The following is a 144,179-nucleotide window of genomic DNA, read 5'->3' on the forward strand; positions in this document are numbered from 1 at the left end:
CCTGTCAGGTATTTTGGTCACAGCACCAAAAACTTAACTAACAAACTATCCTCTGGACATTTCTGCCCTGGGGACCAAGTTTATGTGGGGGAACATACCAGATTCAAACCAAAACATCCACAAAATTACATGCTGCATGTAGATCGTGACAAAGAATCCCATTTGTTTCTTAAGATTAAAGTAGTTTTTCTTTAATAACTAGCATATAAGAAAAGTAGTTCAAATGATTTCTTACTTAATTTTGTTACTCTCTGGGGTTTTCTAGAAGCACAATAATAATACTGCTTGATTTTCCAGTGAAGATGAATGTGATAGGGAGTGGAGGAAGGAAAAGCCAGAAAAATAAACTGGGATCACAGTGCATAGACCCTCGAATGTCAAATTACATAGTTAGACTTAATATTTGCTGGCTAGAAAGGCATTTAGCAGAAAGTGTAAATAACTGACCTAATTCATGGTTAGAGAGAGAATATATCTTTCTTCTTTGAACTTCTTTTCTCCACATGATTATTTTCTCTGTTTATTACTCTTAACCTTAGAAAGAGTTACTGAGAGATTAGGTGGGCTTACCTACTTAATGCAATAGATAATGTTCATGAAAACTAAGTAATAAGTAGATATTGGCCAATTAAAATTTTGTAGGGGAGAATTTTCATATAAGAAAAGGTTAAAAAATTATGCAATGATGGCATTATTTTATGTTAGATTTTTTTATAAGAGAAAGATTTCTCTCATATAGTGAATGTGGGAGAGATTGCCAGTGTTCATCAAAACAGAGTGAGTTTGCCAGACTGCCTTTCCACTGAGTATAGTCACTGCCTCAGTTTTGGTCAATGGACTGAGGTCAGAAATGGTGTGTGCTATTTCAACTCTGTCTCATGGAAACCTTTCATGCTCAGCCTCTATACTATTAAATAGTAATGAAATATAACTATTTCATCTTTTGGCTGGTGAAGGATGATCCCAGATAATAAAGAAAGCTAATGTTATGGAGGAGTCACACTATAGTGGAGCTAAAGTCCTTGAAGAACCATTTTGAAGAGGAGCATCATAAAAGCAAGAAGTAAACTCTATTACGTGCGTATATTTGATGAACATAGCAGTTAGTTGACCCTAATTGATAAAGTTCAATTCATTCCCTTTCTGGTTACACAGTGTTTTAGTTAGCTTTTTCATCACTGTGACCGAAATACCTGACAAGAACAACTTGAAGGAGGAAGAGTTTATTGGGGCCTCACAGTTTCAGAGGTCTCAGTCCATAAAGGACCAAAACCATTGTTCTGGGAATAAGTTGAAAGAAGAATATCATGGTGGAAGAACATCACAGAGGGAATCTGCTCTCTTGATGGCCTCCAGGAAACAGAGAAAGAGAGTTGGGGAGAAAGGGACTGCAGAGATGATGCACTCCAGCCACACCCCACCTGCCTATAAGTTATCATCCAGTCTGTCCATTCATTTGTTACCTGGGAAAACTCATTAGTTACGATTCTTATAACCTCTGAGTTATGAAAATTCTACCTCTGAATTCATTCCTGCATTATTGGGAGCTTTTCGCAGACATTTTATATCCAAATCATAATACTCATTTTCAAAACTTCCATGTGACTTTTCACATCTCTATTTAAAATTTTAACAATGCTTTGTTTTTTAATATCACTTACATTGTTTCCTTCCTTTATATTTCAATTGTCATCCCCAAGTTCAGGCCTTTACTTACTATATGTGAAGTATTAAAGGATACTTCCTTCCAAGTTATTTCTGCATATTTAATTTCTCTAGTTCACTCCATCCTATATCCTACCATCATATTGAACATTGTTTCATGATTTCATATTGAGACTCAGTCTCTTAAAAGACTATTTATTGCCCCAAACACAAAATTCCAAAATCCTCAGTAAAGAATTCACTTCCTAGAGCCTGTAAGGGTCCGGCGAAACGTCAGAGAAGGAAAGACCACACGAGACTAGCTTCATGCAATGGCAAGGGGGATTTTTATTAGGGATCCATTCCAATGTGTTGGGACTCTGTGCTCACTCAAGAAGGGAGAGCAGCCCAGAGCCCAGAGCAGAGGTCAAGCAGAGCTTAAGTACACTTTTTGGAGAGGGCGGTGGGCTTTGCATACATCAGAACAAATCATCATGAGGCGCGGGGAAATTGAACAACAATTCTGATACGTGATTAGTCCATTCATTGGCGGGAACAGTTTGGGCAGGGGTGATTGGTCACTTCTAAGTGGGGTACACATTCAAACTGATTGGTTCTGGGGCCTGGATGCCTACGTGCCATGTTACCTGGAGCCCTTAGCTATTAAACAACCAGGGAATCAATGGAGATATTTACTGAGCAGCTCCCGCATTGTCCTAACAACTTTACAGACATTACAGGTTCCGGGGATAGCAGGGGAATTGTAACAATAGGCTTTTACCTTTTAGCCCAGGCCTTGTAATCTAGAAGCTTTACAATGCCCTAGTCTTTTACACTTTAACTCAGACTTTTGCAGCTTAGAATCAGCTTAGAAATTTTACCTTTACAAGCCAACACACCTTTTCGAACATTTCTCGTTATTCTCTATCAGAATCCTCCAGATCCAACTACTGTTTGGCACATATGCCAGACTTTTTTCATAATCACTTACTTGTTCAAACATTTCCCCACAACTGGAATATTAATTTCCTTTTCTTGCTTCTAAAAAGTCTTAACTATCATTTACCTTCCATCCTACTTTGTCTTTTCCATGAACACTCTAAGCACACTCTTCTGGAAAGTTGTTCTCCCCACAAAACCCCTATAAAACCGACTGTTGATACTCTTCATTGTGTATCAATAAACACTCCCATGACTTGTTAATTGTGCTTTCCTTTAGTGTGAAAACAGGATTCAGTAGTGATTTCAACTCAGGAACATTGCCACTTTCTTGAGGCACACCCACTACTAGCTTCCAAAGGTTTAGGAAGGTTTCTAGCATCAACCCAGAATTTTTCTGTCTTGGATAATTCAGATCTCAGGGCTGAGTGTGGGCCATTTGTCTCAGATACACTAGTGAATCCTGTGGGAAGCCATTCTGACACGTGATTGGGTGACTCCCGTTAAGGGCCTGAGGCGCTTTGGCTGTGTCAAAGCTTTCCCGACCCTTTCCTGATGAGAGAGCCCATCCGTGTGGGGGTGTGCCTGACCACTGACCCTGACCTTGGAGTGCAGCCCCCCCCAACCTTCACTGGATGGAATTCTCCCCTGAATCTCTTGTTCCCCAATAAAAGGCTACTCCCGGGCGTGTTCACTCTCTCTCTTTCCTGCTAGCCCTGAGTAATCCTTGCTGCCCTGCTGGGCAGTTAGAGGAGGGAACCAGAGAGGGGAGCCGTCTCGGACCTAGCAATATAAATAAGGTAACTGTCTGTGTGTTTTATTTCGATCTCTTCTAACTAACTTTATGCCTAGAACCTCATTAATGAAACCACTGTGCAGGCCGCGTGGTAGAGAATCCAACATATTTCATTATTCTAAACATTAAAGGTAAATAGCCTACATACAGATCCCTTTCTTTTTCCCAAAGTTAGTTTGCCCATTCAATTTTAGTACCCTCTAGGATAATATCCCTGTGGTTATATGAACGTGACAATAGGATTCCATCTGCCCAAGAAGTCCCACTGCTGAACAGCAGATGTAAACGCTTGATATAAGGTTATGGCCTGAATAACCACCACCAATTCATATGTTGAAATCCTCTCCCCCAGTATGATGATATTAGAAGGGGGGACTTGGAAGGTGGGAGGTAATTAGATCATGAGGGAGACTTCATTGTGCAAGTGATTAGTGTCTTTATATGGCACCCCAGAGAGCTTTCTAACCCTCTTTCTGCCCTTGCAGACCATCTATAACCTGGACACCAATCTGTCAGAGTCTTGATCTTGGACTTCTCAGCCTCCAGAACTGTGGGAAATCAGTATTTATTGTTGAAGCCACCAGTCTACCAATTTGTGGTTTTTTGTTCAGAAGCCTATACTGAGTGATTGAATATGTATACTGTATTTATTCATTTAGTTGTTTTCCTAAAGTCAGCTCCAAAGTTAAAACTCACCTAAGTTTCATGTTTAATGTTTGACTTGCTTCTACCTCTATTGTTACCACCTATACCACACCCCCTGGGTTCCAGTTAACATCATGACACTTCCCACACATGGTCTGTGATTTTATCACACTCTATAGGAAAAACTTTTAATTGTTTACTCAATTGCCATTTTCTAACCCACTCTTTCCTTACTGATAGATCCTCAGATTCGTTTGCAGAGAAAAGATGCCCAAATCCAGACAAAGAGTCCCCTTTTCTCTGAGATGTCATAAAGATCTAGTCATTTTCTTTCTTTTCTAGCTTCTCTTTTAGCTAGAGGTGGCTGTGTAACAGCTCTGGCTGAGAAGACAACTGCAAAAATCTGCTAACCATTCCTGGAAAAGCTTTTGATTTGCTGAAAAAAGGGAGTAGACACATTTATTGCCTCCTTTTCCCCTCAGGGTTGCCTCCGATGGGTTGTAATATCCAGAGCTGTAGTGACCATTTTGCAATGTGAGACAACATCATTAAACAAAGACCAAAATAATTGTAGAGACATTGGACCTCACACTCATAGTTGTCTATATCCAACTCAGTTATATTAAGACACCTCTTTCATTTCAGATCATTTACATATTATTATACACATACCCCATAGATTCATCTTGTAAATTGAAAGTCACTGTCCATTTTTACTGATAAGAAAATAGGGTTGAAAGAATGTGACATAATAGCAAATGTTGCTTTTTTCCCCACTTAGGATACAGACCTATACATCTGCTATGTTCTTGACTTTATACCAATTAATTATGACATAATCCCTACAAGCATGCATTATATAATCTAGGTTCAGCATTCTGTTTTATCTTAAGCAAAAAAATATCAACTTTAATTTTCTATTTCTTATTATTCTTGTTTTTCTTTCCCCTCTTCTTCTTATCTTATAAATTAAAAAGTGTGTGTGTGTGTGTGTGTGTGTGTGTGTGTGTGTGTGTGTATGAATGGTTATTTCAGTTAAGCTTTGGAAAACCATAATCTCTGAGGAAAAAGAAACATTGGGTATCTTTAATGTAAGCAGAATATGGTCAGAAAACAAAGCCATACCCATGTGTTTGGATGCTAAACTCTTTAAACTGATTGGTGACAGTACACCCAGAAACAACCAGGCAGTGAGTTCTTTAACTCTAGTGCATACATGTGTGAACCACAGAGATAAACTCGCTTCAATCTTATGCAGTATGTTTTTCTAAGCATCTGTGCCAAGACTGATGGTTCCTATTTTGCAACAGTTTCAAAGCTTCCTTTTCATGAATAGGAGACAAACTGTCACTTTATTTTTCAGCAAATAAAAATAAGTATATAGTTCCTCTGAGGAGAGCAGAAGTTTGTATAAAAAACCAACAACCCTGTTTCCTCCTTTTAGAAGGTAGACCTCTGCCTGAGTTCTGAGTGCTTCTATAGTTTTAAGGAAATGGAGTTCTCAAATCTCAAGCTTCTTGAATTGCATTTGGCATCTGAACCTGGGGCACTAGCAGAGTTGGCCGGTGTCAGCAGCTATAGGACTGTCAGGAAAAATAGGATGAAGGGACAATGTTTTATTCTAAGCAGACTTTCCATTATAAGTAGGCATTCCAGCGTTCAGCTCCTCAACCCAGAGGACCAAACACCTCTGACTACCTCAAATGTAGCCTTGCTGAGTGCTTCCATATTTAGAGGTTGTTAGAAAGGATTGAAACAAGTGACCTATAATGAGGAAGGAATCAGGGCCGGCTCTGAACCTCCTCAGAGGTACTGTAATGAACTGGCCTCGGAAGGTCTTTGATGCCGCCTTTGCATACTGTATATGAGCTTTCAGCTCAGTCATTTCCTCTGCACTTTGGTAGCACAGCATGAAGCCTGCTATTAGAAACAAGGTTTATTGCTGTCTTGCAAACATTTATTGGGTAATATCTAAAACATGGTGTCAAGTTATAGTAATGTGCTATTCCGGGAACCTTTTTGAGAATTTTAGTGTTTCAGAAAATGGTCCTTTGAGAATTCTTCTGTTTCAGAAATGAAACGTAGTGAGGATGTGTGTGTGTGAGTGTGTGGTGTGTGTGTGTGTGTGTGTGTGTGTGTGTGTAAAATGCACTCACAGATTCTCTAATTACCTAATAGAGATAAACCATTTTTCTTTCAAGGGAAGCATCTATTCCTAAGATGGCTCTTGGAATTTTCAAGGAGTCCACTTAAGAGAGCCAATAGTCATCCTGCATTTGCCTTTAGATATTATTTGCCTATTTTTATGCTGATCATTGACACACACATTTTAACTCCCAAGGGAGTTTATTTGGTGTTACTATCTATTCAAGCTCAAGCTTCTCTAGTTCCAAAGAGTTCAATGTAAACTTTAAGTGGACTTTTTATTTTTAAAGGGTGATAGGGAAAGAAAATTCACCTTTAATCATTATGATTAAATGAGAATGTATACAGTGGTGTTTAACTATGGCTATGCAAATCCTCTTTTCCGAACAGTATCTGAAGAATGCCTGGGTAGGATCATGCTAAGGATATGTTTAGTAACTGAATAGAGGATAATTAAACAGACAAATAAATAATGAAAATTGTCATCAGCCTATGAATCAATTTTTCCTATTTAATGTTCAAAGATTCATAGGTAATTGTTTCTCACAATGGATTTACAAAAAAACTATCCTAAATGGAATGATGAAAAAAAACATGATATCAAGAAGTACTTAATTGAGTTGGGGCAATAAATGAACATGTAATAAAGTGGAGGCCATCCTAGTCCCTTGATGATCTGCTGGCCTTCCCTGACCTTCCCATTGGACACTCGCAGCTTATTGAAAACTGTATCCCTAGTCCTGCAGCTCTGACTGCTCCTTCGACACTGCTCATCCTCTTCCTCCTCCTTAGGCTCTATCTGCTACAGTCCCATTTACCTCCTCAGTCCTCTTTCTTTTTCTTTCTATCCTACTTTGCCTTCCTATTTCCAGATTCTTGATTTTTCTTTAGATCTGAACTCCCAGCTTTGGTTTCTGTGCCCCTCTTCTGCATGTGGGTTTCCATAGTGCTTTACTGTACCCCGAATCAACACACGGTAAACTTCAGGGAAGTTTATTGTTATGCATATTATTATTCAGTACTGTCATTCCAAGAACATCTAACTGACTATTAGAAGACACTGTCTTCTAGCACCAAAATCTAACAATGATGAGGAATAAGATAATGATTTCCTTGTTTGCAAAAGGACATAGTTGCAAGGTATAGATTACTTACAACTCCCCCCTTACAAAAACCTGTTTGAGCATTAGTTATATGATTACTATCTCAACTGAAGTGCTATGGACTAAATATTGAAGTGATATGGACCAAATAGGTAATTTAATTTAGATGAAGTCATGAGGATGGCCTCCTGTGAAGGGCTTAATTAGTATCTTTATGAGAAGAGAAACCAGGGGTTTTGTGTTCTCTCCTGCTGTCTGTCTTTGTACTATGTGAGGACACAGAAAGAAGACAGCTGTTTATAAGCCAAGAGGAGAGCTCTCACCAGCAACAAACCAAAGTGCACCTTAATCTTGTGGACTTGGAGCCGCTAGAACTGTGAGGGTATACATTTCCATTGTTTAAGTCACCCAGTTTATAGTATTTTGTTATGGCAACCCAAGCTGACAATGACAGAGTCCATTAAAGGTAGTTTTTGACAGAGAGAAAAAAATGTATTTGTAAATAAGTCATTGATTAAAAAAAAAAGCACAGATTTAGGTCTTTAAATTTTAGAAAATAGAAACAAAGGAAATGATCTCACAGTTTCCTGATGTCTTTCTGCGTCCAGTTTCATGTCTTTCTACTATTCTCCTTGAATTCCATGCAAAGGTGTTTTTTTGAAAGGAAACTTGCTTGATTATATTGTTCTAATCCATCTGCCTCTGGCACCCATTACCCTAAGGCACAGACTGCTATAGCAGTCAATTCACCTACAAAAATCTCTCTTCCCTTTATTACTTTGCACAGGCTAGTTTACTTGTGATCTCTGATTTCCTTCTCCTCCCTCTCTTCCACTCTTTTAATAAATAAATTCTAGCCAGCTTTCAAAACTCAATCAGGGCTTTATACCTTCTTTGGAAAGCCTCTCCTAGTTTATTCAAAGTTTGGAAGGTATCTGTACTCTGTGATCCTACCACATTTGAGTCCTCTCCTTCAGGTCCCTATGTTTTAAGAGATTTTTTTTAAAAATCTGTTTTAGTAAACTTTCCATTACTGTGACAAATATCTGAGATAATCAATTTAATAAGAAAAAAAAATATTTGCTTTAGCTCACAGTTTTGGAGGTTTTAATCCATAGCTGAAGTGTTTGGGGGCAATACACAATGGCAGGAGTCTGTGATGGAGTAAACCACTCACTTCATGGCCAGGAAGCAGAAACAAGAAAAAGAGGAAGATGTTGGGGTCCCACCAATCCCATCAAGGGCACACCCCCAGTGACCCAAGTCTTCCCGCTAGGCTCCATCTTAAAAAGCTTCCACCACCTCTGTTTTAGTCAGCTTTTTCACTACTATGTCTAAAAGAACTGACAAGAATTCACTGATTGGGTTAAGGCTTTCCTAACCTCTAAACCTTCTTGCATTGTCTCACACATAAACTTTTGGGGGACACTTCACATCCAAACCATAACAAACTCCTAATAGTGCCATGCTCCGGACCAAGCCTTTAACCCCATGGATCTTTGAGGGACATTAAGGATCCTAACTACAGCATTGCATGTCTCTGGCACAATTTTTAAACTCAAAGGGCCAGGGCAACTTCTCTTCATTATCTACCTAGAGCTTTAACCAATAACTGGCATGTGAGTACATTTGAGTTTTCATTCGGAAAGTAACTCAATGAGTTCCCAGGTCTTTCTGACTACTTTGATTGCTATGACTCATAGTCACATGCCCCAAACTTATTTTTGTACCCAAGGGTTGTATCTCTCCACTTCTGATGCTTCCACAGATTTTAGTCCCTCTTGTTCTTATTTACAAAATGCTCTTCATATCCAGTGTTTCTGTGGGTTTCAGACAGCACGGTGTAAGGAGCTCTTCATTTGGGAAGAAGTTTTCAGGTAGGAAAGGAATAATTCCAGAGAATTTCTCTAGTCCCTCTGAATTTACTCTTCAATCCCAGAACAGAATAATCTTCTTAGGTTTTGTTCTCTCTCTCTCTCTCTCTCTCTCTCTCTCGTCTCTCTCTCTCTCTCTCTGTTTGCTTTCCTCCCCTTTTCACAATTAGGTGAAATTAATGTGAATTAACTGCCAAGATTAATATGAATTAAACTGTGTTAACACGAATTTAGATGACAAAAAACATCTTTTTAATTACTTCACAATCTTATGAAATGTTGCTTACTATACAATGAAATTGCAAATACTTGTTAATTTTTTCTCTTGGATCCTGATAGAGTTTTCCTTTAGATGGTACTGAGGCAGTTCAGACAGCCCAGCTGTTTTTAGAACTGTTCTAAAAACTCACTGGAAATCAATTTCTTGGTCTAAGACTGATTGACTGACTTTAATATTTATGAAACTTGGTAATGTTTTTTTGATGCAAAGGTTTATCTTAGAGGAAAATGCACTTTTCAGAGAATTTATCATATTTAGACTTTCAAATATGGTCCTAAAGAGCAAAACAAACACTTTTATATCTTAAGATTGTGGGTGATTTGCTTTTTACTTGGGGGGGGGTTTATACAAGTGCCTCAATTCATCTTATTGCAACACTCACTAAACTAAAACTCAGAAGAAAAATTTAAAGATGATTTTTATAGAAGTGACATCATTATATAATACATTGGCTTTTCATATTTTCCAAACAGATACTTGCATATAACAGCATAGAAGTTAAATAAAAAAGTTGAAATTAATCCAATTCTCTATTTTTCTTTCCGTTTTTTTTCTAACCAAGCTTTTTATTGCCAGCTTTTACTTTGCATAATAATATTTGATGAATTGTCCAGGAAAGACCCAGTGGGCACATTTCTCTTAGAAATAAGCCTCTCTGTGCAATAAGAGGCCAAATTCTAGGGCAACATGCTTATGTAATCATGTAAGACTTTCCTCATTGCTGAAGTTTACCACCCTGGGCATTTGCCAAATATGTAAATATGTAGAGGTCAGTGGTCACCAGAGGATTGAAAACACAAATCATTCTATTCAAGTCCATCCCTATTTTTAGAAAAAAACAATACCAACTTAAAGAATCTATCCTTCTAGTAATAGCCTAGTAATATCTTGATATACTAAATCTATTACTTAATGTATTTAATTACTCTGAATTTCACACATGGGCCAGAATTGTGAACTTTAGAATATTTTTTATGGTATAACTTCAAAAAGAATTTCAAGAAGCTATGAAACCTCTTGCACATTTCTTTTGAGACATAAAATATATCATAATTTTAAATTCTATTGTAGAATTCGTATTGTAAATTTTATTATTTAAAATAATTATACAAAATTGATGGCAAAATCTGAAATAAATATTCTACAAATAAAGATCAAAGATAATAAGGTACATTTCATTAGAAATGCATCTCTTGATAAATTATTTATATTAAATTATATCTCTCTCAATTATTTAATGGATACAAGGATGAATATATTTATTACTAGAAGGACTCAGGGTTAGGTGGAAGTCAACAACAAAAAAGAGGGCATTGGGCTACTACAAAACATGAGATTTATAAAATATTATTAACATTTCTTTTTTTGCTAAGAGCATTATTTATAGGAGAACCCATATGTATTTTTAATTAAAGGATTCCAAATCTAATAAATATACGGTGAGGATAAAAAGGTCAAAAGTTAATGAATGAGAGCAATTTATAAGGAAGATCAATGAAAATATTTTTAAGAATCTGAATAAATGGTTTAGAAAAAATAAAATATTAACTAATTTAAATATTTATTTTATTTTAAAGTATAATATTGATTTGTAAGAAATAGTCATAAAACTTTAATCTCTTCATTAATATCATGAAAGATGAGATGATTAACAATATTCACCAAGTACTTTTTTCCTATTGAGAAGGAAGACAGGGTGTGTTTTTTTAGTAGAAAACAATTTCTCAGCTTGCTTTCTATGACTATCCTAATAGAAAGATAGATTAAAAATAGGTGAATGGAAGGAATGATGGATATAAAAGTGAACAGATTGATTTAGGAAATGATAAGTGCATGAATAAATGGATGGAGGGATGGAGGGATGGAGGGATGGGTGATGAATTGTTTTAGTTAAGCTTTGAATCACCATGGCCCAAATACCTGAACCAGAACAACTTAGAGGATGGAAAGTTTATTTGGGCTCATAGTTTGAGAGATCTCAGTCCATTCACTGCTGACTCCATTGCTCTAGGCCCAAGGTGAGGCAATAAGTACATTATGGGGTAAGGGCTAAGTAATGGAAAGCTACTGGGTTTATGGTGGGGTCAGGAAGCAGAGGAGTCCAAGAAGGAGTCAAAAGAAAAATGAATCTTCCTGGGACATGCCCCCAATGACTGATCTCCTCTAGTCATGCCCCACTTGCCTACAGTTACCACCCAATTAGTCCACTCAAACTAGATGGACAGATTAGAGGTCAAGGGTCACCAGAGGATTGAAAACACAAATCACTCTATTCAAATCCATCCCTATTTTTAGAAAAACAATATCAACTCAAATAATCTATTCTTCTTGTAATAGCCTAGTAATATCTTTCCCTGTTATAGCTTTCATATTCCAATTATTATACTTTCTACATTCCTGCATCTCACAGGTGCTTTTGGGGGACATATCATACTACACTACAACATGGGTGGATAGATGAATGGATGGGTAGATGAATGAATGGATGGGTAGACAGAGGGAGCTCATAGCCTTGCCATGAAATTGGGCACTGGTGCCTTTAATATTTCTTTTATCTTTCCTTTTTTTCTTACATTACCTTTATTGAGGTTTATGTTGAGGTTACACTAGGGTCATAGAATTATCACAGGAGTGAGGGAGTATCCTCTTTTTTTCATGTATTCCCGGTGAAGAGGCCTCAATATTTCTTACTAAAGATATTTGCTTTGCTTCGACAGACCTATCCCTCTGGGTGATGCTTTCTTTGACAGAACTTCTGGTTTGGAATAGGGAAATTTTTAAGCAAAAGTTTAAATTTTTGTGATCGAAGTATAGAACTGCACAGCTATTCTGAATTAAAGTACCCCAATTCTAAAGCACAGGTTTTGTCCTTATATTTAAGACAAGAAAAGTAAAGAGACTTTAATGTGAGTTCATAGTGTGTTAGTAAAGGAGTTGTCAGACAAAAATATTCCACAATGTCCCTTATTTCGTACCCTGGAAGGTTTTACTGTCTATATATTATACCATAATATGATTCAGGATGGATGGAAGCTTCCCCTACTCCCTTTGGAACATTGGGAAAAGAATAATTCTGTGAGAGGAATTGGGAATAAGAGAATATGTCCCACAGTGTGAACATAGGAAAGTTCTACGACAAATTAGTTTTCAGAAAGAGTAAATAAATGGAATTTGGATTCTAGAAATGATCACCCTTACCTATACATGACTATGAGCCTCATTGGAAAATCTCTCCAGATACTCAGAGGCAGGAATAGCAGATATTAGTCCAGACAGCCAGAAATGTTAGAGGAACTCACCAGTGGAGGAATTACAAATCCCTCTTATTCTGGAGATGCCATGACCCTTAGAGTACTGCCAGTCCTTTCTACATGTACACCTGCCCTCAAGTCTCCCCCAAGCTGGACAAAATTAAGATCCATTTGAGAGAGTGGTTGCCTTGAGTTTGAATCTAACCCTTTCCATCTCCCATCATTCCCAACCAGAACAGAAGGGATCCCAGAAGATTTCAGGGAAATCACGTAGCAGGAGGATACATAAGAGACAACTTGCTCTTTTTTTTTCTTCATAGATCACCTTGTTCTACTAAGAATTTCATTTTTATAAGTTTTCAATTGCTATTTGCCGAGAGCCACAGCCGAGTGGGAATGGCCCCTGGCATTTTGCCAGAAGTAATGGTTGAGAGGTGAGCCATTAAGATGATGATAAGTAAGTTAAGCTGTCTATAATTGCTGTGACTGGATGATGCTGGAATGAAACAGGCTGTGTAATCAATTGTATACAGATCCCTGCTGTCCTCCTTGGGAGCCCGCTACTTTGGAGTTCTCGCGAGGATTCCTGGGGAGTTGGTTGGTGAAGTTCTGGTGGGAGGAGTTCCTCGTGGGTGGCGTTCAGGGGAGTTTGGAAATAAAGTTTGTTCCTGCTTGAGTGGCTCGTGATTTGTGCCCAGCCAGACTGCGGCAGCTATTAAGCTGCAGCTTTCTTTCAAAGTTCTTGACCAGAACTCTCTCTTATGCACAACTTTTCCCTCAACACTGTGAAGATAGCTTCCTAATCTCTGATGGCAGAGGTCCATCTTTCCCCGTGATGCTTATTCTCACTAACACTGGCCTTCTGCTGGTGTGACCACCACACCTTGATGGGATTTCAGCAGCAGGAACATATCAAATAAAATATTTTTTTATTTTATTTTATTTTATTTTTTTTTCTCATTTTATTTTTTTATTTTATTTTATTTTTTTTAATTATTTTATTGTTGGTTGTTCAAAACATTACATAGTTCTTATTATACCATATTTCACAGATAAAATATTTTTTTTAAAACAATGTAACACTTGAGTGTAGATAGGAAAAATTATTTGGAAAGATAAAGTACCTATGAATGGGTTACTTTTTATGGATAAAGGAAAAGCTCTCAGGTTTACAGGGTATGGGGTTCATTACCTTTTATATTTGATGCTGGGAATTGTGTCCTCCACAGGTACAGTATAGCTGAAAATCACGAGGAATAATCCATTGTTTTTTCTATCCTATGTGGAATAATTCCTGGATTTGATACTAGGATGAGTTCTGAAAGAGAGTTTCATAGTTGGACACTGCTTCTCGATATCAGGGCAATTTCACATAAAAAAAATTACTCTCTCCTCAAAAAACTTCTTTTAATCAAGGAAGCTGGATTTGTACTCACAAGACAATGAACGCCATTTAACCTAAGAAGGATTGATGACTACTCATTAAACTATAACAGGTACTCTATATATGAGATAATATATTACATATTATATGTAGTATATTAATATACATTAATATTAATATAATATAAATTTTCACATGTCAACATGTATGATTAATATATATTTATGTTACATAAAATAAGCTGAAAGGCCTTATTTTGCTTATTATTTTATATTAAAAAATGATGCTTAGATGGCTAATAACTAAAGCAAAGATGACTCAATTGATAGATGAAGGATTTGAGATTCAAATCCAGATGTTTTTAGAAAAAATAATCTCCTTATTATTTCTTGGAAGCCAACACCTACATGCCCTGGGGACTCTGGGTTTCTTGCTCAGCTAATCTTGGGAGAAACAAGTTATAGACAAGAAACATCAATACATGAACTCTAGCTGTATGACTTGGAAATCTTTTAACCTTCTCATAGACTCATTTTGTCATTTATAAAATATAGATACCAATATTTTCCTGTTTATCTTCCAGACTGACTCAGTAGATAAATGAAGCCTAAAGACTATGAAGTGCTTCTAAATCTGACACATAGAACAAGAACTCACTTTGGATATTGTCTACTCCAATACTCAGAGATTACTGATGAAAAAAATAGGATCAGGAGAATAAAGTGAGTTAATGGAAATAAAACAATCCATTAAACCAGAAGTATATTGACACTTTCTAATTTCTACGGCAATGCTTTTAAATCTATGTCAACCTGGCTTTCAACAGGAGAAAATATTGTTACCAATTTTATTACAGGCATTGCCTTTATCATCCATTATTGATACTCTGGTTGAGAGAGACTGTACCACAAACATCAGTTCTGGGTGGTTGATTTCTCTTTGCCATTAGTATATGTCCAGCTAGTGGTGTGTCTTTTTTAGCATAAGCACTATTTTGAGCTGATGATTTTGGCAATCAGCAGACACAGGAGCAGCTCTGAAGAGTAGCAGTTACATTTGTAAGGGAAATTTATGTATGTAAAGAAAATCTCCATTCTAAGGGTACCCAATTTTCCCTCATTGCACCAGGAAGAAAAGGAGGATAGAATCACTGGAAACTCTTAGCACTGAGGAGGGCGCGAGCTTAAATCTGTACAACTAACCTACCCCTTGCTTAAGGTGTTTTCTAGCCATTTTCTCAAAAACAGTGCTTCTCTACACCCTTCTTTCTCAGCTTCAGCAATGATGGCATTTCAACCACCCCTTTGAGAATTACTCACTCCCTGGCTATCTTCATATATGTGTGAAATATACATATTAATAAACTTGGTTTTTTTCCTTGTTAATCAGTGCTTTATTAGAGAAATCTCTTCCAACTTAGAACCATGTTGGGCAGAGAAAAAGTCCTTCTGATCCCCACTAATATATTGAACTTGGAGTTTAGCTTTAACTTAAGGTGGAGGAGTTATCTAGAGCACACACTAATTTATTTAATGCATCCTTCAGTTTCTTATACTAGTCCCTCACAAGGTCCAATGTGATTCAAAGAATAGGATTTAATAACACCTTTTGGAAGTATGGCTTTAATTTAACAAATTAAATTCTCAGCTATAAGAAATTCTATATACTGAATTTCCTAGGAAATACAAAATATAATAACAATATTTGCATAGTATCTACAGTATATAAAATATTTTCATACATAAAATTTCATCTTACTGGTTTCCTATCAATGCTTCAAGTTATTCTTCAATGGCTAAATGTGCCCTAGGTGTAGACACAAAGAGCAACCTTGTACTGTAAGTAGAGCCGGTGTTAGGATTATCAGTGTTTTACAGAATAAACCAAAGTTCACAAAGATTAAGCAACACACCCAAAGGCACATAACTGATTAGTAGCAAAGCTAGAAGAGATCGCAAGGGATTTTATTTTCATCTTTTAAATTATAAAATTAAAATATATTCATACTATTAAAAAAGTCAGTTCAGAAGATATTAAATGGAAAATACTAGTTCTCATTCCTTCTTATAACTATGGACATTGACAACAGGCAACTATTATTTGTATTTTCTTGGTTGTTTTTCTAGGAATACTTTTTCTCTGCACATGCAACCTCCCTACAGGAATGTGGTTATCAATCTACACACTGTTCTGAATTTGATTTATTCACTTAAATATATTTCCATGTTAATAATACATGGATCTATCTCATTCTTTTTAATAGATGTACCATCATTTATTTAACCCATGCTCTATTAAAAGGAATTTAGAACTGTTCTATTCGGTTTCAACCTATGTTCTTTTTATTCCATTGGGAATAGAATAAAATCTGTTTCTTTGCACAAAAATAGTGACACGTTCCACCTCTGCCTTAGACTCCAAATTGCTAAATCTAGTACCATTGTCCCCCAAACATTCTTCGAATGGGTAATAAATAAAGTCTGCTTTCTAAATGGCTGCTTCCATATCTAACACCTACAAAGAGACAAGTTTAAAGTTTGGTCTATATATGTCAACATTTTTAGCCAGTCTGTAAGGTCTGTTTCCAGAAATGTCGAACTCTATATTTATTAAACTATTTCATTAGCCAAAGTTCACATTCTTGGGGGAGGACTTGCTATCTATTATTCTAAAGCTAACTTCTGGACCACCCACTCTGGCCAGCGGATAGGAACACATTTTACTAACATGGAGTTTCCTGTTTTAATGATAGGACTGAGGCATGGGATAAGGGACTCAATTCCTAGAAGAAATAGGTTTGGTGGATATAAATAGGTAAATGATTACTAAATCATGCTCTGATAGCAGATGGAATAGAGAGAACAGAAATATCTCAAATCTGTCTCCTAATCAAGAGGTGGTGATCCTCATCTCAAATTTAACATCTTGTTTTACTATGCAATGCAGGACTTGGTATTGATTTCTTATTTGCAGAAGCTTTTGTTCTTGTCAGTCATGAGATCTATGACAAAGGGACCCTAAATGGCTACTACTTTCATGGTTACCAAAGGGGCTTCCTCTCTAAGGATATAACCAAGCCAGAAGGCAACAAATTCACTGATCATGCATTTCATCAGCTGTTTGCTGGTTTTCTCATAGATAAAGGCTATCTCTGTAATTATTTACATAGGTATGTTTATTATATTACTAACTATAAACTAGTTCAAAATAACCAGAGAAATACATAAAGATAATGAAAATAATAGCTGAAAGTAGAAAGTTACCATAAATATTAAACTGCTAGAAGTTTTTGCAAATGGATTAATTGTATTTCGACCAATAAGGTTGTGTCATAAAAGTTTTATTTGAGGACATTGAGTAAAATTTCCACTTTGTTCTTAGCTATTCAGGCCTTTGGAGGTAGTCATAGATAAGGTCTAAGGCAAACTATGAAACAACTGAAAATACTTAGGAGAGAGAATTTGATTTAAAAATTCAAGATGGAAATTGTTATAGAAATCATTCCCCATATAATTTGTTGGAAAAGTGGGTATGACAGAGAGGTTCAGAGCATGCACTCTCAGAAACAGTTTACTTGATTCAAATCCTGGTTCTATCTCCCATTAGCTGTGCAACCCTGACAAATTACCAAGCCCCTGTACATTCTTTCTTTGTATGTACATATAGATAATAATAATTATACCTGCCTTACAGGGTTGTTGTAAGCACTAAATCACATTTGATGCACATATAAATGTTAGGAATTTTTAGTAGTAGATTTTGCATATTCCTTCACTCACCAAAAAGAGAAGGAAAATAAAAAAGAGTAGTATCTTACACGCCTGGTTTTTCATATTGTTATATTGGTTTTAAAAGTGTTATTTTTCATTTCAGCTTTGTTTAGAAATCAGATTTCACCAAGTATTTTATGTATTCATATTTATTTATTTTTGTTTTTTTATACAGGGATTGAACTCAGGGGAATTTAGCCACTGAACCACTTCCCAGCCCTTATTTTTATTTTGAGACAGGGTCTTGCTGATTTGTTCAGGATCTTGCTAAGTTGCTAAGGCTGGCTTTGAACTTGCAATTTTTCTGCCTCAGCCTCCTGAACTGCTGGGATTACAGGCATGTGCCATTACACCCAGCTAGTATTTGATAATTTTATATAATATCATGCACAATATTGAGACATAAAGTGATTTAATAGATGCATCAGTTTAGTAAAGAATAACTTCAAGGTCTCAGATGTACACTGGCTCTTTAGAGCTGTAAGTGTGGCTCTTTAATGAACTTGTAAATGATTGTAATTTATCATATTGATGTAATTGTAAATGATTGTATTGATGTTATGATTAAGGTTATATCATGTCATTCAAAAGACCTAAGCTACTAAAAATATATTTCAGCCTAGACTCCAGTGAATTTATTTCAAAAACAGTAGTGAAATCCAAACTATAATTTCTAATAGCCTTTACCTATATTAGAGAAGTAAACTCCAAATTTGAAAATAACTTCAGTATTTGAATCTTCTAAATTTTTATTTTGAATACTCTTTTAAACTCTCAAACTCTCTTGCAAGTAAATATATGCTACTTGTCAGTTTCATTGGTAGAAATTATTGAGATATTGACATGGCTTTATAAGAATTGTATGCTGGTTACTTTCCAAATATATTTAGTATCTTGGTATTCAGGTGATTTATTCTAAGATTTTTTAGGGATTGAAAATAAACAATTTCTTCTTAAATATATGCCAAAATTATTTCATTTTTTACATGATTTCCACAAGTATAACTGAGTCTTTGAAGTCAGAAAAGAGATGCTTCAAGTAAGGGATTTGTATTTATCCAAGCAAAGTCTCCCTAGTGCATTCAATAGTGACTTGAAAACCCACCTTTATATAGTTTTGTATGACTGAATTATTAATGATACAACCAGATGGAAAAATGAGTGGAATTCAATATCTTCAATTATATTCTTCCATTTGAAATTTATCCTAAATTTGTATATAAAATAGCATGTGTGGCCTACTGAAATGGCGAAGATAATACTTAAAAAATGTAGAGAAATTCTGTCTTTTGGGTAATGTTAAAAGAGGAGAAACTTGAAAGGAAAAGGATATGAATGAGTCCTACATTTGAGTGGAGTGAGGCAAGGAAAAGGAAGATCAATTCTACCACTTCATAGATAAGAGGATTAGAACCCAAATCTTAACCTGTGTTGCATAAACTCTGGAAGATGTCCCTCCATAAATAGTCTGCAATCTGCCAACTGAAAAGCAGGTTGAGAAACTAGATTGATAAACAGATAAATTTCTACAGAGTTTGAAAAGGTTAAGAATCTTTCCCACATATTAAATAGCTAGATACTTTAGCCCTTTCTTACTGATATTGTAAGAAAGTTGTGAGCCATATAGTAAGTTAAGGGAAATTTTTTTAAAAAATTAAAGATAGTTTTAATAAAAGACTAATGGTAGGTAATAATGAAAACACTCCATATTAAAAAGAAAAATAATGCTTTTTAATACATCTCTATGAAATCTAGATTTTTCCATAATGTTCATTGGCATCTACAGAGAAGTCAATACCATTCCCACTTTTTGTTTGTTTGTTTTTACTTTTATTCACCGATGATTCTGATGTTGCAGAAGCATTCAAGGAGAAACGAGCTAATACAGACAAGTTCTGGGGTATTTGCAGTATACAGTGCCACCCCATAACCCACACATACTCCTTGCTGATAGAACTGGAACCCCCAAATCACATTTGTTCCATGAGATTGTGCTTCCAGACACAGTTGACTGGAATAGGAGTCCCACTAATCCTGACGTCCTTATACATGCTGGACAATTTCTCTCTCTCAAGCTAGATAATCTCTCTCTTTCTCTCTGCCTCTCTCTCCTGCCCCCACCATCTCTCTCTCTCTCTACATATTTCACCTTCTCTTTAGACTTTGGCATTTGAACTGAAAACACACAAGCTTAGAGCTGTAAGATAATATCCTGTATCTTCTGACTAGAAAGGCAGAGAAATAATTACAGGGAAATAAGGATAAAGTAGTAGCATGAAGAAAAACAAATTTTTGTGAGTCAGGGGGCAGGGAGAGAGATAGATATTGATTGAGTCCTGGTGGAATTTCTGGGTTTTTTTTCCCCAGTCCTTTATGGCCCTGACCATACTTCCTGCTCTAAGGATATCTGAGAAAGCCTGTACTCTTAACAGTAACTTTCTACTTTTCTTCTCTTATTACATAGTCTTGTCAGGACCACTATCCATATTAGAAAGAAGAATATTTAGTCTCTCAACAAATATTTCCTGAATGTGTACTATGCCCAGCATAAGGTATCATGTTTGGGATACGAATAAATGAACAAGGTAATCATGAAGTGGAGCTCATAATCTGAAAGGCCAAAATTAATGATGATCATTAGTAGAACCTATACATTTTACATGAGCATAATAATAACATCTATCTGATCTAATGGTATTGAGGAAAATTTTCATATTTAGCCTAAGACTAATGGGTTAAAAGTTTGAAATGTCAAGCTTTTTCTGTGTGTGAATTAGAAATTAGCCAATGTTATTTACCTACTGTAAATTCCAAATACTTCTGGGAAAGAAGCATATTAAACAGTTTTCCTCCCACTCTTGAGTTTTCATGGGTAATCGGTATACCTGGAAAAGCAAAAAAAGAAAATCAAAAGTAGGAATTTTATTTAAAATGACCTTGAAGAGCCATAGACATATTTCCCACCCCCTTTCCAGTATGCATGATTCCAAGCATACAAGAATTTCTTTCAAACTCAAAGGTTATGGTAACATTTCAGGTGTTTAAGACAACCTAAACTTAGTAAAAATAATTTGACCTCTGGAGAATTAATATCTCTTTATGTTGGATGAAAAGAAATTACAGAAAACCAAAGTTTGCCACATGGGATATAGAGCAAGAAGTAGATAGATTTCATCTTTAGGGGCTCTGGCTCCAACTTGATTAATCAGCTTAATCAGAAGTCTTTGTTTAATTTTATTTTCCTTATCAACTCAAAGCAAGACTTTTCAGAGCACACCATCTGTGTAAACACAGCAGTTGTAGGTGAGGGGAGACAGATTCCTCTCTGTGCTGCTGTCTTGCTTAATTTCTTCCTTTTAATTATGGCTCAGCTAAAGGGCACAGGCACAGAATAATTTTCTACCCACATTTTATTTTAACAAAAAGAAGACAGAGTTTTAAATGCTAATTAGTATTAATAATTAGCTAGGTAAGTGCAGAGAGAGAGAGAGAGCAGGCCAGGCAGAAATAGCTGAATGACGGCCCCAAGGCAGGAAGGAATGTAAAAGGTTGTTATATTTGGACAGAGGTACATGGAGGAGGAGAGAGAGAAGAGACACTAGAGACATAAACAGTGGCCAGATTATGCAGGGTTTTGAGGCTATAATAAGAATTTGGAAATATATCATAAAAGTTATCAAAAGGTTGGAAGCAGAGAAATGGTTTGATCAGATCTGTATTTTATAACATGGAATAGAGGAAGCAGAGATTTTTACACACACACACACACTCTTGTTAGAAAATGATTGCATTAATTTGTGTGACTTGAGTTACACTAATAATGGTGGTTATAACAGAAGTGTTAGTTTTTTTTTGTTTGTTTGTGTATATTAGGGATTGAATCCAAAGGTGCTTAACCACTGAGCAACATCCCCGCACCACCCCCTTTTTAAATTTATTTTTTATTTTGAGACATCCTTTTGCCATGTTGCTTAGGGCCTTGCTTAGTTTCTGCAGCTGGCCTCAAACTTGGAATCCTCCTGCCTCAGCCTCCCTAGTCGCTGGGGTTATAGGCATGCACTAACACACCTGACAGAAAAGTGAATAGATTTGAAGGGAGTTTTAGAGGTATAATTTACTGACTTGGTGATTGTGTCCCAATAAGAGAAGATAATTTGAAGGGATGGCTCTATTTGTAGGTTGTGTCATTTCCTCTGATTAGAAACACAAAGAGGGGTAGGTTTTAGCTTAATTCACTTTCGTTCATATTGAGCTTGAAACTCTCAAGAGACAAATAACATGAGAAGCTAAGTAGGCACGTGTGAAGCTTATAAAAAAGCAGATATAGGTACACTTTTTAAATTTAATATTCATTAGCATGTAGGTAGGTGACAGCTATATTGATAGGTAAACCTGAGAATTTTTAAGATTGTACAAAGTTGGAAGAAATGAAAACTGACATGAAGTCCCAAGTTGATCCAAGATTCAAATGTCCAGCATAGGATGAAGCTAACAAAGGAGCCTAAACAGAGAGAACCAGAGAGTGGGAAGGCAGCCACTGAGAGAACTCTGGTTAGATGGGCACGAGTTTTTTAGAGGAAAAATTTCTAAATAATTTCTGACATTTTTTGAGGTGTCTCCAATTTCTCTTTAAATCCATTGATCGTGAAAAATCAGTCAGTAATCAGTGCTACAGCCATCTGTATGGCAGAATTGCACTAGAACACAGGTCTGCTTTCTCCTAGCGTGGAACTCTTTCTTTTCTATAATTGTCAAATGGTATTGTTTGGTGGTTTTACCCAAAGATTTTTCAGAAAGTCTGTGAAAGGGCACAACACTTGGCAAGCAGAAAAAATGCTAAATGGCAACTGGCAGAGGATGAAGATTTCAGAATTCCTAGCTTATATTTGAGCTGTATTCGTGTACCCAGGAAGCCCTGGGAAAGATTGAAGTATTTGCCCTTCCAGAAAGAGAGTTCAGAACTTGCACACTCTGAGTCCCCCTGGACACTAGAGGGCTCCAACCCCACAAGTGAGTTTGGAGATCCCCGTGCCTACAACAGTGTGTTTCAAAGGCCATGAAACGAATGTATTTCTGTATAATCCAGCCATACAATAGAGTTAGTGTTAGAAACACTAAGGAAAAAAAATAGATGCAGCAATTATATTTCTCTCTGCTTGGAGGTCTTTTCCCAACTGTATATAATTTACACAGGTTGGCAACTTACAAAAATTTTTGTTAGCAAATTACAGTGTACAATTACCTCTTAATTCTGTTTATCCTTGTTTCTTTACCCTCTTGTTCCTTAGAACAATTCCATCCTTCTTCTTCATGAAGTTTGCAGAGAGCAAAAAGAAATTAAAGCAGAATATGGAAACTCTGCTCTTTCCTACCCTTAACCCACTATTCTATCACCAACATTTTTTTTCCAAGTTGCTTCTTAACACATATAGACATAAAGTTATTTTCAGGGTCCCAAATCAGGACTATACTCTAATAATGGAACACAACTTTTAAAAGTGAGATGTGTCCTCACCATGTATTGTTCTCAAATATTTCAAGGATTTTTTTTTAATATTTTATTGGTTGTTCACAACATTACAAAGCTCTTGACATATCATATTTCATATATTAGATTGAAGTGGGTTATGAACCCCCAATTTTACCCCCAATGCAGATTGCAGAATCACGTCGGTTACACATCCACAATTTTACATAATGCCCTATTAGTAATTGTTGTATTCTGCTACCTTTCCTATCCCCTACTATCCCCCCTCCCCTCCCCTCCCAACTTCTCTCTCTACCCCATCTACTGTAGTTCATTTCTCTCCTTGTTTATTTTCCCATTCCCCTCACAACCTCTTATATGTAATTTTGTATAGCAATGAGGGTCTCCCTCCATTTCCATGCAATTTCCCTTTTCTCTCCCTTCCCCTCCCACCTCATGTCTCTGTTTAAAGTTATTCTTTTCTTCCTGCTCTTCCTCCCTACTCTGTTCATAGTTGCTCTCATTATATCAAAGAAGACATTTGGTATTTGTTTTTTAGGGATTGGCTAGCTTCACTAAGCATAATCTGCTCTAGTGCCATCCATTTCCCTGACAATTCTATGATTTTGTCATTTTTTATTGCTGCATAGTACTCCATTGTGTATAGATGCCACATTTTTTTTTCAAGGATTGACTAACTCTAAGTGCACTGGGTTTGGGAAGCTATCAAACATGTATTTTTTTCCTTCTGAGTGTCTTCAGGACTCATATTCAAGTATGGGACCAGAAGAATCATAAGATGCAGGCTGCAGGTTGAATCTTTCTACTCTGCGCTGTACTTATTGAAATGATGTCCTGAGATTCTTGGGTATGGCAAATATATATATATATATATATATATATATATATATATATATATATATATATATTTCTCTCTCTAGGAAGGTGGACTCTCCAGGCAGAGAGTCAAGTAAGAGGTTGGTCTTTCTTTTCAAAGTGAATTTAATCTGCTCTGGAACTAGAAAGTTCAAATCCTCAACTGACCTTTAGAGGATGTTAGGTACTACCGGCTCATGGCTTCACTGACCCCTCTACCTTTAGCAGATTGCTGATAAAACAAGCCCACCATTCAAGTTAACAATCAAGTTGAATAGCTTGGAAAACCCCAGATAAGCAGAATCTCATTTGTACACAACCAATAGAATGTGGGAGTAAAGAGTTAGTATAAACTATCATCTGGATCTGGACTGTCCCCTAAAGGCACATGTGTTAATGGCTTGGTCTCCAGTTGGATGCTATTGGAAGATGATGGATACTTTAAGAGTTGGAGTCTAATGTGTGATCTTCCAGGCATTGAGGGGCATATCCTTGAAGGGGATTGTGCCCCTGGTGTCTTCCCTTTTCTCTTTCATGTCCTGGCCATGAGAGGAGCATCTTTTTACTCTGCCAGGTGCTTCCCATCATGATGTGCTTCTTGACCTCAGGCCAAAAGTAATGGGGTCAAATGATTATGGATTGAAACCTCCGAAACTATGAGCCAAAATAAACCTTTCCTCTTTATAAATTGATTAAGGTGTTTGTTCCAGTAACAGAAAGCTGAATCACACACTGTGCAGCCTATTATCAGTTAGCTGGCAATGCAACAGAATCACACCAATTACATTAGAATGCCATCTAGTCATTGCTTGAGCTATATATGTATATTTCTGTTTGATCAATTTCTCCATGCTAGGTCATGTAGGAGGGTGACTTCCATATTTGTTATTTCCAAATATATTTTATGGTACTAAATGTGTATTCGAAAATACAAATGAATGAACTGTAGAATTTTGACTGATTGTGTTTTTTAAACTTCTCACTATATATACTATTATATTATACTTGACACCATTTTTAAAATTCAGAAAATGTGTTTCAAATTGTTATTGACAAAATATCATAATCAGACATCATACCCGGTGTGGATTTTACTCTGTATATTTAGTTTTAATCAAATGGCATCATCTTTGATCTGAGAAGATTCTGAAGTGAACTAGAATATGTAAACAGAAAAATGAAATATCTTCTCTTAAAAGCCATTGTTGGGATGCTTTCCAAATGCTTTTGATGGCCAACAGAAGTAGGTATTACTCAAACATAGTTTGAAGGACAAGATGAAGACGAATATTTTTTATAATTGAAACAACAGGTGGCTATACCTTTTTAATTATAATACAAATACAAACATTTAAAAACTGGCAAGAATATCATCTCTCAACAGTTCCCTTTGTCCATTGAAAGCTTTGCTATTGGGATAATGGGATTGTATGGAAGATTTCTGCCCATTTGTTTTAATTTCTCCTCCTTTCTCCACGTATTAGTCATATAATAGCTCTGGAATCACTGGTAAAGATAAAGATGGATATTTCCATTTTTAGCTGTGGTCTTGTTTCTGCACGGAGCTTTTATTAGTTTTCAAGTGAAACTTGTTCATAGAAGACATGTGGGTTGTGAAGGGGAGGCAAACAGTAGGGAGGGACAGGGGAAAGTTGGCAGGAAAGAGAGCAGAGTGGAGACAGCATCCCAAGAAACATGGCTATTTGAAGAAAATGCTGTGGTCCTAACAGAAAACGAATCATGTGTAAACAGAAATGACATCATAAGTCACTTCTCCTTCTACAAATGTCCAAAGCCACAGGATCTTTATCTACTCTAAATCAAGCTCATGTGGAATATTCCTACCATTTACTGTGCCAAAGAGAATCTGACAATAAATATGCCTTGATCTGGCCAGTGGGATATATGCTACCAAAAAAAATTGAGACAGTTTGAGCAGTAGTAAACTCTGGAGGTAAGCCATTTGTAATTCTTTGTGTTCCTATTAAATATTATGTGTGAGTCCTTAGGTCAGTTTCAATTTAATGTTTTGGTGAATTACTGACTGGATGTATCTGTTTGCCCTGTGGGTTACAGGCATACATTGAATATCAGGAAATTTAATCAAGTGATTTGCCAAATCTCCATCAGAGATGTGTCCTGTGCATGTTTGTAAGTTAAGAACACCACCTAAAGTATATAGATCTACATCAGTACAGTGATACATTGGAACCAGAAAACAATGATCAGCTCTAACAATTAAGGTGTCATAAATATATAGCTATATTTCCTATTTATCACAATTCAAATATAATTTCTTATATTCCACTCTCAGAAATTTGAAATCCCAACTCAACCCATCTGTCAATTTGATTCTTTTTATATCTTGGGACCCAAGACACTGGTTTGAGTTTTGGGAAAAGTGTAAATGGAGGAAGTATATATTCTTTAAGAATAAGTGAACCTACGTTAGTAGAAATGATCTGTAATTCAAAGCCTTCCTACACTAGGAAGCCATAGTATGATAGTTTGGAAATTGAGACTCAGTTCATATGGAACTAAGTATTGAGTTGTTTTGTTGTTCTTTAATTCAGTCAATACTCCAGATAATCTTTGTAGATACAAAATTTTAAAAATCTATGTATAATTAACTATTTTCACATACTATCTTCAATTTCTTCTGGACAGTAAAAATATTACAGTGAATAAGGTGAGCATTTTTTATTCCATCTTTGTTTAAACTTGGCCAGATTGGGGGAAAAAAATTTTTTTATGTGTATGTTTTTTACTTCTCTGATTTTTGCTAGATGCAAATATCAATTCTAAAACCATGCTTTAAGAAAGAAAATGTAATTGTCCATATTGTTTTCTGCATGGCTGGCTTATTTAAGCATTATGTAGAATGAAGTGTTTGCTAGTCCATGTATATATTTTCTTCTTTTAAAATAAGGCAACTTAGAACATAGTTAAAATAAGGAAAAGATTTCCTTCAGCATGACTCTCCCTGCTGAGCAGTGGCCATAGATTGAGATTTCCCAGTTCTTTTCTCCACCAGAAAGAACCTTGTCTTCCTTTTGAGAGGAATGCATAAAGATGCATAATCAGTCTCCATCTTGCCAGGCCAACCTTTCAGGCATTGTAGAATATATTCATATTTCCCTCCTGCTTTCCTGTGCCCCTTCTGAGCATCATCACTGGTCAATACAATAAACTTCTCATGTGCCAAGATAGTTTTCTTGTCAGAAAGCAAAGGTAATCTAAAAATTCATTGTTAGCTCTGTTGGTGGAGGTTGGACCTCTTTTCCATGTATCATGGGAAAGGGAAGAGGGGCTGGCTACCAGAAGACATTTATCCATACAGGTCTACATAGACCCTGTGCTTTCCTGTATCATAGCTCCTACTACCCCATATTGTGTTCTCCCCTGTAGAAACTGTGATCTCTTATAGGTAGGGTCCATAGTTTCAACATTTTTGCACCTTTCACAAAAAAGAAAGGTCAAAAGCAAAATGAGGTTTCGTGAGTTTTTGAATGAATGAATGATATCTAATCTTCTGACTGATATCAGTCTTCCTCACACACGTTTGAAAGGTGACCTCTTATTTCATGTTCCTCGGGTATCCCTTTCTGTCACTCCAGGGTAAACACTCAGCAGAATGAATGTCACAAAGTCACCTGTGGACCACTCTGGATCTTTCCCTGCAAAGGGAAAGGATGTGTCAGAAATGTGAAGAAACTTTCCTTTTTTGTCCTTACTAAAACTGTATATCTGAGATTCCTCTTGGATAGCAAAGAGACCTTACATGAATCGACCTGGCCACCAAAAGATTGTTGTAAAGGAGATAAGCTGATATATCTGATTATGGGACCTAATGTCTCAATCTTTTGCAGATTACTACTGGTTCTTTTTCTTTTTTTTTTAAGAGAGAGAGAGAGAATGAGTTTTAATATTCATTTTTTTAGTTTTCGGCGGACACAACATCTTTGCTGATATGTGGTGCTGAGGATCGAACCCGGGCTGCACACATGCCAGGCAAGCGCGCTACCGCTTGAGCCACATTCCCTGCCCTCTTTTTTTTTTATTATTGATTTCTGTTTCTTGTTATATAGTGCAGGGGTTGGCACTATGACTTCTGACCCAAAGCCAGTCAGGTGCCTGCTTTTACCAATAAAGTTTGTTTATTGATTTATTTATTTTAGAACAGAGCTATTCTCTTTTGTTTTCTCACTCCAATGGCACAACTGAATAATTTGGCAGACACCCTATATACCCACAAAGCATAATATATTTACTATAAAGTAAAGCCTTTGATATAAAGTTGGTTGACCCCTAATACATAGCAAATACAGTATCAAAATATTTAATTGGCTTTTGGGTGACTTCTTTAACCTCTTCAAGGAAGGCATCAGATCACAGTGCAATAACTGTGGAGTGAAGGTTCAGACAGGTCATGAACAAATCCTAGCACCTCTTGTAATCTCACATAAATCACTGTGGCACCCATGGGGTGTCTACTAGACCTCCTCTATGGTAACCTGACACAGGGGCATAGTTGGATGAGCCTTCTGGACCCGACTTCTTTGGATCCAGAACCATGCTGGCAATGAGATCATGCTTCCCTTGGGATGCTCCCAATCAATGATTGTACATGATGAAAAAAAATGGTCTTTAATTTCCTCATTTGTAAAAGGACACTAATAATGATAATTACATCATAGAGATTCTGGAATAATTAAGTAAATATGGTATGCAATATTTTTGGCAATATTTTGGGGTAGCTCTTGGCACCCTCTCACATATACCTTTGCCACCACAGCCTTTGGAATGGCCACCAGCCAGTTATTTCTGTTAGGCCTCCTTCTGCCTCTTCCTCACCACATTGTGACAGTGTTCTAAACTTTGTGGGCATGAACAACCTTTCCTTTCTTCCAAGACCCTTTCAAAATTAACAACAGGGCTTTTCAGTGAGTGATTATAGCATAGCATCCTGAAAGAAGAGACATGCATGAAATCCTTTCTGATGTATAAGGCATGCACTGCATTAACTTAGTCTTAGATAATTATGAGTCTAAACAAACAATGCGTAGGAATGTAAAAGGGGCTTCTTATTGTACGCATCATCATTATTTTCTCTTTTTCAGCCCTAGAAATCACAGCATGACGGGTAAATTAGGACCAAAGACACAGTACTCCTAGGGAACTTGTGAGAGTAGCTTTGAAGACCCATTTCCGGAGACCCAACAGAGACTCCTAAGGCTACCATGAATGCCCTAAGCTAGTAGCTTTGAAGCAGGAAAGCCCCATTTCCCTTTTACAGTTAATCATAGCAGAAGTGGCTTGAAGTCTTGCCAAAGGGTGACTGAATACCCCCAGCCAGCGAAGAGACACTTTACTCCCTCACATGAAGGCAGCATACATCTGCTGTGAGCTGGCAGAAGTGGTGCTGTTCTAGGAGTCTCTACTTCCCTTCCTTTCTCCCACCCCACGGTTGGAAGATTATGTTGGGGTTATGCCTTGAAACCCTACCGCAGGCAACTCAGCAAATGGGTTGGGGCAAGGCATTGCTGACAGTTGGTTAACAGTTTTGAAAAATAGTGGATTAGAGGTTAGAATGTCCCTTAGGATCTTTGTTACCAAAGGACTTATGTCATTTACTGGCAAATATTATGGCCATGCTCAAAGGAAAGGACAGACAGACATACTACATTTATTTGGATATTAAAATGAAATGCATTCTATGTTGCTAGTTGGCTTCCAATAAAAAAATGGAAATGGTTTGAATTAAGAATTTGTATTTTTCTTCAACAGATCAGTATTTAATGAAGGATAAGCTTTCTTCCTTGGTAAAGTGATTACTGGGCATTGGTTTGTCAAAAGTACTTATTTCGTAAAATCAGGACTCAAAAGTTCTACTAAAATTTTAATTCACGCCAGGTGCGGTGGTACATGCCTGTAATCCCAGCAGCTCTGGAGGCTGAGGCAGGAAAATCACGAGTTCAAACCCAGCCTAAGCAACTTAGCGAGGCCCTCAGCAACTTAGTGAGACCCAGTCTCAAAATAAAAATAAATAAATAAATAAATAAAAATAAAAAGGGCTGGGAATTTGTCTCAGTGGTTAAACACCTCTCAGTTCAGTCCCTGGTACTAAAACAGAAGTTTTAATTTAAAACATGTCATGGAACTTTTCCTCCTCCCCTCTCCCCTCAGCCTTTATAACCCCAGGGTCTCCATTGGCTGAAAAGCTCTTGATCTACAGTAGTTTCCCTTATGCATGGTTTTACATTTTGTGGTTTTAGTTACCCATGATCAACCACATTTCAAAAATATTAAATGAAAAATTCCAGAAATAAACAATTCATAAGTTTTGAATAACTTTTATGACAGTATGCTGTTATAATTTTTCTATTTTATTATTATTGTAGTTAGTCCCTTACTGTACCTAATTTATAAATTAAACTTTATCATATATATATATATGGAAATTATATAGGGTTTGGAAGTTTCAGGCCTCTACTGAGCATCTTGGGACACACTTCCGCAAAGAAAAGTAGGGGGACTACTGGTACTTGTCAATATTCAGGTTGTACAATCACTTGTCCCCAGGCCCTCATTGGGCTCCAGAGGTAGCATAGGGCTCCATCAAACACACCAGGCCCGATTTAGCCTCTGGATCTCTGAATGTGCAGCTTTCAGTCCTGGGGAACTCTTTACCCCATTCCTTTTTATTTTCCTCCCTACTGTTTTAGTCAGCTTTTTCATTGCTGTGACTTAAAGACCAGAGCAGAACATTTGTAGAGAAGGAAAGGGTTATTTAGGGGCTCACAGTTTCAGGGGTCTCAAGCCACAGACAGTAGGCTCCATTCCTCAAGGCTCAAGGTGAGGCAGGACACCATGGCAGAAGTGTGTGGCAGAGGGAAACAGCTTACATATTTATCAGAAAGCAGAGAGAGAGCCTCCCCTCTTCAGATTCAAAATATACACCCCATAGCCATGTCCCCTATGAGCCAATTCCCCCAGCCACATGCCACCTGCCTCTAGTTACCACTCAGTTAATCTCATCAGGAATTAAACCACTGATTAGGTTAAGGCTATAACCCAATCATTGTTTCTCCAAACCTACTAGCACTGTCTCACATGTGAGCTTTCTGGGGACACCTCACATCCAAACCATAACACCTACCTTGTTCATCATTTTGCTTGAACATTTCTTGTATTTCTTGACCCCCCAACTCCTAACTGCACTCGGCTATCTCTTTTCTTCAACAGTTTTGTTTTGAGATCATATGGTGTGAATCAGAGACTGGATTTGCTCCATACAAAGGGTCAGCAGCCTCTGGCCAAAACCTCCTCACCACCTGTGTTTGAAAGTAACTCTTTATTGGGGCCCACGGTCCTGTTAGTTTATGAATTTTCTATTTCTGCTTTCTTGCTACAGTGGCAGAATTAGAAGCTGAGACAAAGATTATATGGTTAGCAAGGCCAAATATTTATTCTCTGACCCTTTGTAGAAAATGATTGCCACCTGTGGTTCACAAATTTTAGAAACTATGTATCTTTGAGTTTGAGCACAAATACGCAGATTTGTAACGAACACCCAAAGGTAAGGGTTTGGGTCATTAAAATGTTTACTTTTCAGTTTCTTAAATCAAAAGAGAATTTTCTACTTTAAAACATGATTTATAAGAGTTTAATTTATAATTAATATTTCAGAATGTGTCCATCATATAGAACCAGCTATATACGAATTAAAGAAGAGGCAGTCTCTAGATTTTATTTCTATAGGCAACTCTTTTATATTATATTAAGTATATAATATATACTGTGGGCATTTAAAAAGTGTTCAAATATACTTTTTATTGTAAAATGTATATAACAATATAAAATTTATCATTTACATAAATTTTAAGTGTTTACATAATGACACTAAGGTACATTCATATTTTTGTATTACCATCTCCACCATCCGTCTCCAGAACTTCATCTTTCTCAAACTGAAACTCTTCAGCATTAAGCAGTAACTCCTCATTCTTTCTGCTCTCCAGACCCTGGCAATCACCATTCTACTTTCTGCCTTCATGAATTTGACTACCTGAAGTGCTTCAGATAAGTAAAATCATGCAATATTTATCCTCCTGTGATTGGCTTATTTCTCTTATCCCAGTGTCCTCAAGATTTATCCATGTTGTATCAAGTGTCAGAATTTTTTTAAAGACTAAATAATATACCATTGTATGTATATATCACATATCAATTATCTATTCATCTGTTGATGGACACTTTGAACTGCTTTCACCTGTTAGCTATTTTTAATAGTCTTACTAAGAACATGGGTTTATAAACACTTCCTTAAGACCCTGCTTTCAATTCTTTGGGAATATAAGACACTTCTTTCAATTTTTCCATGTAGAAATGGAATTGGTAGGTCCTAAGGTAAATTTATGCTTAGTTTTTCAGGGAACTGCCATATTGTCTTCCATGGGTTGTACCATTTTATATTCACTGCAATGTTTCCCAAAGGTTTCTATTTCTCAACATACTTGCAAATATTTGTTATTTTTCTTCCCTAATGGCCATCCTATTAATTGGGTCTCATTGTGATTCTGACTAACATTGCTGTACTGACATTACATACCTTTTTGTGTGCTTGTTGGCTATTTGCATAATTGTTTTTGGAGAAATGTCTTTTGAAGCTCTTTGCCCATTATTTAAGCAGGTTTGGTATTTTAGGTTGTTGTTGAGTTATAGGAGTTCTTTAATAAATTATTAATATTAACTTCCTTAACCATATACATGATTTTTTCCATCCATGGGTTACCTTTTTTTCCTGTGTTTATAGTATCCTTTGATACACAATTTTAAAATTTTGATGTAGTCCAGTTATTATTTTTTTTCTCTTGTTTCCTATGCTTTTATAAAACTTTACCCTGTTTTCTTCTAAAAGTTTTATAGTTTCAGATTTTATGTTTATATCTTTAATTCTTTTTTGGGGGGTGGTGGTAATACTGTGGCTTGAACTCAGAGGCACTTGACCACCGAGCCACATCCCAGCCCTATTTTGTATTTTATTTAGAGACAGGGTCTCACTGAGTTGCTTAGCACCTTGCTTTTTAATGAGGCTGGCTTTGAACTTGCAATCCTCCTGTCTCAGCCTCCTGAGCTGTCTTTTTGAGTTAAATTTTACATATGGTATAAGGTAAGGATATGACTTTATTCTTTCACAGGTGGATTGAAGAGATTTTCCTTTCTCCCCTTAAGTGGTTATAGCACCTTTGTCCAAAATCATTTGATTTTATATAGGAGAGACTCTCTGTTTTATTTCACTGGTCTGTATGTCCGTCTTTATACTAGCACCATAATGTTTTGATTACTGGAGCTTTCTAGTAAGTTCAGAAACAAAAAGTGTGAGATTGTCAGTTTGGTTCTCCTTTTTTAAGACTGTTTTGATTATTTGGAGACCTTTAGATTCTACATGAATTTTAGGATGGGATTCTTTATTTCTGTAAAAAATTATCATATGAAATATGCTTTTGTTTTGGTAGAACATCTACTATACAAAACAAGTCTTCCTTCTCTAGTTGTTGTGACCCTAGCATTTTTGTTTTAATGTTCTCTTGCTTTATTAGAACAAAAACTTTTTGTTGGCTTACAGTATTCCCTGTGCCTTCTCCCTTCTAGTTAGACTGGTTGACACCAGCAGTTAGCTTAGCATCACTTTCCTTGGACCCCTATTTCACATCGATGGCACTCTGGATGCTTTTTTCCTTTTTCTCAGGCACCCTGGTTCTCTATGTGCTGCAGAGATGGGTCATGAGAAACTCTCACCCACGGCTGATGTAAACATGGTCATACAGTTAATAATACTTGTGTGTAGTCGGTAGGAACACAGCTGGAGAACATAAAGATTCAGCTTCTCTCTGCCAACTGGATTTTAATGACCAAACCACAAAGGTTTGGACTATTTAAATAAAATAGGACAAATGGAAGAAAAATCTAATATCCCTACCCAGGGAAGGAAAAAAAAAAAAAGCATGTGATTTGTAATCTGCAGGACTGTAAACCCGATGTTATAGTTAAGAAGAAAAAAAGTGGAAACATTTCTTGGATATGCACAGCAGACACTATTTGGAGTTTCAGTATTTGACCCAATAAACTGTATTATTAAAAATTTGCAGGCAGAAATCTCTTCCTTTTTCCTTTTGGAGGTTTGGTTTGGTTTTATTTTTTTAGCTGTCTTCCAAAAGGAATTCCAAAGTTTTTTGACAATTTTATCATTTCTGACTTAAGTCTGTTGCAAATCTCTTTGAAACAACTAGGCCCAAGGGTGGCTCAGGCAGCTGCCTGAATTCCACACAAATATAAAAAGTCTCTTCCATTTTGAGTGCTATACTTTGCTGTAATAGAATCCAGATGCTTAAACCATTCAAAGATTACCTTTTACAGTGTGAACAGAAGCATGAATGTAAGTGTTATGTTAAAATGTAGTTAGATTCCAATTGTTACTAAGCTTTTTGAATATGACTTCTGAAGGAGAGTTGAGACAGAGACGCCTGGGGAAAAGGGAACTAGCAAAATGGGCCTGGGAATGTCTTATCATGCAATCAGTGGAAAGAGTCATAATTAGATTAAACTACTACAGAGTATGCATAATGAATAGCCAAAGAGATCAGCAGACTCCTGAGACTCAGTAAGCAGGAGCCAGGTTTGTTCTTCATGAAATTGGAAGATAAAATCTCATCATGATGCAAAACTGAGTCCCCGTGACTCAGTGTCCTGTTCTTTACTGCAACTATCTTTACTTCTCAGTGGAGTGACAGAAAGCTTTGTATTGTTTCTTTTTCTTTTAAGAGAGAGAGAATATTTCTTAATATTTATTTTTTAGTTTTCAGCGAACACAACATCTTTGTTTGTATGTGGTGCTGAGGATCGAACCCAGGCCGCACGCATGCCAGGCGAGCGCGCTACAGCTTGAGCCACATCCCCAACCCTGTGTTGTTTCTTATATGTGCACATAGTTCAAGTGAGCTCTCAAAGTCTTGTTTCATGCTATTTAATTTATTATCTAAGTGATGCACATCCCCTGGCTTCATAGCCATATTTAATGATGGCTATACACACACAATGCGCACAACCTTCCAACTGTATACATGACTCACTTTTTCAGTCACCAAAATGAGTGCCCAATGTTTCAAACAGTAGACTGACCTAATGTTCGCACAGTACAAACATTGATTAATTTTGCCTTAGAACAATGTTGCAGCATCCCTTACATTTTTTTTTCTGAATAGTTGAGCCATTTGCTTTCCTAGGGTAAGGGTAATGTGTGCAACAACTTTTATCATTTCATATTTACAGGCATCATCAAAAGACCCTTATTATATATCCATACTACATGTGACACTGTTTTGGACACTCCAGATTAAGAGTTCATGTTTAGAGACCCAAAACAAAAAGTCTTACTGAAGGTCAAAAACGGGGACATTCTGGATATAGGGGTTTCTGCTCAGATCCCAACTCCTTCCCCTGGGGATCTTGATCTTCTTATTTGAAAAATAAGAAATGGGGTATGACTTAAGTTTTCCTTCTTCAGGCAATTGGAAGATGTACATTGATTCTAACAATTCATGGTTTTAAAATCCTCACATCGAAGTTGACCCTCTGCTTAGGAAGAAAAAGCATGTGTGTGTGTGTGTGTGTGTGTGTGTGTTTCTGTGACACGCACACATGTGTGCATGTGTTTTCTTTTATAAATATGATTGCAAAGATTCTCTGTCCCAGAATCTTCATGTTTTCGTCATTTTGCCTGCAGGATTTCCTGCCTGATTTTCTGCCAGGAGGGTATTGCTTTGGAATGAGAGAAATTTTGTCTTCAGAAGATTTTATTGAAAATACAATTGTGCTATGTGGGTGGGGTAGTGCTAAGCTATTCTCTTCTACTAATATATTAATACAGAATTGGATCCCCAGGAACTGAAATTGAGGAAGCAGGGGAAAGGGTGTTCAAAGAACAGGGAAAAATTCCAGGGTACTTGATAGCAAGAGATTTGGCTTCAATCAATAAGGGAGGATCACCCTGGGAACAGTGGAATAATTAGATTATTATTTTTGTAATTGAGATATACTTTATGAATTTAATAGTATCCACTCAAGGACAGCCCCCCACCCCAAATTACTAATAGAATGTTATTAGTCAACAATTCTTCTTTACTTTCAAGAAAAGAAGAAGAAATTTATATTCCTAATGCCTCCAGAAGAGCAGTGACTATTTCACGTGACTATTTCTGTGCTCTCTGACGAAGTTTGTTCTTTCCCAAAGAATATGAAAGACAAGTTCACGTTGGGGAACTGAACAGGGTGAGAGGAGCAAATAATTGAGAGTCATGCATTCTGATTCTTTTTAGTGCCTTCCAGTTGTGACTCCAGACAATGCACACCCACAGGTCAGTCCTGGAAGGAATATATGGGTTAAGGAACCAATATTTATTAATGCACTTATTTCTTTCAAGAACTATTCTGTGTGTTTTGCATGGACATTTTTAGATTCAGAGAAAATAAGTAGTACCACTGGGATGATAGAGCAAGAAACAGATAGAATCAAGAATCAACCAAGTCATTTACTCACACATATAAAGATGAAGGTTGTATGGGGAAGAGCTATATTTTATACTTTTTTTCATTGCTAAAAGCCTGGGAGAAGCCAGTAATAGTTGGTGTCTCGGTGCAACCTTACTATTGTCTGTTTGGAAAACCTAGTGAGGGATTCCTCAGTTAGTACCTAAGTCTAGATGCTGATGTAGTTGTGCTTTTTGAAGAGAGTCAGAAGGGCTGCCAGGGTGTTGGAAATGATTGCTTCCCTGAACTCCACACAGCAATAACATTTCTGCTCAAAACCACAGATCTGAGAGTATGCCTGCTTTCGCACAAGTGTGGTACCAGCTTTTGGTTCAAGACCCTTCAAAATCTGTCTCCAAACCACTTGCTAAATCTCACCTCCAGCCTCCAGGGGAAGCCCTGTTGTTTGGTGGTGACTGGTGAAGTGGACACTCATGCTTCTTTTGTTATGGGCCTAAAGGTCTCATCTGTAGGAGTTCCTGAAAAGGAGACTTAATATCTCTTTTTACCTTCTGTTCTGGAGATCATTCTATATCTATATTTTTGGAGTATAAAATTAGGATTTGGAACAGAAACAAGCACATCAGATTGGAGGAAAAAGAGTTTCAGAGAAAAATCCACATCACCTGAAACAGGTCCCAGGAGAAAAGGAGCCAGAGCACTAAAGAGAATCAGCATTCATGAGGCTTAGACCAACAGGGCTTAGAGCAAATGGAAGAGGGAGAATAGAGTGAAATGGATAAGGGAGGGAAGATTCTTCCCAAATAGCAGGATGCGTTTCCTCAACTTAAAGGAAGCTAGAAAACCACAAAGCAAGAAAGTTTTAATAAAAGTTGTTGTGAACAATGCTGCAGATGTCCTTTAGTGTTGTCTACAAATCAAGAAAGGGATTCCTGCTCTCATGACACTCCTTGAAGGTGACTCATCCTAGGAGCAACTACTGAGTCTTGACACCAACAGGGCCACAATTGCTGTTGCTTAGTCTTTGGCCCGATCTGAAATACTCTGCCTTTTATTCTGATAGGACAGGTTCAAATGTTATTTCCTTAGAGAAGTAGTACCTTTCATCCAAAACAACCAGCCTATCCAGAGCATGTGTGTGTGTTTGTGTGTGTGTCTGTTGTTAGAATTAGAACCTGGGCCTCACTCATGCTAAGCATGTGCTCTTTAACTGAGCTCCATCTCCAGTTCTCCAGAAGCATTTTTAAAATTATCTCAATTATAATGCTCCTTACAGTCCAACACATTGTATGTGGGCCACCTTGGTCTTCTTCATACATCTGAGTGTGGTTATGTTTGCTTGTATAGGTAGCACCTAGCAACATGCTTGCATATTGCATATGACCTGGGCATAATGCATGGAATTAAGTAAATTCAGATTAATTCTAGTTTCATGCAATTCAACTATTCAAGTTTGTACAGTGCATGGGTCTTGATTCATTTACATTCACATGCAAGGCTAAAAATAGTTTACACAACTAGAATAAGGAGTGTTAGAATTCTACTTTTTTTTCATTTTATACACAAAAGACAGATGCTGGTTTGATAATTTATAAGTCTGAAGTAGTCTGTTTTATTGTCTGTGGTTGGTTTCATACATGTCTGAGTCTGTTATTTGGGAATTTTCTATAAAAGAACAAAATATAATATTCAAAAATATTGTTATGTTTTATTTGGGTTTATTAAGGAGATTTGTATGCTCACCCTTGTTTGAATGAGGCTGCTCAAATCCTCTGGGGGCTTAAATGGAATATAAATGAAGAAAGAAGAAATATACTCTCTGTTGTTGCTAGGAAAAATATTGTGTGGGGCCAGGTTTATGATAGTGAATTAAGTGATTCATCAGGTCATTGTGGTTACTGCTACCCAAACTCTGCTTCTGTTTTGCTGACACAGGTAGCACAGGATTATTCCAGCTGAGTTACATACATGATTCCTTCAGTTCTACTCTTTGGTGTGACTGAAAACCTTGTCTTTGAGTGTATAGCAAACATTGGTGGTAGCCTTACCAATGGCCCTCTCCCCATTTTTTCTTGCTGACAGAGCTCTTCTGAACCATATTTTTCCTTGTGAACCTACCTTTCTCCCATGAGGCACAGAAAACTATCCAGAGCCAAGGATATATCCAAATTGAATGTGCCAGTAATTATTGGCTTCAGCATAGATCAGAGATGTCATTCTGGCCCAGGAGGCACAAGGGCCAGTCTTTGGGCGGGGGGATAACTAGGAAAGGTTTCCTTCCCTCTTAAATTAAAATTTAAAATAACAAAAAGCAGCAATCTGTCACTACACATTGAAGTGCTTGCTTATAGTTGTGATATTTGGAAGTACCAAGGAATAAAGCTGGCATGGTAAGGAAGATGAGAGGAACCAACACATCTTTGAACACATGACCTCCTGGAATCACTCTGTCTTACATGTTAGCAGTACATGTTAGATACACGAAGAAAATACCTTCTCCTTAAAGACCAGTGAAAGAGGGTTTTATTTTATTTTTTTTTATTATTTGTTACCAAATGAGTGTATGAGAACCATTCTAGGGAAAGAAGTATATTTAGCAAAGTAGAAAGGCATAGTTATTATATCATCTTATAATTTATATAGAGAAAAATCCCCATAGGAAATGACCAAAGAACATTTATAGAGCCACTGATCAAGTGAAGGGACTTAACCATTTTTGTCCAATAAAATGTGTTGCCAGTGTGGTGAAATCCATGAATTTCTTCTCAGAAAAATATTTTTAAATGAGTAAACATAAAGTACATAGGACCACAAAGAAAATCACTTATGTCAAAAATTTTTCTCAGGTTAAGAACTCTAGAAAGATGCGTAATTAAACATGACACTTTGCATTATTTTCATGGTATTAAGCTCTCCGAGCTAACATGACATGTATACCTAAGCCCAGTGCCAACTCGATCAAGGCTAAAAAGTGAAAAGTTCAGTCAAACCAATTATCTTGTATTTCAAACACTGCTATAATAAATTCAACTGAAAAAATAAACTGAATTTAATGAAACCATTTTCCTACATAGGCACTATCAAAATCATCAGCACATGGTAAGAAATAGTTCTTTTACTTTTCCATTTTTTTGGATGCAAAGGCATTAACCCTCAAAAGGGGGGATGTTGGATTGTACCCCTCTTTACTTTAACTTAAGAAGCCGTACATCCAAGCGTATTAATGGTCCCATGTCTGTGCTATCTACCCTCATTCACAAGGTTCATCCATATGGTTCTTTCCCTGTGTCCTCTCTTTGTGAGAGCATACTTTCTGTGCCTTGTGACTTGATTTGACCCCAATGTGAGTAGAAGTCATGTGTACCATTTCCTAGCACAAGCTTTAAAACAAGGATGGTAGTTCCACCATCCAATGTGTTATGAGAGTGGTAGGTACCAAACAGGATCACGCCTGTACCTTGTACCCTAAACACTGAAGGCACGTGGAGCTGAAACTGACCATAGATACAGGTCATGTGAGCAAGAAACACACCTTTACATTTGTCAGTCACTTAGACATCAGGGTTGTTTATTATTAAAACAAAAAATGGTAGGTATTCATGGGATATGATTCTGATTTCTCCAAAATTATCCTCATTTCTGTTACCTTACAGTGTTTGTCATATTTCGAATTTCTTTTTAATGTCAGATTTACTAGTTCTCAAACTGCAGTGCATACAGCCTATTTAAATGTTCATTAGAATTTTCAATATGTTTTCAGAAGATGTTTTCTTCTTCTTGGTGGCAAGTTAGTGAGTTTGTACAGCTATTATCTTTACAAACAAGGCATGACTGAGTGGAAAATTGCTTCCCTGGACAGGTAGATCACCCCATGTTATAGCAATGGAATGTAGATTCAATCAGAATCCAAAATGCTTAGATGAGCCCTACAAAGTTGAGGGATTAACTAACAAGAATTGAGATAAGGCCCAATACCCCAAATCAAACATCTGGATTAAAATTTAAAGTGTCATCAATCATCTTGACATTTTTTTATTGTCAACACACCCAACCTCCAGATATTGAACTTTAAAGTTATCATCATGGATGGTATTAGCCTCGGAGGCTGAAAGTTTATGACTTCACTTGATCACAGTGAGGCTCCCAGAGAAGCCATCAAAACAAAGCAAACAGTTTTCTAAGCATAGGGAGAAGTTTTTAAGTCAAAATTTCACTGCTGTCCTGGGAGGTGCTGGCCCTGATTCCCATTTATCATGGTCACATCTGTGCTTCTGATTGCATGATAGCCCTTCTTTTATGACTAAACATGAAAGGAATTCTGGTTCTGTGGAATACTGTCAGAGAAGAGCGGGTCTGGTCTGGCATCATTCCCAGGTCTAAACTTGGTGGAGGTATCCAGGGAAGATCTGTTATTAATTGACATTGACAGTCAAATGAAATAGGTCAACTCCTGGTGATCCAAGGCAGTTTATTCACGTTCCAGAAAGCTCAGGTTCTTTTCTTCCTCTTACTGGAAACCTTCCTCTGGGTTATTTTGCTCTACTAACCTCTACTAGAAAAGCAGAAGGTATACGTGGATATTGGAGAAAATAAATTAGCTTAGAGGATGCTAAATCGTGATAGTTGAAGATTGTTAATTAATGGTAGACATCAAAGTGTTTAGATCATTAAAAATTGTCTGAAAATCACTTATACTGAGATTCAGCTGAACTCTTTACATTGTGTCCAACTAATGACCCATTCTTTATGATACAAGATTCCAGTATCACCTTCCTGACAATTTTTTCTGAACCCTCTTATCCGCTTAATCCCTCTTTTGGACTATCTTAGCCTCTTGTGAGGGAATGAGGCAGGACAGTAGACCACCCATGGATAGACAGGACAAGGACCTTGGAGAAGGGAAAGAGGGAATGAGGCCATGCCATCCTAGAAGGAGACATCCAGCCAGGGGAACATCTGTCACTTTTCCTGATGGTTCCAGCCACAATGGCTCTGCCTTAGTTAGCTTACCCCACCCCTTACCACAAAATGTTCTCTAGATCACTTCTTCTTGTGCCAACAAACCCTCACCTCCACCCTTATGTTAACAACGGCTTGAAAACTACTCTCCCTAGATTTGTCAAAAAAGATAAAAACAGAGTTAATTAGTCCCTTTCTAAATCCCATATCCCACCAATCACCTATAGGAACAGATCAAGCCCATAAAACCCCTAGACAATAGACATACATTGCCACACCTTTTAGGATCCCTCCATCCTTGGGAGCTCTGATTTATTTCTATTACTCTAATAAATCCTGTTACTCTGCTCCCACACTTGTATCCATAGATTTCATTCTTCAAATTTGTGAAGCAAAGAACCCAACCCATCCAAGTTCCATGTTGTGCTTGTACATACTTTCATCCTTCTTTCATCATAGCACTTATTACTATTGTGTTGCTTTGTCCTGAAATGTAGGGTACCTAAATAATATAAGATGCATTATTAGAGAGACGAGAGTGCATATGGAGTAAATATTCCTGAGGACAGTTGTAGTAAGAGGTGGTAGTGGTCTCAGACAATGCAATATTGATGAAGAGGAAGTGAACATGGTGACTCTGAGGCATAAAAATGGTCTCTGTCCTTTTTTGGTTGCTGTAAGAGGATACCTAGTAATTTATAAAGAAAATAAGCATATTCATTTTACAATTCTAGAGCCTGAAATCCAGGATCAGACAGCCATCTGGTGAGGGTGTTATGTTGCACCATAACTTCATGGAAAAGCAGAAGAGCAAGTGAGCATGTGTGGAAGAGACTAACACCCGGGGTGGCCTTGACATGCAGTGCTCTCCCTGGAACTAACCCATCCCTCAGAGAACTATGTTGATCCCTTTTAACAGCCTAGTCAACTTTTTTTTTTTTTCAGCTTTTAAGGATGATTTTGTTACATTTTATTTATTTATTTATTTATTTATTTTTGGTTCTTTTTAGTTATACCTAACTGTAGAGTTCATCTTGACATTATATAAGCATGGAATATATCTTATTCTAATTCAGACCTCCTAGCACTTCTTCTTCTCCTTCCTTTTCCCCTCCCCTGCTCCCTTCCCTCTGTTCATCTTTCTGCCATTTACCCATAGTTATTATTATTTTTTAAATCAATTCTTAAAGATCCCTCCATCTCTTAACATTGACACATTGGAGGCCAAATTTCAATGTGAAATTTGGAGGGAACAAAGCATCATCCTACATTTTGGATACAAAGATGATTTCTGCCACTCGCTAGTTGTGAGATCTTAGAAAACCTCTCGAAGGCTAGGTTGTAACTTTGTCAAACAAATTAATGTAAAATTCCTTTCCTACTTGTGACAATGGGATGAGATAATTCATGGAAATCATTTATCAAAGTTCTTGGAATGCATTAAGCTCTTTAAAATATACAGGAAGAGGGGCAAATAAAGGTCTGTGCTTTCAGAGGAGGCAGAGAGTATTTCTTACAGAAAAATAATGGAAGAAAGTCACTTTTAGACAAAGCCTTGAAGATTCGGCAGATTTGCCATAGGAAGATAGGGTGGAAGCAGCTATCCCAGAAGGAGGTCTCGGGGTTGCAAATCTCCAGGTACATGCACAAAATGGCAAGTAGTTATATTTGGAACAATTGAAGGCTGAATGAAAGAGAGTAATGAAAGTTATTGTTGAAAAGTGATGGGACAGATATTTGGAATCTTTGTTCAAAAGTTCAACTTTTGAGAAGTTTGATTTCATTTTAATCACAGGAGTGACATCGGAGTGGCATTTTAGAAACTCAACCAGTTCAGTACACTGGAGAGATTATAGGAAGGAAACATTAGACTCAGGAGAACTAATCAATAGGCTCTGTGATTGTCAGGCATGAGGTAAAAAAGGAATGGGGTGGACAGATGAAAAAAAAATTTGTCAAAGAAAACTTTACTGTTCCATTCCACTCATCTCTTTGTCCAAAGTTCTTTGTAGAATTCTAGCTCTGCCTACATAACACCAAATTCTTGTCTTTGAAAGCTAAGGTCGTAGAGACAAACAAAATGAACATTCTTAATGTTAGTATTAAATATATAAGTAAAAATGTTAAAATGAGATTTATTTAACACTGCTAAGAAGTGAATTATACTTATATTTGATTTTCCAGATCACTGAAACTTTTTTTTTTTGAATATCAAATAGTTGAAAGATGTTTAGTTAGGTTGTCTACCTGACTACTTTAAAAATATTATATAGCAATTGGCTATGCAAAGAGTAGTATGGAAACCTTGGTGCATGAATATGTGTTTCTCTGTGTGTCTACAGAGGAAATAGCCACAGACTTGGAGTAGAGATATATGCACTATCTCCCAGCTATGTGACCTTGGAGAAGTCATTTCACATTTCTGGGTGTCAGAATGAGGAGATTTAAATAAAAGGTCTTAGAATCTTCTTCTTACTCTAACATTCTATTAATCTATCTAAACAAGAGAGAGTGAAAAACTTTTAAGTGGATTAGCATTTCATTTTGGTATCCACCAGTATGTTGCTGATTTAAGAAAACTAGCCAAAACAGAGGGACAAGGCATGCATGCTTATCCTTCTAAATGAAGGAGAGATTAAATGTTTTAGGAGGGTATGATCCTACTTCTCAGAAATATAAAAATTGACACTGAAAGACAGCATTTGCCAAAACAGAATGCTTTTAAAATCAGAGTTTCTTGCCAAGCTCAATCCCTCTAAGATTCAAGTTCTCTTTTGCCCTCACTGTTGTCATAAATAATGGGAATAGCAATTTCCCCTCAATAACACCTTTCTTCTGGAACTGTTGCTTGTTACTATCGGAGAAGCAATTTTTGCTATTTCTAAGGAATAAGGCTTTATTGAGAAAGCTCCCTGGACATCTTGGGCATCAAACCAAACCTTCTTGCACATGTATTTTACAAATATGTTGCTAAGATGAGTGTGAAGCAGCCCAAAGCCTGGATTGAAAAGCCAAGGAGAAAGTGCATGTGAAGCACATTCCTGAATTCCCTGAGCTTCCAACCCTGAGAACTCACTTGAGATGTGCAGCAAACTGAAACAGAAGATGCACAGACTCCATAACCAATAAAGCCATTCTGGTAGATGGTTTGAAGGAAAGGTCAGCCTTCAAATTTCTCCCCAGCTAGGTTTTTACAGTGAGAGAGAAAATATCTGACAGATAAATTATGCTACCAGAGACCTAGAAGAGGTCTGAAAAATTCAGCCAGTCCATTCAGCCCTCTCTGCTCAAATCTCTATTGGGGATCTAAAGGGAGCAAATTATGTTATGTGCATTTATGAATATGTCAAAATGAGCCCTGCTATCATGTATGAATATAATGCACTAACAAAAGCATTTTTAGAAATCTCTACAGATCTGGTGTAAAAGAAGATAGGGCATTGCTAACCTACAAGCCTGTTCTGAAACTTGGAGATTGGAGAGCTAATGGCCATAAACCTATGCAAAATGGAGCTTTTGCTGGTTTATGTATAAGTTAGCAATCATTATCCACTTCTGTGTGCACATGTTCATACACACACACACACACACACACACACACACACACTTTGTACACATTCCAAGTTAAGCGGTTACCACAGAAATATTCTTTTTTTTTTGGGGGGGGGGTGCGGGCAGTTATTCTGTTGCCTGAGAAAAAAGAGACACAATTTTAATTTTAGGTTGAAGGACTTTTCATAATTAGGGCCTTTACCTTTGTTTTTGTCATAAATTCTCATTTTGCATTTTAGTCACCTTCTACTCTTTTGTATTTACAAAGCAGAAGGAACAAGGTAAGAAGAAATTCATCTCTGGCAGAGAAGCTTGCCCAGACAGTGGAAAGGTTGGCTCCCTCTCTGGGAGTCCTCATGCCTGGCTGCTATGGAGCATGCCCTGGATGACAGGCTTGTAACTTCATGTGAAGGTGAGAGACATATGGGTCTGGGGTTATTAGAAGTGTGAATCTGAGTAGAAAACATCCTTGAGCAATTCTTCTGCCAACCTTGACACATGTGTTTTGTGAGCAAGCATGTGTATACGCACATACACATATACACACGTACACATACAATCTTTTTTTCCTAGCATTTCCATTTATTCATCAAATACTGCATGATCTCCCTCATATGTAGGTTCTGAAAAGGGTGATCTCATAGAAGTAGAGAATATGATAGTGCTTACCAGAGGTTGGAGTAATTAGGGGCAGAGGAGGAAGGGGATATGTTGGTCAAAGGTTATATAATTATAGGTAGATAAGAAGAACTTAATATGTTCATATGGAAGCAGATCTTTGTCCAATGGCTACACCAAGGTCTGTGAGTTTAAACTGCAATCAACGTTACGAAGGTAAACTTCAGAGCCTTATGAATCTGAAGAGAAAAAGGCCACCTCTGAGAAGGAAGGGTCTAATCCATAAACTCTGAACTAATAAGAAACAGAGAAAACTAAGATTTATCACCAAGAAAATCTCATCAGGCAAGGATTCCAGTGCCATTCTAAGAGCTGACTAAGTTTGGACAAACTTTAGATAAGCTTTCAACATTCTTAACTTGAACCTGGTGTTGTTTGCAGTTCCCCTGTGGCTAGGTAAAGCTCTTACTAGCTATAGTCTATTGTTATTATTATTTTTTCTTTTTTGGTACCGGGGATTGAACTCAGGGTCACTTGACCACAGAGCCACATCCCAGCCCTATTTTTCATTTTATTTAGAGACAGCGTCTCATTGACTTGCTTGGCCCCTCGATTTTGCTGAGGTTGGCTTTGAAATTATGATCCTCCTGCCTCAGCCTCCCGTACTGTATAGTCCATTCTTAACAATGCTCTCTTGGAATTTCTTACAGGTGGAGAGGCAGGTTGACAATCTTGACTGAATTTTCCAAAGTTATTGATTTATGCAGTTTTGAATGCTATGAAAGCCCTGACAGAGACTTACATAATCTTGGGCAAACAGGGATGGATGGTTGCTTCTCCAAGAGGGGAAATTTGGATGCAGCTGCTCTGGATAGATACCCACATACTTCCCCTTCCATGGGTTATATAACCGGATGTCAAGCCTAACTCCAGGTTTGTGGACTTTTCATAGCCAGTCCTTTTATGTGTTGTGTGTAAAGTCTGAAATAAAGCTGCTTTTGACCACCATGCCACAGAAACGATGGTTTTGATTCCAGGTGTGTCAGGCAATAGAAAATTCTGGACTTGCATTTTTTCTTTACAATCCGTTTATATCCCTTCAGTGACATTTTCATGACTTTCGTGTGTCTGTTTGTAGATTTTTTTTTTCCCCTTCTGCATAAGTACACGGGAGGGATGTTATTTGTTATGCACTCCATGTTTATTTTAAGAAATTAGATCATTAAATCCACATCCCACATTTTAGCAAATGACCTTCATGTATAAAACTAGGTGAGGGTTGTTATTTTTAAGAAGAAAGGAATGCTTTGTGAAAGACCATACAGGGTGAATTTTGCAGTATCTGCTTCTGTTTCTCCATTGTTCACAAGAAAGCCACTTGTCTGATCTCCAAAGTAATGCTTGTTTTATGCTCTAACGGAGCTCAAGCTGGCAAATAATGAGGCTGATGTAACACTGGGAATGGTCAAAAGGGGGATAAATCCCTCATGTAAGAAAGCACAGTTTGCTCTGTGTATCCTTTAAGAGTTTGGGGCTATGGTGATCCTGGGAGGCATTTGGGGCCCTGCTGAGGTAAGCACAATGCTTTAAAATGGTCTTGTGACACTCACAGCAGGGATTAGTAACTAGTCAGAAATGTAAATGGTAGCTCAGCCACTCTCCTTATTGTATTAAAAGTGAGTTTAATTGTCAGGAGTTTGCTTGCTTTTTTTTTTTTAACTTTCTTAAGCATAAGATTTATCTAGCTGGAATTGAATCCTTATTCCCTGACCTATATTTTGTTTTCTAGTGTCATGCCACTGATAATTGACCTGATCAATAAAATCCTTCTCTCGTCATTCTTGGGAGAGCCTACTTTGGTCCCTCCTGGCTCTGTTGCTAAATCTTGTTGATATGCTCAGTGATCACCTCTCTCTTAACTAGAACCTGATGTAGAGTGACCTAGATAACCAACCATACCTCCTACAGCATAAAGAATCTGGTTACTAATGGCCCTGTTCTCTGCTCTTCTCTTGAGCAACTGAAATATGCTACGTTATGGTTGCTATTTTGGAAATGGGATGTCTTTTGCCTTCCTCTTATACACTATTTCATTCCATGCCCGTCCACAGGCACAAAGTGAAATATTAAAATATAATTTTAAAATTTAAACTATCAGAACCAGTCAAATATATAGATAAAAGTTGCACTCTCTGATTTTCTCATTTCCAGGGCATGCCCTTGTTAATCAGGAGAAATATGCTTTTCTTTAAATTAAGCAGATTATTACTGCTTCCTCTGAAAATCCAAAGTCCCAATGTGCAATAGATGCTCAAGAGCAAGGAAACAGCATGCTATTCCCTCTGGATAGAGAGTGAGGTCCATTCCTAAAGCAGCCCTGGAGAAGCCCCAAACGACCATGACATTCATGCTTCAGATGTCACTGTGGAAAACACAAATGAAAATATTCAGTACCCACTGGGTTTGGAATGTGTGTGCATGTGTGTGTGTAAAATGCTAAAAACGTACAATCTATTTGGTGTTACAAAGTCCCCATAAAAATGGACAGTATAGGTGTCAGCTCAAGGAAAACATGAAAAAAGCCAATAAGTGTTGTGGAAAGAAAAAAAAATTAAGTCTGAGTAAGTAATGTAAAACTATCCTATATTGCTGCTGCAAATTTCAGTCCTCCCCACTGATCTTTGTTTATACTGGCTCAACTGTCCAAACAGGTGGTATAATCCATAAAAATACACTCAGATTCAGGGATGGCACAGCCAGATGGCAGCACATGCCTGTTTCTGCAGCAGCACATCCTATGGGTCATAGACAGAGGGCAACAGATCTCTGTAGCACCAACTCTAGCATAACCCCTAGCGTAACTCCTGGCCTGGGGATATGTACCTCTGTTTAGGATTCACAATGGAAATAAGTATTCATTGGGGTTCTAGTGTGAGTTTTAAGGGGTATAGAAGCCACATAATTATGCTTCCTGTTACTGTCTGTATAGGGAGATACAACTAAGGTCACCAAGTGCATTTTCTGCAGCAGAATCTGAGATGCAGCTGCGGGAAGGAAGTTTCTTGGGGACAAACCATGAGAACATGCCTGTGAAGCAGCTGGGAAAGCAAGAGCTGATAGAGAGAAAGAGGTTGAACTGAGATGAGTTGTGACACAGGTCTCTGACAAGCAGTGTCTAAGATTAACTCTAAAGCTATGTGTGTGTAAGTGATGTGTAAGGTTGTCACATATTGGAGTAAGAGGGCCAGGACTATACCCCTGCAAATCAACCAGCCCCTGGAGATAGGTTGTCTTTAGAAAGGAGTCTGACCTTGGGAAAGGCAAGCTTCTTCAGCTAAAAATATATATAAAATAATTACTATTATTTATTAATATTATGTAATATTACATATAATTTTATATATTATATATACTTACATATATGTTGTTGTTATTATTTCACTCAATTAGTATGGCCCTCAACTTACAATGGTGTTATGACCCAATAAACCCACTATAAGTTGAAATTATGATTACAGAAAAATATATTTAATTCACATAACAAACATCGTATCTTAGCAACATGATCATGTAGAATATTGGTTGTTTGTCCTTGTGATCACATGAATGACTGGGAGCTGTGGCTTGCTGCTGCTGTCTGGCATCTCCAGAAAAGTATTATACTGTAAATCACTAGGCCTGGAAAAGATCAAAATTCATAATTCAAAGTATGATTACTACAGAATAAGTATCGCTTTTGCACCATCAAAAAGTTGAAAAAATTGTAGGTTGATCCATTGTGAGTCAGAACCTCCTGTATATGTGTACAGTAGTTTCATAACTGTTAACTAGTACTCCCATGGGAAATTAATCAGCTAGAATGCAGTACTTGTGTATAGTTGATTCTTACAAGATTTCACTTATTTGGATAGTTCTGAAGTCAGCAGTTTCTATGCCTTTTCAGGAGATTGTTTCATATAATTATAATACAGCAATGCTTTTGTAACAACATTCTGCATTCATCCCATTCCAGCTCCAAACTCTTAAATGATTTTTTGAAAACTCCCATACTTTAAAGTTCACTCATGATGCTATAAAGTTCCATGAATTTTGACAAAATCATAGATTCATGTGTACATCATCATAGTATGATATAGAGCACCTTCATCATCCTATAAAACCCCTGTGTATACCTCTGGCAGTTACTTATATGCTTACTGCCTTCCAGAATGTTCTGCAAATGGAAATATATAGCATGTAGCTATTTTCCACTGGCTTTTTCCACTTAGCATTATGCATTTAAGATCCATCCATGTCTTTGCCTGATTTCGTACCTCATTTCCTCTTATCACTGAATAATCCATTATGTTAATATATCAAAGTTAGTTTATTTAAAATTCTCCTATCAAAGAACATCTTTGTTGATTTCAATTTTTGGCAATGATAGACAATGATGTTATAAATGTTCACATGCAAGTTCTTATATAGACACAGTTTTAAAATCAGTTGGGTAAATACCTAGGAATACGAGTTCTAGATTGTTAAAACTATGCTCAGTTTTGTAAGAAACCATGTTCCAGAGTGGATGTTCCACTTTTCATGTCCACTAACATTGATGGTTGCTCCATATCTTTGCCAGTAATTGAAAATTAGTATTTTAATAATGGGTGATGTTATCTCAAGTTGTTTTAATTTGCATTTCCTTTTGGACAAGATGATGAACATCTTTTTTATTTGCTTACTTGCCACCCCTCTGTCTCCTTTAGTGAGATGTCACTTCAAATGTTTTGTCCTTTTAAAACTGGGTTGCCTGTATCTTGTTGCTGAGTTTACATCTTTTACTGTTCTTTATCGTGAAGTGAGAAGCACACATAAAACACTGCTGCTGCATATTGAAGTACAATGGTTGTCTTGAGGAAAAGCACTTGTGATTGATTTTCAAGCTGAACTAGCAGTGTTTATTCTGAAAACACAATTTTTGGGGTGAGGGTGGAAGGAGGGAGAGGAGACCCTGAGGAAAAAAATTGCATTATGTGGCAATGATTTCCTAAATAATGAATGAAGAGGACTTGTGACTTCAAGAAATCAGCTTCCTCCCCCCAATTATAACATTTAAATTTTCAAGTAAGATTAGGATTTTGGAAAAATTCCATCTGCTACAGTAGACTTGAAAATTCCTTTTCTTTCTTTCTTTCTTTCTTTCTTTCTTTCTTTCTTTCTTTCTTTCTTTCTTTCTTTCGAGAGATAATTTTTTAATATTTATTTTTTAGTTTTTGGTGGACACAACATCTTTATTTTATTTATATGTGGTGCTGAGGATCGAACCCAGTGCCCCGTGCATGCCAGGCGAGCGCATTACGGCTTGAGCCACATCCCCAGCCCAATATTCCTTTTTTTAATGACATTTCCAACAGCATTGATGATGATATTAACCAATGTAATTATAATGTGTCAACATTCTGAATTCCCATTAAATTTACAAACCAAAAATTTCCAACAAAATCATGTCTGAGTAAAAGCCTATTAGAATCATAAAACAGATCCATGGATTTTATTGTAATTCATGTAAGAAAAGTTCATTGATATGGCTTTAGGTTTCACATTGCAACTAATCCTTTCAAAAACCTACTTACTACTTTTCAAGTTCCGACAACCATCTACAATGATCTTTACAGGTTATCAATATAGCTCACACTTTTCCAACTACAAGTCTTTGGGAAGTTGGATTTTCTTCATCTATTTCAACCCAGACAAGCTATGGCAACAGATAGAACACAGAAGCTGATGTGAGAATTAAACTTTTAATAAAAAAAAAACCCTAATGAGATTTATATAAAGTAATGCAATGGGTTTGGGGCTGTAGCTCAGTGGTGGAGCACCTGCCTTGCATGTATGAAGTGCTGGGTTCCATCCTAAGCACCATATAAAGATAAATAAATAAAGGTATTGTGTCCATCTACAACTAAAAAATATATTTAAAAAACTAACACAATGCCATTCTAGTCTATTTATTGGAAGATATATTTGTATTTATGAAAACATTTTAGTTATGTGAGTAGTCAATGGATTTAATTTTATTTTTAAATTAATTAAATATATTTTTAAAATTCTGTTTCCATTTTAAACAGTTAAATATGATAAATTAATGAACCCAAAGTCTGTTATAGTTTTTGATAATTTTAAGAGTATAAAGGGTGATTAAGATAAATAAATGTTTAAGTATAATTAGTCTAATCACTACATTAGCATCACCTAATAAATTTTGATGAATTTTCATTTTCTTTCAATTCAAAATATTTTCTAATTTTCTTTTCCACTTCTTCTTTGTCCTGTATTTATTTAGAAGTGTGCAGTTTAACTTCCAAGTATCTAGGGAGTTTGCAGGTATCTTTCTGGTTTTGATTTCTAATTGAATACCACTGTGGTCAGAAAACATACTCTGGTTTCAATCCTTTCAGATTTATTGAGACATATTTTATGACCCACCATATGGTCTATCTTGGGGAATTTTCCATGTGCTCTTGTAAGTAGGTGGATTCTGCAGTTTCATGTGTAGAGTTCTATAAAATTCATCTTATTGCCTGCTTTCCTCCTTTGTTATCATTTAATGTCCTTATTATTGTCTGTAATATTCCTTTTTCTGATGTTCCCTTCTAAAAATAGAGCTAATTCAATTTGGTCTTGATTTTTTTTTCTTTTCTCTTTCTTTCTTTCTTTTTTTTTGGGGGGGGTATAGTCTAACAATTTTTGCCTCTTGATGGAGGGTCTAAACCATTTATACTTAAATTCTTGTTGACATGATGTGATGATTAGCTTTTTACCTCTTATGTTCATTGTTTCCTTTATAATATTTTTTCCACTTTTTTAGAATGACTTGATTATTTTTGGTATCCCCTTTTGGTTGGCTTATTAGCTAGTATATCTTTTAACATTGTTAATTTTTACTTTTTTTCCCCATTGCTGTTGTTGGCTGTGTTGGCCAATGCAGTAGTTACTAGATATATGTTGCTCTGTTCCTTAGTTCAGTTCTGTAGACACATTAGCTACAATTCAAGTGTTCATGGGGCATCTTGGCATTAAGGATTGCTACAATGGATGGCGTGAACACATTTCCATCATTACAGAAAGTACTGTGAGACAGCTCTGCTCTAGGGCTCACTATATGCCTCTTGAATGTGTTCAGGCCTACATTCTAATAAAATTATACAATTTCATTTTCAATGTAAGAACCTTAATGCAATATTCACCTAGTTCCACATTTGCCCCCCTTTTTTTTTTTGCTTTTGTCATACCTTCTACTTTTGCTTATGTTTTAATACCCACAACAAATTATTACTTTGGTTTTAAATGATCAGATGCTTTTAAAAAGTGAATATAAGAAACTTTTATGTTTAGTCTATACATGTAACCCATCTCACGCTCATATTTCTTTGTGTAAATTTGGGTTCTATTTATAATTGTTTTCCTTCATCTTTTAACAATTCTTGTGGTTTATACCCACTGACCATAAGCAATATATATCAACTTTGGCTTGTTCTAAATCCCAGATAACCAAAGGCCGAATGTTTTCTCTAATTTGCGGATGCTAATTCACAATAAGGCATCACACACTAGGAAAAAATAATGTTACCTTAGATTAGGTAGAGGGAAGTGATGGGAAGGGAGGGGAGGGGATGTGGAAATAGGAAAGATTGTAGAGTGAAACGGACATTGTTTCTGTATGTATATATGTGACTATGTGACCAATATGATTTTGCAACCTATGATAAGCACTCAGAAAAATGAGAAATTATATCCCATCTATGTGTGATATATCAAAATGCATAAATGTATTCTACTGTCATGTATAACTAATTAAAACAAATACAATTTTTAAAAAAAGAATAAAAAAAGTTCTTTGTTACCCAGTACATAGTGTATTGCTCTCCTATAGCTACTTTTTACATTTCCTTGTCATTTTATTTTTGTCATTCAATTGTGACATCCTTTGCTTTAGTTGTACCCTACTTTGTGTTCATTGATCTTCTTGGATCTGTGATATATTGCTTCAATCAAATTTGAATTTTTTGCCACTATTTTTTCTAATAATTTCTACTTTCCTTCCGCTCCTTTGCTAGAGACTGCTTGCTAGACATTATCTTATGGGTCCCTCTGCTCTGTTCTTTTCATTTCAGTCTTTCCCACTGTATTCAGTCTGAACTCTCTACTGTCCTTTGAACAAGATCATTATCTCTTCTTCTTCTGAGTTTAATCTTTTATTTGATATATATATATATATATATATATATATATATATATAGTTACTTTCTATTTCAAATGTTTTATATATTAGTTCTACAGATGTTTCTAGTAATTTCTATGTCCCTCTTATTAAAACCATGTTCTCATTTAAGTCCTGTAACATATTTAAAATACTGGTTTTAGAGTTTTTGTTTGCTAATTTCATTTTTTTCCTGTCCTATCTTGGACTGTTTCTATTAGGTGATGTTTTCCCTTTTTATAGTCCCATTTTCCTTTCTTAGATACTAGACATGGTGATTTTCATGTTGTTAAACATCTAGATTCTGTTTTCTTCCTTTAAAGAGTGCTGAATTTTATGAAGGACTTTCGTCTTTTGGTATATCAGTTTTCTCCTTCATATGTTTATGTTAAAATTTAGTTTGAATATATCTGTTACAGCCTTTGAGACTTAGTAGCTTAGTCTTAAGATATGACCTCTCTGAGGTTCCTTCCAAATGCCTTTGGGGTTCAACAAGCATCTCCACTCCGGTTGTGAGAACACAAATACTTCCCAACACCATGCCACTTTTAAAGATTAATCTGCTCCCTCCAAATTTGTCTTATCCTAACAGTTGCTCATAAATCTCACCTCATTCTTGGCATTCTAGTTTGGTACTCAAACAGTTAAGGAACCCCTGTATAGCCCTCTGGAACTCTCTCTCTGCCTAGGTGCCTCCTAGCTGGCACATTGATCTTCAAATTCCAGATGGCCTCAGCCTCTCAACTGTAATCTCTGTCTCCTAGCTCAACCAGATGACCATGGTGATCTGCTTGGATTCCCCCTTTCTATACTAGGATCTAGTAAATGCCTCCAGGTTAAAAAAAAAAAAAATCTGAAGTTTCACTTCTTTTCAACATTATATTCTTGTGTTGATAGCTTTTTAATGTCTTAAAGCTGTTGTTTCTTATATCTTATCCAGTTTGTAGTTGCTTACAGCAGGAGGTCTAATAGGTATCCAATACTCCATCAAGGTTGGAATCAGAAGCCAACATTTAGTTTTGATTATGTAAGGAACAATTTGACGTGACAGACACTATTTTTGAGAAGGATAAGTATTGAAAGGCAGATGGATTATATGGTAGACAAAGTAGGAAAAGAAGAATGAACACAGGAATGGCAAACCAAATATATGATGAATAGAGGCTTCTATGGGCTGAGCGACAACAGTGAGCATGGACCTGCAGAGAGGAAGATGTGTCTCATGGGTTGTTATTCAGCAGTAATCAGGCTGTTAAAATGTTCTTGGAAGGGATTTGGGGATATATCTCAGTATTAGAGTGCTTGCCCCGTAGGCACGAAGCCCTGGGTTTGACTGTAACACTGAAAAACAATAGAAAAAAGTTCTTGGAAGGACACTTAAAAGAAAGGGACAATATTAACAAGGGGTGGGTAGCCTTTATTGAATGTCTACTATATTCTTAATATTTTCCATATTTCCTTTATTCCTCAAAGTAACCCTGTGGACATTATCATTTGCAACTTATAGGTAAAGAGATTAGGGCTAAAGGAGATTAACTGGCCTAAATCAAGTCAGCTGGAAATGGCAGAGCCAGCCTGGAACTCCAGATTTGGTGTCTGCAGACCTCAAGCGCTTTCCTCCTTGAACTTCCTCTGTAGAGTAAAACAGAGGTAACTCTTAGAAAGCTGTGTTTATGTCAATGGGGAAGTGCTAGCAACATTACAATTAGAATTCATAAAAACCTAAAACCTTCTACCGATGTAGAGTTACAAGTAGAAATTACAAAGCCCTGAAACCTCTGACAAAATTCCACCCAAGTGGAATTTGGAAAGGACTCTTTGCCATCTGTCTGAGAGTCTGGTTGGTTATAAATATTATGGCTTACCCCCAATGACCAGACGATTTTTCATTGCCAATGCCATAGTCCCAGGCAATGGGTCTCAGGTTTACTCATTCAATTCCCTAATTGTTTCTTTAATCAGCTTGATGGTCTGTGGTTAGCATTACTAGGAGTTCTTAGTACATTAGAAATACCTTCATTTTTTTTTCGCTTTAAAACCCTCAGAATGACTTTGGTAATAAAAGAGATGATAGAGACATGATTTACTATCTTGCTAAATTTAGCAACTTTGATGTGTTTGTATTTTTCTTACAAAAATATCAACCATCCAGGAAATGGATAAGCTGGGGAAAAGTGACCAACACAGGCATTCTCTGTGAAGTAACAGACTATTATCAGACATAAACCATATTATCACACAGACTTTGCTATTCTAACACCACGTGATCCTCATGAGAGTGATTTAATATTATGTGTAGAGAGATTTCACTTTAATTACACACCCTCGGTGATTCTCTTGCTATTTCTATTATTGTCCCTCTTTTTTTCCCCCTCTATCACTGTAGCATTGGGTCAGAATGGACCTTAATATGCCAACATTTAGCTACTGGTCCTGAGAAGAGGTCCTGAGAAAATGTACATAGATATTAAGTCTGTCTGGAAGTTCTGTGTGTCTTCCCTAATATAACAGCTGTCAAGAATGTTCTGCCCGAAAGTACTAACCAGAGGTATTGGGTAAACACTAGACAATAATACAAATTGGTAGTGATGGCATTACAGAATCTGCCCTAACAAACACAGCAGAGAGACCTTCAGAGGTTTAGGTAGTCACAGCAGAGGCTGAACAGGGCTCCTGGTCTCTTTCTTTTCTACCTGTGGTTTGTTGGGACATTTCAGAGTGAGAGGAACAAATACTTGAGCAAATGGCCCCTGACCCATGGGGCTCTTCACCCTCTTGCTGAAGCTCTGCCAGGAGTCAGTTTCTGCCGCAGAAAACCAGAAGATGGGCAGGCTCATCCCTTTCACCCCACTTAGCCGAGCTGCAGATGTTATTCATATTCATCAGTGTCCAGCCCTTTGACAAAAGTTACAGAGTTCCTTGGCTCAATAAAAAAATCATGTGTCATCGAGTTCCCTGGGTTAAGTGCATGCTACTTAGGAAAGCATTTCCCTTGTCTATTTGTTTGATGAGATGTTTGGAGACCTCCAACATCTGCACATCAGTTGCAGCCTATCCTTCCTAGTTCCACAGTTGCCAAATGTCCTTCCATTGCCTCTACTTCATTCTCCAAGGTGCTCACCCACTGCTCAATCATACACTGTGATATCTCTTGGCAACTCTTAGCATTTCCTTGAGTCCTGTGGAATGTATAGATTCTCTACCCAAAGTACAAAATGCTGGGAGCAGGAGGAGAGGCAGTATAGTTTCACACAGTTTTATTATTTCCTGCCCTCGGTCTCAATCCCAAAGGCTGAAGATTATTTCCAAATGTGCCCTGCAGCCAATCCCATCATTACACGGATATTAGGTCCTACAACTCAGCATTGTGGCTTAGGCATCTTCATGCCTTGTGAGACAGTGTGTGGGTTAAGTTTTGACATTGAAAAAAAAAACAGCCTTGTAGAAGTGATTGAAAACATATTCAGTGTGGCAGGCATGCATGTGGATCTCAGCCTGTGGCTTCATCAATTTGAACAGAAAACATTAGCATCTGGTGCTACAAAAAAAAATTACTTAAAAAATAGACACCTTTTAAAATTCCTTTGCAGCAGCATGTAGAAGAGGTCTCTAGCCACAAACATTAGTTTGAAGAAATGACATAGTTTACATGTAAAAATTTTTCTTGGGAAAACCATTCATTCATTTTAATTGGTGCATTGTAATGATGCAAAGCAGTGAGATTCATTGTGATATTTTCATACCTGTAACATAATTTGATTGTTTTCTGATTTTCAAAATAATTCTAATTCTGGTGTCAGAGGTCCTGCAATGACATTGAAGGCATCCCTGGATAATGTAATGATACACTCTCCAACAAAGTCCAAGCATTATTTGAACAGAGTGGGCATAAGGCCTCTTTAAGATTATGTTACCATTATTCACTGTAAATTTTGAGATTGAAGCAAAATAAATATACACAGAGTGATATATGAATAAAAGCCATGAGAAGAGTAAGGTCATGTATAAAGGTTCTTCTGAATCTAGGTTTAAAAGATGCTGTTCAAAGTTACTTTAGGTGCACCATATTATTTCATCATGCTGTGCTGAGAGTGGTCACTATTCTCTCTACCTTTCTGCTCTCTTGATATTCACCCCCACACTCAAACAGCATGCAAACATGTGAACACATATGCACACACAAGTACATGCATGTGCATACATATGCATGTGCCCACATTAAGAACATATGCATGCATTTACACATATACATGTGCACACTTTCCTTTTTCGTGGGTTCTAGATATCAACCTGAGGAGCTTTCCCTGACCCTCACAGGGTGGAATTAGCCATTTCCTGCTTCATTAACATTCTCTTCCCACTTCTCTCCTAGCAATAATTCTTCTCATTGCCTATGTCTCTTTCCTCTCCCAGTATAAATTTTTTAAAATATAGTGACCACATCTTATTGTGCTATCTCCCACTAGCTTAGATCCTAGCCCATAGTGCATTTTTAGTGAAGGCTGAACTGAGTGAGCCATATATGAACTACTATTCTAAATAGGATTTCTGTAGGAGCACTTTCAAGAGAACTAAACAAAAAGGGTCAAAAGTAGAGGACCATTAGGTCAATGAATTTTTTTTTTTTTTGTGTGTGTGTGTGTGTGTATGCAGTCCAGTGGTTATGAGTCAGGCTCTGATCGTAGGCAAACCAGTTTTCATCTCTGTACAGTCTTGGGCAAGTAAGCTAACCTGTTTGAAGCCCATTTTTCTCATTTATATAATAGGAATAGTGATTTTTAACTGTTGTGAGGCAAAAATGATAGCTGAGATGACAGTAGCAGTAGCTTTGATATTTAGAGATGATGCTTTGACTTCACCATTAGGACATGTAAATTATACAAAGTAGGTGTGTTTTCTTTTTGGGGGGGAGGGGAGTGTCTGTTTTTATTCTTGGCCAATAGAGACGGTGCCAAGGATATACCTGGCATATAGCAGCCCCTAGATCAATATTTGTTGAATAAATATGTAAACACAGGTGGCTTTTCTAGGAATGGCAATGGAGTATACCGTTTCATGTACACTCTTGCTTTCCTGATCATTTATAATACAGCTGGCTGGAAGTTTAACACAGTACCATGGACTGTGCAGTAACCAAACCTGATGATTTTATTTCCTGAACATTTGGCTTACTGATCTGATTAGTAGAGTATATCAATACTCAGGAAGGAGGAAGTGGAGAATTTAGGAGATAAAAACAAGGAGCCTGAAGGCATGTTCTTTCTTGAAAATCTATCAGACCTGGAAGGAAAGCCATGTGTTGAAGTGACCCAGGGAAGCAGAGGAATACACTAAATGACCTCCAGAGACTCCTTTCAGCGCTAATGATCCATGAAGGAGATTTACAGACCCACACGCATTGACCCCAACCAGGCCCTGGCTTGCTGCTTTTCTCCCACTTTGGCCAATGTTCTCACTTCATTCACTAGGGCAGCCCCTTCCAATCCAGCCCTGCCCTCAAGCTTCTGCTGCTGGAAGTTACCACTGGCCCAAGGCCTAGAGGGTGTGGCTGGCACCGAGGAGGTGGGATTTGCCTGATTTGTACTGAGGGCACCAGCTGGGCCATACGCACATGTGAACGGAGCCAAGTTTGTTTTATGGACAGGCCTCCCATGTGAAATTTGACTTTCCCCTCTTTGCTGACTTGGCCAGTTTAACAGTGGTCACCCCTGATCACAGGAAGCACATGTTTGCTACAAAGTCTCTTTGGAGACCGACATGGCCCTCCTATGAGCAATAATATAGATTTCTTATTTTATTTTATTTTTTTTTCTTTTCCATGGGAATTAGAGTGCTTCTCTGCCAAAGGACATATTTTTTAGGCTTTTCTTTTGGCTACTCCTGGGAGGGAAACTCAAGGGTCTGGTGATTTTTTTTTTTTTAATTTCTTCTTCTTCTTTTTTTTTTTTTTGAACTATGCATCAATGAGAATCAGGAAACTTTTGTGGGGGTGGGGGGGAAGCAAAGGAAAATTTGTTTCATGTGCTTAATGGATCTGTCTCATCCAGTGAACAAGGCTTTTCCAGCAGAGTTAAATCCATCAATTTCTTGGTGGTGGTGGTGGCAGGACATGTGAGAAGAGAGGGTAATGGGTACTTTGAATCATTGAAGCCACACCTCTTATTTAGAAAAAAGTAAATTATGTTGTGCAAATATTTGGTAGTTCACAACATCAATTGGCAGCCAGACTCTGTTTTCTTTCCTTTTTCCTTTTTCCTCTCCCTGTGAATGAAAGTTGGTGGCAAATACCTGGCAGAAGCCTGGGTGGGCATTTGTGTCCATGCTGATGAGATCTCAAGCCTGATGTCCTTCAAATTCTCAGAGCAGGCCCTCGTGAGTGTGGAAACATCTTCTTTTCTCTGCAGATGGGGTGCCTGAGAAAGGAGTATCAAGGCTGCTGATTCTGATTCAAGCAGATAATGTGTTGTTTTATTTTGCTTGTTCAGAATGGCCAGGAAAGGAATGAATGAAGAGCTTAGGTACAGCAGTTTGTCCAGACATAGTCATGAGAGAAAGAAAAAGTGGCAATGAGCTCAGAAATTAGAACAGATTTTTGAAAAATCATGGGTAATATGATTTTTGCTCTTATTAGAGCAAAAGTGATGAGGTCATTTTAAGAGAAATATGAATGAAAGGAGGATTAAGAAAGCCAAAGGCCTTATGTTTTCTCTGATATGTGGGTGCTAATTCACAAGGGAGGTGGGGCTACAGAAGAATAGCATTACTTTGGTTTAGGCAGAGGGGAGTGAAGAGAAGGGAGGGGTAGGTGGGTGGGAAGAATAGTAGAATGATTTGGACATTATTACCTTATGTACATATAAGACTACATACTGGTATAACTCTAAATCATGTACAACCAGAAGTTATACTCTAATTATGTACAATGTATCAAAATACATTCTACTGCCATGTATAATTAATCAGAACAAATTTTTAAAAGGCAAAAACATAGAGGAAGATTAACAGGAAGCAAAATTAAAGTCTGAAGGGCATTTAATTTTGTAACTTAAAAAAAATACATCTGAGCTAAAATAAAGCTTATCAAACTCCAGACTGTGATGATGATGATGATGATGATGATGATGATGTTGTTGTTGTTGTTCTTGGTACTTGTTAAAACATGCTCCAAGTATGGAGGTTGTAGTCCATGGCCCTGTTGCTTTGGAGTTGTGGCATAGCAACAGATAAAAAAAATTAAAAATAAAATGTGCTCCAAACTCCCTTCCGCCCACTCCCGTCCTCTCCTCCCTCTGCCCAGGTTTCAGAGGGTCAGATTCCTCTCTTACTCGTGACTCTGTTGCCGGCTGTGCTTCCAGTTTGACATTCTAGGCCCCCAGTTTCTTGTTAACCTTTATTTTCTAATTTACAACTGCTTTTCCTTCTGGTCTCCCACTTAGGAGACTACCAGCCCATGTGTTCAAATGTGGTCACACATGCATTAAGCTCTGAAAGCCACTCACCCACCTGTCTTTCCAGGGTCTCCTGGGTTGTCCTGGGGGTGATGAATCATTTCTTATCCATTTCTTTACATGCTTGTGTACCAAGTGTCTGCCCAGCCCTCACTAAGCCTTTCCTGGACCCCTCTGTGGATGTGTGCAGGGCTCAGCCTTGCCGCATGAAACTCCCCATTTCAGACCTTGTTCATGATCCCTTTCTCTCTGGGGCTTGAAAAATGTGAACCTTCACAGAGATGAAGGACCACGCTGAGGAGTTTTGGAGACAGGGACAGCATTGTCAAGTAGTAGTCCAAATTTGTCTTTGAGGCCTGCTATAGCTATGCCCTTTCCCTGTTCCCATCCTTTCACTGCCCCCCTTTTTAATTTTTTTCTGAATAGTAGAGAACATCTGTCTATGTGTTTGAGGAAGAAGGAAGATGGAGAGGGAAAAAAAATGGTGTTTCTTTCCCCTCTAACCCATTCCCTTCCCCTCCTAATCAAACCAGGCTCACCCACTACAGGAAGGAAGGCAGAGTCATCAATGGTCTCATCTGCACTTAACCTTCAAAATCTATTTTCAGCAGCACATATGTACTCACTTTCTTTTGATGTTTAATTATAACTGAGCATTTAATTTTTTTTTTTTAATTTGTAGATGGACACAATACCTTTATTAGGTTGATTTATTTTATGTGGTGCTGAGGATCTAACCTAGTGCCTCACACATTGTGTGACAAGTGCTTGACAAGACAAGTGCTTTACCACTGAGCTACAACACCAGACCTAACTTTGAGTTTTTAAATTACATTTTAGAATGACAGATGATTCATGAATTAAAGATTTACAAATAAAAAGTAATTTAAAAAAACCAGCCAAATAAACTAGTCATGGGCAACAGAAGCTTCTTGGGTAAAGAAAAGGAGAAAATAGAGCCAGCTTTAGTTACCTTCTTCCTGGGTGCACCTTGAGGAATGTTGTTATTCTGTTCATTCATTCATTCATATACTGGGTTCATTTTGAAGACCTGCTTTGTAGAAAGTGCTATGTGTGTACGATGGGGAAAAAAAAAACGTAAAAGCTAATCCTCATCAGAGTTTGCATTCTAATAGAGGGGGGTTAAATACACTTACAAATATATAACACCCATAAAAAAGTGAGAGCTGACAGATACGAGGACACTTTCTAATCCAGAGTAATCTTAATATAAAGGGGGATATTCCTATGTATTAATTGAAGCTTGACTTAACAAATTAAGGCCTATAAAGAGGGTATCAACTCTGACTGTTGTGATTAGAGAAATGCTATGGGGAGATGGTGTGCGAATAGAGTTTGATTCACATATAGGATATACATGGGCAAGATTTCAATGAGCAGAAGACGTTAAGAAGAGATCTCAGGGAAAAGCTCCATAATAAAAGATACAAGTGTCTTAGAAGAGGTTTAATGTATATATGGGATACAGTAGGGTTGGAAAAAAAGGAAAAACTTCAGAAACATGTCAAAGAAAGGACAGACTGAGTTTATTAATTGACTCCTTTAAGCAGGTGAAACAGGAGTCAAGGAGGATTTTGACGATTTTACTCTGGACCCTATGCAACCAATAGGAGGATTGGGGATGACAGAGGGAGACCTGGCTCAGGAAGAAACTGGATGAATGTGATCCTGGACACATGAAGCCAGAGATCAACATGGGGCTGCATTATTTGGGAAACGAGGGAAATTTGGGCTGATGTCAAGAAGTTGTTAAAGCTGTTGATATGAAGCAGTGAGGCATCTATGCTGTGGACTTACTTATAGCCTGAAGTGTGAGAACACTGAAAAAGTACATGTGAAATATATGAGAAACATCAAAGGTGAAATCAAAGGGGAGACTTCCCGGTTGAGAATTTGGGGGTGGGGAGTATAACTAGTAAAGGAGAGAGAGATGTTTCCGAAAAGAGAAGGCCAAGAATAGTGAGATGCTACAAAAGTCAAAAGAGGAGCGTTTCTAGGAAGGAAGATAATTTATGGTGTCAAATGTTGAAAAGAGTCAAAACTGGATGTGTTGTGAGAAAACAAGTAGGGGTTCCCTGGCTACCTCTGAGCAGACAGGTTCAGGGGAACAGTGGAGGGGAAGACCAATTGCAGTGGGCTAAGGAACAATAAGAGGAGCAAGAGCCGGACAATCATTATTCCATTAGATATTGGAAAATTAGGAGGAGGAGAGTGATAAGGATTTTGAGGAAGTAAGCAGATCTCAGAAAAACTGGCTTTGCTCAAGACCGATCTGAACTAATCTTAGGTATGGAAGAAGCTGGGGAAGTAGGAGGAGTAGGAGATAAAGAAAATAATACAAAGTCAAGTGTGAATGGAAAACAAATTACCTGTGGATATATCACTTGTAGAAAAGAAAGTAGAGGGAATGGTTGAAATCAAGGGCAGTTGCAGTGAAGCACAGGCCACAGAGAAGGAAGATGAGGGAGCTCTATAAATAGGAGGTAAGATCACCAGATAAGACCAGTAAGGGAAGACACCACATGAACTCCACAGAGTGGAAGAAACCACAATGAATTAAGCCCATCTCTGCATTCTCCAGGGAGACTTGTTGCCGGTTTGTTCCATACTGACACCAGAATTCTGAGCCAGGAAGGTTTAAATATCACAGATCTCTATTGGGAGAGTATGGGAAATGTTCTTTGAGCTGAAACATTTTGAAGATGATGAAAAATTAAAAATAATTGAACTGCCAAAAAATTGAGAATAAGAGACAATAAATTATGTACAACTATGATACCTGGTAGGAACATGCTATTATTATTTTATTTTATTTTTTGTTGTTGTTGTCATAATATTTAGTGTAGTTTGTAAATGAAGTCTAGGGTAAATTCAAGGATCTGGGGGAAAAAAATCCAAGAATCAATCTGTCCCTTTCTCATATGATTTTGAGTTTTAAGTCATTTAAATTGATTCTCTATGGCATGTTCCTACATTCTGGTCTGTTTGAAGTTCTCCCCCAGAACCTTGGAGTCACCTTTGATTTATTTAATTGTGGAACGTTTAATTCATCTTTTTTATATATTTTGTTTATAAGGATTTTATTTTTTTCAAATGTGTTTGCAAATTGGTTACTGGTTGAGGAGGATAAAAAGAAAATTAAGCAGGTATTACCATGTTCATCTTACAGATGCTCCAGTTCATAAGAGACATCAGCTTGGGGCTAAAGACTGAATCTTCAGGTACCAGATAGAGTCCCACTGGCTACCACTTTGTCATATCTATTCTCTTCCCAGGAAACATCACATGAACTTGTCAGTGAAATATACAGTCTATTAATTAATAGAGGAAAAAAAGATGATTGAATCTATCTTCTCTAAGTGACTTCTAACAAACAATCTAAAGTTGAAAATTAAATCATTTTACTTTTTGTATTAATCTTGAAATGCTAATCATCTTAAACTGTTTAGGCATGAATGAAACAATGGGTCAGCTCAGACAGTTGGTTAAATATTCAAGTTTTGACACAAATCCAGTCACTTGGAGACTTGACTGAGTTTTTCTTTTTCCCCTCCCTCCCTCCCTCCCTCCCTCTCTCCCTCCCTCCCTCCCTTCCTTCCTTCCTTCCTTTCTTCCTTCCTTCCTTCTTCCCTCTATCCCTCCCTCCCTCCCTTCATTTCTTCCTTCTTTTCTTGCTCTCTGTCTCTTTTTCTCTCTCCCCCTCCCTCACTCTCCTCCTCTCTTTTTTGCAGGCTTGTCTTTATGAAGCTCAGTTTTACAGAAGTCAAAAGAGGAATATTTTTTAAAAGTTTGGAAAATGCGCAAGACTAGTTCCCCAAACGTGAAGCATATGAGATTCTGCTTTACTTATAAGCTAACAGGTTAGTCTGACAGTTTCATGGAGTCTGGCAAAAAGCTTGGATCACAGATAATAAACTTTATTGCTCACAATAGCAGTAGCCTGAGTATTAGCATCTCCTTGTGCTAGTTCATTGAGACCTAACTGGGTGATGCAAATTGGGCGAGGTAATGACTGCATCTGTAATGAGTTGCATTATGAAAGAGGAACCCTCTAGTGAGGGATCCTAAGCCTTTTTCAATCACAGCTTAGTGTGCTAGTCTTTTTCTCTGGAGGAATCCACTATCTTTATCTTCCAAGCCTGCTCTAGGTACAAATATCCTTGAAAAGATAATCTAGAACAGAATACAGCTAGTTCCTGTGCTTCTAAAACATGCAAAGACATGGGTCTTGAAGGTGACTCATTATTAATATCCAGATGTAAAGAGAAGACCAAGACCTAGTAAATACCATCAGAATTATTAACTCAAGAAAGGCTATAACTTGTGATTGTCACTTGGTTCAAGGAGGAAAAAAAAGCATTGAAATAAATTGGAATAAATGCAATGTAGGTATAACATTTTTTTCTAACAAAATTATTAAAAATGCCCTTATTCTTCCTTAACCCAACCTTAATTTAAAACTTTGCTTCAGTAAAACAGATCTATTAGAAAGATGTCAAATATTCCTTATAGAAAAATTGTCGAGGTTCACATTTCAATCAACTTTTTATTGCAGTGGCTTATGAGTCCATTTAAATTAGATTTTGTTTTAAAATAAATGTAAGATTCATTTTTATTATAAATTCTACATAAATCTAAACTGAGCAGCTTGTCATTCATACACAGACCTATAAAAACAGGCTCTTGTAAATCCACCTAATAGAAAAAAATGGTAAGTGTATTCTTTAACAATGGTTCTTTGTGAACTTTGTTTTCATTTGATTTTTAATAATAAAACAGCCACTTGGTTCAGGACAAAGGAGTATAATAAATGCAGAACATTAAAACAAAATAAAACATACATTACCCAAACATTTAATACTGAGTCTCACAATTTATCAAGCTGACCCAAGATAATAAACCTCACTTTGTGGAAAAGAAAAAAAAGTGAAATAAAATCATACCCTTTTCTGAAAAGAGTTATATAGCTTATGGAAAAGCCCACATCAATACAATCTAAGATGAAAAGATATGTGTAAAATTTCAGAACTGAGGAATTTCTGAGTGTGGGTATACCTTAAGAATATGTATTTTAGAACTAGCATAGTATGTTTTTTAAAGTAATGAAATCTGGGAAGGTGTATTTGAATTATAAACTTTACATACTATATAAAGTATCTGATTCTATTTTGTAAAACTTCTATCAGACAAGTTGGTTTATAAATAAAAGAATCATAAAAAATCTGCCGCTTGAATGCACCTCACATATATTATATGTCTGTGAGTTTTTTGATGCATATGCTATTCCTGTGCTTGGAATATTTAATTCCAAATGGAGCATTAGTGAGCAGCACCCTGCATGTTAAGACAAATGCTAAATGAGTTCAGACAAAGTCTATCACAGTTCACAGGAAGTTCTGGGATCAAGAGGAGGTAGAAAAAGCTTTAACAGGTAGGTCAGTTGAATAACTCATTGCCCCCTCCTGTTACAAAACAGAATTTCCTAGTTTATATAAATAAAAGTAAAGGCAAAGAGACCTAAGTTCTAGCTGTAATTTCAGTGATGAGTTTCAGACCAGTGAGAAATGATGATTCTTTTTATGTTTTTCATCTCATTTTAATCATCCTAGGGTCAAAAAGTCACTCAGTAGAAATATGCAACTCATTAGTGTTACTGAAAGGAACAGAATTTTTAAAAAATGACCATTGGTTTAACTTATTTAAGAGCAAGGGGGAATCTTTTTGGAATTTACATAGAAGGAAGACTTTCTAAAGTGGAGTGGGAAGAACAGTAAGAAGGAACTAGAATAAATATTACTGTAACCCCCACCTTCACCCATTGGTATCCCACCCTCTTAATTGGCTAACCAGCTCCTTTGGGTAGAGACAATTGGGTCAATGCTGATTGATTCTTGTGTAATAACAAAGGAGAGATTTAGATACCTTAAAGAGATTTGAGCCTTGGACTAAATCCAAGAGAGACTCTGGTACCTATAATATTGAATGGACTTCTTCTGCAACTTTTAAATAATTACAGAGCTACAAAATCTGCCATAGAAAGACTTTTTATACTTAACTAAATAATATAAATATCCTCCATCACTTTTCTGGAAAAAATGTGCAAAAAAATACAGTTATGTGTTGCAAGATATTATGTACAAATAGTCATAAGCTATATATTTTGTTTAATGAATTATATAAGTTTCTTTTCAGACAAGTATGTTCATACTATGTACTTTTTAAAATCAATGTAAATAATTTTCACAATAGGAGAGCTGGGTTTTCCATGTATATAACTGTTGAACATCTTGGAATACTGGAGAAAGAAAGGTTATAATCATAAATTCCTGTATTGGAAAGGGTGAAGTCAAAGGAGAGGAAGCCCAAGTCCCTGCCAACACATGGTGCAAAACTGGAATGGGGTTTGGAGTTGGTCAAGTTTCCCAAGCTAGCCTTTACATATTTGAGTAAAGCCAAGTGCGTTTTTCTCCTTAATTTTTCAATCCTGATGCATTTTCAGGGAAATTTGATCCATATGTTTCTAATCCATTTACTCCAACTCATCAAATGTTGTTTTGTAAGACTATTCTCTGCCCAGAGGTTTTCTAAACAGCTTTATGAAGACCTCTAAGCTACAAATGGGAAGGGACACAAGTAGTCCCAATGCCAAACCTAAATTTTCTTGAACTCAGTGTTAAGTAGAAGACTGGCATCTATTTTTAAACTTGGCAAACTATAGGCACCATTCTGCTGCAGCCTCAAATGAAGGAAACAACAATTAACTATTATTTGTGTAAATTGTGGAAGCACAGTTTTTTTGTTTTTATATTTTTAGAAATCTGTAGAAAGGCATTTAATCCTTTTTTGGGGGGGTGTGGGGGTACCAGAGATGGAAGTCAGGGATACTCAACCACTGAGCCACATGCCCAGCCCTATTTTGTATTTTATTTAGAGCCAGGGTCTCACTGAGTTGTTTAGTGCCTCGCTTTTACTGAGGCTGACTCTAAACTCACGATCCTCCTCTCTCAGCCGCCTGAGACACTGGGAGCATTCAATTTTTCATAGGACCACAGCATGTTTTACTTTTTTAAAAAATTAGAGCAATATAGTTATACATAGTAGTTTAGTTCATTTTGACCAAACCATATATGCGTGGAATTTGATTTCAATCCCTGTTTTCCTTTCCCACTTTCCTCCCCCTCCTCCCTCCCCCATTCTCCTTCCTCGACTCCACTGATCTTCCTTTCACTCATTTATTTATTTTTCATTGGTATTTCCTATGTATACATAAAGGAGAAATTCCGGGTAGTATATTTATATATGCATAAGATGATTTTGTTAAATTCCTTCCATATTCCCCCCCCCTTTTCTGTCCCTTCATCCTTCCTCTCATTTTACATTTTCCTAAAAGTTACTCGTAGTTTTTAATACCCTTGCTGCTCACTAAAATACTGTGACATAGATAAGATAGTTGTAACATTCCCATTGTGCACTCAAGGGTTTCTCGAAGAAAGTAACCTTCCCATGTCATGTGGTGATGTTGTAGCAGAAGAGGACCAGGTGGTGCTCTGTCCTCCTAGCTCTTCATCCGTGGTTCTTCGGACAGTGATAGAGCTGGCTCCGTGGTTCACACAGGAGGAAACACTACCCTATTAGAGGGCAGCATGGATGACCCACAAATTAATGTGTTTCTCACAAAGGCTCTTGTTAGTGGCAGGGACAGACATGGTGTGATCCTCCTTTTCAGGTGATCTCCAACCCTCACGTGGGCTCAGACGGTCTTACTGACAACTGAGTAAAGCTAACTAAGATATTTACACATAACTGGGGATTTCATTTGATCTGATTTTGCCTAATTAGTTCTAATCAGTTCATTCACACATTTATTACAAAAATTTTTTGAAAAGGTTCATATTAGACTCTAAAAGTATTAAAGATGATTATGTTCATAATAGTATTTGCTCATAAACCACTGGAGAAAAAGACGACTATTTATTCTTATTTTACAAATAAAGAATCTAAAGTACTACATATTCTACATTTATTCACAAGCCAAGTTCAGTTTCCACAGTTTACTAAGGTGAAGTGATGTTAGGTGTGTCTTCAATATTAACGATGCTGCTGCTGCTGAAGACGTAGTTACCACTTACTGAATTTTTACCACATACAAGGTACATAATCTCAATCAGTTTGCAAGAAACTATATTGAGGTACTTATTTTTTACTCTCATTTTTAAAACTGAAAAATTTCAGCTCAGCAAATTAAGGTATTATAATAGGACATGATTAGCTGTAAGTGCCATATAATCAAAACCAGACTGACTTAAGCAAAGACCAAATGTGTTGATCCATGTAGTGAAAACTCCATGGGTAAGGTTGGCTTCTTGTGTGATTTCATCTAGGTTTATGATGTCATCAGAATTTAAAATTTTTTCCCTATTCTTATGTCTTTTATTATTGGCTTTAATTTCAACTTTCATATGAAGATAAAGAGTAACAATAGCTTTAGACCTTTTGCTTACCTCAATAGTCTGTATCTGTTCTGGTTGACACTGATCCCTGTGAGATTGTTTCTCCCTCACACAATTCCTAAAGGAGCCCTATGACTTATCCCTGGATTGTACACTTGCCCTTGAAATGTGGGGTGGGGGGGGTAGGACACATTCCATCCAAGGCATATAGAATGAGAATGAGGAAGTGATAATATCTTGTGTTAGTCAGCTTCCCACACCACACCCAAATACCTGAGAAAATCAAGTTATAAAGAGAAAAAGTGTATTTGTGCTCAGTTTTGGAGGTTTCAGGCCATTGTAGATTGTACTCATTGTTTAGGGTTTGTGGTGGCACATCATGGTGGGAATGTGAGGCAGAACAAAACTACTCACCTTGTGGCAAGTAGCTAAAGAGAGAAAGCAGAGGGTTCTGAGATCCCACTATCACCTTCAAAGGATATTTCTCCAATGATCTAAAGACCTTCCACTGCCCCACCTCTTAATAATTCTACCACTTCCCAATAGCATCACCCTGGGGACCAAGCTTTTAACACAAGGGCCTTTAAGACATTCAACTTCCAAACTATAGCATTACTCAAGGAAATTCAGGTGGATCAAGACCCAAGTAACAACAAATTCTTGGAGGCCAAAAGGCTGCAAATACTCTCTACACAAGCAACATGCCCTAGGTTAAAGAGCTAAAATGTAGCAAATCTGAAATCTGCATTCATATGTTAAATTTTTTTTAATTGTAGATGGACATGATACTTTTTAATTTTTTTAAAATTTTTATGTGGAACTGAGGATTGAACCCAATAATGTTGAAGTTTGTTCTCTATCTCAGGTTTTTTTTTTTTCTGTAAATAGTGAGCTAATAAACAATTAGGCTTTGCAGGCTATGAATTGTTTGTTGCAAGGACTCAAATTGGTCATTGTTACGTATGCAAAGATAGCCGTGGGCAACAGAGGAGCAAATAGGCAAGACTATTCCAATGAAAATTCATTTATGGAAACAGGTAGAAGAGCCAGGTGTGTCTGTGTGCTGTAGTTTTCTGATCCCTGCACCCACTTTTTATGTATCTGTCACAGTCCCCACATACAGAACATAACTGGAAGAGAACTTGGGGTGTGAGTAGGAGAAAAGTGCACCTAGACATAGGCACATTAGCAACAAAGCCTCAAGGTGAAAGCCTTAAGTACTTACTGTCTGCTGCCTGGCAAATCCCCCACGGGCCTCTGCTCTAGCCAAATCAAATATACAGAAAAACCCAGAAAGCATTCAGAAAGAGTCTTTGCTTGTTTTATGGGCTAGACAATATCCTGTACTATATAGATAATTTTTATATCACAATCTACCACAAACTGTCTTCAGTCATTCTTCCCTGAATAATTTAACATTTCTGACAACCTTTGTGGTAGATGGAATGATGACTTCCCAAAGATGTGCATCTCTTAATCATCAAAGCCTCTGGATATGTTATTTTATATACAAAAAAAGACTTCAAAGCTAAAATTAAGAACCTTAATTTAGAGAGATTATTCTAGATTATCTGAGTAGGCACACTGCACAATACAATCACATGGATCTTTATTAAAGCCAGGGTAGTCAGAAGTTCTGGGAAAGATAAGGGGATGGGGAAGCAGGGAAAATGCAGTCTAAGCCAAGAAATGCTGGCACCCTACACAGTCCAAGAAAGGCAGGGGACCATTTCTCCTCAGAAACCCCTAGAAAAAAATCTTCCCTGCTCACAACTTGATTCCAACCTCATAGAAAGCATAGACCTTGAGAACCATAAGAGAACAAATTTGTGGGAAATGTTTTACAGCACCTCTAGGAAAACAATGCGATTCTATATATAAAGATAATATTTTGGGGCATGTTCTAGATTCAATAGTGAAAAGCACAACTACACAAGTAAGAAAAAAGAAGCATTGCTTCCAATTTCCCAAATTAGTTGACCACAGGTAGGCTTCGTCTTGTGATAAGAAAACACTGTTTATGGACACTATCTCCAACAAGGATTTCATGGCAGTAGTAGTTTAGGAATCATAATAGTATAAAGGCAAGTAAATTGACTAAATGAATGTGAGGGACTTAGTACTTTTGCTGGGCTATGGATCTTAAAAAATAGCCACAGTTGTTATTATCAATAGTTCTAGTATTTGTAACAGTGATAGTATCATAATTGGCACCAGTACTGGTAATAAAAATGAACTTTTCTTGAGTGCTTTGTATGTGTTAGGTACTGTTTTAAATATTTTTTGCATTACCTATCTTATTTCTCATATAACACAGTGAAATAGGTATTATCACCCCCATTTTGCAAATGATGAATGTGAGCCTCTAGATTTTAAATTATTTCCCTAATACATCATTCTTGAGTAGTAGCAATAGAATTCATTAAACCTGGTAGTCATAAAATCCAAGTTTTTTATAATCCATTAATCCATCCATTTCAAAGTTGTAATTTCTGTACTTCTAAAATTAGCTTGTATAGCCTATGGAACTTTTGAAGTTGAGAGGAATTGGATCTTTGAGGAAGGGGATATCATTGGGATTTCAGACACATTCTGCTGATCTAACACTTTGCCAAGAGATTGTGTTGCTATATTGACATTGCTCCCCCTGCTAAGAAGATCCTTCTGTTTACCCACCTGGTGAACACCTATGCATCTTTCAGGGTGACCAAGCATCATCTCCTTTATGAAGGCTTTCACCACCTCTTATTGACTTCACTGTTCACTGTTACCTGCCCTTACTCTAGACTGAATACTTTTCTGTAGTAGGGTTCACAACTAATTTGATTGTACTTAATTGGTATATATCTGCCTCCCATAGTATGACATTAAACTTTCTGATATCAAGAAATTTGCTTATACATCACTATATATCCAGTGCCAATTCTATTGTGCACAATTCTTTGCACCTTAAAGTGTCCGATAGATACTTACTTAGTGATAGAGGTAGTAATGAATAAGTAGATATGTAAATGAGTAAATCAATGAATTATTTCATAGAAGAGGACAGAATTCTCATTCCAGAGGAAAGTTAAGAGACTTTAGTTCTTAGTGAAATTTAAGATTTCATTCTGTAGCACTGTCATCTAAATACTTTAGATGAGTTCAACGAATAATAAGGAAATAATCCATTTGCAAGTTGATGGTGAAAATCAGTAGGAATACCTATTACCAAAGCTACTGTTTCTAATTAAATATAACACTTTGTATTCTCTGTAATTTTTTTTAGTTATACATGACAGCAGTGTTAATTTTTATATAATTATATAAGCATGGAATATATTGTCTTGTAATTTGGACCCTATTTTTGAGGATGTTTATGATGGATGAATTCACTGTGGTATATTTATATATGTACATAGAAAAGTTATGTCTCATTCTTTCTACCATCTTTCCTATTTCCATCCCCTCTCCCTTTTCTTCATTCCTCTTTGTCTAATCCACTGAACTTCTATTTTCCCCTCCCCTCACACACTGTCCCCCCTAATTGTGGGTTAGCTTCCACATATTAGTGATAACATTTGACCTTTGGCTTTTTGGGACTATCTTATTTCGCTTAGTCTGATAGTCTTAAGATCTACCTATTGACTGTCAAAAGTCATAAAGCCATTATTCTTAATGGCTGAGTACTACTCTATTGTGTATTGTTTTAGTCACTACTAAATCAGAACATAGCTTTTTCACTATTGTGACTAAAGGATCTGACCAGAAAAATTCTAGAGAAGAAAAGTTTATTTGAGAGCTCATGGTTTCAGAGGTCTTAGTCCATAGAAGGCCAGCTCCATTCCATGGGGCTGGAAATGAGGCAGTTCATCATGATGAAAGAGTATGGCAGAGGGAAGCAGCTCACATGGTGATCAGAAAGCAGAGAGAGAGAGATAGAGAGAGTGCACTGGCCACATATAAATATATACTCCCAAGCCATGCTCTAATTTCCACTCTTCCAGCCATACCCTACCACTTCAGTTACCACTCAGTTAATCTATATCAGAGGATTAATTCACTGAATAGGTTTAGACTCTTACAACCCAATCATTTCTCCTCTGAACTTCTTGTAATGCCTTACACATGAGCTTTGCGGGGACATCACACCTAAACCATAACATGTATATACAACACATTTTTTAAAAAATTTATTCATCTATTTAAGGGTGCCTAGGTTGGCTCCATAGCTAAGTTATTGTGAATTGAATTACTGTAAACATTGATGTGGCTGTAGCAATGTAGTATGCTGATTTCAACAGCTAAATTATGGAACCAACCCAGATGCCCTGCAATAAATTAATGGATAAAAAATGTGGCATATATACACAATGGAATATTACTCAGCAATAAAAGAGAATAAAATCATGGCATTTGCAGGTAAATGGATGGAGTTATAGAAGATAATGCTAAGTGGAGTTAGCCAATCCCAAAAAATTAAATGCCAAATGTTTTCTTTGATATAAGGAGGCTGATTCACAGTGGGATTGGAAGAGGGAGCATGGGAGGAATAGACAATCCCTAGATAGGGCAAAGGGGTTGGAGGGGAAGGGAGGGGACATGGGATAATTAATAATGGTTGAATGTGATGATCATTATTATCCAAAGTACGTGTATGAAGACACGAATTGGTGTGAATATACTATGTATACAACCAGAGATATGAAAAATTATGCTCTATATATGTAATAAGAATTATAATGCATTCCACTATAATATATAAATTTTAAAAAATAAAATAAAATAAATAAATCCTTTGGATATATACAAAGGAGTGGAATAGCTGGGTCAAACAGTGGTTCCATTTCTAGTTTTTTTGAGGTATCTCTGTACTGATTTCTAGAGTGGTTGCACCAATTTGCAGTCCCACCAACAATTTCTGAATGTACTTTCCCATCCCCAACGTCTTCAACAACATTTTTTATTCCTTGTGTTTTTGACAATTGCCATTCTGACTGGAGTAAGATAAAATTTCAGTGTATTTTTAATTTGCATTTCTTTAATTGCTGGAGATGTTGAACATTTTTTCATATATTTGTTGACCATTTGTATTTCTTCTTTTGAGAAGTATCCATTCAGTTCCTTTGCCCATTTATTGTTTGGGGTTTTTGGTTTTTTGCAAATTCTATTAGATTTTTTTACTCAGATAATAGAAAAGGAAAGCTAAGCTTATGTTTGTAAAGCTACACCCCACAAAAGTTCTTATATGCAAAAGACAAAGTGCTTCCTTCTGAGATATGGAATATGGTATCTACACAGAGAAATATACAGGACTGGTGTTAATAATTTTTTTTTTAAAGAGAGAGTGAGAGAGGAGAGAGAGAGAGAGAGAGAGAGAGAGAGAATTTTTAATATTTATTTTTTAGTTCTCGGCGGACACAACATCTTTGTTGGTATGTGGTGCTGAGGATCGAACCCGGGCCGCACGCATGCCAGGCGAGCGCGCTACCGCTTGAGCCACATCCCCAGCCCCTGGTGTTAATAATTTGAACCAATGGGTGTGTATCAGAGGGTGTAGCATCAACGAAATAGTTATTTCAAAGTATGTATACACAAATACAGTTAAAGGTGGTAGTTGAAAATAGAGCTGAAAAAAAAATATGAGATCTAAAATAAAAATTCTCATTCTCAGTTCTTTGTTAATGTAAAAATGTAGTTGGAGAAAATTGGACTTTCATTTATACGTTTTCCATATGTGGAAAAAATACTTTGAGAAATGGGATTGGATACAGCAAAGATGTGTTGGAACAGAACCCCTCATGAAAGGATGAGAAAGAGCAGATTTGGGAGAATGACTAAATGGTGGGAATTTTGAAAAGTGTGCTACAAATTGTACAAATTCTTCTCTTTTATTAACTCTTCTGTACATCTTATATTCCCAAAAATGGTTTTGCTATGAGTAGAGTGTTGATATGTTGATGTGAGAAAAGTTTGGAGGTCTAAAATAAAGTGTGTAGGGGAATAAAATGTACTCTTCGTTCAAAAGCAGCTGGTGTAATAAATACAAAAATTTCAGTTTTTGTCTCATTCATAAAATGACAGGGAACTGATTTGGTGCTAAGTACTAGATATATAAAAAGATCAAATTTCAGAATTTCTGCTTTTTTTTGGTACCGAGGAATAAACTCAAGGGCACTCGACCACTGAGCCATCCCCAGTCCTTATTTGTATTGTATTTAGAGACAGGGTCTCACTGAGTTGCTTAGTGCCTCGCTTTTGCTGAGGCTGGCTTTGAACTTGTGATCCTCCTTCATCAGCCTCCTGTGCCACTGGGATTATAGGAGTGCACCATTGTACCCAACTTCAGAATTTATCATTTATGGAAATGTAGACATGGTATAATTGTTTTTATACAAAATACTATATAAACACAAGCTAAACACATATACAATCTCTTCATTATGACTAAGTCATTATAAATGCTTCAAAGATGAGCTGTTATTTATATGAGAAGGAGAGAAATTTTATTGAGAGAAAAGAAAAACTCATTATATATACAGAAGCAAATTTGCTCCATGGCCCAGGATGTGAAAGCAGTAGAGTGCTAGGGAAGAGAAAATAATCCTACATTATTTTTTACCTATACATTATAGGTAAAAATGGGAAGCAGAGATATTATGGGAGAAGAGAATGATGATCATAAAAGTGCTATGAATTAGGAGAAGATTCTCATTCAAAGAAGAGAAACCCAGAGATGAGAGTGTTGCTCAGAGTCATAGGCTGATAAGACTGAGAAATGTACCTGTCTCCTTTTCCAATGCTTTATCCCCATTACTGTTTTTTGAATTGTGGTCAAAGAAGCCTTAGGATTCTATAATAGAGCATCTAGTGCTCAAGAGCAAACAAAGGGGAAACTGAATTAAATCATCAGGAAATCTCCCACTCAAATTCTTTAAAATAATGAACATTATTTTGTTTTGTTTTGTTTTTTCTTTTGGTACTAGGGATTGAACCCATGGGAACTTAACCACTGAGCCACATCCCCAGCCCTTTTTAATATTTTATTTAGAGACAGGGTCTTGCTGCATTTCTTAGGTCCTCACTAATTTGCTGAGGCTGGCTTTGAACTTAAGATCCTCTTGCTTCAGTCTCCTGAACCACTGGGATTACAGGCATGCGCCACATGCTCAGGTAAATAATGAACTTTTTACATTAGATTATTTGAAAATTGTTTTCCATCCTATAAATAAAGTTGAGAAACTTGGCACATGTTCGTCTCCCTCAAGTCAAGTTCGTGGTTTCATAAATTGACTGCAAAGAAATTAGTAGTCACAAATAATACTGTCATAAACTGAAAGAGGACAAGATGGCAAGTATGTCCTGAGCTGAGTGACAGCTGGTGACATGTGAGAAAGTTGGAGTCCACTGGACAATGTATTACCTATACACTATAGGTAAAAATGTGACAGCTTACTGAACAGAGCTAGAAGGCATTATGGGACTGGAAGAATAGGCTGAGAAGGAACAGAAGGGTTTATGGAACATCCCAGGAGCCTTGCCTTGATAAATAATCTGCCCAAATCCTTTTCTTTCTGTAATTAAAAAAATATTTATTCCTGCCACAAATATTTCCTTTAAGAACATCAATTGTCTATTCATATCTAAGAGAAAATCTTCCTCTGGTGAATGGAGAGAGGAGGTGAACAAAGGGCTGCTCTGGAATGAGAGGAAGTTAACCACTTGCCAACTTGAAATTTGGAGGACCAGGGACACAGAAATGGAGGCTGAGACATGAAATTTTCTTTACCTCTGTTCTAATAGGCTTCACAAGGTTGCCATGTATAGTGACACAGGCTGCCCGCCTTGCTCAACTCCTGAGATCACCATGTGACTTCTTGAAATTCTGAGGCATCTTAGAATTGAGCAGCTCAGGAGCTACCATAGCTCTTTCTATGGTAGAAAGAATGATGGGACCCTCCAAAGGCCTAATATGGGACCTTGTTATGTTGTATGGCAAAGGGAAATTAAAGCTGTAGATGGAATGGAGATGGCTAATGAGTTGATCTTAAAATAGGGAGATTATCTTGGATTATCCAGGTGGACCTAATCAAATGACAGACACTCTTAAAAGAAGAGGGAGGAAAATGAGAAAGAAGTAGAAGAAGGATCGGTTTGAAGTGTGAGAGTCACATGACCTGTCAATGCTGGCTCTGAAGATGGAGAGAAAAGACCACTGGCTCAAGGGCTGAAAGACCACTAGCAACTGGAAATAGCTCTTAATTCATAGCTACTAAGAAAATGGGGACCTTGGTTCTGTAACCACAAGATACTCCATTCTGCCAACAGCCTGAATGAGTAGGAAATGGATTCTTCCTTAGAGCCTTCAGTTGGTAGCAATCCTTCAATCTGGTTTAATTTTTTGACAAAAAAGTCAGCTAAAACATTAATTTATTAAATGCCTTCCTTTAAGTTTTATGCCACAGAATTAAATAACATTTAGTTTTAATGGTCTGGCTCTTTCCTCTCCAAATACATACAGTATCAGAAATTGAGTCTTTTCTCTTCATCTCATTATCACTGACTAGAATAATTTGAATGTGGAATGTCCCCCAAAACCCATGTGTTAAAAAGTTGGTCCCAGGGTCGTGCAAATCTTTTAAATCGGACCCTTGTAAGAGGTTCTCAGGTCATTATGTCTGTGTGTGTGTCGGGGGACAACATCTTGAAAGGGAATTTTAGAATCTGCAACATTCCTCTTTCTCTTTTGCTTCCTGGTCAGGAGGTGAGCGATTTTTCTCTGTTACAGCTTCACCACAGTCCAAAATTAAAGAGCAAATAGATTATAGATTGGGATTTCCAAAATTGTGAACCAAAATAAATCTTTTCTTAGATAACTCATCTTAGGAAATCCATTAGTGATAGAAAGTTGATGAACACACTGACTTTTCCCTGCCTTAAAAAATACTGTGTTCTCCAAAATGGCCCCAATGACAATGGCCAAATAAAAATTGTACTTCTTGGACAATTCTCACAAGGGTCACTATATATGTCTATATATCTGTGTGTGTATATATATCTATATATATCAAACTCCCCTAAGGGTTTAAAAACAATAACAACCATATTATTTCTCATAATTCTGTGGATCTGGAATTCAGTGCAGCACAGTCGGAGTGTTCCTGTGAAGTCTGCTGGGGCTGGAATGGTCTTCACTCATTCACCTGGCACCTCAGCTAGAATGGTTCGAACAGCTGGGGGCTGGCTGTAAAAACTGAACAGGCTCTTTTTGTTGAAGGGTTCTTCAACTATTCTCCATGTTTTGTCTCCCTTATTCCATAGCCCTTCTCCCCTTCCACTTTGTCTTTCCATGTGAGGTTTCTAGCAGGAGACCCAGAGGGTTTGAACTGTAGGTGGATTCCAAAGGAGAGGTGGCTGATGCCAGTTTTCTTAAAGTCTATTTTTGAACTGGCATTGGCTTCAGTCTTTTCCTTCATAAATTTTACAAATCTCTAACAAATTATTTCTTTTCCATATTAGTCAACTTAGAGCTGGAGATACCACTAATCAAAACCATATTCTTTGTAACCTTGCATTTGAAGCATATTTGAATTTCACTGTGAAATCTGTTAGTAAGCCCCCAGATGCTGTGAGATGCTGACATGATAGCAAAGTAAAAGTGAAATTCAAGTGAACGATGTTGCATGGTGCTATCAACTTTCCATTGCTGTGAAAATATAATTGAGAGAATCATCTCAGTTGAGGAAAGATTTATTTTGGCTTATAGTTTCAGGTTTCGGCCCATGATTGCTTGACGCCATTACTTTCGCCTATGGAAGCAGAGCATCACGGTGGGGAAGCGGGTAGGGAGAGAGAGAGGGAGAGAGAGAAGAACACAAGAAAGAAAAGAAGGAGTCAGGGTCCCAGTATCTCCTTCAAGAACACATGCCTGAAGACCTAACTTCCTCCCACTAGACCCACCTTGTAAATGTTCGACCACCTCCCAGTAGCACCACAGGCTGATGATCAGCCCTCCAACAATGGCCTTTGGGAGACATTTAAGATCCAAACAATAACACATGACTTCATTCATTACTAATAAAATTGTACTTCTCAAAAGGAACATTTCTTGAGTTATGGCTACAAACAATATTTGAATGCCCTACTTGACATGTGACAATGTGGTAGTTCAAATTGTTGGCCTCAGTACCTAAGGTATTCTGTCCTTTAGCACATGACTTTGCAATTCAACCCACTAAAAGTAGAGGGTACTTTGCCAGTCCTTGACTTTGGGCTCAGCCAAATGTCTTACTTTGGTCAATGGCAGGGGGTATAAGTGTCAACTTAGGCCAGTTCCTAGACTAGGCCTTAAGGGACGCTGTATATTGCCACTTCTCTACCTTACTGTCACTGTCATTACCATGAGATAAGCATGTCTTGGCATGTTCATTAGTCAAAATAGGAATAGAAACGTATTGAGTAAAACTAGATAAAATCTGAAAATTAGGACCGTGTCTAATCCAACAAATCTGCATTGTGTGAGTGAGCATAATTATTTTAAGCCACTGAATTTGGGGTGACTTGTTATGTAGCATTATTGTGGTAATAATTGGCTAATATATATGGCAAGACTAAATCACAGAAGGAAATTTTTCTCACAGTTTCATGCAATGGTTGTCACTATAAAATCTGGAAATCATAAACTCAAAGTAATCCAATCACCTAGCCAGTGCCTGATACTTCTGTATTACCAATCGATCTCCAAATCATTCCAGAATAAGTAAATTCCCTGTTTTTTGGTATACTTGAAAGGATATAAATTACAAGCCAGGAGGATTAAAAAGAAATTTTAATGGATGTGATACATACTTTTAGGGATGGAAACAAATTGAGAAGCTGTTGGAATAGTGATTATGCCTGTCTGACTCTTGCCCATTGCTGTGTGACTTGGAACCCCTTTGGAAGACAAGAAGTAAAAACAGAAACTGTGCACTAAGTGATGCCTATTGCCTCAGATCCAAAGAGATCCCTGTCCAAGCAGTGGTCTTCTCAACACATGGATGATGGATCCATAGTGACACATGTTAAAACAAAGATTGGGGTCATAAAACTGTTACAGGACACATGGGCATGTCAGTGGCCAAAGCCAACAATCTCTGTCCTCCTCAACTGTTGAGTGATTGAAAACATTTTGTTGTGTATAAAAAGCAACTAATTCAATGAATACATTTAGAAGTATGTGTTTATAGGTACCTTCCTGTTAGCTTACCATACAACTTAGTCACACATTAGTTGATGTTTTCAATAGTAGATATTAAGCATATGAAATAATGCTATCTGAAGAGAAGGTAAAACCAGAAATATGTTGAAATGTATCTTATGTTCAACACAGAAGCCATGAAAAGAGCTCACAGTTTGATTTAAACTTTTGCTCTAGAAGCAATTAGCATTTAGACGATTGATATGAAAATTAGTTTCATTCTTATTTTTATACAGACCAAGATTATTTTACAGAACTGGGTTCTTCCTCAGATTTAAAATATTTTGTGTTGGTATAAGAGCATTAAATATATTGTCTGCAGTATCTCACCCTTACTCTATAGGTTATGTCAACATGAAATTCCTGAAAGTAATGTCAATGAAACATGAAATTAATTTTGTGTGGCTTACGAGCTTTTGCCAAAACAGCAGTCATGTCTTTAAAGTGGTTACTTAAAATGCAGCTATGTTCTGTCTATGGAAAGTTTAATTTTTCTCTTAGGACTCAGTCCTTTCATTATTCCCCCTTACATGACTGAAAGATATCAAAACCCACATGCTTTCGTGGCATTTTGTGTCCGAGAGATCTGAAAGACTATTCCCAAGTGGGGGACTATAGTAAATTTTAACATTTATCTGCTGGCCTATGCTATATAAATGGCAAGTTAATGCATTTTATGAAGAGAGAAAGAAGGTAAAAAGATGCAGTAATAAATCAGATGGGATAGGGGAGAGGATGAGATTACTGGAATGCTTTTGGGAGAGAGAGTTAACCCAATTCGACAGTTAACCCAGATTCTATTAGTTTCCTGTGGCAGTCAAAACCTTTGAAGCTCAAGTTCTTGTTTTATGTTGTCATAGCTGATGAGGGAAAAAATTGGATGTTGAATTTCCCACTAATGCCAATCTCTTCGTTCCACTCCCACTAAACATTAGCAGAGTTGGTTGGAGAAAAATGGGTGGCATCCTAGCTTCTGCCATGACATTCCAGAGGAAACTAAATTGTGCCCTTGGGGAAATACACAATAAAAAGACAAAGTAGGGGTGGCTCTTTAGAATGTTTCATCTAGTCAAGAAGAAAGGGATTTATCCCCATCTAAAATTTTTTACATACTTATTGGATTAATGACATCACAGTTGGGACCCTAGGGGAATTTTTAAGCTAGGAAGAAGAGATGTCCCAGAAATTGTGCTCTGTAAGGCATTCATTGTCATTACTAAATGCTTGGCAAACATAATAAAGTCATGATGGTGGTAATCATATTTTACAATTCATGACTCAAGGAACATTTGTTGAGAATACAGTATGTATCAGGTAATATGCTAGGACCTTTCATAGCTGTAATTTTATTTATTGGTCACATTGTTATCACAGTCCTCACTTAGGTAAATAAAGTTAAGGAACTTCCTGAAGTTACAGCTGCTGAATGCAGAACTGAGACCAATATCTAGATTTTTGTTTAACTTCAATTGTAGTATATAATGATGCTCAAATGAAGGAATAAAGGCTGATTAAAGGAAATATTGAATCATAGAAAGGCAAAAGGAATTAAAGACAGGAGAATAAAAGAAAATTTATAATAAATCTATCAAAAACCTTCTGCCTTGTTAAAAAAAGATTTAAAGAAACTTATGAAAATCCCTATGGTGTAATAAATAAATATATTCGTAGTAAAACAAATCATGCAGATAAGGCTATGAAAAAGATGCTTCTTGATGAATAAAAATACTAAACTAATTTTGCAATCCCAGTTAATCCCAGATACTCAAATTTGGAGGGTGGAAAGAAAAAGCAACAATTACTTTTAGTGTTTGCAAATGATAACATTAGCACCAGCTGTACAAGTTGGGGTTTGTTACTGTGACTTATTTCCACAGGAAATGTGTCCCAAATTAAGGGTGGTTCCATTTATCAGGGTGTGTACATTATATCATAATTTGTTTTCTTATCAAGTAAAATGTTTTTGAGATGTCAGTTATGGTATGAATGATGACTCTACCAAGCAAGAATAAGAAGGAAACCAGATAATCTTTATGCAAAACAAATGACAATTCCTCCAGCACATAATCAAAAGGGTGAGGCCAATGGCTTGTATAAAGAGAAAGAATTGCTACTGAAGGCCAGAGTCAGAAATTAGGAGGACTAGGTCCAGGTTAAAGGACCACATGAGCTAGAAAGAAAACCTTGCACCAGAGGTAGGTAAACTAGAAAGGTTTGGTAACTGATATAGCAGATTCACAAAAATGTTCTAGGCAGGCAAAATGTGCTTACAGGAAATTTGACTCTATCAGAGAGATGTATGTGAATGGGAAACCAGAAGTACTACCATCCCAGATGTCAGGAGGTAAAGTTCAGATTAAATGAAAGAAGAAAAAGCCCATAAGAGGTATTTCCTCAGTTGATCCCTTGATGCACAGAAAGAACTCAAGGTGCCCTGAGTTGAAGAACAGAGAACAGACACGTGGGGCAAAACATGGCATGCATAAGCAAGACCTTTCAAATACCTATATACAGAATGAGAGACCACAGGAAATAGTGGTTAAGAACCACCAGTATCAAAAGTATAATTTTAAGATTAAAAACCAATAGTATGGAAGTAATCAACAATAGAATAGTATTTTTTATTCAGGAGTCCCAAGTCCATTTGTTCCACAAAATGTAGTACAATTGTTAATCAGATGAAATTAATTTTCATTATATAGTTTTCCTCTAAGCACCCAGTGTACCATATCACCTTCTCCTGGTCTAAGCATCTCTCTACCCTTCTTGTGTTTCATTTCTTCAGGTCCTCAGTTGCTCACCATTTCAAATCCTTCTTGTCTCAACTTTCCTGGGTCCATGTTTCTCACTTCACTTGCAGCAGAACTTGTTTGGGCCAATGGAATAAATTATCATGCTCACTTGCTTGGGCTAATGGAATCAATAATCCATAGTAATGAGTCTTGTCACACTCTCTAACACCTGAAAGTAGCTTTCTGCTTCTTTCACTTGTAACCCCAATTTCACCCACAACATGTCAATAGAAGATGTTGGTTTGTGAAAAACTTTATGCTGTTTGCAGTGCTGTTTACTTGACGGTCAAATTTCTTGGTTCATTTCCTTCCCTGTCCTTGGTTCTCTTCTTACATATTCTGTAATGATTCCCTATTTTTCTTCTTTTTTCTCCCCATTAAGCTTACGCAACTCTAAGATTGGGGGACAGAGGGTGGAACTGGATGGTACAGAGAAAAATATAGACATGGAGTAGAAGACTTAGGGGAAACAAGAGATTCTCTTTCCCTTTGACACTTTTTTAAGAAACCCATCTTTCTTTTGCTTCTTTTTATTGTCAAAGTGGTAAAATCTTGAGGATATATGTTATTAGGGTCCACGAGGGGAAAAGTCCAAAAATACTACTTAATCTGCTTTGCACCCAATAGATAAAAGAGAATTTGTGTAAAATGTTAAAAAAAGTAATTGCTAGCAATGATGAACACTTTTTCATATATTTGTTGATTGATTGGATATATCTTCTGAGAAGTGTCTTTTCAGGTCCTTGGCCCATTTATTAATTGGGTTATTTGTTTTTTTGGTGTTTAACTTTTTGAGTTCATTATATACCTTAGAGATTAGTGCTCTATCTGATGTGTGAGGGGTAAAGATTTGCTCCCAAGATGTAGGCTCACTATTTACCTCACAGATTGTTTCTTTTGCTGAGAAGAAACATTTTAGTTTAAGTGCATCCTGAATGGATTTTAAAAAAAACGTGGAATATGTACACAATGAAATATTACTCAGCTACAAAAGAGAATAAAATCATGGCATTTGCAGGTAAATGGATGGAGTCAGAGAAGATAATGCTAAGTGAAGTTAGCCAATCCCCAAAAGACAAATGCTGAATGTTTTCTCTGATATAAGGAAGCTGATTCATAGTAGGATAGGGAGAGGGAGCATGGGAGGAATAGACAAACTCTAGATAGGACAGAGGGGTTGGAGGGGAAGGGAGAGGGCATGGGGTTAAAAATGATGGTGGAATGTGATGGTTATTATTATCCAAAGTACAAGTATGAAGACACAAATTGGTGTGAATATACTTCGTATACAGCCAGAAAAAAAAAAAAAAAAGGTAAAGTGGGGTCTCAAAATGTAAAGTCAGCAATTAACTTAAAAATACCAGAAAGGATTGGGGATTTTTTTCCTATAGTAATGACCACTACTGGAATTACAATATACTACAGAGAGTGAAGTTGGAGGTTTACAATCTCAGCTATCTCTCTGTCTCGTTCCTAGAGGCATAATTCTTATGTCACTAATCCACCAATCTTGGTATTTTAATTGGGGAATTATTTTTATTTTAAACCCTTCCCCACAAAAAATTCACTTGACTATTTCTATCTTCAATAAACCTTCTTCATTTTAACTGCTGCCCCCCCCCCAAAAAAAAAGCAAACACACACACACAAAAATAAAAATAAATAAAATTCAAAACACCTACACATAATAACAAGTGGGGATAAAGAGAGGGAAGAAGATGGTGGAGCGAATCTAGGCAGCAACCCTTGACTCCTCTATAGCCCAGAAAGGAAGCAATGAAAGAATAGCTATCATAGAGAAGGGGGTGATCAATACTCTAAAGCTCAATATTGGACAGTTGGAGACTTGGAGGTACTTGGAATTTTGTTATTGGAGCAGAAAATAAGAACAAAATTCCTTAATCTTGAAATCTGACCAGGTTGGGATCATGGGGGAAGGGTAACAAAGAAAGAGAAAGAGGAAAAGCCCATAGCTTACTTTCTTAGCAATAGCTGGAAAGAAACTCAGACCAAGTTAAAATGAGACAGAAACAGCAAAGACAGTGAAGAAGATCATACAGTTTAACATAAATTGCTCACTGAAAGCTGTGTTGGGGGGGCCATCTTGTAGAATCCACAACTGAATACCCTCCTTAGAAGAAATTATATCAACCTAGCTTCTTCCCACCATCAGATAGTAACAAATAAAATCAGGGGGAATACCCCTGAAATGGGTTGCTCAGCAATCCATCTGGAAGGAACTTGTAGAGGAATTACTATTAGTTGTAAGTTACTGAAACCTGCTTCCCCTCACTGAGGACAAGGGGAGTGGGGTGAAACTGACCTGAGAGATAAGCACACCCGGGAATTCTAACTATAACTGAATGTTCCACAAGCCTCTGCAGGAGTTCAGGCAAAGATGATCAACTGACATCCTACCCCCATCACAGTGTGGGGTAAAACCATGGTGTGCTGCATCAGCCAGGCCATAGACTTCTGTGCCACAGATAATCCACAGATACTGCATCAGCAAGCCCCACAATTGTAGACAACCACTGAGTTCTTAGATAGGTCTGTAGAAGTTCCAGTAGACTCCCATGATTCACTATTGTGGGCAGCAGGAGTTCAGATTCAGGCAGGGCAAGTTGTATAGCAGTCATAGAGATGGTATTCTGGTAATGTACATCAGCCAGGGTAGAGGCTTCTTTGCCACAGACCACCCACAGAGAGTCCACAACCACAGGTCCCACACTTACAGACAGCTACCAAGCTCTATGATACTTTAATGAAGGCCCTGTGGAGAGATGCCAGTGTATAGCCTCCCACAATTGTTAGCATGACGGTTCCTAGCCCTGAATCCTGTGCTCCCACACCCAACAGAAATAGCCAGCATATAGCACAGCACCCTCCAGGCATGCAGGCTTGGTTCCTGAGGTGATGCATAAGAAGTGACTAGAGAGAAATCCATAACCACCTGGAAAATAGCCTCTATACTCTAGCACCTTTAGGAGGATCCTCAACTGTGAGTAGCAGCGTTACCAGTTAACTGAATTCTCATTCAAATGAATACACCCACAGAAAGCAACTTCTAGGAATAACTTCAAGTAGCCAGTGGAGAACCTTGTGCAGACACAATGACATTATATCCCATAAAGGGACTTACAGACAAGCACCCCCAGCTATCAACCAGTCAGCCCAGATACAAACCCACTGATCTGAATGTTCTCCACAGCTCCTTTAGTCTGGATAGATAATTGTAGAATGATCTGGAACAGGTTGAAATTTGGAGTAACATTCAGACTAAATCTAAGAATCATTGGCATAGACCAAGAAACCAAAATACAACTAAAAGAATGCACAAGTCTTTCAATGAAACAATATCAGAAAAATTTCCAAACCTTAGGAATGAGATGTAAATACAAATATAAGAGGCATTTGGAAATCCAAATAAGCTAAATAAAACAAAACCCTTTCTAAGACATTATAATTTAATTTATAATACACAGAATAAGGATAAAATTTAAAGCGCTGCAACAGAAAAATGGCAGGTCCCACTTACAGGAATGCCAATTAGAATTTCAACTGATTTCTCAGTTCGCACCCTAAAAGCCAAGATGACTTGGAATAATATATACCAAGCCCTGAAAGAAAATCAGTTCCAATCAAGATTATTATATCTATCAAAGTAATCATGCAGAATTGAAGATGAAATAAAAACTTTAAATGTTAACCAGAAACTAAAAGAATTCATAACCACTAAATGTGCACTAAAAAATACACTCAATGAAATATTTCATACAGAAGAAATAAAAAATAAAAAACAGAGCCAGTGTAGGGATGAATATCACTAGAAGAGTTGTCACCTACACACATAAAGCAATCCTTTCTCAATTTAAAGAATCAAATATAGACCACTATACAAGAATCCTTGGTGATTTCAACACACCTCTCTCACCATTTAGTTAGATTATTCAGACATAAACTAAGACTCTTAAGAACTAAAACAAACTATTAATCAAATGGACCTAAAAGATATCTATAGAATATTTTATCCACTGAAAACTAAATTTACTTTCTCCTTAGTGACACATGAAACAGGAAACTTTCTCAAAATAGATAGTATTTTAGGACACAAAGAAAGTCTTGCCAAATACCAAAAAAAAAAAAAAAAAAAATCAAGTAGAGACAATTCCTTGCATGCTATCAGATCATTATGATTTCCAATGAAATTAGAATTCAACAAGATAAAAACCAGAGGAACCATTTAAACATTTTAAATAATTTAAACACACAGAGATTATTTAATACACTTTTGAATGAAGAATGGATGATGGAAGAAATCAGGAGAGAGATAGAGAATAGAATTGAAGACACAGAGACAAATCCACAAAGACACAGTTATCTGATACTCAACAAAGTTGACAAAAAACATATGTTGGAGAAAAGACAGGATTTTCAACAGATGGTGCTGGGAAAAGTGGATATCCATATGTAGAAGAATAAAACTAGATTCCTATCTTTCACTTGGCACAATAGTCAACTCAAAGTGGATCAAATGCCTATGGATTAGACCAGGAACTTTGCAACTACAAGAAGAAAATATAAGGCCCATAATCCAACATATTGAGGCAGGCACCACCTTCCTGAACAGGACCCCTAAAGCTCAAGAAATAAACCAAGAATTTGTAAGTGAGATGGCACCGAATTAAAAAGCTTCTGCACAGGAAAGGAAACAAAAGCGTAAAGAGAACCTATAGAGTGGGAGATCTTTGCCATCTGTTCCCCTGACAAGGGATTAGCCTATGGAATATATAAAGAATGTAAGAAACTTAACACCAGATAAATAAATAACTCAATTAATAAATGAGCAAAAGATTTAAACAGACACTTCTCAAAACAAGAAATCCAAATGAGCAACGAGTACTGAAAAAATGTTCAACATCCCTTGCAATTAGGGAAATGCAAATCAAAACTACATTGAGATTCATCTGGCTCCTTTTAGAATGGCAGTCTTGAAGAATACAAATAATAATGAAAGGTTTTGAGGATGTTCAGGAAAAGGTACATTCATGCATGGTTGATGGGACTACAAATGAATCCAACCACTCTGGAAAGCAGTATAATGATTCCTCAATTGACGAGGAATGGAACTACCATATGACCCAGCTCTCCTACTTCTTGGTATTTATCCTAAAGAACAAAAAATCAGCATACTGTAATGATACAGGCACATCAATGTTTATAGCAATAGAATTCAGAATAGCCAAGTTAGGGAACCAGCCCAGGTGCCCATCAACAGGAGAATGGATGAAGAAAATGTGATGTATATATGCAGAATAGAGTACCACTCAGCCAGAAAGGATAAAATTATGGCATTTGCTGATAAATGTTTGGAACTGTGGAACATCATGGTAAGTAAAATAAGCCAGACTCAGAGAGTCAAGGATTGTATGTTTTCTCTCATATGTGGAAGCTAGGCCATAATAAGGGGAAAAAAATGGTGGGGGAAACCCATGATAATAGAGGGTAGATTTGTGGAGTAGAGGAAGGGGAATAAATAGCAGGGAGGAGGGATGGAAAAAGGGAGGAACAGTGGAATAAAATTGACCAAATTATGCTATGTACATATAAGCCTACCATCATAGTGAATTTCTTCTTTATGTATATGTATAAAGAACTAATTTTAAAGAAAGATAAGCAAATGGTAGGAAAACCAGTGGAATATTGGAAGAGAAACTGGGGGAGGGGGGAGTGGAGGGAAAGAGGAAGTACTAGGAACTGAAGTGAAGCAGATCATATTCCTTCTGCTTGATTAGGTCAAAATGAACCCAAATATTACGTATAACTATAATGCATTATTAAACACACATGCACGGAGAATAAAAAAAAATGAGTGGGGATTTTAAGTAAACAGCATATAGATTTGGGCATTAGCTTTGAAAACTCTGGAATTACATCACTTAAGAACTTTGTCCTATACCTACAAATAAAACCAATCCTGGATGGACATACTTTTAAGATTACATCACTTTCCACATTTTCCTCAAATTCTATAATCCCAAACTTCTCACAGGATTAGTCAGAAGAGATGGCAACAATCACCACCACCGGGAACCAACACTTCTACTAAAACCGAGTGGATTAACAACATGTGCTAAGTGAAGTTGAGGAGAGGGCTGATCTAATTCTGAATGAATTAATTTTGTTTCTCACAGGGTTAGGTGAGGTGAGAAGAAAAGTGATAAAGGAAAAAATATGTACGTGGTTGCTTAATTGACTTGTACTCCTTTACAGGCTATAACCCATTGTCTTTATTTTTTTCATATGTTCCTGAATTCTTAGGAATTCTCAAAGGAACCAAGCCATGGAAGTGCAAAATTGCTGATACGGTATTGCTATTTCCACTACTATTTAGCCTGCGATAATGGGTTTCATGAGTCAAAGAGAAAATGGTACCATTTTTCTTTGCATGGAAATCTTCAGAGAGGGAGTGGGTTTAGACAATGTCTCCAAACTTCTTCTTTTTTTTTTCCAGGAGCTATGACTTAATAATGTTGTAGCAAAGAGGAGAAAAGGAGGAGTGGGAATAGTGGGGGTGAGTGAATCTATATGACAAATCTTGTAGTACAAGTGTTTGTGGTTAACCGAGAAACACATTATGAGTCAAGCCTTTGGAAAGAGGTGAATAATTAAAGACAAATGCTATGACATAATCATTTACACGCAGCAGAAAGATTTTAGATTAAATCTGGCCTGACCTGCTGCTCAGCAAGTGTTATCATGGATTCTTGAGAAGTATTCATTTATTTACTTTCTAATTTGGCCCATATGTTTTATTGAAAACAAAACAAAACAAAATTTTGTATTTCCCGCAGGAAATAGCATGAGTCCAGCGATGGTTAACAAGGTTGGTGTACTTGAGAACAGATCTCCTGTGTGCACCAACAAACCCAGTGAACAGCATGTCAGCTAGAAACACCTCATTTGAAATAAGCCAAGAGCTTTACTATAAGCACTTTTACTAAAACGAATTCTTTTTTATTCAGGGGTGTTCCTAAGTGTATGTTTAGATAAAGCAGTAAGATGTCAGTTAACCAATAATTTTGCCATGAGACTAAAAAAAATTTATTAAATTTTTTTTACTTTGCAACTCTTCAACCTACTTCCCCTCTCCCCCTGCCCCCCCCCCGCCCTTTTGGCCTCATTCTATATTTCAGTCACCAACTATATCAGCCTAATGTCAAGAAAGCAGTTTTTTGGAGCAAGAGGTAGGTTCTAGCCTCCTTCCTTTCTTAATTCTAGTACTACCATGTAAAATATGCTATGTATCTCTGGGAGATGGCTTCATGGTTTTCCAAATGCTATTAAATTTTAGTTGCTGCCTTTATTAAATGCAGGAAACAGGAGTGGGGAGAATGAAATGAGAGAAGGAATGACAGAGAGGGCCTCAGTCATGACCTTTTGTTTCCTTTTATTTGGGTTGAGAGTGAATTGTCAAGGTAAGGCACGTTTTTTACAGAATGAAACAATAGTAGATGCTGTTTGGTGAGCTAACCTAGATCCACCCAGCATTTTGGAACATTCTATCAAAGAGCCACCGGCTTGTTTTAGGGGAGAACCATGAAAGAACTTATCCCTCCAAGAAAGAATGAAGTTTAGAATTGGGGGCCTTTAATTCACGTATTAGAGTGAGGATTAAGAATTGGAAACTGGTATCTGCTTCTCTTACAGGATAATTCTTTCCCTAACAAGCCTCTGGCCACAAGCCTCTATTCTCTTTCAAGGTAAAGAATGAGAGCTCTGGAAAAAAGGAAACTTCATAGTGGGTAACAAAGGTGGGTGATCTACCAGCATTTGCTTCTCAAAGTGAACAGAACGTGGGAAGCACATATTTAGGGTTGATAGTGAAGACAGCCTCAGTTCGCTGGCCAGTTTCTGTGGTTCTTGGAGCTTGGTGATTTGCCAAAACATGAGAGATGTTTAGAAAACTGAGGAGCCTCGAGTCATAGCTCTTTAAAAAAAACAATGTGTAAATACATGTGGGTGTGTATTTGTTTGTGCATATTTCTCCCCCAAAGTTGAAAAAATTCTTATAAATATTGCAATACTGGAGAGGAAAAAACAACTCCAGGAATCTACTACCCTTTTTTTTCTCATGTTTTTCTTATTGTTTTTGCCTTTGCTCTCATCCCTTCTAAATTGCCTGAGTTATTATTGTGGCTTATACTATACATTGTTGAACAAATGCCAGCCCTATGGGGACCACAGTTCTCCCTGTCCACAGGTTACTGTGGTACATGTTTAGTTTGGAGCATCAGCAATAGAGCCTGGATTCAAGGTAGAGAATTCTTGACAGAGGCAGGCAGGAATTTCATTATTATGCATATGACAGGTAGGATGCTCTACCTATTCAATAATCATCAACCTCCTGGGGCACAGGTAGATGAGAAGTGGAAGCTCACTGCCTCCCTGTATATTTGTCTCAATCCCTTTTGTCTCACTTCTTCCAAAGCTACCAATTTGATAAGGTAAAGAGGCTTTCTCTAGCAAGCAAGACACTATCTTAAATTTGGAATGAGCACATTGTGACTTTTCTACAATGTTGCCCATTTCAGGAAGGGACAATCAGCCCGCTCCCATGGTCATGCTCATGTTTAGAAATTAAACAGTGAGCTGAGTGAAGTTACTGTTTATTAAATAGTTGTGCTTACAGGAATTAGTGAATACAACAAAGTCTGGATTTCACAAGTATTTTTGAACTTCAAGCCTTGCGTTTCACACCAGGAAGCCAATTTCACGCAGAACTTTCTTAGTTTAACACCTAGGATCAAAGGAAAAAAGCAGTGCTTAAACAAACTAGCATTTAGAAGGCAGCACTAAAATCTAAAACTGAAGCTAACTTTGAATTTTTCTGTGTCCCCTCATTGCAGTATTTAACCACTTTAATTTTTAATTTGAACACACACTGATGCAGCAACAACAGAATTGATGACTTCTGCCAATAAGGGTAAATCTGCAATGGGCCCCAAAGGTCTAAGTATTTAAAGTTTGGTCTCTAGCCCAGCATGCTATTGGAAATTGGTGGAACCATTGGGAAGTGAAGCCTAGTAGGAGGTTTCAGGTCAATGGGGCATGCTCTTGAAAAGGACCATGGAACCCTGGTCTCTCCCTCGTTTACTTCTCGACCATGAAGTGAGTGGGTTTACCCCCCAAGAGCTCCTGCCATGATGTACTGTGCCACCAGGGCCCCAAACACTGGGACCAATCAGTTCTGGACTGAAACCTTCAAAATTGTGAGCCGACATCAATCTTTTCCTTCTATAAGATGATTTATCTCAGGTATTTATTAACAATAATGCAGTACTGACTAACACAAAGAGTCCAGCTCCACAGGGACTTCTGAGCTAAACCTCTCATTTCTTCCTTCATGCTATCAGGTTCTACTGTATGTAGTTACTGTTTCTGTGTTACTTCTCTACTTCTTTTGCTTTTTAACCCTCCAGCACCTTTTCAACCAATTCTCTGTATTGTATTATATCATCTCTGTTGGAATGTGGTTTCTATTTTCATAATCAGACCCTGGCTGAAAAAAATAAAAGAAAACTACTTAAAGTCTTTCATTTGAAAAAGGACAGAATGGGGAGCAACCACAAGAGGTTAGTGATCCAAAGCACATACCACGTTCCCCTGGAAAAGAAAACAGTGCTCCTTACACTGAGAATAGAGTGAGTTCCTTAGCCTTCCTGCCTGTGGGTCTCCAAATATGCCCTCTGAAAGAGTTTCCTGTCCATTTTCCTAGGTTTTCTACTTCTTTTTTTTTTGGTGAGAGTTTGAGGACATGGTGATTTCATTAGGGAACAAGTAATCCCAAGACTTCATTCGTTAGCTTTTATCTTTTTTTCTAAAATTCCCTAATAGACTTGGTTAAATTTCAAGCTGCTTTATTCACTGAATTTCAAGGGCCAGAAAGCAAAACTATTGTGAACAAAGTTTTGCTTGTTCCCTGATGAAATCAACATGTCCTCAAACTCTCACCAAGAAGAAGCAGAGAACCCCGAGTGCATCCCCAGCAAAATCCTCCCCCCCAAAAAAATAAATTCCTTTAACCCACCCTTTTCTGGACAATCAGGTTAGCTGGAAACTGCCTCATGACCACCTTTCTTCTCTAGAGTGTAGATAGTTTTTTTTACCTATAATATCCCCTCTGAGTTGGGAGCACTATGATCAGTGTCTAACGATTATTTATTCTTCTAAAGATGACCTAAGTGATTTCCTAGTAATTCTTTCTTCAAGAGAGACAAAACCATCCAAGTTAAATCATCAGCAGAACATTCATTACAGAAATGTGGTAGGAACTGAAAATAGTTTATTCAAATGGAATAGAGTTATTTGGGGGTAGATGTTGAAACACAAGAGAGTGAAAAATGAGATAGCAAAGGTACATTAGAAGGACTCTGCTACCTGCTAAGAAGTTGGGACTTACTTCTGAAGCAGTGAAGAATCCATAAAGGACTTAGGAGAAACGGAATTTTAGCAGTCATCCTGACACTGGGGGGAAAATCATTAGCAGAGGCAAAATGTGTACATTTTAACAATAAATTAAACTATCACCTTAATTAAGTTTCCAAATTTTTTGTTTGTTTGTTTTGGTTTGGTTTGGCGTACCAGGGATTGAACTGAGGGGCACTCGACCATTGAGCCACATCCCCAGCCCTATTTTGTATTTTATTTAGAGACAGGGTCTCACTGAGTTGCTTGGCACCTCAGTTTTTCTGAGGCTGGCTTTGAATTCATGATCCTCCTGTCTCAGCCTCCTGAGCCACTGGGATTTCAGGCATGTGCTATATCCCCAGCTTATTTTCCAAATATTTTATTATGATAAAATATACATAACATAAAGTGTATTTTCTCAACCATGTTTTTTTACAACTTACATATATTTCATTTACGTGATTGAGAACTTTCTTATTATCTACAGAATATATTATGTGGCTGGTTCCAGTATTTTCACTCTTACTTGAAGGAGATGCTTTGAATTTCAATGTTCAAGGTTGCTCAGCTGCTGCTGTTGCTGTTGGTTTGTTTCCTTTGGGTACTTTTCATCCAAAATCTTATTTTTAATTCTTTCTGTGGCACTTCTTTCATGGATTCTTTGCTTTGCAAAATTATAATGATGGTGGAACCAGTATCCTAAAGTCACCAAGATAAATCCTCCCATTTCACCATCACATGACCTTTTAATTGTACCTTTTTCTGGGCTCACTGGGCTCTAGAGCTAATTTCTGGCCCTGCTCTCCTTAACCTTTTTTCACAGGTCAGTAGTATTAAATACATTCATAATATTGTACATCCATCAGTATCATCCATTTTCATAACTCTTCATTTTGTAAAATTAAAACTTTATACCTATTAATCAATAACTACTCATTTCCTGTTCCTAACAGCCCCTGTGAACCACCATTCTTCTGTCTCTATGATTTTGAAAACATTTAAATACTTTTTTAAAGCTAAATAATATTCCATTGTGTGTATACTACATTTTACTTATCTGTCAGTGGATACTTGACTTGTTTTCACATTTTAGCTCTTGAAAATAAAAATCCCTATACAAACAGAAACCTTGGACCTGGTTTTGCTGATCAGTTCTACCAATCTAAAAAGGAGAACCAATACTAGTCCTCAAAATTTTGATGAGGACTGAACACTTCCCAAACCATTGAATGAAGCTAGAATTACTCCAGTACCAAGCATCAAACATATTACAAAAAAACTACAGCCCAGTATCCATTATAAACATTGATATAAAAATCCTTGGCAAAATACTAGCAAATGAATTTAGTAGCACTTTAAAAGATTTATATGCTATGAACGAGTGGGATTTATTTTGGGGAATGCAAGGATGGTTCAACATAAAAAAAATTGACCAACGTATCACATTACAGAATAAAAGAAAAAAATAAACATATGATCATCCTAAATGATTCAGAAGAAAACATTTACCAAAATCAGTACTCTTTCATGATAAAAACTGTGGCTTTAATATTTTTAGTACATGATCCATCAACTGAAACAAACTAGTTATGATCAAATTTGTAAGAGCATCTGTCCCTAAAGAACGTTTATTGGATCTTTGAGATAGTCTTGTTCTTATAAGCATATGTAGCTTGTTGGCAATTTTTCCTTGAAATTGAACTTTTAAAATCTTTATTACTATAAGAATTTTCTGAGAGTATTAAATATTTTCTTTTGAAATATTATATTTTGAAATATAATAAGGAATGTAAATTATTTCATCAGTTTTTAGGAGACAGGATTGACCATCCGTAAGATTTGAAAACAGAAACCATACTATAATTTGCTTATTTTAAAAAATTTTACTCTTTTCTCATTTGTCTCTGACATTTTGCCAATATCTACTAATATTTCTAATCACCAGAACCCCCAATAGTTCATATCTTGGAACTAGAGTTGGGTGAAACCAGCTGTTTTCAGGCTTTGGTGAACATCTTGAACTATTTTTCAAATTGTGTTTGGGGTTCAAGGAAGACCAAAACATATTTTCATATTTTACCAAGAATAGTTTTCCTCTTCAATTTTAAAATGATGTCTGTTTTAAGGAAAATTTAATCCATATGTTACTGAATTCCCTACACTTACCTCACAAAATTTGATTATGTAAGAGTTATTTAATGAGCAAAAAGCCTTGGGAGTTAGTTTATGAGAGTTTTTTAGGAGTCCCCCCCCATTAGAAATAAGAAGTCAAATTTGCTAAGTAAAGTTTGACTTAAGTGTATTTTTCATCAACTATACAATTCCCAATCAGCTGCAAGGCCTAAATTTCATACAAAATTTTAACTTGCAAAGTTTATGTGAATCTTAGAGTCATGTTAACATTAATGTTTACTTTGCCCTTCAACTTAATTACTCTCACAAGGTATTATTACTATATTAATACTATCACGCTTGTTAAAGATAAAACCTCATTCCCAGTTTTAATCTAAATTTGAGATCCCAATAATATTTAAAATTTCTATTACATTTCTTATTTATGCTAAGATCTGCTTATTTTACCAATAGTTATCCTCATACAATCAACCCTTCTTCAACACACATACATACACACAGATATTTTAAAAGATTTGAACTGTTCATATGCTTCTTTTAAGATATTGCTTTCCAGATTTTTCAGTAAGTCTCTTGACACAGAATAATCTACAATATTTATTAAAAATGAAGATTTCAAGACCTCTACCCAGGTATTTTGAGTCAAAAATATCTTGCTTTAACATGATCTTTTATATTAGGCCAAAGTAAAAAATATATCAGTGAGTGAAATGATACATGTCTAAACTCTAAAAATTACAAAATGCCATAAAAACTCACTTTTTGATTATTTTTTTTTACTTTATTGAAGTACAAATGACAAGAAGGTACATACTCAGTATATAACATATGATGGTTCAATGCACATATATGTTGCAAAATGACTTACGCAGTCAAGCTTATTAACATATCCATATAGTTAATATCTACTCTCTTAGTGAATTTCAAGTATATGATACATTAATTATTAACCATAATATTGGGCTGTGTGGACATTTTGACAATGCTGATTCTAGAAAACAAGGGTGGATGCTACAAAAAAAATCATTCTTGTAGCTAACATTCATTGAGTTCTACTCAATACAAGGAAATAGAGAAATCAAAGGTTACTCAGTACCTGATATAAGACAGCTTATTTCACCACAGTGCTCTCGAGGGTAAACACATGAACCTACCACTGAATGCCCTTCTCTCGTGCCCATTTTCCACTGAACACTCCCAGGCTCAGGCATTTCTAGGTGTGATCTCTCTCAGGGGACTGTCTGCACCATCATGGAGCTGCTCACTGGAAAGAGCATTCATGAAATCCCACTACTCCCCCAATTTCAGAAATGAGGTGATAAATGTTTTTGTGTGTTTGTTTGATTCTGTTTTTCCTTGCAATTTTAATTATGTTTTGAAGAAGAGGAGAGGAGAGGAGAGAATGTACAGCCTGGGGTGAAGGGTCTTCTTGGCCTAAAGAAGCAGAGAAAGGAATGGGGCCATTGGGAATATTTCAAAGTGAAGTTCATCCATTCTGCTCCGCCACTCCTTCTCTCCTCTGCTGTTGACCCCTTCCCACTTTTCAACAGCCCCCACCTATCTTATTCCAATGCCCTCTGCCTCCCCAGAGTTCTCCAGTGTGTCTCCTCCTCTTCTTACAGCACTGACCTTTGGGAAGGCACCTTTCACAAACTGTCCAACACATCAACAGTAATTCTTCCTCTCTTATCATGAGCCTCCTCCTTTTATACCAGCTCAGAAAGTGTTGTGAAAATAAAATAATTAGATTAATTATTGGACTAATTAGCACTAAACATTATACAAAATTTCAACTTGCAAAATTTATGTGAATCTTAAGAGTCATATTAAAAAAAGCAAAAAAAAATCGATGATTCTGCTCTTAGCTTTCAGAAAGTTTCCCTTGTAAAAACAAGATGTATTTTTAATGTATTTTATTTATTTAGTAAACTCCACTTTCAGTTGATGGTTAGATGCGCGATACATGACATAAAAATAGTTGTTGAAGAAATACTTCTTGGATCCTGTGTATATTCAAACTCTTACCATTAATGTTTAATGGCCCGGAAGAATAATAACAAAGCTTTTCTTTAACGATAAGTCAGACTAAATTCACGTAAGCTTTTATATTATTTAAAATCTGCCTTAGGAGCATACTCTATTTTACTATATCCAATGCACCGTTATAAATTCTGAAGGGTATTAATAAATGAAAAACATACCATGCCCACTTTAAAGGAACTTACAACACAGCAGGAACAGCAACCCCATGTGTAAATGATATCAAAGAGTAGGATTGGTGTGGGTTGGTGGTAAAAATGCTGATATTTTGCTGGTTTTAGAATAAGCCAGATTCCTAGTGCCAAACTACATTCATAATACTGACACAGGAGAATAGATAGGTGGTCAATTTGGGATCTTTAGGTTGCATTAGCAGAGGCCATTCATGTTCACACTTTACTATCTTTTCAGGTGCTATTGCTGCTGCTTACAATTTTTAAAGTTCAGGGAGATATATTGCTCTTCCAGGTCCCTCTGTTTCATTCTTCATCTGACAGAGAAAGATTATTTTTAAGCAAAGACTCTATGTCCATACCTAGGGAGAAAGAGCCAACTCATACACCAGAAAACTAAAGAAGGGACAACCTTTGGAAGAATTTGTTCTGATAGCTAAGGACTACAGTGTGGTTAATGTATAATAGAAAAATCAAAATAGTAGTAAAGGATGAGCCAAAGATAGTCTCTTAAGTGCCAGGAGTTATGCCAAGTGTTTCAACAGCATCAACATCAACACATTTACTATTTTTCCATAATCCTTACACATATAGAAACTATTCTTTTCACTTTATTAATGGAATGGGGGCCATTACTAAGAGTTAATTTTCCTAAGAGAGCACAGAGAATAAGTGATTGAACTGAGATATCAACTCAGCACTTTTGACACAAAAATCCCTTCTTTTAACTATTTTCTCATATTGTTAAATTTTCTAAAAAGAGCAAAGTGTGCATCTGCATGGAACTATGAATATCATGGACAAGAGTTTCATTTAATTTCATTGTTTTCCATCATTTCTTTTCCCCCTCCCTACTCCATAATTCATAGCATGGCCTTTGCTTTTAGTCATTCAGTTGATCTGAGTCACAAAATGTGCTTTGAAGTCCAAGCTTGGACAAAAAGGCAAGATAAGGGCAGACTCCACCATCCTCAAAGCATTCCCACTTTGTTTTCTTTATTCATAGGCCTTGCTCTTTGGATCTGTTTGTTCCTGCTTCCAGGATATTTGAGTGCTTACTTGTATCACATCATCCAACTCAAATTAGCTTTTCAAGCCCATAAGCATCCATGTGGACTCTTCTGAGTTAAGGTACACAGAAGAAGTCATTGGGACCCCAGGTAGGTAAGCAGCCTGTGTGTGAAAAAAGTTCTATTTTTTATTAAGCATCCCCCCAAATAGTCAAAAATGATCCCTCCCTTCTAGTGTGTACCACTTTGGTAGAATTCCTATAGATGAGGAAAGAAAAGGGGAGTGTTTACTCCATCCATAAATGGCACAGCTGGGAGGGCTCAAATTCAGGTCTTCTGACTCCAAACAGTATTCTTTCCCAGACAGCATACTACTACTACCTATTAAATATTGAAAGTTGTCTTAATTAAATAGGAGACATAGCTGGAGTGGTGTTAGTGAAGTAATTTAAGTATCAAAACTAAGAGTATGATTCCTAATCAAATCACCCATTATTTGTTTTTGTTGGGGTTCAGCTTGCTTCTAACAATTTATTTACATGATAAGCAACATCTGGGAGTAGCTGGATTCTGATAAGCTAAGGCATGACTCCACTGATCGCAGATGAATATTTTAAATAAATGTACCAAAAATTACAAATTCACATATGTTTTATCCTCTGATATTCTCACCTCTTCCCTTATTCTAGTGATATTGCATGTTAATTAGTTTAAACAAGCTCCTAACTAATGTTACAGAATAGCCACACTTGTCAAAATCTCAGTGGCTTAACAGAATAAAAGTTTAATTTTTATTCATGTAAAGTCCAGAATTGGCTTTACTGATCAGCTCTTCTCAGCTGATAAAAGAACTCAGATTTTTTCCCTGTCACGTTCCACTGTCTTTAATATATGACCAAAGTTACTAACTGAACAAAAACTATCATGAAGAATCTTATTCTTGGGAAGTGGTTCTTATGGGCTATGTCTAAAAGTAGCCTTCATCAGAACTGTCACAACAAAGCCCCTGGGAAATGTAGCCAAGCTATATTCTTAGGAGTAAGAAGAAACAGATTTGATAATCAGCTAGTAGTTTCCACCACATAATTATATCACACAAGACCTCTCTAGAATTGTCATTTTAAAATTACATTCAAAGCCAGCTTATACTTCTGTATGAAAAATAAAGGATGATTGATCTGTCTATCTATCCATACGTAACACTGCTTTAGGGGAGCATGATTCACAAAAAAAAAAAAAAAATGTATTTCCAGCCTATCAACTAATGTAATCATGAAGGTTGGCTTCTGAGTAAGAGTTCTTCATAGAGAAAGACCCAGTGGAAGATTTATTTATTATTTATTTATTATAAGGGATCAATTTGCATGATTTTGGTGGTTGTCAAGCCCAAGATCTGCAGTTAGTAAATTGAAGACCCAGGAGAGCTGATGGTGTAATTCTAGTTCAACAGGCTGGAGACCCAGAAGGAGGAAATGGTTTATTTAAAATAGGAAGGAAGGGAAGCAAATACTGATATCTTGGCTTGTGGATTGCCAGAAAGTCATAAAGAATTCTATCTTTCTCAGACTTTATGTTCTATTAAGGTCTCCAACTGATTGGATGAGGCCCACCCGATATTAGGAGGTTGATCTCTTTTACTCTGTCTACAAATGAAGATATTGATCTCATCCAGAGAATAATATCTTACCAAATATCTGAGTATCTCATGGTTCAGTCAAATTGATACATACTATTAACTATCAGAGTCCCTAACAACTTCTGGCTACTATAAATGTGTATTTTTTAAAAAGACAAATCTCTGCCAAAATTAAAAACTGCAAAAATTTCAATGTATTTGCTAAAGGCAATTTCCAAAGATATTTTCCAAAAGTCTGTTGGACTTTGATAACTCAAAGTCTACAGTGCATGATATAACATTTGTGTGTACATGTGTATATGTTCTGCATGACTGCTCTAAATTCAGTTATATGTATAGAGTTCATTGTCTACTAGAGAGCACTGATATTAATTAGCTGAATTCTCAGAGTACCATGTACAGAGACAACCTGGCCCAATGTAATATCTCTGGAAATGGGATGATGCTATTAAGAATCTTGGGCTATATCATAAAATAGTACATAAAACAATTTCAATTATTATAGTGTGGAGGTGATGGTGGTGGTAATTTTAGAGACAATAACCAATATTGATCTTTATTTCCATTTCAATTTTAGTTTCCTATCAGCTGAAGAATCAGTCTTGTACTTTCATCTTTCCTCAGTACCTGTAAGTAACCAATAAGTGTGTGTATGTAAACTATGGATTTCTCAACAAATAATGCACTGCATATCACAGTCTGCCAGTGTGCCATTATTCTGCACAGTTGTGTTCATCAGTTTAATACACGCACAGTTTTTCTAGTATTTCATGACATCAATTATGACCTTCACAATGATTTTGACAGGTCCTTGGAGATACCAATTTTGTACCCAAACAACATCTTTTCTAATGAAAAGTCTTGGTAGAAAGGCATCTTTAGCTATTTTGTTTTATCAGGATAACTTTTCTAACTCTTGCATAACTTTCTTCCCTGGCTAAAGACCCATGAAAATGACACCTTACATACTGCATGTTCCAATTAGAGAGTATGCTACTCCAGGGAGGGAGGGAGAACATTTGTGTCTAGAGCTCTTGATGGGCTAATTACCCATGATACATATTAAATCTCAACACCTGGTGTTCCCATGCTTTTTTTTTAAATCTCCCTTATAATGTATATACTTTTCATCTCCATATCAGAAATTCTGGTCCTTCCCATTTATTATTTGTTAAGCCAGAGTCCCCTCCGCGACATGGCACAAGCCAGCCTTGTAGGTTGTGGGATATGCTGAACTAGTGAGTAGTCTGGGAGCTCTTTGGCTGACTTCCTCCTGCTCAAGGACAATTTTGCATGTTCACACATTCTCAACATGTTTCTCCTTTAGGAACAACATCTGACACTGGAATTTCTGAAACCTGCAGTACAGTGTCAAGCCAAGCCTCTTCCCTGATTAAAAGAAAAAACAAAACAAAAAAAGATGAAAGCCAATTTTCTTTTTCATTCTTCTGACTGGGCTATTGTGCTGTGACCTTGTGCAGATTATTCTTTCACTGGGCAAGAGCTCTGTGTAGGTGACTTGGCGTCTCCACAGCGCTTCTGCTTTCCTGGTAATCCAGGGACGGGTGCCCTCCCTACCCTCCATAGCTGCCACCTGGTAACTGCTCCTTGGATTTCTGCCTCACTTACTTTCACTACACCATTTAGAACTTAATTATATATGACTCTTTATTTGTGGACTCTTGCTTCTTAGTCTATGCTGCTAATTTGCTAAATGTATGGTTTGTATTTTATGTCTCTTCTGAATCCCACCCAAGCCACCTTGTATGCTCTTTGGAATAATTTGAGAGTCACTCACTCAATAGGTGCCATAACAAGGAAATCATAGTAATTGCTTCTGACAACACACCACATCTTACACATTCAAATGAATGCTTTCCTTGGCAAAGCTGCCGCTGGGGGAGGATACCCACACATTCTAATTGTTTTATCAATGCTTGAAGTAATTTTTCAATGTCCCTCTCTCTCTTTGAACTGAACTCAAAATCTGCGACACTGACTTAATCGTTGGTATTCGGCATCGGCTTCAATGAGTGACAGTTTTCAGTGGGAACCATAACTTTTATTAGTGTATGATTCCTGCTTATAGTTTTCAATCTTGTGTAGAGGAAAAGACAAGGATGCAATAGCAATGTTATGGGGCAATATGTGTCAAATTCCAGAGGGAGGTACAAAGGATTATGGGGATCTGAAAGAGAAGAAGAGGTAATTTATAGCTGAGTCTGGTGGGAATTGCACAGCCTCAATCTCTACCTTTGTAAATCCTTATCCTATAATTGGTTTAATTTTAGGCAACTACGGAAAGCTATTTGCAACTTAGACTAGGAAATACGCTAAATGATTTTTCAAAAAAATTGAAACAGAGCAATAAATCATATCCCCAGGCAAGAAATGAATCTTAAAGGAACTGTTTCTTCAAGCAGAAGAAAATGATAAGTGACTGAGCCAGTCAGGTATCAGCTCACCCAGTCTGTGATCTGCACACAGTAGACTAGGAACAGTCAGCAGTGCCATTGAGAAACAAGAAAGTCATTTGCCAGCTGCTTGTCACTTATCCTTGGCCAAAAAGTCTTGAGAATTCCAGGCACAGCGCTGATTATCTGTCCTTCTCTCTCTTGTTCATCCTGTTTGTTTCCCCCAGAATTCTTGTCTTCAATGATTTGCCTATTGTGTATTTTCCCCACCAGAATGTAAAATTATTCATGAAAGAATTTGTCTTTCTTGTTTATAGCTGTATCTTCATTGACCTGATCGGTGCCAGGATCATGGTAGACACCCAAAATGTTTTGATGAAAAAAAATTAATACATTGATTGGTTGACTCTATGTCAAGTATAAAGATCCTGGGGCTTATTCGAAGGTAATAAAATATAAAAATCACTTCAGTAAAAATATATTGAGCACTTTGTACACTTCTGGCATTGTGTGAGGCACTGAGGATACAGACTGTGTCTATTCTTGAGAATTCGTATTTTGTTTTGGGAAACAAAGAAAAAATACATGGAATACCACATATAGGAAAACAAACAAACAAAAATAATAATATAGACCTCATTAGCAAATGGTAGTTAATCAGGAAATTATAAAGTGAATTAGGCAGTTGGAGGAGGGGGAGGGGTTACTGTGAACTGGAGAGACCTAGAAGATGTCAAAGAAGAGGAAAATATCAAGAGTAGAGGTAGATAAGAAAGTGGGAGTCCCAGGTGAAGACTGTACACGTGAAAGGGTAAAGGACAATCTAATTGGAGAGGAAGAAAGCTTAGTTTTATTGAGAGATTGCTGTATGCCAGGCACGAGACAAGGCATGTTCAGATACTTTTCTCATTTATTTTCCATCACATTCCTGCAAGGCAAGTATTTTCTCTGTTCTACAGATGAATAAACCAAGACTCAGAAAAGTAGAGAGACTCGCCTAGGTTTACAAACTGCAGTGATAAAGCCAAGAGTTGACCCCGATCAACTTGATTCGGAAGCCCATGCTCTTCCAAAACTTGAGCAAGGACAGGAGCCTCCGAGATGTGGAAAGCAGAGGTGTGTGTAGGAATAGTAAATAATGAGGCTGACATTGATTTGTGGATAGAATATCTTAAGGGCCTTCAATTGTATTATACTTGAAGACCAGTGTACTGACTCCTTGAAAGCTTTAATTTAGGAAATTTAACCTGAACAGATTGAGCAACATAGAAGCAAGGAGACTATTTAAATTGTTGTATCTCCAGAGCTGAGATAAATGCAAATAAAGTAAGAAGGAATAGACATAATGGTTGGGCCTACATTTAAGAATGGGGAAATCATCCAATCATCACAGGGAGAAAAATCTGGAAGAACATACTGCCTGAATATAGCTGATCATTCACTCTTTAGCCATACCTCCAACTTACCCCCAAACACACTCTCTCTCTGCATGTTTGTCTCTCTGTCTCTCAGTCTCTCTCTCTCTCTCTCTCTCTCTCTCTCTCTTAGTCTGCATCTTGTAGCTTTTTAAAAATCCAAAACAAATGTGGGTTATTGTAAGACATTAAGAAATGTGTAAAAGGGCCCGGCGCTCCCAGTGGCTCTGGAGGCTGAGGCAGGAGGAGGATCGCAAGTTCAAAGCCAGCCTCAGCAAAAGCAAAGTGCTAAGCAATTCAGTGAGGCCCTGTCTCCAAATAAAATACAAAATAGGGCTGGGGATGTGGCTCAGTGGTTGAGTGCCCTTGAGTTCAATCCCCATAACCCCCCAAGCCCTGCAAAAATAAATTTTAAAAGGAGTAGAGGTAATTACTAGTTACTGGCTACTTTTTGCAACGGAATAAATGGAAGAGATTCATTCAAAATATATTAAGAATAGAAAAATGAGAAGACTTACATTGTACACTTAAAAAGAAAAGTTCTGTTAGTTAAAATGGGAAGAGGGTTCTTTTTGGAGAGCTGTAAAACTTTGAGGAATTTTACTGATCAGGGAAGTAGCTAAAGTTAATGGTAGATTTTCATTCATACATTAGAAATATGTAAGCATCTACCTCTTTCCACGTCCCTGAAGCACTACAAGATTATATAAAACACTATGTAACACATGTGAAATTGCTTTTTTTTTGAGGAAGATTTATGGACTCATATATTAAAAGAAAGAAGCATGGTCTAAATGGGACAAAAATAAACTTATAATTTTTCCCACACTCTATTATCATGAATTCTCTATACTATAATATAGTTTTCATTTAATATAGTTCTGATTTCTGGACATCTGGAAATTAGAAAGCCTAGTTTTGCTTCTCCATATGTTAGACATGATCTTCAGCATTCTGTACCATAATTGTATGCTTTCACCTGTTTGCCTGGACTACTGTGAGTACCTCGGAGGAGAAGATGTGCTTATGTATTTCTGTATCCTTAGTGTTTTGAATAACTAAGATGTCCACTAAATAAGTGTAATGAGTGGATAGATTTGTATAATATCATTTATGCTATGGAATTTTATTGCTGAAGGATTAATATTATTAAATTACTCTTGAAAGATTACCCATGTAGACTTCTTATGTACCAGTTGATAAAATTTGAATTTTGAAAATCTTTTCTGTAGCTGTAGATGAACAGCATGCCATTATTTTGTTTGTTTATTTTTATGTTGTGTTAAGGATCACACATGCTAGGCAAGCACTCTGCTACTGAGCTACAGCCCTAGCCCAAAATCTGAATATTTTTGATAACAGAAAATAAACTTTTAAATGTCTAAAATATAATTTCCACTATTGGCTTTTTATGAGCCCTCTGGAAATTAGAACATTTTAAAATAAAGAATCTCATGGATCACAAAGCCCCTTTTCCCTCTTTGTGTGCTGGGGATGGAATCCAGGGCCTTGAGTAGGCTACATATGCCCCCTCCCACTGAGCTACCTCCACAGCCCCCGCTTTCTTTCTTCTTTTATAAATTTCTTCTCTATCTGCTCATGAATCAGATGTCTTTTTAAAATTAAATAAGGGAAATTTTGTGTTAAAAATAACCATTGCATATACATGATAATGATACTCCTCTGTGCAAATGCCCCTGAAGATAAGAATGATTGTACCATATTTCTCCCTGTGATTGTATTCATATACAAATACTAGAGGGTAAAAAGTATATATACTACCAAAAAAAAATCAGACCCAAGAAAAATACTAATCAGCTTCAAGTTAGTGAATATTTCAGGAAAAGAGGGAGGCAGTGATAACTTTTTCCCTTTGGGTCATTCTGAACCATTGATATATTTTGCACATGTAGCTTCAGTCTTCATGTTTTCCCATCTAAGCTCAGGCCAACTCAAGAAAGGGCAATGCTCTGCAGTAGGAAGAGAACCAACTGTACAGTCAGACATTCCTGGATTTGAATCACTGCTTCTCCACTATTTAAAAGTCATGAGTCCTTGGACAAATCACTTCACCTTTCTGATTCCAACTTTCCTCGTTTGTCCAATGGGTATGACACATCACTACACCATTACCTATGAGGCTATCAGTAAATACTAATATGCATGCTTTTACTTCCCTACACCTCAATCTCTTTAAAAAAATTAAACAGAAATCTCTTTGAATCTATTGTTTTATGCTACCTTCTTTTTAACAAAGTAATTAACAGATAACTGTCCATTTTAAGGGGTGTAGTGTGATGTCTCTATACATTTATACATGTTTAATGATCAAATCAAGGTATTCAGGCTATCCATCATCTCAAACATTTATCATTTCATTGGGATGAGAACATTCAAAATCCTCTCTTCTAGCTATTTGGGATGATGTAATACAGTATTGTTTAACCTTCTTCTGTGGTTTCCAAAATTGAATATTTGTGATAATGCATAGTACATAATACTAAGATGTAATAACCTATAACACTGTTTGCTCACACTGGTAGGTTGAGACTCAAGTTGGCTGCCTCCAATTGGTTATCTGCTGAAACACTTTATCCTTTTATAAGGGTGAATCCAAAGTACACTGAGTAATGCATAATAAAATTAGTTTTGGGAGAAAGGAACTGAGTTAACCAAGTTTAAGAGAGAGAGAGAGAGAGAGAGAGAGAGAGAGAGAGAGAGAGAGAGAGAGAGAGAGGCGCATAGTAAAATAATCTCCAATGACTTCATTGTGAAGTAATGACTTTTACCAAATAACTGCATTGTAGTTTTATCTTTCCAACCAAGATTGTGTTAATGCTCTAAAATTAAGTCTCTTGTGAAAGTTATCTGGAATTTCTCAACAAGTTTTAAAGGGGTTTTATTTTTTCACTGGAGGTCATGCCTCAAGAATTTGTAGGAATTCCGCCTGGAAAGTAATAATCAGTGGAAACTGGCAGTCAAAGCTAATTTATATTACTCTTCCAGATAAAAATTCCTTCCGTCTTAGACCTGCATTTCAAAAAAGATTATTATCACTCTGGAGAGAATACATCAGAGTAGAAAAAAGAAAGAATGACTTCAAGGATGTCTTTACTGCCTCTGTGCAAATCCAGGTCTGCTTCTTTTTAAACCTCCTTTTAAAATCCTCTCGTTTGAAATGTTTTGAGGAGTTTCAAAGCAGGAGGATGTCAGAGTCATGCTTGAGGAGAACTCTCAGAATGATGTTCCCTAATTTGCCTGCCGTGGGAGTTCATGACGCATCGTGGGTGGTGGGAAAGAGGAGGACAGGAGAGGAAATATGGGGGGAGAGAGTGGTTCAGTAACTGGCCTGAGAGGAGGAAGATGTTTTTCATACAGCAATATATTCTTATTCCCTTAGTGTCTAGGGGGATTGGTTATTCCCATTAGCTGTGGTTGGGTTTTCAAAAGCATGACACATTCACAAGGGAGACGCTTAATGGAAAAGCTCTGGCCGTTTTTTAATGACAGACATAAATTTAAATCTCATGCTCTCCCTATACTGGCTCCTCCACATACAAGTTACTTAACCTATCTGAGTCTCAGTCTTTTTACCTATAAAATGGGATCCATAGAGTTGCGAGGAGGTGTCACAAACTATTCATATGTAGCTCTTTTGGCTCAGCATTTGGTTAGTACCAAATAAAAGTTCATTAGAAAAGCCCACGTTCCTTCCACTGGTTCCTTCTACCCTCTTCATCCACCATCAAGAGAATTTCAGAAATGTCAACTCCAATGTGGGTAAGTTGGAGTCTGTTCAAGGAGACAATCAACGAAGTGCAAAATTACCAGTCCTCTCTTTGATGATTCTGAAAATAGAATCTTCCAAATATTTTTGAATCAATACCAACTGAACTCCACAAAAGACATGCAGCACATCAGGCTTTAGATGACTCAATCAGGCATCCAGAAGCCTCAACCATTTCCCAAGACTAGGAACCTATACCTAGAAGGGTAGGAATAACTCTTGAGGACCACTTTTTATTCACAGGACTTCAGTCTGAGACACTGCCAAACATATACATGGTATCAAAAACAAATGGCCTGCCTTTTCTATCATCCAAGATATGTGGAATGGGTCAGACTCACCAAACTTCCAACATATCACAGAGAAAAACAGAACACAGGAAGCATTCTATTTACTGAGAATTCAACTACCCTTAGTGAAATATTTCAGCAGTTGAACAGAAATATGCTAGCATCATAAAGACAATTTATACAATTCCAAAAAGCATCTATTTGGGACAAGGCCACTGTTAGTCCTATGTGGTTTTTCAGTGGGTAGGTAATTATTTAACAGTAGAAACAGAAGACCGATTTGCTTCCAATTGTGAGCTCATTCCTAAGGTCACAAGTGAAAGCTGAAAGAAATAGAGTCCAAAATAAACATCGCTTTGGACTAGAAAGCATTTCTCTGAGGGTGCCCAGGTTTATATGAAAGAATTCCATCTCAGACGAGGAGAACTCTAACTCACTTTTCCCGGTTATTAGTGGGCATGTCTAGTGTCTGCCTGTTCACATTGATCCATTCCCCAACCTCAAATCCATTATCCAAAGACCCTGGCTAAAGAACCACACGGTCCCTTAGTGCTTCTGACTTGCACTATAGTTGCTGTAGCGGGGTGAAAAAAATAGAGTTATAAACTATCTGTGGGGGCAGTCACTAACATGGTTGGCCCCAAAAGCTCAGCAGGAGAGCCAAAAAGTTTAATTTGTTGTAACCTATGATTTCTTAGTAAATATTAACTAATGTTGGAAGTATGCATGGATTTACTTTCCTGGGCTGTTTGAACCTTTTAAATCATAATTTTTTAAAACAACAACAAAAAAAAATCTAAGCAAGACCTTTAAAGAGTGACTCATAAAAGAAGGGTGTTTGGTTAGCTTTCCTCAACTCCCTCCCAGCTACCCGTCTTCAGAGTGATGTTTTTCTTTCCTGGGCTTTTCCCCTCCACTTACATGCCTGGTTGATGGATAATTCCCTCTGCAGGTGTCTCAAAGGCCCCACATATCCCTTTGGTTAAATGCCCAAGCAAACTCACCACCGTGCAGGGAGGTCTTCACCTTCCTTACCCTCTGCCTCAGTCTTGACACACTGTGTGCCCAGACACATTAGGAGTGAAGGTTTGACCATTTAATCAGATCCACAACCCAGGGACCCTGCATAAAATAATAGCTTTGACATGACAAGAAATTTGTATGTACTCCTCCAGCCACGAAAGATATTCCTGGCCCCTCATGCAGGAATTCACTTCTCTGAAAACAGCCATTCGTTCAGGCTGAATTCTTTATTATTTCTTTATGATCTGTTCATTTATTTATTCATGTATTTACAGAATGTCAGATTCTACCCCCTTTGCGTCGTCCCATGAGCCTAGAGCTATTTTGGAATTGAGAAAATCTTTATCATGTATGCATCAATCTATTGTTATAATATATTGGATACTGATTTAATATCAACTATGTGACAACTAGAGAAATGAAGAAAAAGGCACACTAACAAAAGAAGCAAAAAAAGAAATTTTGAAGGCAAAAAAGGCCACGTAATAAACTGTGGGACATGTGTAAGTCAATGTGGCTTGGAGGATAGCATTCATTCACTGGGAAAAAAAGGAATCAACTGAGCATTGGAAAGCTGGGGATCGAAGGGGAAGGTTCTGGAAAGGTCCACTGCAAAGATTTCCCAAATGCATTTGATTCTATAAGCCCAAGAGACCTAGGGGAGCCTATAATCAGATCTTTGATGTGAAGCCATGATAGCGTTAGTTGTTGTTTGGAGGATAACTGGAGGAAGGGAAGGATTAAGGGCAGAGAAGCCAGTAGAAAGATTCTGGCAATCTAAAGGCTCTTGAATTAAGGCAGTGAAGAGAAGTTGAAGAAAAGAGAACATGGTAGGGAGTTTAGGGATATAAAGTCAACATGACCTCATGACATACCTTTAGTATTTTCTATTTCCTGCACTCTTACAAAATAAGCAACCAGGGTATAGAAGTTGAGAGACTTACATGAAATCATAGAGACTTACTTGACATCACAGAGCTTGGAGTGGCCAGAATGAACTCACAAGGTCTGTAGTGAATGCCAGGTTTTGTTATTCAGATCTTTCAGGACTCAGGAAGGGACTCATTTCCCCAGAGAAAGGGTGCTGACCTCTCATAACTCTAGGTATCTCCAGAAGTTGTCATAGGTGATAGAAGCTGCTTCACCCAAAGTTTAGAATGGGGGTTGGGATGAGGTCAGTTGCCTTAACTAAAAACTCTGGAAAGGTCATCCTAGCTCCACAACTCCCAGGAGGGCTGGTGGAGGTCTCTGTGGTAAGCACTTTGCAGTTACACATCTCCCTCTGCATAATACTTATCTCCCTCTCTAAAAATACTGATTCCAAAAATACTTTCCGATAAACCTCTTATATGATAATTTTCATCCAGAGTCTGTGCCCTGGAACCTGAGTTGTGAGAAGGCTTGACTTCAGATCTGTTTAGGTGTTAAGCCATACAGTAGAAGAATCCTCAAAAAGGATTTGAATCAGACCTGAAGGAAGAGTAGGTTTTCAAAGATGAAAAGTAAATGCTTCAGCCGCAGAAATAATAGAAGGGAAAATTTCTTTGGGGAGAAATGACTAGATGAGTCACTCTGGCAAGAACAGGGGGTTCATCTAGTTATCAGAGATAAGTAATGGAGGGTTGTGATCAGGCTGCTTCTCAATGCCAGAGTGAGGAGCTTATGCCTTACTTCCTTTTATATGAAAGATCCTAAGGTTGACATGATGCAAACAATATTTTAAGAAGTCAGACATCTATGGACAGAATGGAATGGAAAAGGGAGCTTAAGTAAAATCCACTAGGATCTTGACTATGGGAAGTCAAGGACAGGTAGGAGTCATAGAGACTTGGTGGCTTTGAGCAAGGCAGGTGCCTTCAAGAGAGATAGTGCATGTTTGCCCTCCCAGGGGGAATCTTCATGGTAGATTTAATATGGATGTAGATGGTTGAATTCAAGGACATCTCCTTTCTATCAAATGGTTCATCAAAATGGTCATTTTGTATGAAATGTTACTTGATCAACCATCTCCATTTCACTGATGGCCTCAAGAAGACAATGAGAAGGTAGATATGCTTCATTGGGGATGGTCTGCAGTTGTGGTATCTTCTCAGGAATCAGAGCCAATGAACACATGGCTCTGTGCTAGGCATGCAACCCACAGAGACTTGAAGAAGCTTGAGGGACAAGGCAGAGAAGGCATGCCTCCTGTAAGCAGACATGTTTCCATTCTCCTACCACAGGGCATCTCTCCTCTGTGTTCCTTTTAACCTAGATGCCATATTTGAGATGCAAGCTGTTTCAACAGATATTACTTCCATCTCAAATATATTAAAATACGTAAGCTATTTGTTTCTATATATGTGTGTGCCTGGTGGATCAGTCATAATCAGTTACTAATCACTTGGTGTAATTAAGTAGGAAAGACATTACACCAGAAGACTGTTTTGTATTTTGTAATCAGCCTTCCAGAGACAAATTCTTTCTGGCGTTCAGCCATAGGAAACAAGATGTTTAATTTCAGTGTGAATTTCCTGATTCCATATTTAAATAAATAATGAAATGTGACAGATGAGGAAAACAATGATTCCAATGATACAAGTGCACTAAATTGCCAAATTGTGGGTGGGGAGAGAGTTAGAAGAAGAGAGGCTCTCTTTTCAGCTGTGATACAAAAAAAAAGTCAAAGTGATAAACTTGGGTAACAGGATTCTTTTAGACTGGTATCTTTTACATAGAATCAAAATTAACCCCTCATTTGGGGGAAATATTTTAAATCCCTTCCCATTTTTACTGGATCTCCCTTCCCTTTTATTTTTTTCCTTCCAGGTTTGAATGGTTTTCTAAGACCAGAAATGTCAAAACTCTGTGGAGAACAGCTGTTCTCATTTCTGGCTCATCTGCTGAGAAAGTGTTTGGAATCTCCTGAAGGAGCTCATCTCCTGTGAGCTGTCCCACCCCAGATGTAAACGAAGAGATGATTTTATAGTCAGAGAAAAAAAAATGGTGAGATGCTTGTCTGGAAGTTTCCTCTTCCCTGAGTCCCAGGTAGGAATCATTTGGGGTTAGAGGTCCAGGGTGGCAGAGCTCTCAATGGTCACCATGCAGTAAGTCCTCTGGGACGTTAAAGAAGCATTAACAATCCTCGCCTTCTGGGTGGGAGCAGAGGGCATTGCTACCCTTAGAAGAAAATTGGGTGTCCCCTACTCCATGAAGCCACCTCTAAAGCTCCATCTGTTAGGCAAGGTCAGTGGCTCTTCTGTGGGTGGTTTGCCTCTGTCTCTGCCCTCCCCCAACCCACTAAGTCTAAAAATACCTATTTTTATAATGATACCCTGTGTGATTAGAAGCTCAGGATATACCTTACTCAACATTGTACTCACAGTGTCTGGCACAGTATGCAACACTTGTGAAGTGTTCTGTGAATAACCTAAAGATTGACTCTGATTTTAAATGTAGTTGGGTGCAGCTAGAAAATAGTTGACAAGGGCAAAATACAGACTGTGTTGGAGGAATGATGAGAGCAGAGGGGCTTTAATCCCAATTTCAGGTTTTGGTTCTGAGAAAAGAGCATCCTGCAGGCCACCAGGGCACCAGCCTGGGAAGTATGCATCAGTGTCAAAACAGTTATTCAGACAGTCACAGACAGTGTGAGGGTTTAGCTCTTCCCAAACCCTGTGATTGGCTTCCCCAGCTGTGTGGACTGGACTCAGTAATTCCTACTTGTTCCCAATGGAGGATGTGAGATTGCTGAGAAGGTGAAAGTACCAGAGGGAAATACCTGGTTGGTAAAAGTCATTCTCTATGGTGATAGAGTTAGGGCAGACCTTCTGGGTTGGAAACAAGTTGGAATCACATGGAGACCTCAAGAGCTTCACATTCCTAGGAGAAATGTGACGAGGTCAGCAGGGAGGACACCTGACGCTGATTAACTCTGACATAAGGATCAGAGAGCAGCAGCACAATGTAGGGTCAGGAAAGACAAGCCATCACTGTGGAACTCAGGGAACAAAGGGACATTTCTAGAGCCCATATATGGATCCCCACCAATGTGGGCCCCAACACATGCCCAGACAACCTTGTAAAGAGAACAAGGAGAATATGAAGGATTCTATTCATAAGTGCCTGACATGTAGAGGCTGTTTCCAATACTGTATTAAACTATCATCAATCCTGGAAAAAAAATATAAACAATATTTTTTGGGGAGTCTTTATTTTCTAACCCTGCTATACATGGGTGGAGCCTTTGGATGACAACGAGAACATTTTATAACAAAATAAAGAAGCTATTTGTTCTCTGCACATTTGAAGGGAGCAAGAAAGCATTTAAACCCTGAAATGGTTATTTTAGTTTTTGATCTGGGTATAAAGAAGATAAATAATTGGCTTCAATTGGAAAGTAAATAGAGAGCTGAAGGCTGAAGCAGAGCTCCAATTTTGGGGTGTAAGTAAGATGAATTGGTTTCATATGATTGTGATCATTATCATCTCCAGGCCCACCAGGAGCCCAGAGAGTGACTTATGCAACCTGAATATTAGGGAAGAGGTGGGTTAGAACTTAATTTGTGAAACACAGTATGTTTTTTTTTTTTATCATCATCATCATCATCACCATCCTTGAAGAACCACTAGAGAGACATATGCTCCCAACAGAATAAGGGGCAGCAGATTTAGAGAAGATTCAGAACTGGTACTTGTTTTTAAAGTTTTGCAGGCTGTTTACTTCCTATACTTCCAAATCATATAAATGAACAAGCAAAAACAAGTGCCCAATAGAACCCAGAAGACTGAAACAAAAACTGATGATATCTGGATCAGAGGCCCTTTGATCCTGCATTACATAGGGTACTGAGAATTTATTAAATATATAAAGATTGTTTGAGTGTTTCCTGTTTTTCCCCCAACACTAAACACTATTGTATTAAATAATACTGAAAATACAGTTTATTTAGCACTTCCTCTATAAGACGAAAAACTTTGAGGAAGAGCTAAGAACTTTGCTCAAGTTTATTCAGATGATTAACAACCTTACAAAGTAGTCACTATTAATTTCCTTTATTACAGAAAAGAAAACTGAGTGTCATTAAGCAACTTGATTAAGATTTCACAACCAATATAGTGGGTGAGGGATTTGATTCCAGGTTTTCTGTTACCATAGTCTATGCTTATCTCCTACACAAGGCTGCTCCATGAATAGAGCAAATTCAACAAAACTGTGAGTACCTACCTTGTATGAAGTGCTATGTAGAGAATACAGATTACTCAGGCAGGTTTGGTCACAGCCAGGATGTCAGCACCAGAAGTCCACCAGGAGGAGCAACAAAGTGTGCCTATGAATGACAGGTAACACAATCAAGTCCCATCATTATTGTTGTCACTATTTCTACATCCTGAGAACCAGAGCACCTAAGAAGAATGCCAGTGTGGACTGTTGTTTTTTAAAAGGGTGACATTTCTCAGAAAGGCCCTGAGATCTTGAGGCTAACCTGCAGCTCTTCCTGACCCATCTGGATGTGGAGAATTTGGGACCAATGGGATTGCCTCTTTGACGCTATTTCTCATTCAATTAAGGAGGAGTTGCTGGATAGACATGCTTCCCTGCGAAAGAAAGGAAGAAAGAAAGAAAGGAAGAAAGGAAGGAAGGAAGGAAGGAAGGAAGGAAGGAAGGAAGGAAGGAAGGAAGGAAGGAAGGAAGGGAGAGAGAGAGAGAGAGAGAGAAAGGAAGAAAGGAAGAAAAAAAGAAAGAGGGGTGGCCTTGTGGCTTTATATTAGAGAGACTTGCTTAGAGTTATACCAAGTTTGGTCACTTAATTATATCATCTTGGGAATGTTTATTTAACTTCTCTGAAGCACAGTTTATTTTTAAAATGAAGACGACTTAAATTATTGTGAGCATGAACTAAAACAATGCACTTGAAAGGGTTTGACCATACCAGGAGCTCAGGAAAAACAGCTAAAACAGAACATGAGAGACAGGCTGAGAGGAACTTTTACTTGGAGCAAAGAATCTTCACTTAACACTTTTCCTCTGGCCATTCCTGCATTCTACAGGCTGTGGGTTTGCAGACGATGTGTTTTTCCCTTGAACTAGCTCTCCTATGACCCGACTGATATTTTGTCCCCTGTTTATCTGTAAGATCCTTAAGTACAAGGATTATGAATCCTAATATCTTTTATATTCAACCCCCCCCCAAAGTTCTTCCACAGAGCCTACATTCTTGGATCAGAATAAAAATATATTCACTTTACAATTAACAGCACTATACCAGCCCCATGCAGCACTTCACAATTTACCAAATAATTTTACATGCATCACCTCATTTGATCTCACCACACCTCTCCTGGGCTTTCTTGGTTCTCAGATCACGATGATTGGGTGGTGGGCGGACTAAGTAATGATCAGGTTTCAGCATTAAGCATGTACTCTGATACTTATTGAATTTTTCTTTGCCACCTCCTTCTTCTCTCTAACCTTGTGCCCTCAGAAATGTATCTCCATTACACACCCTCGGGTCCTGTACCTCCAAGAGGGTTCCAAGAGCCAAAGAAAACCAAGAGACAACTTGAGCCAGTACCATTTTGCACACCCTTCCTTGAAGGAAAACAGCATACGTTTATCATCCAGATTCATTAAGACATTAACATTTTATGACCCAGTTCAAGCAAAATGATCTAAATGAAAGCATGCCCAGTGGCATTTTATGACAAACGTATGCCTTGATTTTAAAGTTTAACTCTACTCAAATAGCTACATACTAAAGTAAATGTGATTTTCAAAAATATTTAAGATTTTATTTTAGAGCAATATTAGGTTCGCGGCAAAATTGAGAGGAACGTGCATCAATTTCACCTACACCCCATGTACACCCACAGCCTTCTTCGCTTGAACACCTCCACCAGAGTGGTTCACTAGTTATCATCGATGAACCTACATTCACACATCATTGTCACTCAAAGTTCATACTTTAACCTTAGAATTCACTCTTGGTCTTGTACAGTCTGTGGATTGAGACAAATGTGTAATGACATGCATTCATCCTTATAAAATCACACAGAATATTTTATCTCTAAAATATTTTAATTCTAAAAATCCTCTGTGTTCTATTTATCCCTTCCATTAACCCTTGGCAATTACTGATATTTTTACTATCTCCATAGTCTCACTGTTTCCAGGATGTCATGTAGTTGGAATCATACTGTATGTAGGTTTTATAAGTGGCTTCTTTACTTATTAATATGCATTTAAAGTTCTTATATATTTTTTCATGACTCAATAACTCATTCCCTATTAGTACTGAATAATATCAGTACTGTGGATGTACCACAGGGTTTTTTGTTGCTATTGTTGTTTGTTTGTTTTTTAGTCATTCACCTATATGTTAGTGTTGGTTACTTCCATGTTTGGGAAATTATAGAAAATAAAACTGCTATAAATCACCCATGTTCTGTTCTTTTCTTTTTTAAATATACATTTTCAACACTTTGATATGAAAACCAACAAATAGGTTTGCTGGATTTTATGATAGGCATATATTTAGTTTATGGTAAGTTGCTAAACTTCCTCCCAAAGTGGCTATACCATTCTGGATTTTTATTGCTCCACATCCTCACAAACATTTGGTGTTGTCAGTGTTCTGGATTTTAGCCACATTAATAGGCATGTAGTGGTTTTGATTTCCTTGAAAATTTGCTGTGAAACATCTTTTCCATTTGCCTATTTACCATCTGTATATCTTCTTGAGTGAATCCAATGTGATTTTCCAGCCCAATCTGGGAACTAACTGTGCTGACCTGTGGATCGCATGGGATAGCAAAGGAAATAATCCAGAAAGTAATTTTTGTAGTTGGTCAACTCTCCTTAAATTACACTGTTAAGATTATTCATGTAGGGGGTGACTAATGATGTTCATGAAGCAGTCCTCGGCATGCTTCCTCATCTCTTTCTCTGCATTTAAGAGAAAGAAAAGATCATTATAATCTCATAAGTTCAACAGGAAAGGCCAGGGTTATCCCTATGGAGACTCTGAGGCAAGAAAAACTAAATCTGGTACCTTGGAGAGCAAATGATGAACAAATCTAACTCAACAAATGCATGGACCCTATGTTCCTGTTGCAGTGTCCTACCAATTAACTGGAAAAGATGACAGAGTATGTTTTTCTATCATTTTGTGTCCTCCTTTCCCTAACCTCAATTCTATTGTAGGTTTATTTAATGAAGAAGAAAGAAGATAAAAGTAGAAGAAATCCACTACAAGAAGATGTCAAAAAGCAAGAGGTAGTGGGTCATGAAAATCTGTATAGTGAGCAGTTACAATACAAAGGACAGATAAAGCGTTATGGAGCAAAAGACATTGGTTGTTTTCCTGGAGTGACGAGCTAGCTGAGTAGAGATGGTAAAGTATATTTTTCAGAATTCATGAATGGAGCTCCACTTCTTGATGGGATGAGTGTCATGTGACCTGTTCTGACCAATAGAATGAAATAGAAGTGCCCCGTCCCACTTTGCCCACCCAGTAGGCATGGAAGCTTCTGTTTTTATCCAGAGGAGACTCCAAGGTTAGTTACAACACACTGTGCAGAGGAAGCTGTAAAGTTCAGAGAGGACCCGTTTTAAACCAAAGCACCTGGGCTGGGGATGTGGCTCAAGCGGTAGCGCGCTCGCCTGGCATGCGTGCGGCCCGGGTTCGATCTTCAGCACCACATACCAACAAAGATGTTGTGTCCGCCAAGAACTAAAAAATAAATATTAAAAATTCTCTCTCTTTCTCTCTCTCTCTCTCTCTCTCACTCTCTCTCTCACTCTCTCTTTAAAAAAAAAAAAAAAAAAAAAAAACCAAAGCACCTTTATTTTCTTCTTAGTGACCTTGACTGATTGTTCTGAGCCAAGGACAGCTATCATTATGAAATTGGGACAGTTTTCACATCATATGAGCAAGCAGAATATGCTGTTTTGTTTTGAAAGCTTCAGTTGAGTTTCATTCCATTCAGGACTGAAATTTAGTAGCATTAACCTTTGTTGTGGAAATTTTGCAATATTTCCTTTCTGAGTGCAAATAGCTCCTGACTCTGTCCTAAGAGTCCTAGTTTGTCATTTCAGGGACAGCCACAAGCCAGCCTACCACAGCTATTATGCAGCAATCTTCCTTTCCTTTTTCCCAATGGAAAAGACTGCACCTCTACCATCTTACTGAGCAAATAAGTGGTGGCCATCTGGACCCCACGAGGCTCAGTTCCCTGGCTACATATAGGACCTGTCACCTTCCACGTGTGTTATGCTAGTTACTTTAGTGTATTTTTATCTTTCTCTTTTCTTCCCTCCATCCCTCTCTTCCTTGATCCTACTTCCTCTTCCGTCTCCATCTATATCTATGTCTATCTACCTATCAACAGATAGGTTTACATAATACACAATTGACCATTTTAAAGTGCACATCTTTGTGATACATAATGCATTCTCTCCTAATATTGTACAGTGCTTCCTCTAGGGAGCTTCAAAACTATTTCAGTCTCCAAAGAAAACCTCATTCTAATTAGCAGTCACTACTCATTCTTCTCTCCCCCAGACCCTGGATCAATCTCTAATTTACTTTCTGTCTTTCTACTTTTGCCTATTTTGCATAAATGAAATTAAACAATATGGAGCTTTTTATATCTATCTTTTTTTTTTTTGCTTTAGGTTCTTCCATATGGTAGAGTATATCAATAGTTAATTCATTTTTGTTACTGCATAATATTCTGTTGTGTGGATATAACACAATTTATAAGTTGGTGTGTTGACAGATGTTTGTGCTGTTTCTACTGTTTATCTATTGTCAGTAGTGTGTTAGATATTATGCTAGTATCTGTCTAGTGATAGGGCACATGGAAAGCGCCATTCATTCATTTACAAATGAACTAGTGCCTTGTGGCTTCTTTTAATTAACACAGTAATATATAAACGGCTACCTCTTTTGCTAATGAAGTGGGCATTACTCAAAAAAATCACATTTTTCTTCAAATAATCTTAGATTTAATTTCTTATTTCTTGGGTATATTTAAGATGAAGAAAATAAAAAAAGTGATTTCTTTTTAATGTTGATTTGTTTTCTCAAGGAAAACCTACAACTGAAGACTTATTCATGCCAATTTTTTTTTTCAGTAAACTTTTCTGCTCATTTTGTGGTAAGTGGGTTCTGAAATCTGAATTTCCTACATAATTATTTTAATCTAGCTTGCCATCCTCACTGTGTGGACACTACCACTCTGCAATTTTAAAATGTCATTTCCATTAATTTCATGTTAGTTTTTTCAGTGGACTGAATTTTCCCCTTGGTTGACCACGACTTGGAGTAAAATTTATATCCAAATGCCTCAATAGTCTTCCTGGAGGATTCAGTCCAATTTACCCCCTGCTGCCATCCTTTCAGAACCAGTGTAGTGCACTCAGGAGAGCAGAGGGACCAAGGCAGGGAGGGGTTAGATGCCTGGTCTGGGAGCCAAGCTGTCTGGATTCCAACACCTCCTCCCCTGTGTACCAAGGCAAAGTTTTTTGTGTCTCCTTGACGTCAGTTTCTGTAAAATGGAGGTAACACAAGAAGTTGTTACCCCATACAATCGTTGTGAAATAAAATAAGTTAATATATAAAAAGCACAAAGAACAGTCCTTGGCATAGATATAATGCCTCTATATTGTAATAGATTGATCTTATTATTGATTCTTTTGAATAGGATGGAAGAGGCAGAGAGGTTCTCTCTCTTTTTTTTTTTAAATCTCAGGTTTCAATGAGGACATTTCTTACTTACTAAGCAAGAGCAATTTTTTTTTTCTGAATCTCTCTTGCCTGATTAGTGTCAAAGTATCACTTTAGGCACTGTGTCTACCTTCTTGTATTATGAATGAGATCAAAATGGCCTGTACAAGACCTTGACTCAATAAGGAAACCACTACATATGGATTACAAATGCAGCAATACAAAATGTTGGTTGAAAATGAACAGACTTCTGTGAAGTTCCCTGCCAGTTGAACTATTCCATGGTTCCTAATAAACACTTTTGTCTTTCCTTTGCCCAAAAGCTGTATAGGAAGTTACCAGTCATTACAAAAACTCTTTAGAAAAGCTATACCTTGACTTTAAGATATTATAAGATTAATTTTATTTTAATCTGAGTAATAAATAGGTGTAGAATTTAAAATTCAAATATCACTGAACAACTTGTAATAAAAATCGGATTTTCCACTTTCAAGCGCTTTCCATACTTTAATTCTGCTCCCCAGAAGCAAACGTCATCAAGAGTCCTATTTGTCCTCTGAATTTAGCTCCATGCTCTTTCAATTATATTCATACATTGCTGTTTATTCATTGATAGTTTTAGGTATTGATGAGGAAGACTTAGATCCCTCCCTGAACCCTCAAAAATATCTCTCAACCAAGGGATGCTAGGATTTGTCTCAGGTCATCAAAGTTTGTATCACAAATGACCTAGCAGAAAACACAAAGGTCATCTGTTGTGGTTTGGATGTGATACACCCAAAAGCTCATGTGTGAGACAATGCAAGAAGGCTCAGAGAAGAAATGATTAGGTTATGAGAACCTAAACCTAGTCAGAGAATTAATCATCTGACAGGATTAATGGGTAGAGAAGACAGGTGGGGTGTGGCTGGAGGTGTAGCATTAGGGGTTCAGCTTTGGGGTATGTATTTGTATCTGGTGAATGGAGTCACTCTGCTTTCTGATAATATTGTGAGCCATGTCCCTCTGCCACACTCTTCTACCATGATGTCTTGCCTCAATTTAGGTCCCAAGGAATGAAGCTGGACTTCTAGGGACTAAGACTATGAGCCCTCTACAACTTTTCCTCCTCTACAATTGTTCTGGTTGGGTCTTTGAGTCTCAGCACCAAAAAAGTTGACTAAAACAGTCCTTTCCTTACAAAGTCCTACTAGATGCTGACTAAGAGTGCTGACTTTGGAGCCAGACTGCCCAGGTTTTAAGACCAAACTTTGCTACTTACCAGACAGATGCATGACATTGGATAAATCACTCCAACATTCTGTACCACCTGGTATTAATTAATTTACAAACCTACCAACATCTCTACCACAAGCCCATCAATAATCCATTGATTCAAATACATCCATTCCATCTCTTCCACATATCCTTTCCTTGGAGCCCCAAGTAAGGGTGGATAATTTCTCCTTAAAATAATAATTCTCATTCCATTGTGGGGGATAATTGTCTAGACCCACTCTGCAGTCATCATGGGACTTCTCTCTCCAATGTTAGGTAACAGTTTCTGCACCTTCTATTTTGGTTTAATACATTGATTTGAGGAAGCACTTTCTCTGGTAGCTCACTAGAAAGGAATTTAAAGGGGGAACATTTTGCGATTTTATGAATAACAAAATTCTTTTGAAGAACAACAAGAACAACTGTTTTAGCTTTATACTTGATTGCTAGTTTAGAAGGATATAGAAATCTAAGTTGGAAATCAGTCACTTTGAATTTTCTGGGCTTTGTTCCACTGCCATCTAGGATTCAGCTGCTTTTAAGAAATTCAAGATTCTATATTCTTGTATGTGCACTTGAATGTGTTGTCCTCTCCCTCTTGGGAACTTCTAGGATCTCTTCCTGATTACAAATATTCTCAATTTTACTAGGACCCACCTGGGATTTTGTCTTTGGTTGTCCTTTAAGGTAGATGCTCCATATGCCCTTTCAATAGGGAGGTACATGTTTTTCAGTTCTGTGAAAAAAAAAAATCTCTTCTTCATGTTCTGTCTTCTTTTTCTTTTTTTTGTAACTCCTAATTGTTAGCTAATGAACTCGTTTTTTTTTTTATTGTTGGTCGTTCAAAACATTACATAGTTCTTAATATATCATATTTCACAGTTTGATTCAAGTGGGTTATGAACTCCCATTTTTACCCCATATACAGATTGCTGTATCACATCAGTTACACTTCCATTGATTTACATATTGCCATTCTAGTGTCTGATGTATTCTGCTGTCTATCCTATTCTCTACTATCCCCGCTCCCCTCCCCTCCCCTCCCCTCCCCTCTTCTCTCTCTACCCCCTCTACTGTAAATCATTTCTTCCACTTGTATTATTCTTCTCTTACCCCTCATTTCCTCTTATATGTAATTTTGTATAACCCTGAGGATCACCTTCCATTTCCATGCAATTTGCCTTCTCTCTCCCTTTCCCTCCCACCTCTCATCCCTGTTTAATGTTGATCTTCTTCTCAAGCTCTTCGTCCCTACCCTGTCCTTGGTTACTCCCCTTATATCAAAGAAGTCATTTGGCATTTGTTTTTTAAGGATTGGCTAGCTTTACTTAGCATAATCTGCTCTAATGCCATCCATTTCCCTCCAAATTCTATGATTTTGTCATTTTTTAATGCAGAGTAATAATCCATTGTGTATAAATGCCACATTTTTTTTTATCCATTCGTCTATTGAAGGGCATCTAGGTTGATTCCACAATCTTGCTATCGTGAATTGTGCTGCTATGAACATCGATGTAGCAGTGTCCCTGTAGCATGCTCTTATTGGGTCTTTAGGGAATAGACCGAGAAGGGGAATAGCTGGGTCAAATGGTGGTTCCATTCCCAGCTTTCCAAGAAATCTCCATACTGCTTTCCAAATTGGCTGCACCAATTTGCAGTCCCATCAACAATGAACAAGTGTACCCTTTTCCCAGCATCCTCTCCAGCATTTGTTGTTGTTTGACTTCATAATGGCTGCCAATCTTACTGGAGTGAGATGGTATCTTAGGGTGGTTTTGATTTGCATTTCTCTGACTGCTAGCGATGGTGAGCATTTTTTCATGTACTTATTGATTGATTGTATGTCCTCCTCTGAGAAGTGTCTGTTCAGGTCCTTGGCCCATTTGTTGATTGGGTTATTTGTTATCTTATTGTCTAATTTTTTGAGTTCTTTGTATACTCTGGATATTAGGGCTCTATCTGAAGTGTGTGGAGTAAAGATTTGTTCCCAGGATGTAGGCTCCCTGTTTACCTCTCTTATTGTTTCTTTTGCTGAGAAAAAACTTTTTAGTTTGAGTAAGTCCCAATTGTTGATTTTAGTTGTTATCTCTTGCGCTATGGGTGTCCTATTGAGGAATTTGGAGCCTGACCCCACAGTATGTAGATCATAGCCAACTTTTTCTTCTATCAGACGCCATGTCTCTGATTTAATATCAAGCTCCTTGATCCATTTTGAGTTAACTTTTGTGCATGGCGAGAGAAAGGGATTCAGTTTCATTTTGATGCAAATGGATTTCCAATTTTCCCAGCACCATTTGTTGAAGATGCTATCCTTCCTCCATTGCATGGTTTTAGCCCCTTTATCAAATATAAGATAGTTGTAGTTTTGTGGATTGGTTACTGTGTCCTCTACTCTGTACCATTGATCTACCCGCCTGTTTTGGTACCAATACCATGCTGTTTTTGTTACTATTGCTCTGTAATATAGTTTGAAGTCTGGTATCACTATACCACCTGATTCACACTTCCTGCTTAGCATTGTTTTTGCTATTCTGGGTCTTTTATTATTCCATATAAATTTAATGATTGTTTTATCTATTTCTACAGGAAATGCTGTTGGGATTTTGATTGGCATTGCATTGAACTTATAGAGAACTTTTGGTAATATCGCCATTTTGATGATGTTAGTTCTGCCTATCCATGAACAGGGTATATTTTTCCATCTTCTAAGGTCTTCTTCTATATCTCTCTTTAGGGTTCTGTAGTTTTCATTGTATAAGTCTTTCACCTCTTTTGTTAGGTTGATTCCCAAGTATTTTATTTTTGGGGGGGATATTGTGAATGGAGTAGTTGTCCTCATTTCCGTTTCAGAGGATTTGTCGCTGATATACAGAAATGCCTTTGATTTATGCGTGTTGATTTTATATCCTGCCACTTTGCTGAATTCATTTATTAGCTCTAATAGTTTCTTTGTAGACCCTTTTGGGTCTGCTAGGTATAGAATCATGTCATCTGCAAATAGTGATAATTTAAGTTCTTCTTTTCCTATTTTTATGCCTTTAATTTCTTTCATCTGTCTAATTGCTCTGGCCAGTGTTTCAAGAACTATGTTGAACAGAAGTGGTTAGAGAGGGCATCCCTGTCTTGTTCCAGATTTTAGAGGGAATGCCTTCAATTTTTCTCCATTCAGAATGATGCTGGCCTGTGGCTTATCATAGATTGCTTTTACAATGTTGAGGTATGATCCTGTTATCCCTAATTTTTCTAGAGTTTTGAACATAAAGGGATGCTGTACTTTGTCGAATGCTTTTTCTGCATCTATCGAGATTATCATATGGTTCTTATTTTTAAGTCTATTGATGTGGTGAATAACATTTATTGATTTCCGTATATTGAACCAGCCTTGCATCCCAGGGATGAATCCTACTTGATCATGGTGTACAATTTTTTTGATATGTTTTTGAATCTGAATCGCCAGAATTTTATTGAGGACTTTTGCATCTAGGTTCATTAGAGATATTGGTCTGTAGTTTCCTTTCTTTCAAGTGTCTTTGTCTGGTTTAGGTATCAGGGTGATGTTGGCCTCGTAGAATGTATTTGGAAGTTCTCCCTCTTTTTCTATTTCCTGAAATAGCTTGAAAAGTATTGGTGTTAGTTCCTCTTTAAAGGTTTTGTAAAACTCTGCTGTATACCCATCCGGTCCTGGGCTTTTCTTAGTTGGTAGTCTTTTGATGGTTTCTTCTATTTCCTCAATTGTTATTGGTCTGTTTAGGTTGTCTATATCCTCCTGACTCAATCTGGGCAGATCATATGACTTAAGAAATTTATCTATGCCTTCACTATCTTCTATTTTATTGGAGTATAAGGATTCAAAATAATTTCTGATTATCTTCTGTATTTCTGAAGTGTCTGTTGTGATATTGCCTTTTTCATCCCGTATGCTAGTAATTTGAGTTCTCTCTCTTCTTCTCTTCATTAGCATGGCTAAGGGTCTGTCTATCTTATTTATTTTTTCAAAGAACCAACTTTTAGTTTTGTCAATTTTTTCAATTATTTCTTTTGTTTCGATTTCATTAATTTCAGCTCTGATTTTAATTATTTCTTGCCTTCTACTTCTTTTGCTGTTGTTTTGCTCTTCTTTTTATAGGATTTTGAGATGAAGTATGAGATCATTTTTTGTTGGTTTTTTCTTTTTTTAAGGAATGAACTCCAAGCAATGAATTTTCCTCTTAGAACTGCTTTCAATGTGTCCCATAGATTACGATATGTTGTGTCTGTGTTTTCATTTAACTCTAAGAAGTTTTTAATTTCCTCCTTGATGTCTTCTAAAACCCATTGATCATTCAGTAACCTATTGTTCATTCTCCAAGTGATGCATGATTTTTCCTTCCTTCTTTTATCGTTGATTTTCAGTTTCATTCGATTATGATCAGATAAGATGCATGGTATTATCTCTACTCCTTTATATTGTCTAAGAGTTGCCCTGTGACATAATGTATGATCTATTTTTGAGAAGGATCCATGTGCTGCTGAGAAAAAAAGTGTAACTGCTTGATGTTGGGTGGTATATTCTATATATGTCAATTAAGTCTAGGTTATTAATTGTGTTATTGAGTTCTATAGTTTCGTTATTTAACTTTTGTTTGGAAGATCTGTCCAGTGGTAAGAGAGGTGTGTTGAAGTCTCCCATGATTATTGTATGGTGGTCTATCAGACTCTTGAACTTGAGAAGAGTTTGCTTGATGAACATAGCTGCACCATTGTTTGGGGCATATATATTTTATGATTGTTATGTCTTGTTGGTATATGGTTCCCTTGAGCAGTATGTAGTGTCCCTCTTTATCCCTTTTGATTAACTTTGGCTTGAAATCTATTTTATTAGATATGAGTATGGACACTCCTGCTTGTTTCCGAAGTCCATATGAGTGATATGATTTTTCCCAACCTTTCACCTTCAGTCTATGTATGTCTTTTCCTATCAAATGCATCTCCTGTAGGCAGCATATTGTTGGGTCTTGTTTTGTGATCCATTCTACTAGCCTGTGTCTCTTAATTGGTGAGTTTAAGTCATTAACATTTAGGGTTTTTATTGAGATATGGTTTGTTCTTCCAGCCATATTTGTTTATTAATGTTACTAAACCTGATTTGTTTTCCCCTTTGATTACTTTCCCCCCTTTACTGTCCTACCTCCCACTGTTGGTTTTCATTGTTATTTTCCATTTCCTCTTCCTGTAATGTTTTGCCAAGGATTTTTTGAAGAGATGGTTTTCTAGCTGCAAATTCTTTTAACTTTTGTTTATCGTGGAAGGTTTTAATTTCATCTTCCATCCTGAAGCTTAATTTCGCCGGATACACGATTCTTGGTTGGAACCCATTTTCTTTCAGTGTTTGAAATATGTTATTCCAGGATCTTCTAGCTTTCAGAGTCTGTGTTGAGAGATCAGCTGTTATCCTGATTGGTTTACCCCTAAATGTAATCTGCTTCCTTTCTCTTGTAGCTTTTAAAATTCTCTCCTTATTCTGTATGTTGGGCATCTTCATTATAATGTGTCTAGGTGTGGATCTCTTATGATTTTGCACATTCGGCGTCCTGTAGGCTTCTAGGATTTGGGATTCTGTCTCATTCTTCAAGTCTGGGAAGTTTTCTCATATTATTTCATTGAATAGATTGTTTATTCCTTTGTTTTGGAGCTCTGTGCCTTCCTGTATCCCAATGACTCTTAAGTTTGGTCTTTTAATGTTATCCCATATTTCTTGGATATTCTGCTCATGGTTTCTTAACAGTCTTGCTGAGCTGTCTATGTTCTTTTCAAGTTGAAATACTTTGTCTTCATTGTCTGATGTTCTATCTTCTAAGTGATCTACTCTGCTGATAGTATTCTCAATTGAGTTTTTAAGTTGGTTTATTGCTTCCTGCATTTCTAGGATTTCTATTTGTTTGTTTTTTATTACCTCTATCTCCCTGTGAAATTGGTCTTTTACTTCCTGGATTTGTTTATGTAGTTCCTTGTCAAAGTGATCTTTCATTGTCTGATTTTGCTGTCTCATGTCTTCCTTGAGACTCCAGATCATCTGAAGCATGTATATCCTGAACTCTTTATCTGACATTCCATCTGTTGCAGCTATTACCTCTTCTAACGTTGAGTTGACCTGCATTGCTTGTGGTCCTTTCTTTCCTTGTCTTTTCATACTGCTCGCGTTTCTTTCTGCTTGGTGAAACTGTTGTGTTTTTGAAATTTTCCCCCTATTTATTTATATTGCTCTTGTATAGTTGGAAAATCTCCCTTGCAGGGCGGGTAGTAGCTGTGCTCCTCCTCTAATTAGGGTGATCTGTCTACCACGCTGGTTGGTCGCAGGTCTGCCCACCCTGCGGGCGCGGGTGGCTGCTCTGCTCTGCCCCCACTCCAATTGTGGTGACGTAACTACCACGCCCTCGGGTCGTTGGTCCTGATCCGGATTTGGGCGGCAGCTCTGCTTGGCCCCTACTCCAATTGGTGTGACATGTCTACCACGCTGGCAGGGCTCTAGGCCTGTTCCGCCGGTGGGTCGCAGGTCTGCCTGCCTTGCGGGCTCGGGCGGCAGTTCTGCTCAGCCCCCACTCCAAATGGGGCTACCTGACTGCCTCTCCAACGGTCGCTGGGCCTTTTCCGGACACGGGTGGCGGCTCTGCTCCACCCCCACTCCAATCAGTGTGACGTGACTGCCTCGGTGCTACGTGTCAACCACGCTGGCTGGCAAGCTACCGGGCCTGTCCTGCCAGTGGGTCGCAGGTCTGCCTACCTTGCAGGCTCAGACAGTGGTTCTACACAGCCCCTACTCCAAATGGGGTGACTTGGCTACTGCGCCGTCGTCGGGTCGCTGGTCCTGTTCCAGGCGTAGGCGGCTACTCTCTTCGGCCCCAGCTGCAGTTGGGGTGTCGTGATACCACGCTGGCGGGTCACTTGGCCTGTTCTGGGCGCAGGCGGCAGCTCCCCTCTGCCCCTCTGGCCCCCACTGCACCCAGCAGGACCCGGACTGAGAAGCAGTTACCGCGGGGTCCCCGTCCCTGGGCCAAAGCCGCTCCGGGAGCCAGAACCCGGCCTCTCCGAGCCCGGTGCACGCTCCACTAGGAGCAGGCTCCAAGGAGCGATCTCCACGGGTTCCCCAGCCCTAGGCCAAAGCAGCTCCGGGAGCCAGAGCCCGGCCGCTCCAAGCTCTCCGAGTTCGGTGCACGCTCTGCTGGGAAGAGGCTCAAAGACGCAGTCCCCGCGTGTTCCCCAGCCCTGGGCCAAAACTGTTCCGGGGGTCAGAACCCAGCCACTTCGAGCTCGGTGCACGCTCCACTAGGAGCTGGCTTCAATACGCAGTCTCTGCGGGTTCCCCAGCCCTGGGCCAAAGCAGCTGTGGGAACCAGAACCCGGCCGCTCAGAGCTCTGTGCACACTTTGCTAGGAGCGATCCCCAAGGAGTATTCTCCACAGGTTCTCTAGCCCTGAGCCTGAGCGATCTGAGAGACGCAGGCAAATGCCAGCCTGAAATCACCTGTTCCGTAGCTGAATGAGCTGAGATCAGTAGAAAACAGGGATGATTACATCAGCTCTCCAAATGGCGGCCGCTGTCCTCCTCCGTGGTCCGACGGGTGTCGAGAACCGAACTGGACCGCTTCTCTCCTCCGTCTCAAAGCCAGAACTCAGCACTAAGCACGGCCATTGTGCTGCTGGCAGGAGGCCCCAGAATCCGCATCGCTGCACCCCCGCTCTGGCACCTCGCCGCTTCCCAGCGCTCTCAGCAGACTCCAGCCGAGGGGCGATCCGCCGATCAGGCATTGCGGAGAAATCGCCCGCGTCCGAGCCCCCACAGCCAAACCTCGTGAGATGGAAATCCCTCTACTAGATTCTGGAGCACCTCAATGTCGCTGGAATTTCCCAACAAGACAGGCTTCAGCTGTTTCACCTCGTCTTTCTCCCGCACAGTGACGCGGCGCATGGGGGTGATGCACTCCCTTCGCCGCCATCTTCAATCCCCCAGCTAATGAACTCTTGAGATTGATTAATATTTTTATTTTTCCCCTTCATTTCTCTTCTTAAAAATTATTTCTTCTACATTTGAGAGTTCCTTGATCATATCACACTTCTATTTAATGTTTGTATTTTAGTTTTATATATTTAATGGACAAGGATTCTTTCTCATTTGTGATCCTTTCTCATAGTAACCTTTATCTATAATGTGGACTAAATGTTTCCTGTCTGTCTTTGTGGCAATTATATTTTTTTTTAAAAGTTCCTTTCTGATTTCCCATGGCCTCTGATTCATCTAAGTCCTCCTTCATCTGTTTGTTTTGTTGGGTTTGGTTTCTATGTCTACACTGCACATTTTCCTCGAATGTCTTAGGATTCTTCTCTGTTCATCTCCATTTTGACAGAGTTGATAAAATGTTCATGGAACTGTGCATATAAACAGAGGTGGTGACTAGTAGGGGTCACTGTAGGGCTCTCAAATTAGGACTTAGATTTTCAATTGAAAATTTCCAAATATTTACTGGACTTTTTGTCCAGTGGCCATTCATGGAAATAAGAAAACAACAACAAAAACCCTCATATCTCAGAGATGGAGCTAGAAGGTGGATGTTGACAGAACAGCTTAGGGTTGAGGACTGTCACCTTAGTAGCAAAGGGAGAAAATGGGGTAGGGGAGATAATATCAATGTTTCCTAGAGCCCCACCTTAACAGCCCTCTTCTGTTTGGTTTCTTTAAGGAACCGACCTCCTTCTAACTTGTTTGTCCATCCCTCTGCATGTATATGTGTATGGAGGGGGTACTATAAAACATGCCTGACTGTACATGGAGCAGAGACTTGGATCCAAACCTTCCCCTAACCTCTACCTTCACTGAACCTAGGTCCTACAAGTTCTGAACCTTTCTGGGATTTTCAGGGTCAATTGGCTCATTTCTTATCATTTCCCTGATAACAAGTGCTTAGATTTTTCCTTATCCCACTGCTTGTATTTTCTATGTTCCAATTTTCAAAGATGGATTAAAATCTTTTACCCAGTTGTCTTGTTTCTAGTTCTCTTTGTCTTTATGAGGTAATAGTTATGGCACAGGGAAGGAGAGTGAGATGTTCAATATGTGTCTATATGCCAACTAAACCAGTCCCAGGCTAAAAGAAAAGCTGCTTTCTAAGTAGTATCCTATGAGTCAAACTGCCCTGCACATGTGATCAGGGGAACAGAGCAGAATGTCATCTCAGTCACCTGAGTAGTGCTCTAAAACTATTTAAGGAAGTTCCATTCCTTAACTACTTGCCTTTTTAAAATGTCAGCATCTCTTTGAAATAGGTTCTTAAAATATCTGACTGATGTTTTCTCAATTTGTCAAAAGTCAATGCACATGAGAGTGAATTGTGTTCAGCAATTATTCGTGGTTTGATGCTTATGAAAGTTAACATGTGCTTTTCCTGAGCCAAGCAGAGACATCATTCATAATGTGTAATATGGTGATGAGTCAGTTTTTTTAAGAGAGAGAGAGAGAAAGAAGAGAGAGAGAGATAATTTTTTAATATTTATTTTTCAGTTTTCAGTGGACACAACATCTTTATTTTATTTTTATGTGATGCTGAGGATTGAACCCAGCGCCCCGCACATGCCAGGTGAGCCCGTGATCACTTGAGCCACATCCCCAAGCCCCATGAGTCACTTTTTAATGCAATTCCATTGTCAATGATAAAATTAGTCATCTTTCCCCTTTCCCCCACTTTTATACAACTCAGTAAAATAGGCAAAATTGTAGTTTGACCAGAAGAATAAAATGGAACTTCAAATCCTGGAAAAGCAGGTGTCTGTTATCTGAGTAACTGTCATAAAGATATGACATTTGGGGATAACAATGTTATGATAATAGCTTATATTCCAATTCAAGTATTTTGATGAGTTTTAAAAATATCTTATTTAGAAAGATATTTATAGCCTTATGTAATAGGTATTATCTGTGTGCTTACATGTGGAACTGAGGCTCAATGAAGGTCCAGAAGAAATTTGGACTCAACTCTAAATGTCTCTAATGTCCAAATACTTCATAGTGCTGTTGGGAGTTATGAAAATGACATTCATTGGTAAACCCTTAAAAAATTATTGGGGACTCCCATTGAGAGTCATCTGTCCATATAGTGTTAATTTTACTCTGTTATCTCACCTCAGGGGAAGAAGTTAAGATGTATGGTAGATTTCTGATTTTCAGTAATCTCAAGCTCTCTTGAAGGTATAAGCTTATCTGTAATTTATTCTACCCTATTTTTTTTCTTTTTCTGATTTTTAGAAAGTCCAGCAGAGGTTTGGGAGTGTATTCTTAGATACCTAATGAAAATCTGACTCAGAAAGTCTTCATTTGAAGGATGTATAAATCTCTCTGTGAAAAATCCTTTTGACTTCAGTTTTCTCTACACAGTTGAAAACACTTTTATGATAGGGTGGTTTTGCTACAATTAAACAAACATCCTATAAAGAAATTCAACTTGTCAAAACTGGCTTGTTAAATAAGCTTGGAACCATTATCTGAATAACAAACTAGATCTGAACTTGGATAGCAAGCTTCAGTTTTATGGGTCTTCCAATGACCTCATTGTTATAATAAATGAGTACATCAGGTTTCCTTATCCATCAGGAAAGTCCTACACTTGGTGTTTCGGATGACTCAGAAAACACACAGAGGCCTCCCATGCTGAAAGATAAGCTTTTTCTGGATTTTCTCCATCCAGTGTCCTTACAGATACATGCCAAAGGAACATCATCTTGAAGCCAGGTCCTAATGGGAAAATTCCTGTGTCTCAGTTCATCGAGGCCTCAGATCCATTACCTCATGGTGAGCTTGATCCCTCCTCTCTTTCTCTCTCTCTCTTTAATTTTCATGAATATGCCACATGCACCAGTATGTAGCCATCTGGGAGCATCAGCACTTACCCATGCAGTCCTTTCCCCACACCGCTATAACATTACCTGGTTGCAAAGACATATCTCAACAAGTGTTAGGTGTTGGAAGAGGAGAAGGCAAAGACTATAGCCCTTCATTCCCCCTTCCAGATTATATTAGGAGAAGAAAATAAGAGGGAAGCATTCTTGATACTGGACTCTTAGAACGGTCATAGCAGCCATATGACCTTCAAGGTTGTACCTCCTATCTGTGCCCTAGGCCAGGTGTTCTCAACCCAGGGATGGTTTTTCCATCCTTCTGCCTCTGCCTCCATAAATATTTGATAATGTCTGGAGAAATTTTTGATTATCACAATTAGGGGACACTACTGGTATCTAGTGGGTAGAGGCTACACTTTTTTTGTGATGCACAAAAGATTATCCAGACCCAGATATCAATAGTGCAGAGGTTGAAAAACCCAGTTCTAGACTCAGAGGTGAGATGACATGATGGCAGGGTATAGTCCCTAGTTTCCCAATCCATAAAACACTTACTAGTGCTTTTATGTAACCAAGATTGTGCTCAATATTGAGGGAGATAAAAGGAAATTTTGTTGGATTTAAAGAGTGAATAAAGTATAGTGGGTAAGAGCAATGATTCAAGAGCCAGATTTCCTGGATTCAAACCCCAGCTTTATCACTTAGGAGGTATGTCAATTTGAGCAAGCTTCATATTTCTTTGGGTATTATTTTCTCATCTATGCAATACCCCAGAAAATACTAACTACATTATGAACTTATTGTGATGATTAAATTATTTGTATCAGGGCTTTGAATAGGCTTGTCACAGAGTAGGCACTAAGTTTTCTCTCCCTCCCTTTTACCTGTCTCCTCTCTCATTCCCACCCCCCCCCATCTCCTCCTACTTCTAAATATGACTGGGACACTTTCTGGGCCCTCAGACAAGAAGAGGCCTAGCTGCCATACAAAGGGAAGACCTGGCATGGAAAAGTCCATGGTCAGGTTCTTTTCTAATATTCTATTTCTGAATTTGTTAGGAGTCTTGGAAAAATGACTTAAATAACAATTCAGGTCTCTGTTTCCACATGTGCAAAAAGAGGATATTCGCAGTTGTCACATCACAAGATCCATGAGAAGTTCAAAATGAGATAGCAATTTAGAAAATGATCATAGATTTGAACTTTGCAGATACTATGTTATATATTTCATAGCTTCCTGCATTCTTACATCTCCAAAACTGAAACAAAAGCAACAGTAAAAACTATTCATTTCCCTTGCAAATAGTGGAACTAGAAATGTTTCCTTTATTTAAGTCTCAAGATTTATTTTTGGATATAGGCCAGTGAATTTTAACAGTTCTGTTAAGGTACTTAAAATAAATATCACAATGACAGTTGTCTGGTTTTAAGAGTTGGAGGGAGGGTAGAGAAAGCATGTCAATTATTCAAGCCAATTAGTTAAATGCCTTCAGGTAAGCAGATAGCTGCATATGGCACATTTACTGAGTATGTCAGTTTTCTGTCACTGCAACAAATACCTGAGATAATCAACCTATAAAGAGAAAAGGTTATTTTGGTTCACAGTTTGGATGTTTCAGCCCATAATTGGTTTACCCTGTTGATTTAGGGACTGTAGTGAGGCAGCACTTATCTCAAGTCCAGGAAGTGAAAGAGAGGAAGGGGCCAAGGTCACACAATCCCTTTAATGGAAAAGGGGTCCCAAGGACCTGCCACTAACCTCTACCTCCTAATGATTTCACCACTTCCCAACATTGCCACACTGGGGATCACGGGTTTAACACTTGGGCCTTTGGGAGCTGCAAACCATAGGCCTTCAGACTCTGTCCTTTGGTTTTTCTGGCTTCTGATGCTAAAATGCAAAGCATCCCCTGTGTTTCCTAGTTTTCTTTGGAATTGCTGATCTTAGTGTCCACTAGCTATGTCGATAACCTCACTTCCTAATGTTCCTCTGTATGGATCAAAGCCCAGGGTTAGATAAGCAGAATGATTTCTAAGTCCACAGACTCTCTCTCCCTTTCTTTCGTCTTATGTAAGAGCACATGCTGTTTTCTGTGATCTGTGATCAAGGAAATGTGGCAGCTACACCTCATTGACAGCACCAAAATCACCGACCAAAGTCAATGACTGTTGTCAGCTTTAGGTGAAAGGAGCTGTCAAAGTGAATCATAATGGACACATGTCAATGTCATAAAGCTCTCAATAGAAATACCAGAGAAAGGAAGCATGACTCTTTGTAAAATTAATTGTTCCAACTGGGAATTACAGAGGATTAAGTGGGAGTAATTCCTACATTGTGATTGTGCTAGTCACTGTTCTGCTAGGATAAAAAGAACCTTCACCTCTAAGGACCAGTGCCCTTCTTGGATATTAGTGTTTGTTTTTGCCAGACCTCTTATTTCCACTGCTGAAATCTTCCCGTTTGCTCATTTGGTCATCAGAGTTCATTTTTCCTTGTGAACTAGGTAGCAGCAAATATGGGTGTCATGGGGGTGATTTGAAAAGTCCATGATGTGATAAAAGGTGTTCACAAGCAATTCCACCACTGGGACAAGTTGGGGAGAGATGTCTCAATTTCTGTGCCAGAAATCTTGTAATTGTTTATGATGAGGGCTACTATGTCCTATGTGTGCCCTTTGAGGGATTCTCCCCCCCACCAAACCCAGCTTTGTCCATAGTTCTATTGTACACTGATTTGTCCATGTGTCAAGTAAAAGGGGCCAAACTAAATTTCCCATCCATTATGCAATGTGATCCCCACTCAAAGCAAAATCAATCTTTATTTGTCATTTCCCCCAGAGGCCTAAAGGACTATGCCATTACAGTTGCACAATGTACACATGGCCCCATCCCAAGGGGCAAGAAGCAAAGCCACATGATCTAACTCTAGGGTGACCTTTCAGAGTTTCCATTAAGATGCTTGAAGGGTTTTTGCTTAATTTATCCTCTGGCTGACTCGATTCTATGTCTTAGACAATGGATGCTTTTATAAAGAAAATGCTCTTGGCTTGTAAATCTTTATGCTTTTATTTTTTATTTTTTAAAAAAGAGTCCACAGCAAATGTAAAAATTGATTTCCTTGGTTGTTTTTTCTTAATTCCAAATAATGCTGTGTGTACTGTTGCTGCCTCAAGGAGCAGGAAGACCATAATTTACCAGATGTGAGGCTATTAGGCCTTCATTTCCTGAAGCAATGAATTAGCAACTCTTTTTCCCTGTCACAGAAAATTGTCACCAAAATAGTCCAAGACACAATGGCAAGTCCAATTAATGTCTTGTTTCTTCAGGAGAGTCCAGATGAAAGATGAATGGACTGAGTGAAAAGAAAATTGGGTCAGAAATTACAGGGTTTCAAAGACCAGGAGGGGGCAGGGAAAGAGCTACAGTAAACATTATTTGATTTTATATATTCCATATCATAAATGTCTCCAAAATTACATAAAGATTACCTTTTCCCACTATTCAAGGTGAAAGATCATAGATGAAAACTTTGCCCCAATTCTCTGGAAGGAAATACTTTAATTGCACTTTAAAAAGTAGTTATAAATAGCAGCAGAAAGTTACCGTTCGAGGGTGGAAGATCTGTTTTAGTTGGAGTAGTGTGAAGCTAGAGTCTAGAATTCTGAGTCTTAGGATTAATATTTGGAATACTGTTTTATACATACATTAAACTTTATAATATTTTCACATATATTTAATTCTGTGCTGTTGTTTTTATATTTAAGATGTTAATAATTTTAGAAGAAATATACTAATTTTATTTGCCTATAGCTCACCTTAATGGATAGTATGTTCTTGACCTACCCTACAGCAATATCTTTAATATTTTAGATAGACTTATATTTGTCAGGTTTCTGTCCCTAGAATCAAATACATAAGTAATACAGAAAGATAAAAGATATATTTTAGCTCATGGTTTGGAAGTTCTAGTCTATGCTCATTTGGCCCCATTACCTTTAGCCTGTGGTGAGGTAGCACATCATGGCAGGAATCTGGGGGGGTCCAAACAACTCACCCCTTTATAAGCCAGGGAGCAAAAGAAAAGGAGAAAGGGCTGGGGGTCCCACTATCCCCTTGGGGCCACACCCCAAATGACCTAAGACTTTCCACTCTGTCCCAGTTCTTAGAAGTTCTGGAACCTCCCCAGAGCACCACCTTGCCAAACCGTTAACAAATAGGCCTTTGGGGGATATTCAATATCTGAACCTTAGCAATGTATAATTTGGTTTTAGGGAAAAAAATGGTCCAGAATGTTGCTCTTTTCTTTTGATATTGGAAAATCTACTTAAAATTTAATGAGAAGGATATAAGTCAAAGTTAATACAATAGAGTTAATACAATATAGTCCACATTTCTGAATATATAAAGAGTCATTATGAATGTGTTCCCCTTGTTTGTGCATTTAGTTAATAATTGTGTCTCTGCCACACAAGATTACAGTGGACACGCAGAAGAGGTGGGGAACATAGTCTGCCATGGAGGAACTTGAGAAATCTGTGAGCAGAGTGGAGGGATGCACCTGAAACTGTGCAGAGTAATTACCAGGCATCCCACAGGGGAATCAGAGCCAGTGTGGTGGTTATAGACCTTGGAGTCAAGGACAGAGGGAATGAGGAAAACAGGGTGAGACTAGCCCGGAGGAAAGTCTTGCATTTCTTTTTCTTTTCTTTTTTTTTTTTTTTTTGCGGGGAAGGGTACCAGGGATTGAACTCAGGGGCACTCCACCACTGAGCCACATTTCCAGCCCTATATTGCATTTTATTTAGAGACAGGGTCCCACTGAGTTTCTTAGTACCTCACTTTTTGCTGAGGCTGGCTTTGAACTCGCGATCCTCCTATCTCAGCCTCCAGAGCCACTGGAATTACAGGCATGTGCTACCATGCCTGACTTACATTTCTTTCCCTAAAACATTTTCCAAAATGAAGAAGAAAGATTGGGTAGAAGCCAGCAATGGAGTTTGGATCTCAAGTATAGAGAAAAATAAGGAAAGAATAGAGAACATAGGTTGAAAACCATGTTTGAAAATTATAGGTCCTTTTTTTCTCTTTTTAGAATTATGTAAAGGTTTTCTTGACACTGAGGGGACAGTAGGAATGATTTAGGAAAACTAACTTGCACTGCTTGGGTAATACCAAAGGAGAGTTTTCTTTTGAGGATCCTAAAAGCCACAAAACTAAGTTTTGCATGCTTCAGGTTTTCCCCTGGTGAGTGATAAATTTGACATTTTCCATTTTATCATTCTGGGCCTCCTTCTGCACCCCACTCTTAGCTCTGAGAATCTAGTCAGGCTGCGGGACTTCTCCATAAACTGTGTGCATTTTCCCCTTCTGAATTAGGGCATACTTCCACAGTGCCTGAATTCATAAGTGGAACACACACATGTGGCATTGTTGTTCAAAATCCTTCATAGTTTCAATATCTGGATCAAATTCTATACCCAGGTTCTTTTCCATCCCCTTTCAGCTACTAATATCGGCAAAACTAATAAAAACACACAACAACAACAAAACACTCTGGTGTTTGCTCACATAGAAACAATTCCGTTTGAGAAGAAAGAACATATAAAGGGGACAATAGTCTCGAACACAAGTTCAAAGCCACATCAGGAGCCCCCAAGTCAGGGCATAAATGCTGAAGAAATTAAGCTTGTTAGTTTAGAATTAAAAATGTCCCACCCCAGTCATTAGCCATTTAATTCTATCACAACAGTAAATCGAATCTTCCTGAGTTGTCGTCATTAGGTGCCTAAGGAAAACACAATTAAATCAAAGTCAACACACTTTTATTTATTTATTCAGAGATTTGGGGAAAAAATGATATCACAAGGAGGGTTCTGATTATGAATGAAGTATATTGAAAACTGTGTGTTGGCAGTTCCACATGACATCATATAATAGATACAAGAAGGATTTTATGTTGATTCAAACTACTATTTTATTATAGTTGTATCGAATAAGTCAAGCCTCCTCTTAGAGACTTTTAAAAATGTTTACCTTCTCTAGGCAATTACTTAACTTTGCAATTATCCAGAAAGTGAGCTCATGTGGAGACCAAAATATAGTAAATAATCTTAACACATGGTATTAAAAATCAGAATTTCCATCTGCTAGTTTTAAATAGCTTTGATTTCTTTATTGATATTCCCTGTATATTGAGTCATTATCATCATTTTCTGTTCTTTAATATGTTCTTTGACTATATTAACAGAAGCTGCTTTGAAATCTTTATTAAATTCAATTTATATTGCCTATCAGGGTAATAGTCACTGATTGCTTTATCCAACCCTTTGAGAATGGGTCACATGCTTCTGCTTTGTAGCATGTCTCTAATTTTTTATTATTGAACACTGGTTATTTTAGATAATATAATAACCCTGGTTCTAATTTTAGTATTTTTTCCTCCTGTTTCAGTTGATGTTTTTCTTATTTACTAACTTGTTTCTTTTTCTTTTCTTTTCTTTTTTTCTCCAAAATTAGCTAGCTTAGACTCAATCAACAAAACCTATCCACCCCATTCTTGCAGTTTGTTGCTACTAATATCTTTGCTCAAAAAAAATTCTTTTTTTTAATTCTTATTTTCATTGTTCAGCTTGCTTTCTTAGGGGTGACCGGCCAATGATTAGTCACAGTTTTTTACCTCAGCACCTCCTGTCTCTAAGGTTTTTACTCATGGATCTACGTTCCGTTTGGTGAGTGTGTTCTAAGCCTGCACATTTTTCCAGTGTGCCTTAGTTCTTATTTTGGCTGGGTCCTCTCGAGTCTCTGCTGCATGAGTGCACAAGCTCCAGACAGCCAGGATGCATGGAATACTTATCAAGGTCCTCAGTGATGATCACATTCCCAGGATCTCCCTAGTTGAGTGCTCTGCTATTCCACTCTCCTCAACAGGGACTGCAGAAGTTGGGCGAGGAGAGTTGCAGACCTTCCTAGACAGCTGTTGAGTGTAAGATATCCTCCCTCAAACAAAGTCAGCCTCCAGCAATAGCAAAACTGCTGGTATTCAGACTGCCTTAAAAGATTTCTAGGTGGCCAGGATAATTTTTGTCAAATTTGTCCATCTTTCTAGTTGTTAAGAGGGGGAGAGGATTTGCTGATCACTTTATTCTTTCATAGCCAAAGTTCTACCTCATTCCTCATTCCATAGATTTTTTTATTTATCTGTGGCACCAGGTATCAGTACTTAGCAGGTAGCCATCCATCACCACACTGGAAAAGTGGTCAGATATCTGGCCAGTGAGTCTGAAACATAAGTCTAGGAAGAAAGAACAGTAGTAGCCTTTTAGTTTTATAAAATATTAAAGGTGAACACTAGCTAATCAACTTTACATTTCTCAATTAAATGTCCAGTCTTCTAATCAGCAAAATTTTTCAAATGCATTTCAGTGTACAACAGGAAAATAATTTCTTAAAAGACTATATACTCTTTTAAACTCATAGAGCAGGTTGCCTATTTAGGAATAGAAAAAAAATGATGAAGGAGAAATTTTTTTAGAAAAAAAATGCTTAATCCAGCATGAACCAGTGAACACACATTAAATTCCCCTAGTGATGTGGTTTCACTTTTTTTGCAAAGCTCAAAGAATCTTTATAAAATGTCATTCAAGAGTGCCTAATAAGTGAACAGATAGTAGTGTAGAAGAATGGATACATGTTTTTTTTCTCGTTTCCCCTTGTCACAATGCTTCCCAACATCTCCAGCTATGTGAAGTGTGTGCTTTGCCATACATTTAACAGATGTAGCTGCTTTTCCATCTGGAATCTGCTCCCAACTTGAGGAACATCTAATATGGTCTTTATGTTCCATTTTCCATCAGCAATATCTAGCTCAAGATTCAGACAAATCTGGTACTCTATCAGACTTCAGCTGTTAACCAAACAGCTGAAAAACAAAAACAAATAAAAAACAAACAAACAAACAATAAACTTCATAGATATATCCTTGCCACTTCTGGAAGATAATAATTTGGGTAGTTTTACTATTTCTAGTTGCATTCTTATTTTTCTTCATTCTTGAAAAAGTGATTATGAACATATTTATAATATTATGCCTTATGTATCAGAGATTTTCTGCTTTCTAGTATATTTACTTATGATTTATGATATGTTTATAATCAACACATCTTGTGAAAAATGAAAATATGGTTTATCAGTTGAAATCTCTAGGAATAAAAAATGCAATGGGGCAGGTGGGGTGTGTTCCAACTATCTGTTAGGCTGATGTATTTATAAAACAAAGTAATCATGTCATAAAATGAGCATAGATTGATTGAGCAGGATGTAAAGCCCTACAAAAAAAATCTTTTAATGTGAACATTAAAATGGCCTTGCATTAAAGCATAGGTAAGATATTAATCAGACTTTTTGTCCTTTCTGTTTACCCCTTCTGAGTAAGAAAACTTAGGCGACTCCTATTCTGTTATGCTGTGCATTACCACACTATTTCCACTACCTGTGAAGTCTGTGAGCTGGATCATTTAAAAAGAATTAGTCACTATATTAAGATTTTTTTTTCTGGCATGCCTCCATCCCATGTTTTGCTATTGCTCTAATGTATTTTCTTATTCAGTGGCAATAAAAATCAGTTCAAAACATACGCTACACAAGTAAAAGCAGCTTGCTTGAATCATGCTTCCCTCCTGATCCCCAAAAGTCCTATGCAGAATCTTCTGCTCCCTTGTTTTCTCTTCTAGAAAACAGAGATTTCTGAGCTCCTACTGCCCATGCCCTCCAGTTTTTGGATATGCCCTTCTCTAACAATCATCTCTGGTCAGTTTCCACTTTCAGATAAACCTGGGCACACAATATCTTTTCCTACCAATAAACCTTTGGAAAAGACAGCCCATTGTGGCTTGTCACATACAGCTGGTGACTACCATGACTGACAGAGTCACCTATTGACAATCAGCCAAAGGAAAGGGGGTTTAATTACAATGGAAGTAATTAGGCTGTGAATAAACAATGATTTCACAGGCAAGCTGGACCACATACATTGCTACGAAGGCCCATGAGTACCTTGGGGGCCAAGTCATAAACCCCATAAAGCCTTCTGCACTTAGCACAGCACCTTACACAGGGTAGGCTGTGGGTTTCATAAACATTTGGTTAATGGATGACTGAATGAAATGGATGGGTGACTAAAGAATACTGAAACCTCCTTTCATGTGAAATCAACAACAGTTTCCATGAAATGATGTAGAAAAATACGTACCTTTACATAGGATGCCAGGGTACATATTTTTCAAACTTTTCTAGCCTTTATAAATAAAATTCTTCATTTTTAATTTATCCAAGCGTGTAACTCTTTTGATCAACAAGCTGTCAATTGTTTCTTGTTTCACTCAGAGTAGCAGTAAAAGTACCTATAATGACTATAAGACCCAGCATAAGCTCACTTGAACTTTCTGTTTGTTACATTTCTTATTTTAGATTTTATGCCTCGTTTATGCTTATGTCTTAAACCTACATGGGCCCCCTTGATGTTTCCTGAATGCAATAGGTACGTACCTAGAGGCAGTAGGGCCTCTATGCTGCCTATTCTGCCTGCTACTTTTCCCTAGCAGGCCACATGGTGAATTCTTCACCTCCTTTTCATATCACCTTGACCATCCTATTTCGCACATACCCCAAACACAACCCTGCTGATCACTTACAGTTCTATTTTTTTTTCTTGACACTCACCACTCACTAATATAATACATAACCTATTTACTATGTTTTTGTCTGACACTTGTGACCTGACTCTACTCCTACACTAGAACATAAGATCCAGGAGGGCAGGAATCTCCTTATGTTTTCCCCTGCCATGCCAGTAACAAAACCTGGCAAATAGGGGGTACTTAATAAATGTTCATCAAGTAAGTGACTTATGACTGATGGAATAAGTGTTTTTGAACAGTGACTATGTTAGGAGTTGAAAAATGAATGTGATTTGTTCTAGTTGTTCCTCAACTAAGCTACCCATCAAAATCACTTGGAGCCCTTGTTAAAATAGATTCAAATTCCAATTTGATGGCCAGAAACATAGGGGAGAAGGAACTGAGATGATTTTGTTAAAGGCCCTGAAAGGCAAAGAGGACATTGCCTGGGGGTCACATCCATCTAACTTTAAGCCTCTACTCTGTAGTTTATTAGCTGACTGTGTGATCCTGAACAAATTACTTGCTGAGCTTTATTCTCTACCAGCTTGTTTCCTCATCTGTAAAATAGTGGCAAATATTTAACAAATGAATAATTGAATGAAAGAATGGATCAAAGGCCCTTAAAGGTGTATTTTATAACTATACAGAGAGATTAACATAAATGGCTATTAACAATATTAATTACATAGTTGCCCCTAGGCATCATCATATTTGAAAGAAATAGCAGAGGCATGCATATCCTGTGCATCTATGCAACTTTCTTGTCCTCACAAAGGCTAAGTTTGCTGGGGCTTCATCCAGGCATGAACTATTTAATCTCTGTACTTGGAGTAGATGGAGGTTGGCAAACTCTGGCAGGTTACTTTGTTGTTATTGACCCTGGTCATAGGTTCAATATTATTAGCTCTTTGGGAAAATTTCCCAAGTTTATGTGATGAGTACATTTGGATAAAAATAAATAAGTAGTATGTGGCCAGGGGGATTAATGAGTGGTCGTATTTGAAATGACCCTGTGTTCTCTTGAGTCAGTGATTGTGACATTTGAGATTTCTTCTCCAGTTTTGGGAAATAAAAAGAGAATGCATGCACTTGTTTAAGAAGAAATGCCAGGGTTTATTAATGTTCATAGGTAACTACCATACCAAAAAAAAAAAAAAGTTTTCCCATAACTTTGGAGTTTATTTTCACAGATTAATGGGGCTGGTATTTTCCAGCATTAAGTAATTCCTCCATAAATCTAGTGTGATCCTTCTCTGACATAATC

The 144,179-nt window shown here is 37.5% G+C and overlaps 1 long non-coding RNA gene across 4 annotated transcripts; it reads left to right on the forward strand.

Annotated features, from left to right (window-relative positions):
* Nucleotides 1–9,017: 9,017 nt before the first annotated feature.
* On the forward strand, nt 9,018–113,771 carry LOC308652576. Of its 4 annotated transcripts, none has more exons than XR_014022826.1 (7): nt 9,018–9,149; nt 32,196–42,496; nt 45,503–45,646; nt 46,563–46,785; nt 99,843–99,996; nt 102,060–102,111; nt 113,220–113,771. It is a non-coding gene; the product is annotated as an uncharacterized lncRNA (long non-coding RNA). The 4 variants fall into 4 exon arrangements; XR_014022827.1 differs by having other exon boundaries at nt 45,506–45,646; XR_014022828.1 differs by having other exon boundaries at nt 42,417–42,496.
* The last annotated feature ends 30,408 nt before the right edge of the window (nt 113,772–144,179 follow it).

This window comes from Spermophilus citellus (assembly GCF_964194105.1).
Source record: "Spermophilus citellus genome assembly, chromosome: 6".
NCBI lineage: Eukaryota > Metazoa > Chordata > Mammalia > Rodentia > Sciuridae > Spermophilus > Spermophilus citellus.